This window comes from Sphaerodactylus townsendi, linkage group LG03 (genome assembly GCF_021028975.2).
Source record: "Sphaerodactylus townsendi isolate TG3544 linkage group LG03, MPM_Stown_v2.3, whole genome shotgun sequence".
NCBI lineage: Eukaryota > Metazoa > Chordata > Lepidosauria > Squamata > Sphaerodactylidae > Sphaerodactylus > Sphaerodactylus townsendi.
Window position 1 is genome coordinate 169,413,010 of NC_059427.1, and position 141,772 is coordinate 169,554,781.

General features: G+C 59.2%; 3 protein-coding genes across 4 annotated transcripts; 1 reads left to right on the forward strand and 2 right to left on the reverse strand.

The window, feature by feature from the left end:
- Window positions 1–30,239: 30,239 nt before the first annotated feature.
- Window positions 30,240–41,436, reverse strand: LOC125428018 (SPRY domain-containing protein 3-like). Its single transcript, XM_048487593.1, has 6 exons — window positions 41,306–41,436; window positions 38,095–38,237; window positions 36,997–37,072; window positions 34,628–34,752; window positions 31,349–31,484; window positions 30,240–30,476 (listed from the first exon to the last, which is right to left on the reverse strand). The coding sequence occupies exons 1-6, from the start codon at window positions 41,330–41,332 to the stop codon at window positions 30,240–30,242; spliced, it is 744 nt and encodes a 247-aa protein (XP_048343550.1). The 5' UTR covers window positions 41,333–41,436.
- An 8,541-nt stretch (window positions 41,437–49,977) lies between these two features.
- Window positions 49,978–89,151, forward strand: LOC125428019 (insulin-like growth factor-binding protein 3). Its single transcript, XM_048487594.1, has 7 exons — window positions 49,978–50,058; window positions 57,207–57,389; window positions 71,202–71,283; window positions 71,586–72,173; window positions 82,305–82,456; window positions 83,988–84,107; window positions 88,433–89,151. Exons 1-7 carry the CDS (start codon window positions 49,978–49,980, stop codon window positions 88,544–88,546), a joined length of 1,320 nt encoding a protein of 439 aa, XP_048343551.1. The 3' UTR covers window positions 88,547–89,151.
- Window positions 89,152–93,233: 4,082 nt separating this feature from the next.
- Window positions 93,234–109,782, reverse strand: NEMP1 (nuclear envelope integral membrane protein 1). 2 transcript variants are annotated; one of them, XM_048490756.1, is made up of 10 exons: window positions 109,639–109,782; window positions 107,301–107,416; window positions 105,062–105,281; window positions 102,914–102,986; window positions 101,143–101,236; window positions 100,894–101,008; window positions 98,595–98,820; window positions 97,308–97,481; window positions 95,937–96,164; window positions 93,234–95,269 (listed from the first exon to the last, which is right to left on the reverse strand). In XM_048490756.1, exons 1-9 carry the CDS (start codon window positions 109,730–109,732, stop codon window positions 95,963–95,965), a joined length of 1,314 nt encoding a protein of 437 aa, XP_048346713.1. In that variant the 5' UTR covers window positions 109,733–109,782; the 3' UTR covers window positions 93,234–95,269; window positions 95,937–95,962. The 2 variants fall into 2 exon arrangements, with proteins under 2 accessions (XP_048346713.1, XP_048346712.1); XM_048490755.1 differs by having other exon boundaries at window positions 93,234–96,164.
- Between the last annotated feature and the right edge of the window lie 31,990 nt (window positions 109,783–141,772).

The window sequence follows — 141,772 nt, forward strand, 5'->3', positions numbered from 1 at the left end:
CCCCCCCCCCCACCCCCCCCCCCCCCCACCCCCCCCCCCCCCCACCCCCCCCCCCCCCCACCCCCCCCCCCCCCCACCCCCCCCCCCCCCCACCCCCCCCCCCCCCCACCCCCCCCCCCCCCCACCCCCCCCCCCCCCCACCCCCCCCCCCCCCCACCCCCCCCCCCCCCCACCCCCCCCCCCCCCCACCCCCCCCCCCCCCCACCCCCCCCCCCCCCCACCCCCCCCCCCCCCCACCCCCCCCCCCCCCCACCCCCCCCCCCCCCCACCCCCCCCCCCCCCCACCCCCCCCCCCCCCCACCCCCCCCCCCCCCCACCCCCCCCCCCCCCCACCCCCCCCCCCCCCCACCCCCCCCCCCCCCCACCCCCCCCCCCCCCCACCCCCCCCCCCCCCCACCCCCCCCCCCCCCCACCCCCCCCCCCCCCCACCCCCCCCCCCCCCCACCCCCCCCCCCCCCCACCCCCCCCCCCCCCCACCCCCCCCCCCCCCCACCCCCCCCCCCCCCCACCCCCCCCCCCCCCCACCCCCCCCCCCCCCCACCCCCCCCCCCCCCCACCCCCCCCCCCCCCCACCCCCCCCCCCCCCCACCCCCCCCCCCCCCCACCCCCCCCCCCCCCCACCCCCCCCCCCCCCCACCCCCCCCCCCCCCCACCCCCCCCCCCCCCCACCCCCCCCCCCCCCCACCCCCCCCCCCCCCCACCCCCCCCCCCCCCCACCCCCCCCCCCCCCCACCCCCCCCCCCCCCCACCCCCCCCCCCCCCCACCCCCCCCCCCCCCCACCCCCCCCCCCCCCCACCCCCCCCCCCCCCCACCCCCCCCCCCCCCCACCCCCCCCCCCCCCCACCCCCCCCCCCCCCCACCCCCCCCCCCCCCCACCCCCCCCCCCCCCCACCCCCCCCCCCCCCCACCCCCCCCCCCCCCCACCCCCCCCCCCCCCCACCCCCCCCCCCCCCCACCCCCCCCCCCCCCCACCCCCCCCCCCCCCCACCCCCCCCCCCCCCCACCCCCCCCCCCCCCCACCCCCCCCCCCCCCCACCCCCCCCCCCCCCCACCCCCCCCCCCCCCCACCCCCCCCCCCCCCCACCCCCCCCCCCCCCCACCCCCCCCCCCCCCCACCCCCCCCCCCCCCCACCCCCCCCCCCCCCCACCCCCCCCCCCCCCCACCCCCCCCCCCCCCCACCCCCCCCCCCCCCCACCCCCCCCCCCCCCCACCCCCCCCCCCCCCCACCCCCCCCCCCCCCCACCCCCCCCCCCCCCCACCCCCCCCCCCCCCCACCCCCCCCCCCCCCCACCCCCCCCCCCCCCCACCCCCCCCCCCCCCCACCCCCCCCCCCCCCCACCCCCCCCCCCCCCCACCCCCCCCCCCCCCCACCCCCCCCCCCCCCCACCCCCCCCCCCCCCCACCCCCCCCCCCCCCCACCCCCCCCCCCCCCCACCCCCCCCCCCCCCCACCCCCCCCCCCCCCCACCCCCCCCCCCCCCCACCCCCCCCCCCCCCCACCCCCCCCCCCCCCCACCCCCCCCCCCCCCCACCCCCCCCCCCCCCCACCCCCCCCCCCCCCCACCCCCCCCCCCCCCCACCCCCCCCCCCCCCCACCCCCCCCCCCCCCCACCCCCCCCCCCCCCCACCCCCCCCCCCCCCCACCCCCCCCCCCCCCCACCCCCCCCCCCCCCCACCCCCCCCCCCCCCCACCCCCCCCCCCCCCCACCCCCCCCCCCCCCCACCCCCCCCCCCCCCCACCCCCCCCCCCCCCCACCCCCCCCCCCCCCCACCCCCCCCCCCCCCCACCCCCCCCCCCCCCCACCCCCCCCCCCCCCCACCCCCCCCCCCCCCCACCCCCCCCCCCCCCCACCCCCCCCCCCCCCCACCCCCCCCCCCCCCCACCCCCCCCCCCCCCCACCCCCCCCCCCCCCCACCCCCCCCCCCCCCCACCCCCCCCCCCCCCCACCCCCCCCCCCCCCCACCCCCCCCCCCCCCCACCCCCCCCCCCCCCCACCCCCCCCCCCCCCCACCCCCCCCCCCCCCCACCCCCCCCCCCCCCCACCCCCCCCCCCCCCCACCCCCCCCCCCCCCCACCCCCCCCCCCCCCCACCCCCCCCCCCCCCCACCCCCCCCCCCCCCCACCCCCCCCCCCCCCCACCCCCCCCCCCCCCCACCCCCCCCCCCCCCCACCCCCCCCCCCCCCCACCCCCCCCCCCCCCCACCCCCCCCCCCCCCCACCCCCCCCCCCCCCCACCCCCCCCCCCCCCCACCCCCCCCCCCCCCCACCCCCCCCCCCCCCCACCCCCCCCCCCCCCCACCCCCCCCCCCCCCCACCCCCCCCCCCCCCCACCCCCCCCCCCCCCCACCCCCCCCCCCCCCCACCCCCCCCCCCCCCCACCCCCCCCCCCCCCCACCCCCCCCCCCCCCCACCCCCCCCCCCCCCCACCCCCCCCCCCCCCCACCCCCCCCCCCCCCCACCCCCCCCCCCCCCCACCCCCCCCCCCCCCCACCCCCCCCCCCCCCCACCCCCCCCCCCCCCCACCCCCCCCCCCCCCCACCCCCCCCCCCCCCCACCCCCCCCCCCCCCCACCCCCCCCCCCCCCCACCCCCCCCCCCCCCCACCCCCCCCCCCCCCCACCCCCCCCCCCCCCCACCCCCCCCCCCCCCCACCCCCCCCCCCCCCCACCCCCCCCCCCCCCCACCCCCCCCCCCCCCCACCCCCCCCCCCCCCCACCCCCCCCCCCCCCCACCCCCCCCCCCCCCCACCCCCCCCCCCCCCCACCCCCCCCCCCCCCCACCCCCCCCCCCCCCCACCCCCCCCCCCCCCCACCCCCCCCCCCCCCCACCCCCCCCCCCCCCCACCCCCCCCCCCCCCCACCCCCCCCCCCCCCCACCCCCCCCCCCCCCCACCCCCCCCCCCCCCCACCCCCCCCCCCCCCCACCCCCCCCCCCCCCCACCCCCCCCCCCCCCCACCCCCCCCCCCCCCCACCCCCCCCCCCCCCCACCCCCCCCCCCCCCCACCCCCCCCCCCCCCCACCCCCCCCCCCCCCCACCCCCCCCCCCCCCCACCCCCCCCCCCCCCCACCCCCCCCCCCCCCCACCCCCCCCCCCCCCCACCCCCCCCCCCCCCCACCCCCCCCCCCCCCCACCCCCCCCCCCCCCCACCCCCCCCCCCCCCCACCCCCCCCCCCCCCCACCCCCCCCCCCCCCCACCCCCCCCCCCCCCCACCCCCCCCCCCCCCCACCCCCCCCCCCCCCCACCCCCCCCCCCCCCCACCCCCCCCCCCCCCCACCCCCCCCCCCCCCCACCCCCCCCCCCCCCCACCCCCCCCCCCCCCCACCCCCCCCCCCCCCCACCCCCCCCCCCCCCCACCCCCCCCCCCCCCCACCCCCCCCCCCCCCCACCCCCCCCCCCCCCCACCCCCCCCCCCCCCCACCCCCCCCCCCCCCCACCCCCCCCCCCCCCCACCCCCCCCCCCCCCCACCCCCCCCCCCCCCCACCCCCCCCCCCCCCCACCCCCCCCCCCCCCCACCCCCCCCCCCCCCCACCCCCCCCCCCCCCCACCCCCCCCCCCCCCCACCCCCCCCCCCCCCCACCCCCCCCCCCCCCCACCCCCCCCCCCCCCCACCCCCCCCCCCCCCCACCCCCCCCCCCCCCCACCCCCCCCCCCCCCCACCCCCCCCCCCCCCCACCCCCCCCCCCCCCCACCCCCCCCCCCCCCCACCCCCCCCCCCCCCCACCCCCCCCCCCCCCCACCCCCCCCCCCCCCCACCCCCCCCCCCCCCCACCCCCCCCCCCCCCCACCCCCCCCCCCCCCCACCCCCCCCCCCCCCCACCCCCCCCCCCCCCCACCCCCCCCCCCCCCCACCCCCCCCCCCCCCCACCCCCCCCCCCCCCCACCCCCCCCCCCCCCCACCCCCCCCCCCCCCCACCCCCCCCCCCCCCCACCCCCCCCCCCCCCCACCCCCCCCCCCCCCCACCCCCCCCCCCCCCCACCCCCCCCCCCCCCCACCCCCCCCCCCCCCCACCCCCCCCCCCCCCCACCCCCCCCCCCCCCCACCCCCCCCCCCCCCCACCCCCCCCCCCCCCCACCCCCCCCCCCCCCCACCCCCCCCCCCCCCCACCCCCCCCCCCCCCCACCCCCCCCCCCCCCCACCCCCCCCCCCCCCCACCCCCCCCCCCCCCCACCCCCCCCCCCCCCCACCCCCCCCCCCCCCCACCCCCCCCCCCCCCCACCCCCCCCCCCCCCCACCCCCCCCCCCCCCCACCCCCCCCCCCCCCCACCCCCCCCCCCCCCCACCCCCCCCCCCCCCCACCCCCCCCCCCCCCCACCCCCCCCCCCCCCCACCCCCCCCCCCCCCCACCCCCCCCCCCCCCCACCCCCCCCCCCCCCCACCCCCCCCCCCCCCCACCCCCCCCCCCCCCCACCCCCCCCCCCCCCCACCCCCCCCCCCCCCCACCCCCCCCCCCCCCCACCCCCCCCCCCCCCCACCCCCCCCCCCCCCCACCCCCCCCCCCCCCCACCCCCCCCCCCCCCCACCCCCCCCCCCCCCCACCCCCCCCCCCCCCCACCCCCCCCCCCCCCCACCCCCCCCCCCCCCCACCCCCCCCCCCCCCCACCCCCCCCCCCCCCCACCCCCCCCCCCCCCCACCCCCCCCCCCCCCCACCCCCCCCCCCCCCCACCCCCCCCCCCCCCCACCCCCCCCCCCCCCCACCCCCCCCCCCCCCCACCCCCCCCCCCCCCCACCCCCCCCCCCCCCCACCCCCCCCCCCCCCCACCCCCCCCCCCCCCCACCCCCCCCCCCCCCCACCCCCCCCCCCCCCCACCCCCCCCCCCCCCCACCCCCCCCCCCCCCCACCCCCCCCCCCCCCCACCCCCCCCCCCCCCCACCCCCCCCCCCCCCCACCCCCCCCCCCCCCCACCCCCCCCCCCCCCCACCCCCCCCCCCCCCCACCCCCCCCCCCCCCCACCCCCCCCCCCCCCCACCCCCCCCCCCCCCCACCCCCCCCCCCCCCCACCCCCCCCCCCCCCCACCCCCCCCCCCCCCCACCCCCCCCCCCCCCCACCCCCCCCCCCCCCCACCCCCCCCCCCCCCCACCCCCCCCCCCCCCCACCCCCCCCCCCCCCCACCCCCCCCCCCCCCCACCCCCCCCCCCCCCCACCCCCCCCCCCCCCCACCCCCCCCCCCCCCCACCCCCCCCCCCCCCCACCCCCCCCCCCCCCCACCCCCCCCCCCCCCCACCCCCCCCCCCCCCCACCCCCCCCCCCCCCCACCCCCCCCCCCCCCCACCCCCCCCCCCCCCCACCCCCCCCCCCCCCCACCCCCCCCCCCCCCCACCCCCCCCCCCCCCCACCCCCCCCCCCCCCCACCCCCCCCCCCCCCCACCCCCCCCCCCCCCCACCCCCCCCCCCCCCCACCCCCCCCCCCCCCCACCCCCCCCCCCCCCCACCCCCCCCCCCCCCCACCCCCCCCCCCCCCCACCCCCCCCCCCCCCCACCCCCCCCCCCCCCCACCCCCCCCCCCCCCCACCCCCCCCCCCCCCCACCCCCCCCCCCCCCCACCCCCCCCCCCCCCCACCCCCCCCCCCCCCCACCCCCCCCCCCCCCCACCCCCCCCCCCCCCCACCCCCCCCCCCCCCCACCCCCCCCCCCCCCCACCCCCCCCCCCCCCCACCCCCCCCCCCCCCCACCCCCCCCCCCCCCCACCCCCCCCCCCCCCCACCCCCCCCCCCCCCCACCCCCCCCCCCCCCCACCCCCCCCCCCCCCCACCCCCCCCCCCCCCCACCCCCCCCCCCCCCCACCCCCCCCCCCCCCCACCCCCCCCCCCCCCCACCCCCCCCCCCCCCCACCCCCCCCCCCCCCCACCCCCCCCCCCCCCCACCCCCCCCCCCCCCCACCCCCCCCCCCCCCCACCCCCCCCCCCCCCCACCCCCCCCCCCCCCCACCCCCCCCCCCCCCCACCCCCCCCCCCCCCCACCCCCCCCCCCCCCCACCCCCCCCCCCCCCCACCCCCCCCCCCCCCCACCCCCCCCCCCCCCCACCCCCCCCCCCCCCCACCCCCCCCCCCCCCCACCCCCCCCCCCCCCCACCCCCCCCCCCCCCCACCCCCCCCCCCCCCCACCCCCCCCCCCCCCCACCCCCCCCCCCCCCCACCCCCCCCCCCCCCCACCCCCCCCCCCCCCCACCCCCCCCCCCCCCCACCCCCCCCCCCCCCCACCCCCCCCCCCCCCCACCCCCCCCCCCCCCCACCCCCCCCCCCCCCCACCCCCCCCCCCCCCCACCCCCCCCCCCCCCCACCCCCCCCCCCCCCCACCCCCCCCCCCCCCCACCCCCCCCCCCCCCCACCCCCCCCCCCCCCCACCCCCCCCCCCCCCCACCCCCCCCCCCCCCCACCCCCCCCCCCCCCCACCCCCCCCCCCCCCCACCCCCCCCCCCCCCCACCCCCCCCCCCCCCCACCCCCCCCCCCCCCCACCCCCCCCCCCCCCCACCCCCCCCCCCCCCCACCCCCCCCCCCCCCCACCCCCCCCCCCCCCCACCCCCCCCCCCCCCCACCCCCCCCCCCCCCCACCCCCCCCCCCCCCCACCCCCCCCCCCCCCCACCCCCCCCCCCCCCCACCCCCCCCCCCCCCCACCCCCCCCCCCCCCCACCCCCCCCCCCCCCCACCCCCCCCCCCCCCCACCCCCCCCCCCCCCCACCCCCCCCCCCCCCCACCCCCCCCCCCCCCCACCCCCCCCCCCCCCCACCCCCCCCCCCCCCCACCCCCCCCCCCCCCCACCCCCCCCCCCCCCCACCCCCCCCCCCCCCCACCCCCCCCCCCCCCCACCCCCCCCCCCCCCCACCCCCCCCCCCCCCCACCCCCCCCCCCCCCCACCCCCCCCCCCCCCCACCCCCCCCCCCCCCCACCCCCCCCCCCCCCCACCCCCCCCCCCCCCCACCCCCCCCCCCCCCCACCCCCCCCCCCCCCCACCCCCCCCCCCCCCCACCCCCCCCCCCCCCCACCCCCCCCCCCCCCCACCCCCCCCCCCCCCCACCCCCCCCCCCCCCCACCCCCCCCCCCCCCCACCCCCCCCCCCCCCCACCCCCCCCCCCCCCCACCCCCCCCCCCCCCCACCCCCCCCCCCCCCCACCCCCCCCCCCCCCCACCCCCCCCCCCCCCCACCCCCCCCCCCCCCCACCCCCCCCCCCCCCCACCCCCCCCCCCCCCCACCCCCCCCCCCCCCCACCCCCCCCCCCCCCCACCCCCCCCCCCCCCCACCCCCCCCCCCCCCCACCCCCCCCCCCCCCCACCCCCCCCCCCCCCCACCCCCCCCCCCCCCCACCCCCCCCCCCCCCCACCCCCCCCCCCCCCCACCCCCCCCCCCCCCCACCCCCCCCCCCCCCCACCCCCCCCCCCCCCCACCCCCCCCCCCCCCCACCCCCCCCCCCCCCCACCCCCCCCCCCCCCCACCCCCCCCCCCCCCCACCCCCCCCCCCCCCCACCCCCCCCCCCCCCCACCCCCCCCCCCCCCCACCCCCCCCCCCCCCCACCCCCCCCCCCCCCCACCCCCCCCCCCCCCCACCCCCCCCCCCCCCCACCCCCCCCCCCCCCCACCCCCCCCCCCCCCCACCCCCCCCCCCCCCCACCCCCCCCCCCCCCCACCCCCCCCCCCCCCCACCCCCCCCCCCCCCCACCCCCCCCCCCCCCCACCCCCCCCCCCCCCCACCCCCCCCCCCCCCCACCCCCCCCCCCCCCCACCCCCCCCCCCCCCCACCCCCCCCCCCCCCCACCCCCCCCCCCCCCCACCCCCCCCCCCCCCCACCCCCCCCCCCCCCCACCCCCCCCCCCCCCCACCCCCCCCCCCCCCCACCCCCCCCCCCCCCCACCCCCCCCCCCCCCCACCCCCCCCCCCCCCCACCCCCCCCCCCCCCCACCCCCCCCCCCCCCCACCCCCCCCCCCCCCCACCCCCCCCCCCCCCCACCCCCCCCCCCCCCCACCCCCCCCCCCCCCCACCCCCCCCCCCCCCCACCCCCCCCCCCCCCCACCCCCCCCCCCCCCCACCCCCCCCCCCCCCCACCCCCCCCCCCCCCCACCCCCCCCCCCCCCCACCCCCCCCCCCCCCCACCCCCCCCCCCCCCCACCCCCCCCCCCCCCCACCCCCCCCCCCCCCCACCCCCCCCCCCCCCCACCCCCCCCCCCCCCCACCCCCCCCCCCCCCCACCCCCCCCCCCCCCCACCCCCCCCCCCCCCCACCCCCCCCCCCCCCCACCCCCCCCCCCCCCCACCCCCCCCCCCCCCCACCCCCCCCCCCCCCCACCCCCCCCCCCCCCCACCCCCCCCCCCCCCCACCCCCCCCCCCCCCCACCCCCCCCCCCCCCCACCCCCCCCCCCCCCCACCCCCCCCCCCCCCCACCCCCCCCCCCCCCCACCCCCCCCCCCCCCCACCCCCCCCCCCCCCCACCCCCCCCCCCCCCCACCCCCCCCCCCCCCCACCCCCCCCCCCCCCCACCCCCCCCCCCCCCCACCCCCCCCCCCCCCCACCCCCCCCCCCCCCCACCCCCCCCCCCCCCCACCCCCCCCCCCCCCCACCCCCCCCCCCCCCCACCCCCCCCCCCCCCCACCCCCCCCCCCCCCCACCCCCCCCCCCCCCCACCCCCCCCCCCCCCCACCCCCCCCCCCCCCCACCCCCCCCCCCCCCCACCCCCCCCCCCCCCCACCCCCCCCCCCCCCCACCCCCCCCCCCCCCCACCCCCCCCCCCCCCCACCCCCCCCCCCCCCCACCCCCCCCCCCCCCCACCCCCCCCCCCCCCCACCCCCCCCCCCCCCCACCCCCCCCCCCCCCCACCCCCCCCCCCCCCCACCCCCCCCCCCCCCCACCCCCCCCCCCCCCCACCCCCCCCCCCCCCCACCCCCCCCCCCCCCCACCCCCCCCCCCCCCCACCCCCCCCCCCCCCCACCCCCCCCCCCCCCCACCCCCCCCCCCCCCCACCCCCCCCCCCCCCCACCCCCCCCCCCCCCCACCCCCCCCCCCCCCCACCCCCCCCCCCCCCCACCCCCCCCCCCCCCCACCCCCCCCCCCCCCCACCCCCCCCCCCCCCCACCCCCCCCCCCCCCCACCCCCCCCCCCCCCCACCCCCCCCCCCCCCCACCCCCCCCCCCCCCCACCCCCCCCCCCCCCCACCCCCCCCCCCCCCCACCCCCCCCCCCCCCCACCCCCCCCCCCCCCCACCCCCCCCCCCCCCCACCCCCCCCCCCCCCCACCCCCCCCCCCCCCCACCCCCCCCCCCCCCCACCCCCCCCCCCCCCCACCCCCCCCCCCCCCCACCCCCCCCCCCCCCCACCCCCCCCCCCCCCCACCCCCCCCCCCCCCCACCCCCCCCCCCCCCCACCCCCCCCCCCCCCCACCCCCCCCCCCCCCCACCCCCCCCCCCCCCCACCCCCCCCCCCCCCCACCCCCCCCCCCCCCCACCCCCCCCCCCCCCCACCCCCCCCCCCCCCCACCCCCCCCCCCCCCCACCCCCCCCCCCCCCCACCCCCCCCCCCCCCCACCCCCCCCCCCCCCCACCCCCCCCCCCCCCCACCCCCCCCCCCCCCCACCCCCCCCCCCCCCCACCCCCCCCCCCCCCCACCCCCCCCCCCCCCCACCCCCCCCCCCCCCCACCCCCCCCCCCCCCCACCCCCCCCCCCCCCCACCCCCCCCCCCCCCCACCCCCCCCCCCCCCCACCCCCCCCCCCCCCCACCCCCCCCCCCCCCCACCCCCCCCCCCCCCCACCCCCCCCCCCCCCCACCCCCCCCCCCCCCCACCCCCCCCCCCCCCCACCCCCCCCCCCCCCCACCCCCCCCCCCCCCCACCCCCCCCCCCCCCCACCCCCCCCCCCCCCCACCCCCCCCCCCCCCCACCCCCCCCCCCCCCCACCCCCCCCCCCCCCCACCCCCCCCCCCCCCCACCCCCCCCCCCCCCCACCCCCCCCCCCCCCCACCCCCCCCCCCCCCCACCCCCCCCCCCCCCCACCCCCCCCCCCCCCCACCCCCCCCCCCCCCCACCCCCCCCCCCCCCCACCCCCCCCCCCCCCCACCCCCCCCCCCCCCCACCCCCCCCCCCCCCCACCCCCCCCCCCCCCCACCCCCCCCCCCCCCCACCCCCCCCCCCCCCCACCCCCCCCCCCCCCCACCCCCCCCCCCCCCCACCCCCCCCCCCCCCCACCCCCCCCCCCCCCCACCCCCCCCCCCCCCCACCCCCCCCCCCCCCCACCCCCCCCCCCCCCCACCCCCCCCCCCCCCCACCCCCCCCCCCCCCCACCCCCCCCCCCCCCCACCCCCCCCCCCCCCCACCCCCCCCCCCCCCCACCCCCCCCCCCCCCCACCCCCCCCCCCCCCCACCCCCCCCCCCCCCCACCCCCCCCCCCCCCCACCCCCCCCCCCCCCCACCCCCCCCCCCCCCCACCCCCCCCCCCCCCCACCCCCCCCCCCCCCCACCCCCCCCCCCCCCCACCCCCCCCCCCCCCCACCCCCCCCCCCCCCCACCCCCCCCCCCCCCCACCCCCCCCCCCCCCCACCCCCCCCCCCCCCCACCCCCCCCCCCCCCCACCCCCCCCCCCCCCCACCCCCCCCCCCCCCCACCCCCCCCCCCCCCCACCCCCCCCCCCCCCCACCCCCCCCCCCCCCCACCCCCCCCCCCCCCCACCCCCCCCCCCCCCCACCCCCCCCCCCCCCCACCCCCCCCCCCCCCCACCCCCCCCCCCCCCCACCCCCCCCCCCCCCCACCCCCCCCCCCCCCCACCCCCCCCCCCCCCCACCCCCCCCCCCCCCCACCCCCCCCCCCCCCCACCCCCCCCCCCCCCCACCCCCCCCCCCCCCCACCCCCCCCCCCCCCCACCCCCCCCCCCCCCCACCCCCCCCCCCCCCCACCCCCCCCCCCCCCCACCCCCCCCCCCCCCCACCCCCCCCCCCCCCCACCCCCCCCCCCCCCCACCCCCCCCCCCCCCCACCCCCCCCCCCCCCCACCCCCCCCCCCCCCCACCCCCCCCCCCCCCCACCCCCCCCCCCCCCCACCCCCCCCCCCCCCCACCCCCCCCCCCCCCCACCCCCCCCCCCCCCCACCCCCCCCCCCCCCCACCCCCCCCCCCCCCCACCCCCCCCCCCCCCCACCCCCCCCCCCCCCCACCCCCCCCCCCCCCCACCCCCCCCCCCCCCCACCCCCCCCCCCCCCCACCCCCCCCCCCCCCCACCCCCCCCCCCCCCCACCCCCCCCCCCCCCCACCCCCCCCCCCCCCCACCCCCCCCCCCCCCCACCCCCCCCCCCCCCCACCCCCCCCCCCCCCCACCCCCCCCCCCCCCCACCCCCCCCCCCCCCCACCCCCCCCCCCCCCCACCCCCCCCCCCCCCCACCCCCCCCCCCCCCCACCCCCCCCCCCCCCCACCCCCCCCCCCCCCCACCCCCCCCCCCCCCCACCCCCCCCCCCCCCCACCCCCCCCCCCCCCCACCCCCCCCCCCCCCCACCCCCCCCCCCCCCCACCCCCCCCCCCCCCCACCCCCCCCCCCCCCCACCCCCCCCCCCCCCCACCCCCCCCCCCCCCCACCCCCCCCCCCCCCCACCCCCCCCCCCCCCCACCCCCCCCCCCCCCCACCCCCCCCCCCCCCCACCCCCCCCCCCCCCCACCCCCCCCCCCCCCCACCCCCCCCCCCCCCCACCCCCCCCCCCCCCCACCCCCCCCCCCCCCCACCCCCCCCCCCCCCCACCCCCCCCCCCCCCCACCCCCCCCCCCCCCCACCCCCCCCCCCCCCCACCCCCCCCCCCCCCCACCCCCCCCCCCCCCCACCCCCCCCCCCCCCCACCCCCCCCCCCCCCCACCCCCCCCCCCCCCCACCCCCCCCCCCCCCCACCCCCCCCCCCCCCCACCCCCCCCCCCCCCCACCCCCCCCCCCCCCCACCCCCCCCCCCCCCCACCCCCCCCCCCCCCCACCCCCCCCCCCCCCCACCCCCCCCCCCCCCCACCCCCCCCCCCCCCCACCCCCCCCCCCCCCCACCCCCCCCCCCCCCCACCCCCCCCCCCCCCCACCCCCCCCCCCCCCCACCCCCCCCCCCCCCCACCCCCCCCCCCCCCCACCCCCCCCCCCCCCCACCCCCCCCCCCCCCCACCCCCCCCCCCCCCCACCCCCCCCCCCCCCCACCCCCCCCCCCCCCCACCCCCCCCCCCCCCCACCCCCCCCCCCCCCCACCCCCCCCCCCCCCCACCCCCCCCCCCCCCCACCCCCCCCCCCCCCCACCCCCCCCCCCCCCCACCCCCCCCCCCCCCCACCCCCCCCCCCCCCCACCCCCCCCCCCCCCCACCCCCCCCCCCCCCCACCCCCCCCCCCCCCCACCCCCCCCCCCCCCCACCCCCCCCCCCCCCCACCCCCCCCCCCCCCCACCCCCCCCCCCCCCCACCCCCCCCCCCCCCCACCCCCCCCCCCCCCCACCCCCCCCCCCCCCCACCCCCCCCCCCCCCCACCCCCCCCCCCCCCCACCCCCCCCCCCCCCCACCCCCCCCCCCCCCCACCCCCCCCCCCCCCCACCCCCCCCCCCCCCCACCCCCCCCCCCCCCCACCCCCCCCCCCCCCCACCCCCCCCCCCCCCCACCCCCCCCCCCCCCCACCCCCCCCCCCCCCCACCCCCCCCCCCCCCCACCCCCCCCCCCCCCCACCCCCCCCCCCCCCCACCCCCCCCCCCCCCCACCCCCCCCCCCCCCCACCCCCCCCCCCCCCCACCCCCCCCCCCCCCCACCCCCCCCCCCCCCCACCCCCCCCCCCCCCCACCCCCCCCCCCCCCCACCCCCCCCCCCCCCCACCCCCCCCCCCCCCCACCCCCCCCCCCCCCCACCCCCCCCCCCCCCCACCCCCCCCCCCCCCCACCCCCCCCCCCCCCCACCCCCCCCCCCCCCCACCCCCCCCCCCCCCCACCCCCCCCCCCCCCCACCCCCCCCCCCCCCCACCCCCCCCCCCCCCCACCCCCCCCCCCCCCCACCCCCCCCCCCCCCCACCCCCCCCCCCCCCCACCCCCCCCCCCCCCCACCCCCCCCCCCCCCCACCCCCCCCCCCCCCCACCCCCCCCCCCCCCCACCCCCCCCCCCCCCCACCCCCCCCCCCCCCCACCCCCCCCCCCCCCCACCCCCCCCCCCCCCCACCCCCCCCCCCCCCCACCCCCCCCCCCCCCCACCCCCCCCCCCCCCCACCCCCCCCCCCCCCCACCCCCCCCCCCCCCCACCCCCCCCCCCCCCCACCCCCCCCCCCCCCCACCCCCCCCCCCCCCCACCCCCCCCCCCCCCCACCCCCCCCCCCCCCCACCCCCCCCCCCCCCCACCCCCCCCCCCCCCCACCCCCCCCCCCCCCCACCCCCCCCCCCCCCCACCCCCCCCCCCCCCCACCCCCCCCCCCCCCCACCCCCCCCCCCCCCCACCCCCCCCCCCCCCCACCCCCCCCCCCCCCCACCCCCCCCCCCCCCCACCCCCCCCCCCCCCCACCCCCCCCCCCCCCCACCCCCCCCCCCCCCCACCCCCCCCCCCCCCCACCCCCCCCCCCCCCCACCCCCCCCCCCCCCCACCCCCCCCCCCCCCCACCCCCCCCCCCCCCCACCCCCCCCCCCCCCCACCCCCCCCCCCCCCCACCCCCCCCCCCCCCCACCCCCCCCCCCCCCCACCCCCCCCCCCCCCCACCCCCCCCCCCCCCCACCCCCCCCCCCCCCCACCCCCCCCCCCCCCCACCCCCCCCCCCCCCCACCCCCCCCCCCCCCCACCCCCCCCCCCCCCCACCCCCCCCCCCCCCCACCCCCCCCCCCCCCCACCCCCCCCCCCCCCCACCCCCCCCCCCCCCCACCCCCCCCCCCCCCCACCCCCCCCCCCCCCCACCCCCCCCCCCCCCCACCCCCCCCCCCCCCCACCCCCCCCCCCCCCCACCCCCCCCCCCCCCCACCCCCCCCCCCCCCCACCCCCCCCCCCCCCCACCCCCCCCCCCCCCCACCCCCCCCCCCCCCCACCCCCCCCCCCCCCCACCCCCCCCCCCCCCCACCCCCCCCCCCCCCCACCCCCCCCCCCCCCCACCCCCCCCCCCCCCCACCCCCCCCCCCCCCCACCCCCCCCCCCCCCCACCCCCCCCCCCCCCCACCCCCCCCCCCCCCCACCCCCCCCCCCCCCCACCCCCCCCCCCCCCCACCCCCCCCCCCCCCCACCCCCCCCCCCCCCCACCCCCCCCCCCCCCCACCCCCCCCCCCCCCCACCCCCCCCCCCCCCCACCCCCCCCCCCCCCCACCCCCCCCCCCCCCCACCCCCCCCCCCCCCCACCCCCCCCCCCCCCCACCCCCCCCCCCCCCCACCCCCCCCCCCCCCCACCCCCCCCCCCCCCCACCCCCCCCCCCCCCCACCCCCCCCCCCCCCCACCCCCCCCCCCCCCCACCCCCCCCCCCCCCCACCCCCCCCCCCCCCCACCCCCCCCCCCCCCCACCCCCCCCCCCCCCCACCCCCCCCCCCCCCCACCCCCCCCCCCCCCCACCCCCCCCCCCCCCCACCCCCCCCCCCCCCCACCCCCCCCCCCCCCCACCCCCCCCCCCCCCCACCCCCCCCCCCCCCCACCCCCCCCCCCCCCCACCCCCCCCCCCCCCCACCCCCCCCCCCCCCCACCCCCCCCCCCCCCCACCCCCCCCCCCCCCCACCCCCCCCCCCCCCCACCCCCCCCCCCCCCCACCCCCCCCCCCCCCCACCCCCCCCCCCCCCCACCCCCCCCCCCCCCCACCCCCCCCCCCCCCCACCCCCCCCCCCCCCCACCCCCCCCCCCCCCCACCCCCCCCCCCCCCCACCCCCCCCCCCCCCCACCCCCCCCCCCCCCCACCCCCCCCCCCCCCCACCCCCCCCCCCCCCCACCCCCCCCCCCCCCCACCCCCCCCCCCCCCCACCCCCCCCCCCCCCCACCCCCCCCCCCCCCCACCCCCCCCCCCCCCCACCCCCCCCCCCCCCCACCCCCCCCCCCCCCCACCCCCCCCCCCCCCCACCCCCCCCCCCCCCCACCCCCCCCCCCCCCCACCCCCCCCCCCCCCCACCCCCCCCCCCCCCCACCCCCCCCCCCCCCCACCCCCCCCCCCCCCCACCCCCCCCCCCCCCCACCCCCCCCCCCCCCCACCCCCCCCCCCCCCCACCCCCCCCCCCCCCCACCCCCCCCCCCCCCCACCCCCCCCCCCCCCCACCCCCCCCCCCCCCCACCCCCCCCCCCCCCCACCCCCCCCCCCCCCCACCCCCCCCCCCCCCCACCCCCCCCCCCCCCCACCCCCCCCCCCCCCCACCCCCCCCCCCCCCCACCCCCCCCCCCCCCCACCCCCCCCCCCCCCCACCCCCCCCCCCCCCCACCCCCCCCCCCCCCCACCCCCCCCCCCCCCCACCCCCCCCCCCCCCCACCCCCCCCCCCCCCCACCCCCCCCCCCCCCCACCCCCCCCCCCCCCCACCCCCCCCCCCCCCCACCCCCCCCCCCCCCCACCCCCCCCCCCCCCCACCCCCCCCCCCCCCCACCCCCCCCCCCCCCCACCCCCCCCCCCCCCCACCCCCCCCCCCCCCCACCCCCCCCCCCCCCCACCCCCCCCCCCCCCCACCCCCCCCCCCCCCCACCCCCCCCCCCCCCCACCCCCCCCCCCCCCCACCCCCCCCCCCCCCCACCCCCCCCCCCCCCCACCCCCCCCCCCCCCCACCCCCCCCCCCCCCCACCCCCCCCCCCCCCCACCCCCCCCCCCCCCCACCCCCCCCCCCCCCCACCCCCCCCCCCCCCCACCCCCCCCCCCCCCCACCCCCCCCCCCCCCCACCCCCCCCCCCCCCCACCCCCCCCCCCCCCCACCCCCCCCCCCCCCCACCCCCCCCCCCCCCCACCCCCCCCCCCCCCCACCCCCCCCCCCCCCCACCCCCCCCCCCCCCCACCCCCCCCCCCCCCCACCCCCCCCCCCCCCCACCCCCCCCCCCCCCCACCCCCCCCCCCCCCCACCCCCCCCCCCCCCCACCCCCCCCCCCCCCCACCCCCCCCCCCCCCCACCCCCCCCCCCCCCCACCCCCCCCCCCCCCCACCCCCCCCCCCCCCCACCCCCCCCCCCCCCCACCCCCCCCCCCCCCCACCCCCCCCCCCCCCCACCCCCCCCCCCCCCCACCCCCCCCCCCCCCCACCCCCCCCCCCCCCCACCCCCCCCCCCCCCCACCCCCCCCCCCCCCCACCCCCCCCCCCCCCCACCCCCCCCCCCCCCCACCCCCCCCCCCCCCCACCCCCCCCCCCCCCCACCCCCCCCCCCCCCCACCCCCCCCCCCCCCCACCCCCCCCCCCCCCCACCCCCCCCCCCCCCCACCCCCCCCCCCCCCCACCCCCCCCCCCCCCCACCCCCCCCCCCCCCCACCCCCCCCCCCCCCCACCCCCCCCCCCCCCCACCCCCCCCCCCCCCCACCCCCCCCCCCCCCCACCCCCCCCCCCCCCCACCCCCCCCCCCCCCCACCCCCCCCCCCCCCCACCCCCCCCCCCCCCCACCCCCCCCCCCCCCCACCCCCCCCCCCCCCCACCCCCCCCCCCCCCCACCCCCCCCCCCCCCCACCCCCCCCCCCCCCCACCCCCCCCCCCCCCCACCCCCCCCCCCCCCCACCCCCCCCCCCCCCCACCCCCCCCCCCCCCCACCCCCCCCCCCCCCCACCCCCCCCCCCCCCCACCCCCCCCCCCCCCCACCCCCCCCCCCCCCCACCCCCCCCCCCCCCCACCCCCCCCCCCCCCCACCCCCCCCCCCCCCCACCCCCCCCCCCCCCCACCCCCCCCCCCCCCCACCCCCCCCCCCCCCCACCCCCCCCCCCCCCCACCCCCCCCCCCCCCCACCCCCCCCCCCCCCCACCCCCCCCCCCCCCCACCCCCCCCCCCCCCCACCCCCCCCCCCCCCCACCCCCCCCCCCCCCCACCCCCCCCCCCCCCCACCCCCCCCCCCCCCCACCCCCCCCCCCCCCCACCCCCCCCCCCCCCCACCCCCCCCCCCCCCCACCCCCCCCCCCCCCCACCCCCCCCCCCCCCCACCCCCCCCCCCCCCCACCCCCCCCCCCCCCCACCCCCCCCCCCCCCCACCCCCCCCCCCCCCCACCCCCCCCCCCCCCCACCCCCCCCCCCCCCCACCCCCCCCCCCCCCCACCCCCCCCCCCCCCCACCCCCCCCCCCCCCCACCCCCCCCCCCCCCCACCCCCCCCCCCCCCCACCCCCCCCCCCCCCCACCCCCCCCCCCCCCCACCCCCCCCCCCCCCCACCCCCCCCCCCCCCCACCCCCCCCCCCCCCCACCCCCCCCCCCCCCCACCCCCCCCCCCCCCCACCCCCCCCCCCCCCCACCCCCCCCCCCCCCCACCCCCCCCCCCCCCCACCCCCCCCCCCCCCCACCCCCCCCCCCCCCCACCCCCCCCCCCCCCCACCCCCCCCCCCCCCCACCCCCCCCCCCCCCCACCCCCCCCCCCCCCCACCCCCCCCCCCCCCCACCCCCCCCCCCCCCCACCCCCCCCCCCCCCCACCCCCCCCCCCCCCCACCCCCCCCCCCCCCCACCCCCCCCCCCCCCCACCCCCCCCCCCCCCCACCCCCCCCCCCCCCCACCCCCCCCCCCCCCCACCCCCCCCCCCCCCCACCCCCCCCCCCCCCCACCCCCCCCCCCCCCCACCCCCCCCCCCCCCCACCCCCCCCCCCCCCCACCCCCCCCCCCCCCCACCCCCCCCCCCCCCCACCCCCCCCCCCCCCCACCCCCCCCCCCCCCCACCCCCCCCCCCCCCCACCCCCCCCCCCCCCCACCCCCCCCCCCCCCCACCCCCCCCCCCCCCCACCCCCCCCCCCCCCCACCCCCCCCCCCCCCCACCCCCCCCCCCCCCCACCCCCCCCCCCCCCCACCCCCCCCCCCCCCCACCCCCCCCCCCCCCCACCCCCCCCCCCCCCCACCCCCCCCCCCCCCCACCCCCCCCCCCCCCCACCCCCCCCCCCCCCCACCCCCCCCCCCCCCCACCCCCCCCCCCCCCCACCCCCCCCCCCCCCCACCCCCCCCCCCCCCCACCCCCCCCCCCCCCCACCCCCCCCCCCCCCCACCCCCCCCCCCCCCCACCCCCCCCCCCCCCCACCCCCCCCCCCCCCCACCCCCCCCCCCCCCCACCCCCCCCCCCCCCCACCCCCCCCCCCCCCCACCCCCCCCCCCCCCCACCCCCCCCCCCCCCCACCCCCCCCCCCCCCCACCCCCCCCCCCCCCCACCCCCCCCCCCCCCCACCCCCCCCCCCCCCCACCCCCCCCCCCCCCCACCCCCCCCCCCCCCCACCCCCCCCCCCCCCCACCCCCCCCCCCCCCCACCCCCCCCCCCCCCCACCCCCCCCCCCCCCCACCCCCCCCCCCCCCCACCCCCCCCCCCCCCCACCCCCCCCCCCCCCCACCCCCCCCCCCCCCCACCCCCCCCCCCCCCCACCCCCCCCCCCCCCCACCCCCCCCCCCCCCCACCCCCCCCCCCCCCCACCCCCCCCCCCCCCCACCCCCCCCCCCCCCCACCCCCCCCCCCCCCCACCCCCCCCCCCCCCCACCCCCCCCCCCCCCCACCCCCCCCCCCCCCCACCCCCCCCCCCCCCCACCCCCCCCCCCCCCCACCCCCCCCCCCCCCCACCCCCCCCCCCCCCCACCCCCCCCCCCCCCCACCCCCCCCCCCCCCCACCCCCCCCCCCCCCCACCCCCCCCCCCCCCCACCCCCCCCCCCCCCCACCCCCCCCCCCCCCCACCCCCCCCCCCCCCCACCCCCCCCCCCCCCCACCCCCCCCCCCCCCCACCCCCCCCCCCCCCCACCCCCCCCCCCCCCCACCCCCCCCCCCCCCCACCCCCCCCCCCCCCCACCCCCCCCCCCCCCCACCCCCCCCCCCCCCCACCCCCCCCCCCCCCCACCCCCCCCCCCCCCCACCCCCCCCCCCCCCCACCCCCCCCCCCCCCCACCCCCCCCCCCCCCCACCCCCCCCCCCCCCCACCCCCCCCCCCCCCCACCCCCCCCCCCCCCCACCCCCCCCCCCCCCCACCCCCCCCCCCCCCCACCCCCCCCCCCCCCCACCCCCCCCCCCCCCCACCCCCCCCCCCCCCCACCCCCCCCCCCCCCCACCCCCCCCCCCCCCCACCCCCCCCCCCCCCCACCCCCCCCCCCCCCCACCCCCCCCCCCCCCCACCCCCCCCCCCCCCCACCCCCCCCCCCCCCCACCCCCCCCCCCCCCCACCCCCCCCCCCCCCCACCCCCCCCCCCCCCCACCCCCCCCCCCCCCCACCCCCCCCCCCCCCCACCCCCCCCCCCCCCCACCCCCCCCCCCCCCCACCCCCCCCCCCCCCCACCCCCCCCCCCCCCCACCCCCCCCCCCCCCCACCCCCCCCCCCCCCCACCCCCCCCCCCCCCCACCCCCCCCCCCCCCCACCCCCCCCCCCCCCCACCCCCCCCCCCCCCCACCCCCCCCCCCCCCCACCCCCCCCCCCCCCCACCCCCCCCCCCCCCCACCCCCCCCCCCCCCCACCCCCCCCCCCCCCCACCCCCCCCCCCCCCCACCCCCCCCCCCCCCCACCCCCCCCCCCCCCCACCCCCCCCCCCCCCCACCCCCCCCCCCCCCCACCCCCCCCCCCCCCCACCCCCCCCCCCCCCCACCCCCCCCCCCCCCCACCCCCCCCCCCCCCCACCCCCCCCCCCCCCCACCCCCCCCCCCCCCCACCCCCCCCCCCCCCCACCCCCCCCCCCCCCCACCCCCCCCCCCCCCCACCCCCCCCCCCCCCCACCCCCCCCCCCCCCCACCCCCCCCCCCCCCCACCCCCCCCCCCCCCCACCCCCCCCCCCCCCCACCCCCCCCCCCCCCCACCCCCCCCCCCCCCCACCCCCCCCCCCCCCCACCCCCCCCCCCCCCCACCCCCCCCCCCCCCCACCCCCCCCCCCCCCCACCCCCCCCCCCCCCCACCCCCCCCCCCCCCCACCCCCCCCCCCCCCCACCCCCCCCCCCCCCCACCCCCCCCCCCCCCCACCCCCCCCCCCCCCCACCCCCCCCCCCCCCCACCCCCCCCCCCCCCCACCCCCCCCCCCCCCCACCCCCCCCCCCCCCCACCCCCCCCCCCCCCCACCCCCCCCCCCCCCCACCCCCCCCCCCCCCCACCCCCCCCCCCCCCCACCCCCCCCCCCCCCCACCCCCCCCCCCCCCCACCCCCCCCCCCCCCCACCCCCCCCCCCCCCCACCCCCCCCCCCCCCCACCCCCCCCCCCCCCCACCCCCCCCCCCCCCCACCCCCCCCCCCCCCCACCCCCCCCCCCCCCCACCCCCCCCCCCCCCCACCCCCCCCCCCCCCCACCCCCCCCCCCCCCCACCCCCCCCCCCCCCCACCCCCCCCCCCCCCCACCCCCCCCCCCCCCCACCCCCCCCCCCCCCCACCCCCCCCCCCCCCCACCCCCCCCCCCCCCCACCCCCCCCCCCCCCCACCCCCCCCCCCCCCCACCCCCCCCCCCCCCCACCCCCCCCCCCCCCCACCCCCCCCCCCCCCCACCCCCCCCCCCCCCCACCCCCCCCCCCCCCCACCCCCCCCCCCCCCCACCCCCCCCCCCCCCCACCCCCCCCCCCCCCCACCCCCCCCCCCCCCCACCCCCCCCCCCCCCCACCCCCCCCCCCCCCCACCCCCCCCCCCCCCCACCCCCCCCCCCCCCCACCCCCCCCCCCCCCCACCCCCCCCCCCCCCCACCCCCCCCCCCCCCCACCCCCCCCCCCCCCCACCCCCCCCCCCCCCCACCCCCCCCCCCCCCCACCCCCCCCCCCCCCCACCCCCCCCCCCCCCCACCCCCCCCCCCCCCCACCCCCCCCCCCCCCCACCCCCCCCCCCCCCCACCCCCCCCCCCCCCCACCCCCCCCCCCCCCCACCCCCCCCCCCCCCCACCCCCCCCCCCCCCCACCCCCCCCCCCCCCCACCCCCCCCCCCCCCCACCCCCCCCCCCCCCCACCCCCCCCCCCCCCCACCCCCCCCCCCCCCCACCCCCCCCCCCCCCCACCCCCCCCCCCCCCCACCCCCCCCCCCCCCCACCCCCCCCCCCCCCCACCCCCCCCCCCCCCCACCCCCCCCCCCCCCCACCCCCCCCCCCCCCCACCCCCCCCCCCCCCCACCCCCCCCCCCCCCCACCCCCCCCCCCCCCCACCCCCCCCCCCCCCCACCCCCCCCCCCCCCCACCCCCCCCCCCCCCCACCCCCCCCCCCCCCCACCCCCCCCCCCCCCCACCCCCCCCCCCCCCCACCCCCCCCCCCCCCCACCCCCCCCCCCCCCCACCCCCCCCCCCCCCCACCCCCCCCCCCCCCCACCCCCCCCCCCCCCCACCCCCCCCCCCCCCCACCCCCCCCCCCCCCCACCCCCCCCCCCCCCCACCCCCCCCCCCCCCCACCCCCCCCCCCCCCCACCCCCCCCCCCCCCCACCCCCCCCCCCCCCCACCCCCCCCCCCCCCCACCCCCCCCCCCCCCCACCCCCCCCCCCCCCCACCCCCCCCCCCCCCCACCCCCCCCCCCCCCCACCCCCCCCCCCCCCCACCCCCCCCCCCCCCCACCCCCCCCCCCCCCCACCCCCCCCCCCCCCCACCCCCCCCCCCCCCCACCCCCCCCCCCCCCCACCCCCCCCCCCCCCCACCCCCCCCCCCCCCCACCCCCCCCCCCCCCCACCCCCCATGGTTGTTTTGAGTCACTGAGTGAGCCTCCATGGAAGAGCAGGGATTGATACCCGAGTTTCCCAGATTCCATTTTAACCATTACACTGACACCAACTCTTAAAGAAACCAGGCAGCTTCACTGCTAAAGGAAACATTCAACTGTTCAAGTAAATGGGGAGGATCTTCGGGAGAGGGGAGAAAATTCCAAACTCATGTTTGGATGCAGACTGCACATAGCCTGGATTCATTATTCAGTCCACTCTACAAACAACAAATGCCGCAACACTAAGGCGAATCCAAGAAAGAGTAGGGCAGAGTAGGGTTGCTAACCTCCAGGTGGTGGCTGGAGATCTCCTGCCATTACAACTGATCTATAGACAGAGGTCAGTTCCCCTTGAGAAAATGGCTGCTTTGGAAGGTGGACTCTGGCACTATACCCAGAGGTGGGATCCAGCAGGTTCTCACAGGTTCCCGAGAGTCGGTTACTAATTATTTGTGTGTGCCGAGAGGGGGTTACTAATTGGTGATTTTGCCACATGATTTTTGCCTTAGTTACGCCCCTCCTCTCAGCAGTAGCGCGCAGAACTTGAAGCAGTCTAGCAGGAGGTGCACCGGCGTGCGTGGCAGCCTGCGCCTGCGCGCATTCGTTTCCCGCCCAAGGACCGGCGCAGCGGCTGCGTCCTTGCCACAGCCCTGCCCAGGAATGCCCCGCCCCCGGAATGCCCGGTTATGCCCCCGCCGTGCCCCGCCCAGCCCCATTGGCGCTACGCCACAGTTTGAATCCCACCCACCATGGGAACCTGTTACTAAAAATTTTGGATCCCACCACTGACTATACCCCACTGAAGTCTATCACCTCCCACAACCCCTCCCTCCTCAGGTTCTGCTCCCCAAATCTCCAGTTATTTCCCAACCTTGAGCTGGCAACCCTAGGGCAGACATATATAAACAAAGTACAAACCTAAAGCAAGGTGAAGCTTTATATTCATATCCCTGTGTTCTTGCAACTGAATATCCTGCACACAGTTCAAATACTAGTTTTGTAACAATGCAGACCATACGCCTCTAATGATATATTTGACTCTATGCCCATCAAGAGATGTGTCTGTTGTTCTCACTTTATATTTCATAAAATCAGGTGGGACGGGCATACTAGACAAGCCACTGACTCTCTTCTTCATAGTCCTCTATTGATGCAGTGCAGAACTGCACTGGTATCGACTTCATCCCCGGACAACTGCATTGCTAAATTTGCAAATATTGCTCAAATACTGGTTGGTGCCCTTGCAACTCCAATTAAAGCCCACGTCCCTTCTAAGGCAACCTCAGATATTAATATCACTGCGGAATGCAAGGCAATTAAAAAGTAAATGCAAAAGATCTTTTCTGACTATAGGTGCCAGGGTGCTGCTAGCCTCCCTGAGGAATATTTCATACTTAAGAATTCCTTCTTCTATTTGAAAATCTTCACAGGCAAATTAATATAAAGTGGAGTGCTATTATTCAAGCAGCTCAATCAAATGATTCCAGAGGTTTCTGGCACTTCATCACCAATGGGATATGTTCATCTGTCTCTTTTGTCTCTAATATTGATTCTCAAACCTGGCATAGGTATTTCTGTGACCTGTTCAGTCATGAGCCTAACAACAACAATGGGATGATCACCCTTCTGCTGGTGACACTCCCTGATGACCCCCAGTTACTGAAGATGAAATAAGGCTATTAATCAATAATCTTACATCTAATAAGGCACCTGGTCTTGATGACATCCCAGCTGAAATTTATAAATCATTTGTTGATTGGTAGTCCCTTCTGTTAGCTGCTTTATTCACTATGGTGAATAATTCGGGCCTGGTTCCATCCTTCTGGACAAATGCCACTATTATCCCCTTGTTTTAAAAAGGTGATCACAACCTGCCAGTTAACTACAGACCAATCAGCCTCCTGGCGATCTCTGGCAAACTGTATGCCAAATTCCTATTAAACCATCTTTTCTCCTGGATTTTGGCAAAAAAAACTATTGGCATTGAACGAATGGGATTCATGAAGGGGAAGAACACCTTAGACCACTGCCTAACTTTGAGTGTGCTCATTTCCAAATATGTACAGAAGGGTAAATCCAGTCTTTATGTAGCCTTCATAAACCTAAAAGGGGCATTCGACTCTGTAGACATGGGCCTTTTATGGTCTAAACTGGCGAAACTTGGAATAGACCCCAGGCTCCTTATGTTAATAATGTCCCTGCATAAAAACCCACCTGCCAAGTGAGAAACAATCCATCGGGCCACTTAACCCCCAGTATCATTGTATCCCAGGGAATCAAGCAGGGTTGTGTGTTAGCCCATGCTGTTTAATCTCTTTTTGAATGATCTTGCTCTGACCTGGAACAGCATAAATTCCCATTGTCCCCATTTGGATAATGTCCCTGTTCCACTCTTCTTATACGCCGATGATGCAATCTTGCTGTCCCATTCAAGGGTCGGGCTTAAGAATTTATTACTCAAATGGGAATGTCAACTCAATGCATGGCAGCTGTGAAAAAGGCAAACTCTATGCTGGGGATAATTAGGAAAGGAGATGATAAAGCTGCAAAGATTGTCATGCCCTTATATAAAGCAGTATGTAATGATTTACTGTGTATCCAATCGGCTGTCAATTAATCCAACAAAATCCAAGGTCCTGGTATTCTCAAATGTTTGTAGTCCCATGAATTGATCTATTCAGGGCTCAGATATTGAGCAAGTTAGATTATTTAAATATTTAGGGTTTGTTTTCCAGCACAAGCCTGACTGGTACAAACATAGAGACAATGCTTTGAAGGATAGTAAAAGTGTTGCTGCTGCTGTTCTGAATTTTTTTACCCTTAATGGCGGCAGGTTTATTCTGGCGGCCCTGACATAAAAGTGGTTCAACATCTAATGTATGGGGTTCCTATATGGATTCATGCATGGAAATCCACGCTTGAACGGTTACAATCCAGCTTTTTGTATAACATCTTTGGAGTTCCCCACTGTGTCCCTTATGCTGTCTTTTGCCTTGAGGCAGGGCAGCTCCTTTTAGAAACTAGGGCTTTGGTTGCCACCTTCAAATTCTGTTTGCGCCTCTGCTTCCACTCCAACTCACATAGTTTGATTGAGGTCGTGATGCGTGAACTTAAGACTACTGACTGGGGCTTCTAATTGAAGCTAAGATTTTCTCCTTGGGCCTCTCCTGGGACTCGTTGCTCATGCTTACTGCCACTGAGATCTATCATCAATTAAAAATTAATTAATTGAGCATGAATATCAATCTCTTTTGAGCAAGGCACAAAGTTCTTGTTCACCTCTGTACTTTGGGATTATTCCCCGGAAGTTATACGCTGCTAATTATTTGGACCAATTTCTTAATCATAAACTTGGATGGGCATTCACAAGAACAAGCTGTAATTCTTTTCCGTCGCCACTACTTCAAGGTCGGTTTTCAAACGTCCCTCGGTATGATCGCCATTGTTCTTTCTGCCCCTCTTATACTGACTCCCTTGAAAACATCTTGCTCTTTTGCCCCAAATATAACTTTAGGCCTGATTTTTCTGCCTTAACCTCGGTTGGGTTCTCGGCTCTTTCTACTAACGCAAAAATGATTTTTTTTTTTGCTTAACAACCCTAAGGTTGAGATAACTGAAGCTGTAGCCAAATTTTTGTTGTGTGATCTGGATTAGGTCTCCCTGGCTGTTGTTTATACTATTTACCCAGTTTACTATTGGATTCACCTTTCTTTTTTGTAAATGCCTAATAAAGGTCACTGAAACCACAGAATGGCTGTCTCCCACCACTCAGTAGAGGGTTTTTGGAGGTCTCCAAAAAACAAGCACAGAAAGCCACAGATTTGCAAAACACCACAAAACTATACCTACCACCACCTCCCTGTCTCTTAAAACAAAGGATCCTAAGGCCCCTTCCGCACACGCAAAATAATGCGTTTTCAAACCACTTTCACAACTGTTTGCAAGTGGATTTTGCCATTCCGCACAGCTTCAAAGAGCACTGAAAGCAGTTTCAAAGTGCATTATTCTGCATGTGCGGAATGAGCCAAAGTTTGTTATTGACTGACGGAGAAAGAGACCATTTCTGACCAGAAGAAATCAATCATACACACCGTATACCTACAGCAAGCTTTGCCTAACATCAGTAATGGAAAACGCCAATCTCTCTTGAAGTGAAACAATTTTTAAAAACCATATACAGTTTAGAAAGCAAAAAAAGGTAAAGAGGAAACCAGTTTATAAATATTCCAGTGTCTTTCTTTGACCAGATATTTGAGGACTAACCCAAAACTGCACAGGATTTCTTTTTTTCCTTGGCTTGTATCCCACTACTCTGCTCAGGAATGCTTGAAATCTTCCTCCATCCTGAGAATCCAGCCACCCATTGCAATGTCTCCTCCGCCAGAGGAGCAGCTGCTTAAATTGGAACACAACGTTCAGTAGACTGGAAGAAGGATTGAAGTACTGCTGAACAAAACAGCAGAACTCAGGATACTGTTTGATTATGCATTATATTAAATTATGCATGGTTTAATTATGTATTATAATTGTGCATTATATTAAATTAGCACACCCACTGTGATAAGCATGGATAGAGGGCCCCCCTACTCTGTCATCTTATTTTATTAAGTTTAAATTAATGGGTTTCCTGTTCTGTCCAGCATGGTGGCACTTTAATATTCTATAACCAACCACGCAGATTCTTCAATGGGAGGGCATTTCCATTTGTGGAAATATAGGCAGCAGTTTTTGTTCATTCCCACCTCTCCAATGCAGACCTCCACTTGACCCCCAATACCATTCCTGCGGGTCTGCTGAACCCATGAACAAGATTTGAGTGGGTGGGGCAAAGTGGGCTTCAGTGGGAAGCAGGAAAATCCTAGTCCACAAAGTCCTGAGGCTAGCTCAAGGGTGTGGGGTATTCTGTGCAAACGATTTTGTGTCAAACCATCCATAGGGAACCTCCCCATGCTGGATCTATTTATTTATATTTTTATCCTGCCCTACACTCAAGAGTTTCAGAACAGGCCCCGGCCTGGTGGAACGCTCTCCCTCCGGCTGTCCGGGCCCTGCGGGACCTTGGTGAGTTCTGCAGGGCCTGTAAGACGGAGCTGTTCCGCCGGGCCTTTGGAGGTACCAGCCGCTGATGTGGTGCCACCCCTGTTTGGCTCCTTGTTTGGTCCTCGTTTGACCCTGACATCTGAGTCACTGGTCATCTACCGAGGCCCCCATGCCTCCCTCTGGTGGGGGGAGGGAATTTTGAAATTAGGATGTTGGACCCACTCTTATTTCATTTTCCTGATAATTATTAATTACTGCTGCTTTTAATGTTTTAACTATTCTGTACTGTTGCTTTTGTTTGTTGTGCACCGCCCAGAGCCCTTCGGGGATGGGGCGGTATAAAAGCCTCAGAAATAAAATAAATAAATAAATAAATAAATAAATAAATAAATAAACAAACAAACAAACAAACATAGAATAAAAGTCATAACATCTGATAGCCTAAAAATAATTACAATCAATAACAATAAAACCTATTAAGATGTATAAAACCTATTAAAATTCATAAACCTAGAACTGCAGCTTGCCATGATGCCCCTGCCAACAACTGCAGGCTGGAAGTAGTAATGGGGGAAGACCCAACCCAGATGATTCAGGGCAGTGCTGCACACCACAGTGCTGATCCTGTGACACTGTGGGAGGCTGATTTGTTGTCCTTCTAGCTCTGGGCACACCAATGCCCCAGGCAAAGCCTCCATTACCTTCAATAGACTGGTCAGTTCTAGCTGGATACCTATACCATTTGTCAGTCTGATATGTGCTGAGAAATCACATTAAAAGCGAAACAAAAAAGTATCTCACACTATGTGGTTTCCCTTTTCTAGCTGCATTCATGATTGCTTCCGATACTCTCTTTTCTTTTAGGGGTCATCCCACAGGTCTATACTGACCTTGGCTCTTCAATGGCTTCAACACATGATTCAAATGGTCAAGGCAACCAACAAGCTCATTTTTATGAGAGCCAGTTTGGTTAAGAGCAGGTGGACTCTAACCTGGAGAACAGGATTTGATTCTCCATTCCTACATTCCTGCTGGGTGCCCTTGGGCTAGTCACAGTTCTTTAGAACTCTCTCAGCCCCACCTACCTCACAAGGTGTCTGTTGTGGGGAGAGGAAGGGAAAGGAGTTTCTAAGCCCCTCTGAGTCTCCTTGCAGGAGAGAAAGAGGGGGTATAAATTCAAACTATTATTATTATTATCATTGTAGATTTCACAGCTGCCAGATCTTTAGCTGGTTGTTGGCCTTCATTACAATTCAAGCCTCACCCAGAGGCCTAGGGAGTTGTAATGTATTGACGCAGTATTCGTGCGGATCCCAGCAGGCTGCCTTCTGAATTTGACAGATGTTAATTTTGTCAATTCGAAGATGTTTGAAGTGCTGCCCTAGTGTTTTTGGGATGGCGCCCAGCATGCCGATTACCACTGGGACGACCTCAGTTGGGTCGTGCCATAGACGCTGAAGCTCGATTTTCAAATTGCGGTATCTAGTGACCTTGTGTTCTTTTTCAGTGACCCTGCTATCACCGGGGACTGCTATGTCGATGATGGTCACTTTCTCATCCTCGATCACGGTGACGTTTGGTGTATTGTGTTTCAACACTTTGTCCGTTTGGATTCAAAAGTCCCACAGAATCTTGACCTTCTCATTTTCCATTACTTTCTCTGGACAATGTTCCCACCAGTTCTTAGCTGTTGTTGCTGCTGCTGCTGCTGTTGTTGTTTTTCAAAGACTAGAACATTCACTGATCACACACCTGTTATTGGAAATACCATTTTTCCCTGCCCAGCTTTTTCAACAACCTCCTTCCCTTAGAAGCTCCTTGATACATAAAAATAAAAAAGAGGCAATACACACTGGTCATCAGCATCACGGCTTCAGTGTACTGTTCCCTAAGATGAAAATCTGATACTCCCAAACAAAAATCCCTTTGTGGTCTTAATTAGGAGATGAAGAAAAAGAGGAAAAAAGAGAAGAGTTGGTTTTTATACTCCCCCTTTCCTCTACCTTTAAGGAGTCTCAAAGTGGCTATCACTCCCCCATCACACCCCACCACAGGCACCTTGTGAGGTAGGTAGCGCTGAAAGAGTTTGAAGAGAACCGTAACGGACCCAAGGTTGCCCAACAGACTGCATATGGAGGAGAGGGGAAACAAACCTGGTTCACCAGATTAGATTCCATCATTCTTAACCACTACACTACGGTGCAAAGGGTGGGAAAGAGGAAATAATGTGCAGATATGTGTTCAGATGCTGTGCACATGACAGATGTCAAACAACTCTTTTGTGGCACTGTAGGAAGGACAAAATGGGAACCACCTCCAACCTCCACATGTTTCTTTCCGCCCAATCCCCTCCCCTGGTTCCTGTCCCCTTTACCAAAACCTTTTGGCAGAACACAGAGAATCAGTCTGGCCCAGATGGCCAGAAAAGGCATCAGCCAATTTCTGATAATTGAGCAAGGAAAGCATCTCAAGGGAGACCACTGGCTTTCTGCACCACTACAAACCAGATTCCAGCACAGAACTCCTTTGTTAGCCTCCTAAAGAATTCATTTTTTGTTCTTTATAGGGAGAAGAACTTTTAAGGTGCTAGCCCTCAAGGGGCTGAGGTGGTGGGAGGCACTGACCTGGTGCAAGAGGAGTGCCAAAGTGTGCTTTCTGTTGGATTTGACAGCCTTGCATGCAGCAGGCATGGAATTCTGGGAGAGCTCAGTGAACATTCTAAAAGAGACAGTTGGTACTGTAGCTCTGTGACTCTGACTGAGGAAAGATGCTGTTCAGCGTTCTGTTAACTAAAGCTATGTAAAAGCCTCTGACTGAAAGTTTAATACTGTAAACTGTACTTGTTATTGGTAACCAAATTGTAATCAAATGATGATCTGTAAACCTATCAACATATAAGTGTTACTATGTTTATATATATAGTTTCTTTTCTCTCTGCATAAGTAAAGTTCTTTTGTTTATGATTTCTGAGGTCTTTACCAAGATAACTGTTCTTATTTAAAATGGCACACAAATAACTGTTCTTATTTAAAGTGGCACACAAGCTACATTCTGTTGTTATTCTGCTTACAGGAATATACACATACATATCTCTTGACCTTGACCTTCTTCATCTCTTTGTCCCCATGCTACCAACCCCAGTTCTCCTAGCCACCAACATCCAGGGTCAAGCATCTGCCACAACTTTATAGCAAAAAACAGAAGGATACACTGCTGGGTACAAAATCCACTGAGAATCTCAGCTTTCATTAAACCTCGCCAGCAAACATATACAGTTGCAAATCAGGCTTGAAAGCAGGTGAAAGACTCTGCTGAGCTCTCCAAAACCAGAGGAGTGTCTTTCTTATTATTCCTGCATCTTCACTACTCTGCAAAGCTACATGCCCTTCTCCTCATGGAGGATCTGGTTTTCTAAACAAGCTTCCCAACCATCCAAGTTGCATGCCAAAAGGTGAAACTGAGAGCACAAGTTGGGAGCTCTGGGTGGGTCTTTATCAAAAGACATCCCTCAAAGCATCAATCCTCTCCACCTCTCCAAGAGATGCTCACTCACTGTGCCACAGACTTTCACGTCGTGCAGCCGGCCCCATTCATCCTCGTAGCTGTCCACCATCATGATGCTGTCATCTTCCTCCTCGTTGCCCAGTTCTGCATGGAGGTGGAGCCGGACCTCTTCCCCCAGTGAGTGCATCCCCACGGCTGGGAAGAGTCCCTCTGGAGAGAGTGGCATTATGGTTGATCCCACCTGCAGGAGAAAGCCATGGTCTCTATAGATATCTGTCTGTATACCAGGAACAGACCAGGGACATGCAGTCACTAAGAGTCATGCTGCAAGAACCATGGTATGCAAATGAACTGGCAGAGTGCACTGCCACAAAATGCTCTGCATGTAGAAAACTAGCAGATACATACAACATGTCAGTGCTCTATGAAGGATTTATTTTACCACCCAGCTAGGAGCTTGCATATTATGTGCAGCTGCACCAGCTATCTTCGAGACCGCATCACCCCATACGTCCCTACGCGGCCTCTCCGATCGGCGGAGGCCAATCTACTGGTGGTCCCTGGCCCCTCGACAATGTGGCTGGCCTCCACGCGGGCCAGGACCTTTACAGCCCTGGCCCCAGCCTGGTGGAACGCTCTTCCTCCAGCTATCCGGGCCCTGCGGGACCTTGGGGAGTTCTGCGGGGCCTGTAAGACGGAGCTGTTCTGCCGGGCCTTTGGAGGATCCAGCCGCTAATAGTGCCCCGTCCTTGGCCCTTAACATCTGGGCCGCTAATCCATCATTGAGACTCGCCATGCCTCCCTTTATCGTGGGGAGGGAGGGATTTTATATTATTGGAACGCTGGACGCCACCCTACATCTTGAATTTTAACTTAAATTTGAACCTTGGGCTTATATTTGGTAAACGTATTGGGAGATTTTATCGCTGCTTTTAAATGTTATTTAATTATACTGTTTTAAATGTTGTACACCGCCCAGAGCCCTTCGGGGATGGGGCGGTATAAAAATCTAATAAAATAATAATAATAAAATAAAGGCAACTTTTCCCCTCCCTTGCAATCTTCTATTTCCCCAATCTTCTGTTTCTGGACTTGTGACAAACCATAACTCACCCTCTTGCCATTTTTGGTGAAGAATATCTGGGCTGTCTGGACTTCGAAAGACACAGGTTCAATTCCACAGCCAATTCGGTCTCCAGAGCTGCATTTCGTCCCAAACTGACGGCCCTTGGCTCGGCCATTGTAAAGCCTGGGTGGGATGAAAGCATAGCGGATCTTTAAAAAAAAAACACAGCTTTCACAGATAGGGGATATTCTTGCATTAGTCAATATCTGCATGCTTCGGGCAAAACGCCTGATTAAAATTATTAAGGCTGGTGAAAGCAAGGAGCTATAGAATTTATTGTCGAAGGCTTTCACGACCGGAATCACTTGGGTGCTGTGTGGTTTCCGAGCTGTATGGCCGTGTTCTAGCAGCATTCTCTCCTGACGTTTCGCCTGCATCTGTGGCTGGCTTCTTCAGAGGATCTGTTCCCCCTTGAAAGGGGGATAACCACAGCTTTGATCTTCCTCCTGCCACCCCTTCCCCTCTAAAAAAGAGATATTTTAAAAGGACTCATAATGAATTTGAGCCGAGATCCTCTGAAGATGCCAGCCACAGATGCAGGCGAAACGTCAGGAGAGAATGCTGCTAGAACACGGCCATACAGCCCGGAAACCACACAGCACCCAGGCTATAGAATTTTCTATAAGAAACCGATAAACAAGCAGTTCAAGGCTCTTTCTCTGGCTACACGTATTCCTTCACCGAAGCAGAAGAGCCAAACAAAACCCCTCAACAAAAGCAAAACAACAAACACAGAGAATAAAAAAGGCACCAGTACAGTGGTGACTCAGTGAAGGGTGCTGCTTGAGGCCCTTGTTGTCTCTACTCATTCACCAACACCTCTCACTGCCTCTGACAACTAGTTCTCCTTTCCTCCTGTTCCCAGATACATTGAAAGGTGGCACGCTGCACAAGATAGACTCTGACAAGATTCAGGAAGTCACACTTGGCATGAATGGATTGCCGCTTCACCTCTAAAGACACCTGACAAAGCAAGGAGGGAAGGAACGTCAGCTGATCTGGTTCCTGGGCAGGAGGCAAGGCAGATACAAAATTTGCTGATACACTACCCAAAGCCATCTCACCAAACCAGTCCTGAATATGTTCCCCCTTGAAAGGGCAGTCCCAAGAATTCATGGATCTCTAGATAAATTATTTCATTGCCCCCCACCCCACCCTGACCTAGATGGCCCAAGATGACCCAGTTTCATCAGATCTTAAATCTTGACTCTGCTTAGACCCGGTACCTCTACCTCCTGGTTGAGGCCCGGTGGCGCAGAGCAATCACCTTAGCTAGGTGTAATGCTTTGCCCTCTTCCTTTAGCCAGGGACGTCATCTTGGTATTCCACACAAAGAAAGGAAATGCCCCTGTGGCATGGGTTCTGTGGAAACAGTATCTCATATGCTGTTGAATTGTTCCCTTTATGAGAAAGATAGGAAGAAGCATATAATCCCCTCCCTGTACGGAAGTGAAGGCATAACAGATGATCAGAAGGTTATATATCTTTTAAATAGCCACAACCTTGATCTGTTGGAAGCGGTGGCTAAATTTTTAAACGGTGTTATTTCAATGCGCTTGAAATTGTAAAACTTGTTTTAAATTTGTGATGTATATGCGGTTTATATGCCATTAAAGGTATTCGAAATCGAATCGACTCTGCTTAGCGTCCCCAATCTGACAAGGTCAGCCTAGTCCCGTGTTGACGAACCTTTGGCACTCCAGATGTTATGGACTACAATTCCCATCAGCCCCTGCCAGCATGGTCAATTGGCCATGCTGGCAGGGGCTGATGTGAATTGTAGTCCATAACATCTGGAGTGCCAAAGGTTCGCCACCGCTGGCCCTAGCCTGAGCCATCCAGATCAGGGAAGTTTACTAGGTACTATTGCCAGGAAATTCTTAATGGATGGAAACATTAACAAACAACAACACAAGACTCTCCCAGTCTGCTCTCTGAAGGGATACAATCCATGTTGATATTGCAGTATTCTGGCACCTAATTTTTTTGCATGTGTAGATCCAACCTAGTATAAGACATTTCTGAAGTGCGATAGACTGTGCCCTGCCTGGCAGTTTTCCTTCGGGCTTCTCTCAAATGTAGCTAGAACTCTGCTCTGTCTGCCTCAACTAAGATGGGCGCAAGGTTTAGTTGCAACAATTAAACACCATTACACTAGGTTGAAGTAAATGACTTATTGGTTAATTTATAGTACATTACATCGTAACTGATTGGTATTTACCTGGATATTTCGTATAGATTTTCCACAGGGCAAATTAGTCTTTTGTTTATTGTGCACCTTTCCCTTTCCTATTTTGTACCACACTAAGATGGCAGCAGCAGCCAAAAAACACCCCAGGCACTTGGGGGAAATCTCCAGGAAGTGACTGTTGTACTGGGCTTTAGCATATTTACAGGAAGTTCCTGGTTGTGCACAAAATCCCACTGTACAGAATAACCACAGCTTTGATCTTCCTCCTGCCACCCCTTCCCCTCTAAAAAAGAGATATTTTAAAAGGACTCATAATGAATTTGAGCCCAGACACCTCTGCTTTGAGAAATGTTCAACAGGAAATAATTATAAAAGAAATAAAAGTGTACAGAAGACTGGGTGGATGTTGTTGTGGTGTATATTTTACACTGTGCACATGTGCCAGGAATCTGCTGTTATCACCAGCTCCCCACTGCATGTCTATATGGTAACACAGATGAATCATAGAATTGGAAGAGACCCCAAGGGCCATCAAGTCCAACCCTCCGCAATGCAGGAACACATAATCAAAGCACTCCTGACAGATGGCCTCTCTTTAAAAAACCCCAAAGAAGGAGACTCCACCACACTCCAAGGTAGTGCATTCCACTATCGAACAGCCCTCACTGTCAGGACGTTTCTCCTGATGTTTAGGTGGAATCTCTTTTCCTTCACCTTGAACCCATTACTCCTAGTCTCTGGAGCAGCAGAAAACAAGCTTGCTCCCTCACCAACATGACATCCTTTCAAATATCTAAACATGGCTATCATGTCACCTCTTAACCTTCTCTTCTCCAAACTAAACATACCCAGCTCCCTAAGTAGGGCATGGATTCCAGACCTTTTGCCATTTTGGTTGCCCTCCTCTGGACCTGTTCCAGGTTGTCAATATCCTTTTTGAATTGCGGTGCCCAGAACTGTACACAGTACTCCAGGTGAGGTCTAACGAATGTAGATGCATACAAGGTGTGCTATCTCCTGCCACCCACATACAGAAACCTGTTTACACCAAACCGCTCTCGCGCCATCAACTCACTTGCCATCATCGGCATGGTAGGCAACAGAATCCGGTAGCCATCCGGGCTGATGGTCCAGGCTATAGTACTGCGGCACCAAGCCCACCGCAATGGTCCCTCGGACACCGCTGTCCACAATGGATACCTACAACAAGTGGGAAGAATTAACATCCCGAGATATGAATGTGCAGCATTCTCACACATGATGGAAGTATGGTGCCCTAGGCAACATGACAATGAGGGTCCACTGTAATTCGGTTGGCTTTTTTATTTTTAAAAAATATTCCTACATAGCAGGCAGAAGACCAAATAACAGAGGGTACTGGCAGAGAAGGGGGAGGTGGCTTGCTCTCCCATGCTCTGCAGTTAAGCCACTGAACTGTTAGCTAGGAAGCCCCAAGTGCAATATCAGCCTCTGTCATGAACTTTTGGGCTCAAGACATTTCCCGGGAACTGCTGTTCATTGAGTGTTCTTCTTTGAAGGTAAACATGGCAACTGCACATGCATAGAAGACATGACAATGAAGAATGCCTCCGAAATTTTTTACTGAGCGACACTGGCGTAATGCCCATTGGGCAAGGTGGGCAGCTGCCCAGGGCATCACCTTGTGGGGGGCATCAAAATGCTGGGTTCGTTTTTGGGTATTTTAGTGGTTTTCCATTTTTGGCCTGCAGGGGGCGCAGTTTCTAGGCTAGCGGCACCAAAATTTCAGGGTCTCATCAGGAGACTGTCCTTATGCTACCCCCCAGGTTTGGTGAGGTTTGGTTCAGGGAGTCCAAAGTTATGGACTCCCAAAGGGGGTGCCCCTATCTCCCATTGATTCCAATGGGAGCTAATAGGAGATGGGGGCTACAGTTTTGAGGGTCCATAACTTTGGCCCCCCTAAACCAAACTGCACCAAAATTTGGGGGCACCATAAGGAAAGTGTCCAGATTATACCCTGAAATTTTGGTGCCAATACATCCAAAAATACGCCCCCTGCAGGAACATCCCATAAATTTACCCAAGAATCTTTGTTCTGCATTGAGTTTTCTGTATTGCTGTCCATGGGGGTTGCTGGCTGGGGGGGCACATTTCTAAAGGCACAGTCTCAAAACGTTCAGGGTCTCATCAGGAGACTGCCCTGATGATACCCCCCAGGTTTGGTGCAGTTTGGTTCAGGGGGGCCAAAGTTATGGACCCTCAAAACTGTAGCCCCCATCTCCTATTAGCTCCCATTGGAAACAATGGGGGATGGGGCACCCCCTTTGGGAGTCCATAACTTTGGACTCCCTGAACCAAACCTCACCAAACATGGGGAGTAGCATAAGGACAGTCTCCTGATGATATGCTGAAATTATCGTGCTGATATGTCTAAAAATGCACCCCCTGCAGGCACCAATGTCCTGGTGCAAAAAAAATTTGGTCGTGGTGGAGTGGCCGCCCATGGGGGGGGGGGCATCCAACTCGGGTTTTGCCCAGGGCTACAGTTTGCCCAGGGCTGCCTCGTTACGCCCCTGCTGAGCGAGGGGGAAATACTGAAATAGAGTAATTCTATCTATATAATAAATCTATGAGATAACTGCTACTGGCCTCTTCCCTTATTTTATGTGAGTTTATATCGTATCGTACGTTTAATTTATATACCGCCCTCCCTCGAAGGGCTCAGGGTGGTGCACAACAGCATAACAACATCAGTAATTATAACGTCATACTACAACCTCAAAACACAACATCAAGCAGAATCAATAAACATAGCCCCATCACATAGCATCAAGGTATAACATTATAAACAACGGTAAGCAGAACGTTATAAAACATATCATTATAACCAACAATAACCTAACATTTTCCTGAATTATTGTTTCAGTGAATTGTATATAAATTTTATTTTAAATGCTGAAGTGAGTTAATGATTGATATTTGCTCCTTGAGTAATTTATTTTGATGGAAAGATGGAACATAAGTAAGTGTGTGTGTGTTGGTTATGGATCGCCATCTGATAGCTGATTTAGGTTTTTATGCTGTATTTTAATTTTTTGTGTTTTTTTGATGTATTTTATCTGATGTTTTAGATTGTGCACTGCCCAGAGCCCTTCAGGGGTGGGCGGTTATAACAAATTTCATTAATAAATAATAGTGAATGCTTTAAAACTGTAGCTCCCAAAGGTCAGGCTAGGGTGGCCGTGGGGAGGAAGCAGCCCCCAGTATTATGGAGGGAGGAACCCCCAGTACTATGCAGGACTTGACATTACACAGAATTTAGCACCAAGATTAACTTCCAGGTTAGGAAACAAGAGGAGTTAGAATGTGTTTTAAGGGTGCTTAGGAGTTGATGAAACTATTAAAAACTACTAATACTCCAAACCAGTTCTGACATATAAGTAGGGGAAAGGCAAGCAAATTTACCTCAAAATAATTGTTGTCTTTGGTCAATGGACGAGGTGCAACATAACAGCCAACTTCGCCGGAGTTTCCTTGGTAACTGCCAACAAGATACAAGATAAGGTTCATAGCTACTACAGGGTAGGAAGGCCCCAGAAGAGAAAGGAAGTAGTTCCCCCAGAGGGGGCAAGAATTATTTAGAAGTAAGCAAGTCCTAAAATTCTGCCTCACCTCCTGCCAGGGAAACATCTCAGTGTTGCTGAGATAAATATGTCTTTGTGTGATACTGAATTAACTAAAGGTAGCTTAGGAAAGAACTGGGCATCAGTGTGGGATCCATTGCTGCTGAGACCCACAACCCTGAAATGTCTCCCTTGTGTATCCTGTCCCTTCACTCTGTCTGTGGCCGACAGCTCTAGTTTTGACAAGGGTAATATCATAACTCTAGCTCTACCTTTTCCTGTCCTGCAATCATGAGGTCACATTACTTCCTGTCACACGCTTGCAAATCGCTGTGTCCCACGCTGCTTCCTGAGAGCTAAAGGTTAAATAATCCAAACAAAGCAAGACTAAAGTCAGCCAACACCCAAATGCAAATGAGAAATGGTCAACTTCTGCATTCTTGAGGGCTATGATGTTTTCTGGGCAACAACTCAGAGGTCCAAAGTGTATCTATCACCCAAAATTAACCCTTCAAAGATTGTATGCAAAAATCAAGAAGGCAGCCCAAGCGTGGAATGTTTCTAGAACATGACATTTTTAAAGTTCCCTTAACATAAAAACAGTGAGAAATATCTTTCTGTATTAGAACTACAGAGATATACGTAAGTGGCAAAATAACACTGCTTTAGGGGCCAAACAAATTACAGCCAGATATTGTTGCAGTTTGTGTATTAGACTGGGTAGGCCTGGGTTTATATCCATCCTCTGCTTTGAAACACACTAGTCATTGTGGCTGATCCAATGCCACAGTTCTTCTGCATATCTCAGAAGTCCACCAAAGCATTGGGGGTGGGGGGGTGGGGCTGTTTCACTATTCTTTGCCATCAGAAAGAGTGAACAAATAGGCACTAGCCATTTCCAGCTTTTGACAAAGCTTCTTTCCCCGGGACCAGAAGTTACCTTAATGTGTCTCCATCCACAAGGATATGTTTAAATCGCTCTTGGTACCGGACAGCTCGCACTTCTCTGATTTCCCGGATCCTCCTCCTCCAGTTGAGAAATCTGTAGTGCAGGTTTAAATCATCCATTATGGCGGTAAGGATCTACCTATGGGAGAAACCCACATTTAAAAAAAATCTTTTCTTTTTTTGCATTGAGCATGTGCCTTGAGTGGCTATAAAATGGAGAGAAAACATCATGTATCCTCTGATTTGTTTCCATTTACATAAAAGTCACATTAGCAGAAGTGCTTTAAAAAACACAGCAAGCTGTTGGACGTGGAATACCCCATTGCATCCAGCTGGCCATTTGCACAAGGTATGCATGTTATTTTATTGCTGCTTTTAATGGTTTTAATTATTCTTACTTGTATATGTGCATTGTACGGTACACTGCCCAGAGCCCTACGGGGATGGGGCGGTATAATAAATTGAAAAATAAATAAATAAATAAATAAATGTGCTAAGTACCATCAAGACACTTCTGACCTACCGTGACCCTGTGAATTAATGACCTGTTGACTCCCTTGGTCAGGTCTTGCAGACTGAGGGCCGTGTCTTCCTTGATTGAGCCAAAATTTCCTAGGATTATTGTCTTTTTCAAGTGACCCATAATACCAGCAGCATTGTTGGTCTAAACCAGCAGCACACATTGTGTGGCTCGTGGAGCACCACTTGCCATTTCGACCAAACACAAGAACCACATTCACTTCTACCCTTGGCACAAAAGCTACATTTCAGGGTGGCTCACGGCTTCCCCTTCCCCTGGTGGCAGCAGTTTCAGGGAGGCTCACGGCTTCCCCTTCCCCTGGTGGCAGCAGTTTCAGGGAGGCTCACGGTTTCCCCTTCCCCTGGTGGCAGCAGTTTCAGGGAGGCTCACGGCTTCCCCTTCCCCTGGTGGCAGCAGTTTCAGGGAGGCTCACGGCTTCCCCTTCCCCTGGTGGCAGCAGTTTCAGGGAGGCTCACGGCTTCCCCTTCCCCTGGTGGCAGCAGTTTCAGGGAGGCTCACGGCTTCCCCTTCCCCTGGTGGCAGCAGTTTCAGGTTTGGAACCACCTCCCAACTAACAAGCCCCACTGTGAAAGGGCCTTGTCCACTTTCCGGAATCATGGGGCAAGGGCCACATTGAGGAACGGTACGCAGAAAACCCACAGATTTCTTGCCAAAGACCCACACGAAGCTTCAAAGTCACTGTGCTAATATCACGAGTCAACACACACATTTGCACAGGCTCTTGGACTGACCAATTACACATTTTTTCCAAGTAGGACATAGTATGCTCTCGCAACTGCACAAGGATTGTGTCACATCTAGCAATACTGCTTGTACAACGATGGTTATGGTGACAGGAAACTGCTCAGAGATGAACTTCGCTCATGTTTCATCTGATGCACATTCTGAAACTAGGTTTAAACCCAACAGACTGAAGATACAGTCTGAAAGAAAGTCAGAAGTGGGGGTACTGGAGTCACGGAATTCCATCTCGCACTCTGTTTAATCCCAACTGCACCAGTCGCAGATTCAAGCAAAGTCACCTTGCCCTCGATCCACACCAGCAACATTAACAGCTGGTGAAACAAAACCCTCCTTAAACTTGCAATACAATCCTATGGATGTTTATGCAAAAGTGAGTTACTCTGTATGCAATTGGGGATTACTTCCAGGTAAGCAGGTGTAAGAATTCAGTCTTTGCTTTACCACTCAGCCTTGCTTTACCTTTGCTTTACCACTTGTACAGCAAGACAGCATTCTTATACTTTGTGTCTCCCTTGGGACCCAGCCAGATAATCCTCATCAGCATTTTAACCAACACATTTGTAATTCTCCCTGCAGATCGGGCTGTTCCATTATCTGCACACTACAGCCTTCTGACAACCTCTTACCCAAAGTTATTTGCTTCACGGCGGAGCAGGGATTCAGACTCAGGACTCTACTCACCTTAACACACTAGTCATTGCGGCTGACCTTTTCAACAGTTCACACAAGTCTATTCTTCAGTTCCCGCAATTTGATTAAAGGAAATCTACCCAGATATGAAGTGTTATATATAATCTTACAACTCCTCTCCCACATCACTGCCTAGACCTGGGACATTCCCCTTCTGCCAATCGTTCTTTTGCTTACACCATATAATGCTACATGTAGCTGAACTGGAATTCACTGCCAGTGGAAATAGTTATGGCCATTAAGAGAGAGATTGACAGAGGAGAAGTTCAGCAATATAGCTACTAGTCATAAAGACTATAGAGAACCTCCACATTCATAGACAGTTATCCTCTAAATCCCAGTGCTACAAGGCAACATCAGGGGAGGCTTGGGCCTCTACGCGTTAGCTGGACACATGCCACAAACGGTGGCCACGGTGTGAAACAGGATGCTGGACTAGATGGACCACTGGGTTAGGGCTCTTTTGATGTTCCTATGAAATATATTTCAAGCAAAGGGGGAAAAGGGGTCTCACTTTCTCCATCCTGGAATACTTTTTAAGATTGAAAAAAGCCCAGATATCCAGGCCAATCTGTGACTCAAATACAAATCGTGGACATGAAAACAGTTTCAGGCCCATCTCCACACCTTCCAAAGAAGCCCCCAAAATTAGTTTTGGGCAGATCTCTCAGCCTCCCAAGGACAGTGGTGCTAAAATGCAACCTGAAGTTCTTTGGGGGCGTGGCCTGCTGAAATTAAGTAAACATTCAGATCCATGCCCCAACACTCTACTCAAGCCTTTCCAATCCAGGAAAAGTGAGGCTCTGGCTGTAATAATGGGTTTTCAATGCCAGCCCTCAAGAACAGAGATTCGACCTAGCACATATTTATCCTGCCCTTCCCCCAAGAAGCCCCAGGTGCTGTACCTGGTTCCTCCTCCTCTCACTTTATGCTCACAACCCTGCGAGGCAGGTTAGGGCAATAAGCAGCAATTGGCTAGAGGACAACAAGCAAGCTCCAAGGATTCAAGTTCTAAGCCCTATAGCACCCCCAACCCAATTGCAGAAGAACCTACCTCCGCCCAAATGGATCCAACCCTTTTGACTAGCCCAGATGAATCGTTCCAACCCCAGCAACTGGAGTCACACCTCCCAGCCTAGAAATTCATCCCTGAGGATCCCGACCTCTCCCACCGCTGCTCCCCTCGATTCCCCTCCACCCTTAAAACCCCGGGCGGGGGGGTCCTTACCCCGAGAGGGCCTTGCTCTCCCTCCATGGGCCCCTCCCTCTTCCACCGTCTTGCCCTCCTCCAGCCTCTGGTCCACTTCTTCCTCCTGGCTGCTCAGCCGCCTGCCACTCAGCTCACATCCGGGCTGTTCTGCCGTCGCTCCGCCCCATCCTCGCCTCATTGGCTTCTTCCCTCGAGATCCGCAGAGGCCCGCTGGCGGGGAAAGCCAATTCGATGCCGGAGGGGGCGTGGTTTCCTGCGGGCGAGGTGAATGGACTGGAGGAAGGAGCTCGAGGTATGAATGGTAGGGCGGGGCGAGGCCGTAGGGGCGTGGGAGTGCAGGCGAGTTGGCAATTATGACGTCACGGCGGGAAGGTCCCAGAAGTAGCTCTAGCAGAGGATATGGAGTTTTTCGGGTTGCCAACCTCCAGATGGTGCCTGGACATAGCCCGCTGTTACAATGGATCTCCAGGAGACGGGGATCCGTTCACCTGCAGAAAATGGCTATTTGCAAATTAGACTCTATGGCATTATACACCCCATTGAAGTCCCTCCCCAAATCCCGCCCTCCTCAGCCTCCACTCCCAAAATATCCAGGTATTTTCTGAACCGCAGCAGGCACCCCTATTCCGAAGGAGGAATCTTCTTGTCTTTGGGATCGGGTATTGCCTAGGGTTGCTAACTTTCAGGTGGTGGTTGATCTCTAAGAGACAGATCAGTTCACCTGAAGAGAATGTTTCCTTTGGAAAGTGGACTCTATGGTATTATACTCCATTGAAGTCCCTCCCCAAACCCCTCCCTCTTCAGACTCCACACTCCAAATCTTAAGGTATTTCCCAACCTGAATCTGACACCAGTTTGGGGTTTCATACTAAATGGACGCTTTTCCTATCAATTGCCAACCTCCAGGAGGGGCCTGGAAGTCTCCCGGAATTACAACTGTTTTCCAATCTATAGAGATCAGTTTCCCTGGTGGATTCTACTGCATTAAACTTAAGATGAGGACCCCCCCCCTTCCCAAACCCTGGCTCCACCCCCAAATCTCCAGGAATTTTTCAATCAAGAGTTGGTAACCCAATCTCCTTACTCCTGATGGCACATGTACACCACAAACTGGTTTAAGAAGGCCACAGGAACTGAGGTTTTGTGTTAGGAAAGTGGGGAAAATAATTTTAGTTCATACTGCTACGAGGGAAGCTGTGAGGGTTAAACTGGAGTAAAACCAATGTAATATAACCTATGCTATTTCACTATTTGTGTTTTGGTTGGATCTTAGGGGCCCAGGGGATAAAAGCTCAATGAGCATGTGCAATTGGTAAGATTGCTTACATATTACCAACTGCAAAGGCCCCACTCTTGATGGCCAGCAATAGAAGGAGGAAGGCCCACAGCTCAATTGAGGGAATTGCTTATTTTTTTCCCAGGTATGTGGTGGGCCCTATAAGAGAGAAAAGTATATTAGAATTTCCCCAATGTAACAGAAGGGTGTATTAGTTTGTTAATTATGTTATGCTCCTGAGTTGATCTGGCCTGCAATAGTAGCTCAATTGCACAGCTCAATTGAGGGAATTGCTTTTTTTTTTAAAGGGCCAAGTTGAAGAAAGACCTGCAGCAGCTACACCCTGTGCAGAAGAACTGATAGGATAAAGAAGCCCTGCATTATTAATTGTTTGGACTTTCTTGCTTTTCTTTATTTACTGGGCACTGCTAGTGTTTTGAGTGCTTTTCTTAAAAGGCACTGAAGAGTTTGCACAATTGAGTTGTGCTACACTCACATATACATACACACACACGCACACATATAATACACACACACATATACATATATACATATACACACACACACATATATACACATATATACATATATATATACATACACACACACACACATATTCACTATTATTTATCTCTAAATTATAAAAAGTTATTGTATTTAAATTAAAGGTTTCTTAATTTGTTGAAGCAATTTCATATTTTGTCGAAGGCTTTCACGGCTGGATTCAACTGGTTGTGGTGGGTTTTCCGGGCTATGTGGCCGTGGTCTGGTGGATCTTGTTCCTAACGTTTCACCTGCATCTGTGGCTGGCATCTTCAGAGGTGTATCACAGAAGGAAGTCTGTTACACACTGTGTGACTGGACAAATTTCCTGCATCCTAGGGAAGAATAGCACTCATCAAGTGCACATATGACCCAACAGTAACAGCCAACAGTAGAAAATGCCATCATTTACAGCAACCCTGCAGGGTTTTCAAAACAAGCGAAATCAACAGAGGTATGTAGCAACTCTTGACTTCCTTGGTGGTCTCCCTTTAGGGTTGCCAGCTCCAGGTTGGGAACTACCTGGAGATTTTGGGGATGGAGTCTGAGGAGGGTGGGGTTTGGGGGTATAATACCACAGAGTCTTCCTTCCAGAGTGGCCATTTTCTCCAGGTGATCTGGTCTCTGTTGCCTGCAGATCAATTGTAATAGCAGGAGATCTCCAGTTGTCACCTGGAAGTTGGCAGCCCTATCTCCCATCCCAGTTCTAACCAGGGCTGTCCTTGCTTAGCTTCCGAGATCTGACAGGATCAGGCTAGCCTGGGCCAACTAAGTTGAAGCCAGAATGGGGGTAAAAAGTGCCACCAAATTTATAGTGCCCCTGTACTGTTTTCAAGGCAAAGAGACACTTAGAGGTGGTTTGCCATTACCTGCCTCTGCATATTGACTCTGGACCGCCTTAATGGTCTTCCATCCAAGTACTAACCAGGGCTGACCTTCCTTAGCTTAGATCAGTATGGGCAATCCAGGTCAGGGTAACTGGGTGAATTGTGGTGGAATGCACTGTCAAATTCCTGCTATGGCAAACACATAGGGGTTTTTAAGGCAAGCGAGGCGAACAGAGGTAGTTTGCCATTGCCTAGCTCTGCATAGTAATCCTGGACTTCAATGGTAGTCTCCCTTCCATGTTCAACCCAGGACCAACCCTGCTTAACTTCCAAGATCTGACAAGATGAGACTAGCCCAGATCTCTGCCTAGGATCTTAGAGAGCGGCTGCCGGTCTGAGCACATGATTTGACCTTAATAGACCCATGGTCTAACTCAGCATAAGGCAGAATTCACGCGTGTTCTGTTTGCTCCTTCTAGGCAAGTGACCTTCCTCCTGTCTTCTGGGTTCAAGCATTACTAAATCCTCTCTGTCAAGCATAGCTTGTTCAAGTCGTTCTCTCCTGCACCCTGCAGCAAGATGTAATTATTACTGGGAACCGTCTGCTCTTTTGTAACACTGCAGGCAATCATCTCTGCCAGCATCTAAACACTCTGCAGAGCTAAGAGCAAGGAGCCACTTCACTGCCTGCAGTGGTGATGCGACTGAGAAGCCAAGTATTGCACCAGTACTCTTAAGTGCCAGCTTGAAAACAGGGTCCAGGAGCACATCTCTGTTCCTTTCCTAGAAGCTGCAGTAGGAGAGGAACCAAGGAACAAGAAAGCTCTGGTTGTCAAGGGAATGGCAGATGAGTTATTACCTGGCTTCTACTTTGCTCAGGAACTCTCAATCTCCCCTAGGGTCCCCCCCCCCCCCACATTGAGCTGCTGTTTGCTGCCATACTTTCCTAAAGCTTGGGGATACTTGGGGGTTAAATAGCTGATGTTAAATGAACTGGAGATTTTTAGTACTGGGTTCAATGCAGCTGCTCCAAAGCCATGAAATAGAGAGGGACAGCCACTGCAGATGGCAAATTTGTAGTGCCATTCAAGCGTGGCAAGATCAGTAATATCAGTTAGAGCAGTGGGTCTCAACCTGTAGGTCGCGACCCCTTTGGGGGTCCAACGACCCTTTCACAGGGGTCGCCTAAGACTCTCTGCATCAGTGTTCTCCATCTGTTAAATGGATAGATGTTAAAGTTGGGGGTCACCACAACATGAGGAACTGTATTAAAGGGTCGCGGCATTAAGAGGGTTGAGAACCACTGAGTTACAGAAAATGTTGAGATATGCATGTTAGAAATGTATTATAACATAGAGTTTGAAGAAGGCCTCTAGTACAGTATTGAAATAGGTATTAGAAAGCCTTAACCATGAGTTTGTTTTCTTTTCTCTAGTGGTAGAATAAATACTATTAAGAAAATAATTCATTACTGTGCTATATCATTGTGTTCTTGTATGTATATTTCCCCTCTTATTTTCTGTAACCTTTTAATCTTTTAAACAATAAAGTATTTTTAAAGAAAAGGTGGCAAGATCAATGGGGCAAACGAATAGAATGGAGAGGCAGTGTGGTTTAGCAGTTAGCGTGTCAGGCTAGAATCTGGGAGACCCAGATCTGCGCTCCACCATGGAAGTTTGCTGGGCCAGCTTAATCTACAACACGGGGCTATTGTGAGGATGTTGTCAGCCACTTTTGCATCCCCACTGGGCAGAAAGGCAGGGTACATGTGAAATAAATAACCAAATAAATCTGTGTGCAATTGCACTGTAAAGAAGAAGAAGAAGAGTTTGGATTTATATCCCCCCTTTCTCTCCTGCAGGAGACTCAAAGGGGCTTACAATCTCCTTGCCCATCCCCCCTCACAACAAACACCCTGCGAGGTGGGTGGGGCTGAGAGAGCTCTGAGAAGCTGTGACTAGCCCAAGGTCACCCAGCTGGCGTGTGTGGGAGTGCACAGTCTAACCTGAATTCCCCAGATAAGCCTCCACAGCTCAGGCGGCAGAGCTGGGAATCAAACCCGGTTCCTCCAGATTAGATACACGAGCTCTTAACCTCCTACGCCACTGCTGCTCCTATGCAAGTTAGTGCATTGTCTTACCCCAGAGGAGATCATTTGGATTTTCTGCTTTAAATAGCAAAATTGCTTGTGGGGGTCACTAAAATGGGCACAAGGTGCACACCCCTTTAAAGGAATATTAAAACAGACATTACTCTAAATTCAATAGTACATTTCCTTTCCTGTTTACAGCTAGGGTTTCCAATCTCCAGGTAATGGCTGGAGATCTAGGATTACAACTGATCTCCAGCCAATAGAGATTAGTCCACCTGGAGAGAATGGCTTCTTTGGAAGGTAGACTCTATGGCAATATATCCCATTGAAGTCTCCCCCTTCCCCCAACCCCTGCCCTCTTCAGGCTCCACTTCCAAAATCTCCAGGTAGTTCCCAACCTGGCACTGGAAATGTTCTTTACAGCCCAATGTTACAAGTTTCTGCAGCCAGACCAGCTGTGCTTCTGTTTGCCTTCCCAGTTTAACGGAAGAGTGTGCAACCTCCCAAGATTCCTCCCCGCAAAATGTTGTATGTTTATAGTGTTTATTAAATTCCTGATGCAGAAGACATTAAAACAAACAGTTAAAATAATGTTTTATGCCAGCTACAATTTAAAACCAACAATAAAGTAGCCATTAAAACCAAGCGTTCAAGGGTCAGTGCGATCTAGAGGTTAAGGTGTCGAATTAGGATCTGGGGAACTCAGGTTCGAATCCCCATTCTGCCAGGGAAACTTGCTGGGTGACCTTGGGCCAGTCACACACTCTCAGCCTTGACCATGGCAAGTATTTGGATGGAAGACCTCCGAAGAGAACCAGGGGCGTAATGCGGAGGCAGGCAATGGCAAACCACCTCTGAACGTCTCTTGCTTTGGAAACCCTGTGGGGTCACCATAAGTCAGCTGTGACTTGAAAGCAAAAAAAAAAAATCCTATTCAGGCATCCCAAACACATTTTGCTCCCAAAAAACTGCTGTAGGCCGTTTCCGCATGGCCTCGAAGCGCCCCCACGCCGGCAAGAATTTTGCTGGCGTGGGGGTGGAGGCCCGTTCGCACGCAAGCGGGCGAGCGGGCCCAGCAGAGGCCGCCGCAGGAGAGGCGGCTCTGCACAGAGCCGCCTCTTCCCCCTTCCCTCTCCCACTTACCTCGTCCCTGTAGGTCAGTCCTGCACTGGCCTCCTAAGCCCCGCCCACACTGCCCTCCGACCAGGGGTCGGAGGACAGCGAGGGAGGGACTTAGGAGGCCAGCAGGACGACAGGGACGAGGTAAGTGGGAGAGTGAAGGGGAAACAGCGTGTTCCCCGCGGTGCTGTTCGCACTGCGCCGCCGGGAACACGCTGTTGCGGCAAAAACAACCCTTTAAAGGGTTGTTTTTTAGGGCGGCCTGACGCCGCCCTGGGGGAGGGGGAGCGCAGTCAGGTCGGCGCTGCTGCGTTGCAGCAGCACCGCCTGTGCGAATGGCTCCCTGGGGACGGCGTTTTTCCCGTCCCCAGGGCGCCATAAAAAGGCCGTGCAGAAACGGCCTCTGTGTTTATTTGGTGTCCCTAGAAAAATGGCAAAAGATTGTGGATAAGGATCAGGAGGTGAAAATCTGGGATATTGTCTAAAGCAAGGACAAAGAGAAACAATTTGAAGTCCAACAAAAACAGATCTCAGGGCATGAGTTGGCTGACGGTGTGGTTTTCTTGGCAGTTACTACTCCTGAAACTGAAGGGACAGTCCAAACCATGTGGTAGAAAATCAGACCAGCACGTTTTTTGTTGCTAAACAGCTGCTGCAGCTGAAGGAATTGTTGGATTGGGAATGGTATATTTTCCTGACCCTGCAGAATTCCCTTTTTTGTCCTGTGTAGAGTGCCAGGGGGATTGACTTGATGGGTGCCTGAAAGATTCCCCCCTCCCTTAAACATCCAGACTGATGAAGATTTCCAGAAAACTCAAAACACTTGCATGTTGTTTTGTATTATTTTGGCTGATCTTAATAAACGTTCTTTCGGGATTATTGTGTTTGGACTTTAAAATGTGCATTATTGAAATATATGGATTTCTTGCAGTCTTTGCATACAATTGTATATTGCTGATCGATTGAATAGTATTGTTTCTTATGTACGTAAGTGCCATCAAGTCACAACTGACTTACAGCGACCACAGCAAGGGGTTTTCAACGCAAATGAGAAGCAGAGGTGGATTACCATTGCTTTCCTCTGCGGAGCCTTCCTTGGTGGTCTCCATCCAAGTACCGACTCTCGGAGGCGCAGCTAGGGGAAATGGAGCCTGGTGGAAAATCGGAGCCCCCCACCATGTTCGTTTGAGCTTTTTGTATTTTTTAAATGTTTTTTCAGTTTTCGGCCTGCAGGGGGCATAGTGTTTAGGCTAGCACAGGGGTAGGGAACCTTTAACACTCAAAGAGCCATTTGGACCCGTTTTCCATGGGAAAAGAAAACACTTGGAGCCGCAAATAATTTTTGACATTTAAAATAAAGATAACACTGTATATATTGGGTTTTTTTACCTTAAACTCCGCTCATTCTGATAAGCGCATGGATGCGTCCGCCCTGCTGCCTGCAGGGCGAGCAAGGATGGGGCCAGCGGCTCGGCCTCGCCGGCCGCCGGGAAAGCGCCCACCCCGCTCCAACGGGGCAGGCGAGAGGGGAAGCCCGCAGCGCAGCCCAGCCGGCTGCGGGCAGTTCGTGCGCCCGCCCTGCTGCCTGCGGGGTGGGAAAGGATGGGGCCAGTGGCTCAGCTCATGGAGCCACAGTGCAAGGGCAGAAGAGCCGCATGTGGTTCTCGAGCCGCAGGTTCCCTACCCCTGGGCTAGCAGCATCAAAATTTCAGGGTATCTTTAGAAGTCTCTCCTGATGATACTTCCCAGGTTTGGTAAAGTTTGGTTAACGGGGCACCCCCTTTGGGGGTCCATAATTTTGGGGGTCCCTTTGCGGGTCAGTAATTTTGGACCCCCTGAACCAACCTTCACCAAACTTGGCTGGTATCAGCAGGAGTGTCGCCGGACGATATACTGAAATTTTGGTGCCACTATACTAATAACTGCGCCCCCTGCCAGCCAACAAAGTAAAAACACTAAAAACATCAAATATATTTTTTGCTGGGGGGGGGGGCCAGGCACGTGCCCAGTGCGACGCACACACCCATGTCCTGTGGTAGCTACATCACTGCCGACTCTACTTAGCTTCTGAGCTTCAACCGACAATATTGGGCTATAACAGGGGTAGGGAACCTGCGGCTCTCCAGATGTTCAGGAACTACAATTCCCATCAGCCTCTGTCAGCATGGCCAATTGGCCATGCTGGTAGGGGCTGATGGGAATTGTAGTTCCTGAACATCTGGAGAGCCGCAGGTTCCCTACCCCTGGGCTATAACATGCTGCCTTACCTCTCATAGCTTCTCAGTAAAGGTTTTTTTTAAAACCTGAACGATTATAAAGATAATAAAATAAAACCTGAGCTTTGTGGTGCATTTTCTGCCTCGTTCAACATTCACATCTTGTGTCGTTTCAGTACCAAAAATGTGCGGCAGTTATCTCAATAAACTGTTTTCCTAACTCTCCTTCTGCCCTATTTCCCACCCCACCCCCACCCCAGAATAATAAAAAGGCACACTTGGTGATACTGAGAATGACAGCTGTTGTAGAAGCCAGGGTTAGGACCAGCTCTCCCGTAGTTCTGGGTTAAAAGTATTCATAAGTGTAACTAGGAATGAGGCTCCTCGGGGAGTGCAAAACTGCAGGCCATATGATTCGACAGTGTTGAATTGTACAATGTTTTCTTTTCAGTATGGATGAATTCCTCATGTTTTCAAATGGCTGGTGAAAAACCAGGCAAAAGTTTGTTCAGGGGCTTAGTACGGGCGTTAGGCCAGGCAGAGTGGCACCGTTGCAGTTTTTCTGTGGTTCTGTGCTGCGGCATCACCCACGAGTCGTCTGCACATGACCCCTCCGCATGCTCAGTCAATACGCAGAGGAGGTCATGGGCATGCTGGTCTTGCCCTCCACCACCATTGGATTGATAGCGGAGCCAGAAGTAAATTCGTTCCACTTCTGGACCTTTTGTCTGACTAAGGATTAAACTATGTTTTATTTTTGTGTTAGTTAGGTAGAAGCCAATTGTACTAGATAGGAAATAGGATTTATAAGTTTCTCTGTATCTGTGACTGCGTGGAACCTCCTTGGCTCAAGGCAGGAGTCCACCTGGGCCCCACCTGAGCCCGTCCTTTCACGTGTAAAGGTCCCTGATGGGTGCACACAAAAGAGGATCTCGGAGAAAGCCTCGCCCTGCAAGTGATCAGCAGGCAGATAAGGGAGGCCATCGTCATCAAGCTCCATTTCCTGACCCCGAACACCTGAAGAGGCGCTTTGTGATTCTCCGCCAGACATCGTCATCGCCTCGCCCTTCTCGGCGAAATCCAAGAAGGGGATACCCACCGAACTCTGATTGGTTCCTGTATGTTGCAGATGCATGATTGGTTGTTTTGAATTTTGTTAATGAATGGTGGTGGGCTGTCTTGGGCTCTCCCGGGCTCCCGACGGGAGAGAGTGTATTTAAGATGTTGTAAAGCTGCTAGGCAGTGCAGTGGCTGTGTGGAACGGAGGTGCTGACACTTAGGTCAGCATCTCAATAAACCTTCTCTTTTATTATACTGGCCATTAATGGGTCTTGCTTGGAACCTGAAGCTGCGAGAGCTGGAGTGTCGGAGTTAGTAAAAGTTACCAGGAGCAGCGCGGTAACAGGATCACCAATTTATGAGTCTAGGGCAGGGAACCTGCGGCTCTCCAGATGTTCAGGAACTACAATTCCCATCAACCTCTGTCAGCATGGCCAATTAGGGACTATATGGGCAGAGAGTGTATGCATGTAAGCTTCCTCCCCATGAGCTGGGATGGTAGGTGGGAGTATACTGTGGTACCCCTCCTCCACACATAGCTGCTGTGTTCACAAGGCTCTGAGGGCAGCACAGGAGGCAGAGCTGGACTGGCAGGAGAGGACCCTGGAGGGGCCAGATGCTTGTATCTGCACCGCCTCTCCCACACAACATATTGGCTAAATGCATAGAGAGGGCTGGAGCAAAGCACATGACTTTAAATTGATTTACAAGAAGAACAGTTCGGATTTATACCCCACCTTTCTCTCCTGTAAGGAGACTCAAGGTGGCGTACAAGCTCCTTTCCCTTCCTCTCCCTACAACAGACACCTTGTGAGGCAGGTGGGGCTGAGAGTGTTCCAAAGAACTATGATTGGCCCAAGGTCACCCAGCAGGAATGTAGGAGTGTGAAGACACATCTGGTTCGCCAGATAAGCCTCCGCCACTCAGGTGGAGGAGTGGGGAATCAAACTCAGTTCTCCAGATTAGAATCTACCTGCTCTTAACCACTACCCCACGCTGGCTCTCTACACCTTTCTAAGCCCTTTGACTTCCACAGAAAGGAGTTAAGATTGCAATACTTACTGTTTTAAGGATTACACTATGCAGTATTGAAATGTTCAAAAATATTTTGAAACATTTTATCAGCCTGTCTTTCTCCTGGAAACCAAGGTGGTAATGACAATACATCATAAAAAATGTTTGTTTAAAAATCATTAAGCCAGCAACAACCAAATTTTAGAAAAACCAAGCAGCTGCCCTTCAAAGCCAGAGTATTAAAAATCACTTTTCCTATGAAATATTGCCGGCGGTGGGAGAGAAAAATCAAAGACAACATTGGGCCTCAGCAGCATGTGGCTCATGAGATAGCTAGCGTGGTGTAGTGGTTAAGAGCAGCTGCACTAATCTGGAGAACCAGGTTTGATTCCCTGCTTTGCCACTTGAGCTGTGGAGGCTTATCTGGTGACTTGATTATCTTGGGCACTCCAACACATGCCAGCTGGGCTAGTCATAGTTCTTCCAAGCTCTCTCAGCCCCACCCACCTCACAGGGTGTTTGTTTGGGGGGGAAAGGATTGTCAGCCCCTACTGAGATCACTTACAGCAGAAAGAAAGGGGATAGCAAATGGAGGTGACCAGATTTTTACTATCGAAAGCGGACGGTGCCTGCCCGCCAGAGCACACTGCAGCACTGGCGCCTCGGTCAGGGAAACAGGGAAGCCCCAGGAGGCACTTTCGCGGCAGCCCAGCACTGGCGGGCAGCCTGGCATGCTAGCGGCTCCCGGTCAGGGAAACAGGGAAGCCCAGAAGGCACTGCTGACGGCAGAGGCTCCTCCTCTTGCGCTGCGCGCTGCTGCTGCCTTCTGGAGGCGCTTCCCTATTTCGTTTCTTGACAGCGCCGCTACCATAAGAGCAGTATTAACCTCATTCCCTAACGGGACAATGTCAAAGGAAAGCTCGGCCAGGTTGCATGGACACATCGTATAAAAGCGTGAGTGTCCTTGGCTCCCAGACCGGGACGGCTGGTCACCCTAATATAAATCCAAATTATTCTTATTCTTATTCTTCATGCACAGAAACTGGGCCTGAGAGGAGCATTGGAAATTCCACAGCAACAGAAAACTTGAGAGGTGCTTCCTTGCCAGCTCTCAGAAACAGGGAGGGCATAGAATGACCACCTGTCCAAGGAGCAGAATGGGCACGGCACTCTGAGACAAAAAAAGCATGGTTGCCAATTCCAGAAATTTAGGGGTGGAGCCTGAGGAGGGAAGTCGGGAGGATATAATGCCATAGAGTCCACCTTCTAAAGCAGTCACCTTCTGCAGAAGAACTGTCATCTGGAGATCAGTCATAATTCTGAGAGATCTCAAGGCTCCACCTGGAAGCTGGTAACCTTAGACAACAAGGCCTCAGAGTCCAAGGGACAAGGGAACACCCAAGTTCCAAAGTTTAGGAGCTAATTGAGCACCGCCTAGCAGCCGGTCTCAGGGAAAAAAAATGCTCTCCTTGCCAAGGAGAGAGCTGCCCTCCCCAGTGTGTTGTAATGGATAATCATTAAATAAAAGTTCAATCAATAACCACTTCAGTGTTCATTAACCGCACCTCTTCTGGGACTCCAAAGACGGAGCACAGATGGAAATCAGCCCCCATTCAAGGAGATCACTCACGCAGAATCAATCACAGCCCCTATTAAGGGTGATCATTTTCGACTAAGTCCTTAACGGGGGTGTAAAGTCCGTGGGTTTCAGCAGAACACCTGCTAACCATGTCCCAGGGTGGCAATGATTTGATGAGAGAGCAACGAGCAAGATTACAGTGGTGGGACGTGGTTTCCCAGCTCTGTCATCAACGTCGTCTATAACCTCCACAGTCTGTTCCCCAGGTTCCTTTTTTTTGGCCCTCCTCACATTATTCCAAGGCTAGTTTGCGCTCAGTATTTTGATCCAGTTTTGCCTTCATATGTAGTAGCCCTGAGCTGATAGACACACCAAGCATATTTTATTTCTAATTCTTTTTTCACCCCATCCAGCGTATGCTTTGTCAGGGAGTCTTTATCCTACTTGCTTATTGGCCTCGTTCATTTGACCATGACCACTGCATTGTATGCCTTTAAATTGTTCTCAAAGTGCTGTATGAAAAGTGAGAATGTGGCCCCTTCCACACATGCAATTTAATGCACTTTCATAAGAACATAAGAACAAGCCAGCTGGATCAGACCAAAGTCCATCTAGTCCAGCTCTCTGCTACTCACAGTGGCCCACCAGGTGCCTTGGGGAGCTCACATGTAGGATGTGAACGCAATGGCCTTCTGCGGCTGTTGCTCCCGATCACCTGGTCTGTTGAGGCATTTGCAATCTCAGATCAAGGAGGATCAAGATTGGTAGCCATAAATCGACTTCTCCTCCATAAATCTGTCCAAGCCCCTTTGAAAGCTATCCAGGTTAGTGGCCATCACCACCTCCTGTGGCAGCATATTCCAAACACCAAGTGAAGAAGTTGCGTGAAGAAGTGTTTCCTTTTATTAGTTCTAATTCTTCCCCCCAGCATTTTCAATGTATGCCCCCTGGTTCTAATATTGTGAGAAAGAGAGAAAAATTTCTCTCTGTCAACATTTTCTACCCCATGCATAATTTTGTAGACTTCAATCATATCCCCCCTCAGACGTCTCCTCTCCAAACTAAAGAGTCCCAAACGCTGCAGCCTCTCCCCATAGGGAAGGTGCTCCAGTCCCTCAATCATCCTTGTTGCCCTTCTCTGCACTTTTTCTATCTCCTCAATATCCTTTTTGAGATGCGGCGACCAGAACTGGACATAGTACTCCAAGTGCGGTCGCACCACTGCTTTATATAAGGGCATGACAATCTTTGCAGTTTTATTATCAATTCCTTTTCTAATGATCCCCAGCATAGAGTTTGCTCTAATGATCCCCAGCATAGAGTTTGCTAGCCACTTTTCAAGCCACTTCTGAATTGTTTGAAAGTGCATTTTGTGTCTGCACAGTAAAATCCAGCTTTAAAGTGAATTGAAACTGCATTATTCTGCATGTGCAGAAGGGCCTCTGTGACCGTTCTATAGAATAGCCCTTGATGTTCCCCTTCTGGCTGATATTTTTTTCTAAGGCTTTTGCATGTTGCACAGCCACTAATTCTACAGCCAAAGAAATAATGCACGCTGCTTCCCAAGACAGGACGCACAACAACCAGTTTTGGGCTGCAGAAACTTTATGGATTACTAGTAAACGTTGAGATGAGACGTCACCCCATGGGTCAGAAATGACCTGGAGCTTGCACCTTTACCATTTTAAATGCAATGATGAAGAGAGTTTGGCTATCCTGCTGGTGTAACCACCCACATAGCACACAAGTGGATGCCCTGTCGGGCCTGCCAGAGGTTGTGTCAGGCTGGCCCTTGAGGTTCCCCAGACTTAGGCTCATTCCGCACATGCAGAATAATGCACTTTCAAACTGCTTTCAGTGCTCTTTAAAGCTGTGCGGAATAGCAAAATCCACTTTTAAACAGTTGTGAAAGTGGTTTTAACGATGGCCTAGCGTGTCTTGGAAGGGACCTTAGCCATGGGGGATTTCAATGTCCATGCAGATGTTGCCTCTTCTTCTTGGCTGGCTTTGGGCCTAATGTCCCAGCACTGGGATTCTGTTGGGTTTTGTCAGGTCCAGCACATCAAGCTGGCCACATGCTGGATGACCTTTGGGATAGCCCTTCGGGGATCGGGCAGTATACAAATTAAATAAATAATAATAATAATAATAATAATAGGGGTGGATATAGATCTGATCTCTGTTGACAGAGTGCGATAGTCAGATCACTGCCTAGAATGCCTTTCTGAGATTACCAGCCCCTTACTACATAGGCAGTGAATGGATTTACGCTTGCCCATGAAGACTTATGGATCCAGTCGGTTTTCAAAATGCTCTGCCTCCCAGCAATGTATTAAATATGCTGGTAGAAGACTGGCATAGCCATCTTTCTGAAGCTATCAACAAGATTGTTGCCTGACATGACCTCTCCCCGATTTTGGAAGACTCGACTCTTGAGTGAAGCAATCTTCATTTCCACACATCTCATAGGACATTTGTGAAATCCTGTGAGATTACAGTGAAGGCTACCAAAAAGAAATTTGGGGCAGCTTTCACTGTCTCCGCAAGCTCACGCCCAATACAATTATTTAGGGTAATTAGGTTTCTTAAGTTCCTCTTGGAGAGGTCCCAAAATGTTACTGATTCGGGAATCAGCTGTGAGGCATTTGTGAACTATTTCATGGATAAAACCCCATCACTCCATCCAGACCTTCCTGCCAGTATTGATACAGTGAGTGAGCTGGAGCCCCTTGACTGTCTTCAGGTCCTATCTTGGACCATTTCAGCTGGGCCAATGTTGACAGAGTCATGGATGCTATGAGGTCCACCAGTTGTCTCTTAGACCAGAGCCCATCATGACTGGTTAAGGACAGTGGTGATGGAGTACAGGACCAACTGGTGGACATTATCAATCTGTCCCTAAGTCCAAGGGTCTTTCCAGGGAGGCTAAAGGAAGCAGTGGTGAGACGATCCTTGAAAAAAACATCATTGGATCCTTGTGATCTGTCCAACTACTGCCCAGTATTGAATCTGCCACTCTTAGTTAAGGTAGTTCAGAAAGAGTTGGCAGAACAGTTCCAGGTCTTCCTGGAGGACACCTTGGCCATGGATCCATTTCAATCCAACTTCTGCCCTGGCCACGGGATGGAGACTATACTGGGCGCCCTCAGAGACAGTCTCTGAAGGCAACCGAATTGGGGCAGGTCGACGCTGTTGTTATTACTTAATCGAACAGCAACATTTAAAATGTTTGTAATGACCTTTTGACCCACCACCTCATGGATTCTGGGTTGCATGGGACAGTGACTTGCAGTGACTTGTAGTGACTGGTCTCATTTCTCCAAGATCGAGGAGAGACTGTAGCACTAGGGGAGAGGGGTCACCACAACACCCTTTGGTGTGTACAGCCCCTCAGGGGACGATCCTCTCTCCAATGTCATTTAACATCTGTATGCGACCCCTCGCCCAGATGGCCTAGAGTTTCAGGCTGGGTCAGGGGTCTGCAACCTGCGGCTCTCCAGATGTCCGTGGACTACAATTCCCATCAGCCCCTGCCAGTATGGCCAATTGGCCGTAAGCGGGAAGCTGATCCTGAGCTGGAAACGCAGTTGCAGACCAGGCTGGAACCCAGTCATCTGTTGATGGAACGTATTGTTCCAGATACATTGGCCAGGTGTTTGGAGGGTGTAGTGAAATGGTTGAAGCAGAGCCAACTGAAACATAATCTGTCAAAGACAGAGGTCATGTGGTTAGACTGGGAGGATTCAGAAGTGGAAACCTACTGCTGGAATTAAACAGGGTGGAATTAACACCTACACCTACTGTCAAGAGCCTGGCTATGTCTCTGGATGCCTTCCTTTCTATGGAGGCCCTGGTTGCACGTACAGCCAGAATGGCGTTTTTATCGTCTTCACCAGGCCAAGCAGTTGGTGCTCTACCCATCTCACCATGACCTAACCCTGGTTATCCATGCAACAGTTACTGTGACTCTCTCTATGCAGGGCTGTCCTTGAGACTGCTCTGGAAACTTCAGTGATCTGAAATGCAGTGGTGAGAGTTCATACAGGCACACCATTCAGAGCTCACATTCAGCCCATATTCCACCAGCTGCTTTGGCTCTCAGCTCAACACCAGATTAGGTTCAAGGTTTTTGGTAACTAACCTATCAAATGTCAAACTATTTGGGACTGTTGCACTTGGGATCGCCTCTCCCAGTATAACCCCCGATGGGTGTTTCATTCAACTGGCAATAACTTGCTGGGGATCCCTCCCTGGCCTGAGAAGCAACTGGCTATTCTCAGTCAGGGCAAGAATGTTTTGGGCTCTGACCCCCGCCTGGTGGTACGTCTTGTCAATGACACCCGGACCCCCTGGGATTTGACTCAGTTCTTCAGGCCTGTAAGGTGGAGATGTTCCACCAAGTCTATGACTGAGGAGGAAGCATTGGTTACATCTTTGCTGCCCTTCCTACCCCTCCTTTTATTTTATTTTTATTTACCTTTATTCCTATTTATCTTCTTATCTTATTTTCACTGGTTTGTGGTTTGATTCTCTCCTTTGTTCCCCTTGCTTGGTTAGACACCTGAGTGGTGAAAGAACTTGGAAATTGAAATTGGAGCACCAACAGATATTTTCATTGTGTTAACTCTTGTGATTTTAAATGGTATATGGATTATTTTGATTGTGGTAATTTTTTTAAGCTGTTAGCCATCTTGAGCCTGACCTCAGCCAGGAAAGGGTAGGATAAAACCCTAATAAATAAAATTTAAAACAAAACATGAATTAGCATGTCTTTTATCAGTGATGTTACATTGTATAGTTTCAGTAATGCAACATTTCTTTCTTATTTTGGTCCTTTTTTGATCTCATATTCTGAATTTTGATGTCATTTGACATATTTAACTGAACAAAGTCAAAGAAGAAGAATAGGACTAGGAGTAGTAGTTTGGATTTACACCCCCCTTTATCTCCTATAAGGAGACTCAAGATGGCTTACAAACTCCTTTCCCTTCCTCCCCCCACAAGGCACCTTGTGAGGTAGGTGGGGCTGAGAGAGTTTTGAAAGAACTGTGACTTGCCCAAGGTCACCTGGCAGGAATGTAGGAATGGGGAAACAAATCTGGTTCACCATGATAGCGGAGCCAGAAGAGAATTTGTCCCACTTCTGGACTGTGTCTGAATTAAAGATTAAACCCTGTTTTATTTCTGTGTGAGTTAGGTAGAAACCAACTGTATTAGATAGGAAATAGGATTTGTAAGTTTCTCTGTATTTGTGACTGCATGGAACCTCCTTGGCCCAAGGCAGGAATCCATCTCGGCCTCACCTGAGCCCACCCTTTTCACGTGCAAAGGTCCCTGATGGACGCGAACAAAGGAAGATCTCGGAGGAAGCGCCTCGCCCTGCCTAATCCCTTCAGTAGGCAGATACGGGGGGGCTATCGTCATCAAGCTCTGCTTCCTGACCCCGGACACCTGGGGAAACCTTTGTGTTTTCCTGCCAGTGGACACGTCATCGCCTCGCCCTACTCTGCCGCGAAATCCAAGAAGGGGATGCCTATCGAACTCTGATTGGTTCCCATGTGTTGCAAACGCATGATTGGTTACTGTGTATTCTGCTAATGAATGGTGGTGGGCTGTCTTGTATTCTCCCGGGCTCCCGACAGGAGAAAGAGTATTTAAGATGTTGTAAGGCTGCTAGGCAGCGCAGAGTCCTTGTGGAACGGAGGTGCTGACACTTAGGTCAGCATCTGAATAAAACCTTTCTTTTACTATACTCGTCATGTCGGGTCCTGTTTGGGTTCCTGGGCGCTGCCGAGAGCTGGGTACCTTGGAGCCTGTAGAAAGTTACCTGAGCAGCGCGGTAACAACCAGATAAGAGGCCATTGCTCATGTGGAGGAGTAGGGAATCAAACCTGGTTCTCCAGATTAAAGTCCACTTACACTTAACCACTACATCATGCTGGCTCTCCAGACCTCTACTTTATCAACATCTATATATGCCCCAGTCAGGCAAAAAAAAAAAAAAAAAAAAAAAAAAAAAAAAAAGAAAATTGCAAAGAGAGGTGGGATTTAACTCTCCATTCAGCTTGTGCCACACTCCCAAAGGGCTGCTGTAGCAGTAGTATGTCCTCCCATTTGTCACTGATGGAAATGGAGAGCAGTTTGTAGTCCCTCATCTCAACCCTGTTGGAACTCTCCAGCCCCCAGTATGACACAGAGATGAATCTGCTCTGCTTGGGTGGTGGCTGTATTCTGCAGTGCTATCTCCTCTCGGATTTTAGAGCCAACAATGTTTGCTCATATCAGGATTAAGCTGTGCTCCACTTTGCTGGGTTAGGTCACAATGACCCAGGTTATTTTCAGGATTCTAGTGAGATGTTGTGCGTCACTGGATAGATTTACAAATTAAAAGTTGGTTTATTTAACTCAATAGCACCCTAGCTGAACCACGGCACGTAATCAAAGAAAGTGCACACAAGGCACATTACAGAATCCATCTAGCTGTCTTTTTCACCCAAGTTCCCTACTTACTACAGCATCTATATCCCATAGGGCTTTTCTACAGTAGGCCTCAGGTTCCCCAGCATAGTGTTTTTTGTAGCCAAACTGGGCTATCCCCTCTATTTTTCACCGGTGGAAAAACTTGCTGGAGCCAACCTCTCCCACAGGCATCAGTGGTACCCCATATGTCCCACGTCGGTCTCTGCGCTCGGCAGAGGCCAATCTACTGGAGATCCCCGCCCCCTCTATGATGCGGCTGGCCTCCACTAGGGCCAGGGCTTTTACAGCCCTGGCCCCTGCCTGGTGGAATGCTCTTCCTCCAGCTGTCCGGGCCCTGCGGGACCTAAATGAATTCCGCAGGGCCTGTAAGACCGAGTTATTCCACCGGGCTTTTGGGGAGGCCAGCTGCTGATAGGTGCCCATTAACAACTGAGATCCGCTGTTCCCCTCTCAGAGTTAGAGGAGTTAATGGTTGAACGCCATCTGTTTTAAATATTTATGGATTTGGAGCGCTGCATTTTAACTGGTATTAATTTTTAGCATTTTATCCTGTTTATCCACTTGCCTGTAATTATGTTGTAAACCGCCCTGAGCCCTTTGGGGGAGGGCAGTATAAAAGTGGAATGAATAAATAAATAAATAAATAAATTGAAATCTGTTTGTTTGTCTTGCCTGTGCCCCATCCATTCTCAACAAGCTGGGCTCAGGGAGGTACCCAACAATAAAAAAAATACATGAATTCAATACGTAAATAAATTAAAATCCCAGTATAAAACTAAAATTAAAAACTAAATGGTGTCAATAGAACCAGGGGCCCAATCATAAGGAAGGGACAAAATATTCAATCACGGACATTACAGAATAAATAAGAAAAAGGGGTAGGAGAAAGAGGAAGGACGGAGGGCAGACTAGCAAGATGGGAATTATCATTGCTCTCAGGCCTAGGCCTGGTGGAACTGAACAGTCTTGCAGGCTCTGCGGAATTGCATCAGGTTTTCCAGTGCCCAGGTCTCATTTGAAAAAGAGTTCCTTGAGGCTGGAGCCAGAACCAAAAAAGCTCTGCTCAAAGACAGCCAGGGCCAGGGACCCCCACGCAATTGTTGACTGATGAGCAAAGCACTTTTGTGGGGGGGGGGGGTGTTTCAAGAGAGGCGGTCCCACTGCTATGACGATCCCAGACTGTTAAGGGTTTTGAAGGTTAATACCAGGAATTGTTAACCTAATTTGGTTCTCCACCTGGAACCAGTGCAGCTGATGGAGCATTGGTCGAATATGTGCCCATCACAGGGTCCCTGCAAGGACCCATGTCAGCCCGTTCTGGACCAGCTGCAGTTTCCCAAGGAGTTTCAAGGGAAGAAGAAGAAGAAGAAGAAGAGTTTGGATTTATATCCCCCCTTTCTCTCCTGCAGGAGAATCAAAGGGGCTTACAATCTCCTTGCCCTTCCCCCCTCACAACAAACACCCTGTGAGGTGGATGGGGCTGAGAGAGCTCCGAGAAGCTGTGACTAGCCCAAGGTCACCCAGCTGGCGTGTGTGGGAGTGTACAGGCTAATCTGAATTCCCCAGATAAGCCTCCACAGCTCAGGCGGCAGAGCTGGAAATCAAACCCAGTTCCTCCAGATACACGAGCTCTTAACCTCCTAGGCCACTGCTGCTCCTACAGGAAGCCCTGTATAGACTGAGTTACAGTGGTATAGCCTGTAGGTGACTATCACATGGGTCACATTGAATAGGTCAGGGCAAGATAGGTAGAGGATCAGTTGCCAGATCAGGTGAAGTTGAGAAAACACCACCCTGGCAGCATTTGTGATCTCTATGTCCATTGATAAGGGGGCATCCAATGTCATCCCCAGACTCCTGTTGGTCAGTGCAGGTGTTAACTGCACCCAGTCAAGGGTGGGGAGCTGGCACACCGACCCAGGCACAGTACTTCCATCTTTGATGGATTCAATTTCAGCCGACCATGGCTCAACCACCTCACAACAGCCTCCAAATAACTGCCCAATACATCTGGGGCAGTATCCAGTTGGCTGCCCATCAACAGATATAGACAGTAGGCAGCTGTTCTCCTCAATAATAGAGGAGTTGGGTCTTCTTGGGGATGGAAGCAGACACATATACACCCTTCCCAGCTAGGTCTTACTTTATTCCTTCACCAATTTGCACCAGAGGCGTTCCTCCCATTGGGCAAAGTGGGCAGCTGCCCAGGGTGCCACCTTGTGGTGGGCGACAAAATTGCAGGTTCGTTTGTGTGGGATTTTGTATTTTTAGTGTTTTTTCCATTTTTGGCCTGCAGGGGGTGCAGATTGTAGGCTAGCAGCACCAGAATTTCAGGGTTTTTTTGGGAGACTCTCCTGATGATATGACCCAGGTTTGGTGAGGTTTGGTTTAGAGAGTCCAAAGTTATGGACTCCCAAAGGGAGTGCCCCATCCCCCATTGTTTCCAATGGGAGCTAATAGGAGATGGGGGATACACCTTTGAGGGTCCATAACTTTGGACCCCCTGAATCAAACTTCACCAAACCTGGGTGGTATCATCAGTAGGGTCTCACGAAGGTACTCTGAAATTTTGGTGCTGCTATCTTAATAATTGCACCCCTGACAACAGGCACCCCCTACATTTCCCCAGATTCTCTTTTTAAATCCAGATTTGTGAGTTGGGGGATGTTCTATAATGTGATGGTGACTTTGAAACGACCTGGTGGAAAAAATCATTGTTTGATCACGGTGGGGGAGGGTGGCTGCCCATGGGGGGGTGGGCATCAAACTCAGGTTTTGCCCAGGGCTCCAGTTTGCCTAGGCACGCCTCTGATTTGCACACAGTTTTTTGGGCAACAGCAAGCTGCTGTTTTTATCCAAAGGATGTTGATGACACCAAGACCAATGATGGGACAGAATAAGTTAAGTATTTCATTTTTTAAAAAATTATTGTCCCAGTCTGAAATTTGCTCTGGATCTTCCAGGTCAGCAGTATGGTGAAATAATACTATATATTAGGAACTGGATATAAGAATAATACTGCATATTGGGAACTGGATATGAGAATTTTGGATCAGACAGATTTAGTAGTTACACTGGATTTTAACTGTAAAATTGTTGCTTTTTAAATTATTGTTGTTAGCTCTTCTGGGTGTATGGAAAAACAGGATATAATTTTTTAAAAATTCATTCTTAAAGAAGCACTGACTTGTCCCAAGTTAACCCTGCTGTTCATACAATGCCATGGACAGTTGCTCTTTTCTGCGGGAGAAAGTAAAAGGATGTGTGTGCTCATGGGACGAGGTTAATCTTGCCACCTGCTAGGAGCGAATCCAATATTTCACTCCTATTCAGCTGTACAGTTGCAGTTTATTTTGTCCCATAGAATTCAGTGGGGGGTCACAGAGAACTGAACTAGCCCCCAACTCTATTAAGCCAGGGTACATAACTAAGGGAGAGAAGATGGCATGGTATAGCACTATAGCCTGATCTGGTGAGATCTTGGAAGCTAAGTAGGGTCAGTGTTTGGAAGGGAGACCTCCAAGGAAGGCTCTGCAGAGGAAGGCAACGGCAAACCACCTATTGCAGTGATGGCGAACCTTTTTGAGACCGAGTGCCCAAACTGCAACCCAAAACCCACTTATTTATCGCAAAGTGCCAACACGGCAATTTAACCTGAATAATGAGGTTTTAGTTTAGAAAAAAACGGTTGGTTCTGAGGCATGCGTTACTTGGGAGTAAGCTTGGCGGTAGTTGGTGGCTTTGCTTTGAAGTAACTGTGCAACTCTTCCAATGGGCGAATCACGACCCTAGGAGGGTTTACTCAGAAGCAGGCCCCATTGCCAGCAACTGAGCTTACTCCTAGGTAAAGGATTGCGCTTTAGTTCTTTGCATGAAAATCAGTGGGGTTTAACAGCGCTTAACAGGGTTACCTACACTGCTTCCCCAAAACTAGGTCTTAGGTTTAATGCTAATAATTGAGCCCAGCGGCCCAGGACAGCCTAGATGTGGGGGGGGGGGGGAGGACTCTGTTTGTGCGTGCCCACAGAGAGGGCTCTGAGTGCCACCTCTGGCACCCGTGCCATAGGTTTGCCACCACTGACCTATTGCTTTGAAAGCCCCTAGCTGGGGTCACCGTCAGTCAGTTGTGGCTTGACAACACTTTACACCTGCCCGGTCAGGACCACCAAAGAAGCTGTTGCTGGTGTGATGGAATCTCAGGCTTTTAAGAATGTAACCAAGAGAAATGATACTGGAAAGGGGATTTATTGTCTATCTGAATGAGATGTTAAAAAAAGCTGCATCAGCTTTCATGGGACATTCTTTTTGTTGTTGTTGTTCTGTTCCCACACTTTTATGACCTTGCTTTGTTCTTTCCCCTTTTTGCTACAGTCCTCTGTTGGCATCCCTGCCAGAAATAGATAGAAACTGTATCAATAAGGGGGGGGGGGGGGAACAGTTTTTGAGAGGGGAACGGAACTGTGCATCGGGTCTGGAAGCCGACATGTCCAGTTCTGGTCCCTGGTCAGGGCCAGGGGAGAGCCAAGAATGGTGGGTGGGACAGAGAATGGCAAATTCCAGTGGAACCATAGCAGAAGCTTCCCATTTGCTCCTGTGACTGAAGCTGGCAGATACAATGGGGCAAACCTGTGCTGCAGGCTTAAGGAATGGAGGAAAGGCTCAAGAGAATATGAAGAGGGGAGCTGTAGCTGAAATCCACAACCAACTTTTAGCATACAAAGCTTCCTTTGCAGCAGTGGCGTAGGAGGTTAAGAGCTCGTGTATCTAATCTGGAGGAACCAGGTTTGATTCCCAGCTCTGCTGCCTGAGCTGTGGAGGCTTATCTGGGGAATTCAGATTAGCCTGTACACTCCCACACACGCCAGCTGGGTGACCTTGGGCTAGTCACAGCTTCTCGGAGCTCTCTCAGCCCCACCCACCCATGCACGTAGGTAAGGGGGGGTTCTCGGGTTTGAAAACCCCCCCCCCATTCATGTCCGAAGCTCCGCCCACCCGTTTGTGGGTTTTTAAAACTTTTTAGTGCTTTTTCGGTCTTTGGCCTGCAGGGGGCGCATTGTTTGGGCTAGCAGCACCAAACTTTCAGGGATTGTTTGGGGGACTCCCCTGATGATTCTACCCAGGTTTGGTGAGGTTTGGTTCAGGGGGTCCAAAGTTATGGACTCCCAAAGGGGGTGCCCCCATCCTCCATTGTTTCCAATGGGAGCTAATAGAAGATGGGGGCTACACCTTTGAGGGTCCATAACTTTGGACCCCCTGAACCAAACTTCACTAAACCTGGGTGGTATCATTAGGAGAGACTCCGAAAGATACCTTGAAAGTTTGGTGCTTCTAGCTTATCAATTGCACCCCTGACAGCAGGCACCCCCCAAATTTCCTCAGATTCTCCTTTTAAATCCACCCCCTTCGGCATGGATTTAAAGGGAGAATCTGAGGTCCTCAATTTAGAAGAAGAAGAAGAAGAAGAGGGTGTTTGTTGTGAGGGGGGAAGGGCAAGGAGATTGTAAGCCCCTTTGAGTCTCCTACAGGAGAGAAAGGGGGGATATAAATCCAAACTCTTCTTCTTCTTCTTGTCCCAAGTCAGCCCATAGACCTGTGTAGCTGAGAATCACCTGCTCTGACTGGCAGCAGCTCTCCAGGTGTCCCAGGTGGAGAAAATCCCTTTTCTGATGCCTGCTGTGTAAGACACACAAAAAGAAAAAGAAAATAAACCCTTCTCTTCTGTGACAACAACTTTCTCTACAGACAGTAGCAAGTGAAAAACCCACAACCTGACCTCCTCCTGTATCTTAAACAGCAGTGGCACGTCTTTTCATTTTGGGAAAGTGTCACCTGCTGTTTAAAATACAGGAGGAAATCAGGTTGTAGGTTTTGTCCATTCATCCTAGCCAGTTGGCAATTTTATCCCCAACTGGACACCTTAGCAGGCAGCTATAGATGATGTCGGTCAAGTGTGCATTCGGAAGACAATACTGCTTTTATTCAAAACATGCCAGTTTTAACAAAAGGCTTTTTTGGCAACCAGCTCAAAATGTTCAGGTTTACACCAAACATATCCTGCCTACCAACCCTGACCTGGATGGGCCAGATTAGGCTGATGTCCTCAGAAACTAAACTTGGTTGGTTGACCCTGGTTAGTGTTTGAATGGGAGACCACCAAAGAAGGTTGCTTTACAGAGGCAGGCAATGGCAAACCACCTCTGAGCATCTCTTGACTTGAAAACCCCATCAAGGGTCACTTTATCCACACACACCAGTGTTAGAATTAGCTAAGCCTGGATTTTTTCCCCCCGTCCTCTGCTCAGTTAGCAACGAGGTAACCTAAATAGCTAGCTGTAAAGATCCAGTTTTCCTCCTGGTCTATAATGGGAGCTTGACCTGCAGGAAGGTGATGTGTTTTTGGATGGGGACAATCAGAATAAGCCTGGACAAATTATGAAAAGAAAATCACAGGAGGACAACAAATGGAAAACAAGAAACTCAGAGAAGAACTTTTACAGAACATCACCCAAACTGTAGGAATACTTTTGTGTGAAAAGATTGTTTCATGATTGAGGGTCGTCTTTTAAAAAAAAACACCCTAAAAATGACCACATGACTTCTTTTGTTAGTAATGCTAGGAAACTTCTGAAATATGACATATGGCCCCTTCCGCACATGCAGAATAATGCACTTTCAATCCACTTTGCAGCTGTGCAGAATAGCAAAATCCACTTGCAAACAATTGTGAAAGTGGATTGAAAGTGCATTATTCTGCATGTGCGGAAGGGGCCTATAGTTTAGCAGTTCAGCATGTCTGAAGCTTCTGCAGGCTTGAGAGCAAAGCCTGTGTTGCAAAAGATACAAACGTGGGTGGGTGTGATGTACCAAAGTTCAGTTAAGACTCCACTAAGGACAGCTGCAAGACAAAGTTTATAACAATTAATATAGACCAGGGTACATATTGATGTCCTCCTCTGCTATAACCACTCAACATCACTGCCTCTTCATCACATAGGAAAAAATTGCCACAGTCAAGCGCTCAGGGCTTAGGAAAAGAACAGTCAACTGGCCTTGTAAGGACAACTTTTGAAAAAAAACAACAACCCGGAATTGATGGGTCATGCTATGGTTTTGAAAAGAACTGGCCACAGAAAGGAAATAGCTGGGCAATTGGACTACACGACTGAGATGGAATGGAAATGCTAACTATTCCAAGTATTCTTGTTGCATCCAAAGGAAGCAAAATTGGGAGGAGGAAGATCCCATCTCCTAACTCCAAGGAACAGCTGGGGAAAACAAAGAGTCTGGGCCAGGAACTGAAAGGTTCTTTGCTGGCTTGGGCTTGCTGAGAAATGAAAGAGTTTCAAACTGGTTCCCGGAGAATCAGATGAACCCAGACTGAAAGGGCGTGAGAAGTGGTCACACTATTTTTCTGCCAGGCTACTTCTAGGAGAAAAATAGGAGAAACCCTTCTAAAATATAGCTCTGATCACCTTGGATGGAGGACTGGACATTAACTGGTTAACTTACATTGCGATTCTATGCAGAGTGACTTCACTCTAAGCCCACTGAAACGAATGGGATCAGAATGGAGTAACTCTCCTTAGGACTGTAGTGTTAGCCAAACTCCAGCGGGCCTACCTCTGAACAGACATGCAAATGTCCATACTGCAGGCTAACTAGCTAGCTAGCTCATACTCCCAAGGCAGAAAGGAAATTCCCCAATTGGCTTTAATAACAGGCTATCTTGCTTCCTTACCCTATTTATACTGCATCAATTAAGGCCCGCAAATATAGAAACAGGGGAGGAGAGAGAGAACGTTGTGGGAAGAGAGAAAACTGCAAAGTAGGATTCTCTCGTTTTTTTGATAAACCTGCCCCTACTCCTGTGTCTTTAATAGCAACCTGCATATAGAAATGTAGCTGGGGTGTTGTGTGGTTTCTGAGCTGTATGGCCATGTTCTAGTAGCATTTTCTCCTGATGTTTCACCTGCAACTGTGGCTGGTGAAAATGTAGCTGATAAAGCTTTTAGTAGCAGGAGTTAGTTTCATGCAAGGAACATTCAAGCTGTTGTTAAAAGCACAAGTGTAAATTTTTTAAAGAAAAGAAACAAGCCAGCAGAGAGAGAGACAAGGAGAAAAGAAAAAAAAGAATGTGGAATAAAGGAGAAGGCTAAAAAAAATCCCTCCAGGCTGATACTTTTAACTTTTGTGAGTTAGATACTTTCTGTTCTCTAATTATCATCTTGAAGCATTCACATGTTACCGGAGTCAGCAATTTTTTTTCACCACTAGCTGGTTATTATAACCACAAACTAGCAAAGTGGAGTTCAGGGTTAAACCCCCTCCCCAACACATTTAACAGCTTAACAAGCAGAAATGCAACAGGTGAAGTGTTCTCAATTGCTCCCTGCACTCCCAGAAGGCAGCTTCTTACACTCTCCGTGCTTGAGAAAGTTTCTATTGCCAGCTGCCTTTCTGTGTTTGTTAAGAGCAGCAGAGCCCTTCCTGGGGGAAATTTGGCAACTCCTTCCAGTTGGTAAAAGCCAGTGTTGTCCAGGGGCTGCTTGTTATATTTGAACCACAGAGATGATAAAGCTCATCTATGCTTAGCATTTTGCAACCTCCACTTTGCCCTTCTGTAAAATGAGAATATTCTGCTTGACCGGGATGTTGTGAAAGGTAAGCAAGGAGCAAAGAAACTGAGGCCTTTGTTCTATGGATGCTCTTTCTGATACTGTGAGACTCTAAGGCAGGGGTCCCCAAACTATGGCCCGGGGGCCAAATGTGGCCCCCTGAAGGCATTTATCCGGCCCGCCAGGCATGGCGGCGATGGCTCCATTCATGTGCAGTGGGGGCTCGAGGGAGAGGAGGAACCGGCCCCAACGGCTGTTGATTGCAATTACATGATGGCACCCCCAAATCTCCATGAATTTTCTGACCCAGAGTTGGAAACCTTACATGTGGCAACTCCTGCTCCGCCCTTCCCTCTCAGCTACTCCATGTGTTGCTCTCAGGCTTTCTGTTCCGCCTCCACTCCCCATTGGCATCAGCCAGGCTGGCGAATCGCTTGCTGGCTGCTAGGGAGGAAAGAACCCAGGAAGATACCTGATCCTGGGTTAGATGGAATGCTTCATTGGGAAAGTTCTGCTTTTTTTTTTTACAGGGGAAGGTATTCCACAGCCTCCCCAACAATATTTGGCGCCCACCCTGTACTTGACATACTTTGGTCACTGTTCTAAAAATAGACCATGACAGAAAGGCTGAAAGGTGAAATCAAACATTTTACAATCATTTGTGCATAGGAATTTGTTCATAGTTTTTTTTAGTCCGGCCCTCCAACAGTCTGAGGGACAGTGAACTGGCCCCCTGTTTAAAAAGTTTGGGGACCCCTGCTCTAAGGTTTCAGCTGCAATCAGCTAATACAGTTATGTCTCTGGAATTGGGCACTGTTGTTAGACTAATTTGTATTTTAGCAGAGTTCAGCAGTCTAGGTTTGGGCTTCTGAACACAGTTGCCTTTATAGTGAATCAGACCAATAGGCTACTGAAAACAATATTGTCTAGGCAGAACAGCAGGGGTTCTCTGGTGTTTGTGTTTCTTCATTCCTTTGGGTTTTTCTTTGAGAGCCTTTTGAATGTATCAGGACTTATTTCTGAGCAGTAGAAGAAAAAAAAGTTTGGATTTATACCCCACTTTTGCAGCAGAAGAAAAAGAGCTTGGATTTACATCCCCCCTTCCTTAACCGTAAGAAGGCTCAAAGCTGCTTACAAACGCCTTCCTTTCCTCTCCCCGCAACAGACACTTTGGCCCCTTCCGCATATGCAGAACAATGCACTTTCAATCCATTTTCACAATTGTTTGCAAGTGGATTTTGCTATTCCGCACAGCTGCAAAGTGCACTGAAAGTGGGATTGACAGTACATTATTCTGCACGTGCGGAAGGGAACAGCGCAGTTGGTGGGGCTGAGAGAGCTCTGGGAGAACTGTGACTGGCCCAAGGTCACTCAGCAGGCTTCATGTGTAGGAGCGGAGAAACAAATTCAGTTCGCCAGATAAGAGTCTGCCACTCATGTATAGGAGAGGAGAAACAAATTCAGTTCACCAGATAAGAGTCTGCCACTCATGTGTAGGAGCGGAGAAACAAATTCAGTTCGCCAGATAAGAGTCTGCCACTCATGTATAGGAGAGGAGAAACAAATTCAGTTCACCAGATAAGAGTCTGCCACTCATGTGTAGGAGAGGGGAAACAAATTCAGTTCACCAGATAAGAGTCTGCCACTCATGTGTAGGAGAGGGGAAACAAATTCAGTTCACCAGATAAGAGTCTGCCACTCATGTGTAGGAGAGGGGAAACAAATTCAGTTCACCAGATAAGTCTGCCACTCATGTGTAGGAGAGGGGAAACAAATTCAGTTCACCAGATAAGAGTCTGCCACTCATGTGTAGGAGAGGGGAAACAAATTCAGTTCACCAGATAAGAGTCTGCCACTCATGTGTAGGAGAGGGGAAACAAATTCAGTTCACCAGATAAGAGTCTGCCACTCATGTGTAGGAGAGGGGAAACAAATTCAGTTCACCAGATAAGTCTGCCACTCATGTGTAGGAGAGGGGAAACAAATTCAGTTCACCAGATAAGAGTCTGCCATTCATGTGGAGGAGAGGAAACAAATTCAGTTCACCAGATAAGAGTCTGCCACTCATGTGTAGGAGAGGGGAAACAAATTCAGTTCACCAGATATAAGAGTCTGCCACTCATGTGTGTAGGGAGGAAGTAAAATTCTCAGTTCTGAATGAAGTCTGCCACTCATGTGTGTAGGAGAGGAAACAAAATTCAGTTCACCAGATAAGAGTCTGCCAACACATGTGTAGGAGAGGGGAAACAAATTCAGTTCACCAGATAAGTCTGCCACTCATGTGTAGGAGAGGGGAAACAAATTCAGTTCACCAGATAAGAGTCTGCCACTCATGTGTAGGAGAGGGGAAACAAATTCAGTTCACCAGATAAGAGTCTGCCACTCATGTGTAGGAAACAAATTCAGTTCACCAGATAAGAGTCTGCACTCATGTGTGGGAAGGGAAACAAATTCAGTTCACCAGATAAGTCTGCCACTCATGTGGCCCAGGAGGAAACAAATTCAGTTCACCAGATAAGAGTCTGCCACTCATGTGTAGGAGAGGGGAAACAAATTCAGTTCACCAGATAAGTCTGCCACTCATGTGTAGGAGAGGGGAAACAAATTCAGTTCACCAGATAAGAGTCTGCCACTCATGTGTAGGAGAGGGGAAACAAATTCAGTTCACCAGATAAGAGAGTCACCCGCCACTCATGTGTGGGAGAGAAACAAATTCAGTTCACCAGATAGAGTCACCTCCTCATGTGTAGGAGAGGGGAAACAAATTCAGTTCACCAGATAAGTCTGCCACTCATGTGTAGGAGAGGGGAAACAAATTCAGTTCACCAGATAAGAGTCTGCCACTCATGTGTAGGAGAGGGGAAACAAACCTGGCTCACCAAATTAGAGTTCACCACTCATTTGACAGAGCAGGGAATCAAATGCACTTAGGTCAGGTTAGAAGTGGTCCAGTGTGGCTGGTGCTTTGCCCTAGTCATGGGATACCCTTATGTGCACGCAACCCCAGAGCCTTGCCACAGTCCAATGCCATTTGCTCCCTAATAAACGTGTACATCCCCCGACCTGTACAGATTACAGGCTCACCTGATCTCAGAAGCTAAGTCAGGCTGACCCTGGCAAGCGACCTCCACCTCTCCAAGAAACCCCAGGCCCTGCGACCCAGGGCGCAGAGACAGGCAAGAGCAAACCGCATCTACTGAGGCCCCTTCTGCACATGCAGAACAATGCACTTTCAAGCCACTTTCAGTGCACTTTGCAGCTGGATTTCACTGTCCGGTGTAGCAAAATCCACTTGCAAACAATCGTGAAAGTGGATTGAATGTGCATTATCCTGCATGTGCGGAAGGGGGCTTTTCGGGCTTTGCTGTCCATGCATTCCGAACCGTGGTTTTGCAATCGGGGGCGCCACGCGTTTGCTTTGCCCCCAGCCAGGCTCCTTCCACGCGCCACGATCTTCCCCAATAAAAATGTGCACGAGCCTGCCCTACTATTATCAACGATTGCCCGGGGTGGCGGCGGCGGCGGCGCTCCACCCCACCCGCCAAGCCCGGGCCGGCCGCAGCCACACCCCGCCGGCTGGCCCGAGTCCCGGCCGGCCGGCCGGCGCTGCATTTAAGGCGGGCGCCGCCGGCCCGGCGCGCTCAGTCGGCCTGGAGGACCTTCGCCGCTCCCGCCATGCAGGTCTGGCTGGCGACGGCGCTCGTGGCTTGCTTGGCCCCGCGGGGCGAGGGGCGCGCGCCGGGAGAGCCCCCCGCCTGCCCCGGCCCGGCCGGCTGCGACTCCCCCGAGGCCGGCGGCCCCCAGCAGGCGCCCTGCGGCCGGAGGGGCTGCGGCGGCCGGGCGTCGGGCGAGCCGTGCGGCGTCTACACGGGCGGCTGCGCCCGCGGCTTGCGCTGCCTGCCCCGGCCCGGAGAGCGCGCCCCGCTGCACGCCCTGCTGCGCGGGAAAGGCCTGTGCCTGGCTGCGGGGGCCAAGGCGGCGGCGGCGGCGGCCCGCAGGAACCAGACGGAAGCCCAGCCCGGGCCCGGTGAGCGTCCCCGGGGCCAGCGGGAGCAGTTGGGAACAGGTCGGGCCAGGGTCCACTTGGCGAGGCTGTCTTTTACGCGCAACTTTAACAGAAGTGGGATCCTAAGGGTGGGGGGGGGGGGAGACTCACTAAACTGCGTGGTGTAGTGGTTAAGAGCAGGTGGAGTCTAATCTGGAGAACCGGGTTTGCTTTCCCGCGCTCCTACATTCCTACTGGGTGACCTTGGGCTAGTCACAGTTCTTCAGAGCTGTCTCAGCCCCAGGTACTTCACAAACTGCCTGTTGTGGGGAGAGGAGGGGAAAGGATCTTGTCGGCCTCCTTGAGTCTCCTCAGGGGAGAGAAAGGTGGGGTATAAATCCTAAATCATCATCCTACATGTGAGCTCCCCAAGGCACCTGGTGGGCCACTGCGAGTAGCAGAGAGCTGGACTAGATGGACTCTGGTCTGATCCAGCTGGCTCTTTCTTATGTTCTTAAGGCCCTTGCTTTCACCTCCTGCATGTGAGCTCCCAAAGGCACCTGGTGGGCCACTGCGAGTAGCAGAGAGCTGGACTAGATGGACTTTGGTCTGATCCAGCTGGCTTGTTCTTATGTTCTTATGTTCTTATCCTCTCTGCAGGTAGGGTCTGCATTTCAGCACTGGGGGTGCCCGTATGAAGTGCCCTCAAGTTGCAGACTGATGTTTGCCTGTGCTTTCCTCTGCATAGAGAGCCTGATATTATTTTCTGTTCTCCCATCCAAGTACTAATCAGCGCCAACCCTACTTAGCTTCTGAGATCTAAGGAGATCTAACTAGCCTGGGTCATCCAGGTCTATGCACCTCAAATACAGCCCCCCCCCTTTTTTTTTAATGGACTAATTACTGGAAAAGTAGTCAGGATGCAAAAACAGCCAGGATGAGAAGAGAGTGGCAGGTAAAAATTCTAGGGGACTAACCGGCTTCCTAGAGATGCTTTACAGAAAAGGAGAATGGTTGGAAGTGGACAGTTGCCAGTAACCTGAATGCACAGGGTCATATTTATTATGACTTGTGGGACTTTCTCAGCATAATGTAGTGGTTAAGAGCAGGCGGATTCTAATCTGAAGAAGCAGGTTTGATTCCCCATTCCTCCCCCTGAGTGGCAGAGGCTTATCTGGTGAACTAGATATGTTTCCACACTCCTACATTCCTGCTGGGTGACCTTGGGCTAGTCACAGTTCTTCAGAACTCTCTCAGCCCCACCTCCCTCACAAGGCGTCTTTTGTGGGGAGAGGAAGGGAAAGGAGCTTGTAAGCCACCTTGAGTCTCCTTACAGGAGAGAAAGGTGGGGTATAAATCCAAACTCCTCCTCCTTTTAAGGGACTTACAGCTTTGTGGATTATTGATCCACTGTTAGTTATCAGCCAAGTCATTCATTCATTCATTCATTCATTTATTTATTTATTTATTTATTTATTGTTTCGATTTATAAACCGCCCTATCCCCTGGGGGCTCTGGGCGGTGTACAACATTCACATATACAATTAATTAAATCGATAACAACAGTAAATTACTAAAATCCATTAAAAGCTACTTAAAAATAGCGGTTAATATCACAACAAGGTGCCCTAATCCAATTCAATTAAGATCACCCCAGTAAAAAGTAAACTGAAATATTTCCAGTTATGCACATGTTCTTTCTTATACTCTTCAGTGATCTCTTGCTCTGAATTTTGACATAGTTCGATCCTTACATTTTTAAAGGGTTGTTGATCTGAGGCATAGAGTGTTCTCGTCCTCCCTGAAATTTAATGTCCCGTTCCACCTCCCCACCCACCCCAGTCTCTCATGGCAATGCTGTCTCGCCTGCTGCTTAAAAGCATTGGATAAAATGCCAACCTTTGGCAAGAAAGAGATCCTCTGCCTGTCTGGAACTTCCCCCCCCCCCCCCCCCCATTCTACTCCACCTTCTCCCCAGGCTGAGTACTTATCCCCCAAGAGAATCACAGCCAGTGACTTCATGGGAGGATCCCATTTTATGCCTCCACTTAATGGCATACAAGTAGCCACTAGTCTCTGCGGTGAGTCGAAGTAACTGGGGAAGAGAGAAAGCTGGCTTGAACTCCTAGGACATTCTTTGGGCAGAGTTTTCCAACTAGCAGCCCCTGTCCCTATTCTGTTCTGTTCCCCCCACCTTTTTCGATAATTAATTTTCTTTTTGTACCGTAATTTAAACATCAGTGCACCTGTGGCCAAAAACACACACCAAAGCTGCAAGGAATGATGGCATAGTGAGTATGTGAGGTTGCAGCCTTAGAAACTTTTCTTTCTTTAGCCTTTATTTGGCATAAAGCCTTGGAAACTGTGGCTTGCACACCGTTGGACAGCAGAGTGGGATCTTTAGTCTGCAAAGAACAGCATGCTCTGCTTGCTTTTGTCCTGCTTTTTGATGGAGTCACAAGACAACGGTGTATGCTCATGAACAAAGTCTGGGTTAACAGGAGAAGTCACGTTACTGTGTTTGAACAGATTTGAGAGGACAGCGTGATATTGCTGCTACCGTCTTGGCAATTACAAAAGAAAAAAAAAGAAAAGGGTCATTTTGACATCCTTGCTTGAATGCGAAACTGCCCCAAAAGTAGACCTGTTCTCATTATAGTGATTGCGTATACATCCTGCATGTACATGCATGTACATCTGTAAGAAAGAGCAAGAGCATGTTAATGTTGCAAATTAAACTGGGGACCAGAACCTGGATAAACGTGCCCCAGGTTTCCATCACATTCACCAGTGGTGTAGTGGTTAACAGCAGGTGCACTCTAAAGTGGAGAACCTGGTTTGATTCCCCGCTCTGCCACTTGAGCTGTGGAGGCTTATCTGGGGAACTAGATTAGCCTGTGCACTCCAACACACGCCAGCTGGGTGACCTTGGGCTAGTCACAGTTCTTTGGAGCTCTCTCAGCCCCACCCACCTCACAGGGTGTTTGTTGTGGGGGGGGGGAAGGAAAAGGAAATTTGGAATCTCCTTACAGGAGAGAAAGGGGGGATATAAATCCAAACTCTTCTTCTTCATCATCATCTGCACAACAGTATATGTGATGTAAGAATAATGCACATCTGAAGTCAAATCAAAAGCGTACAGTGGATATAGATTATGCAGATGTTTACTGTAACTTGTGAACAGGGCTTCTGAATTAGATGCTTGGTTGATCAAAGTATTGTCTATGCCCATGGTGGCGAACCTTTGGCACTCCAGATGTTATGGACTACAATTCCCATCAGCCCCTTCCAGCATGGCCAATTGGCCATGATGGAAGGAAGACTGATAGAATTGTGATCCCTGGCACATCTGGAGTGCTCAGAATTCTCCACCTACTAGGCTGGGCAGTGGCTCTCCAAGCAGTGGCTCTCCAGGTCCCAGGCAGAGTATCACCTGCTCTCTGGTCCTTCGAACTGGAGGATGAATCTGGGACGTTCCACCTGTAAACGAGATCGAACGGGGAACCCCACCCCAAGAAGAAATCTAATCCTGAAACTGCCTTATACAACAGCTGTGTGAGATCTCAGGTGGAGGTCTTTCATTTCTATTACTGTCTGATCCCTATAAGTGGGTTGAATTCTGCATTCCAAGCAGATGCTGTGCCCTGACCCCCTCCCTGGGTCCAGCAGTGCTTTTTCATAATCTTTCTGTGCTGAGTTCAGCCTTTGTCTTCCTATCAGAGGCTGAGCACGGTCATGTACCTAGAGAACAGTTTCCACGTCTGGCTGTCTGAAATCAGGCTGCGTTGTTCTGACTGTACCCAGCCCACGATAATTCACTGGGACTGTAGCCACAACATTCTTGCTCTGAGAACTTGGTCCTTCCTAGGTGTCCTTCATAGCTGAGTTGCCAGCAAATGCAGGCAGAAGCGATTTTCATATTGACCAATATATATTCATATGCTGCCTTTCACAGTGATTCAAGGCAGCTTGCAATACATAAAGGAATAATACCCTCCTGCCATTCATGCGCACGCGCGCGCACACACACACACACCCACCCTAATGAAATGTCTCCACCCATCTGTGTCAAAACTGGTGAATAAAACATATGCAGGTGTCAGAACTACTGTCCACCTATACAGAACCCAGACAAGGGAATGGCTTGTCCAAAATCACTGGCAGAAACTGGCAAGAGCCCTCCAAAAGTTCAGGAAGGAGAATTACCCACTCCAAATGCTCAAGTTCCAATAACTGAGACTCAAAATTACAGGGCTCTAGGAAGCTGTGATCAGATTCCCTGAGTGTGTGTGTGTGTAAAGTGCTGTCAAATTGCTTCCAACCTATAGCGATCACATGTGAATTAGTGTCCTCTAAAACATCCTATCGTTAACAGCCTTGATTAGGTCTTGCCGATGGTGAGTCGTGGCTTCCTTTAGAGAGTCAATCCATCTCATGTTGGGTCTTCCTCTTTTCCTTCTGCCCTCAACTTTTCCTAGCATTGTTGTCTTTTCCAGTGTGCAAGGAACCTTGTATGGATCCCTTGTAAGGATTGGGGCAGAAGATGCTTCATTACCTGCATGGAAAACTGCTATCTTTTCCTCTACCAAGACTAAAAGCAGCTGGGTAGGAGAACTGATTAGGGAAATAGCAGGGGAGAAAAGTATTTTTTTCCCAGTACCACAGTCCCAATCCACATTAAGTTCATCCAAAGAACCCCAACATTATCTGTAGTCTGAATGTGACTAGGACTGAACATGAGATTGTTCATGCAAATGCTGCATAATGTACTCAAGTATAACTCTCTGCTGGGATCATGTGCAACGTGGAGATTGTTGTTGGGTGCAGAAATGACTGTTATGAGATCCTCTGGTTTTGTGTTTGGGCTTTTTTTTAAGGGCAAGGTTCTAGGACTGGGCATGGCAAATTGATATTTCACAAACACTATGGGTGTCAATTCGCACATTACAAATCTCTGGTCTCCCTCCATGTATTCTGTCAACCAGATCTGCTATGGAGTTCCAGGCTCAGAACTTCATTCTGTGGTGTGTAAGAGCCCCATTTAGGTCAGGGCTGTGAGGAGAGGTGGGTAGGTCAAACATAGTATAAATCCACACACCCCACTCCCAGGTAAGAAGAATAACAGTTTGGATTTATATCTCACCTTTCTCTCTTGTACGGAGACTCTCAAGGTGGCTTACAAGCTCCTTTCCCTTCCTTTCCCCACAACAGACACCCTTGTAAGGTAGGTGGGGCTGAGAGAGTTCTGAAGAACTGTGTCTAGCCCAAGGTCACCCAGCAGGAATGTAGGAGTGTGGAAACAAGATTGGATCTACGCCTGGGGATTAAGTTCCACACTTGTAACTTGCAGACCGCTTTGGTTGACAAGAAACAACAAATGCTCAAAATGCGAATTGGCCCTCAGAAGCCACAGAGGTTGCAGAGACAGCAGGATTCATTGTCAGATGTAGTTCTTTGCCCTTTCCTGTAGCTAGCAGCAGTGATTTCCTAAAATATATAGGGGTTGTAGAATTAATCTGTCAGAACAGGTTACCTCATTGCATTGTTTCGGTGTGTCATTACAGCCATGGCTGATTGGTTTTTTAAAAAAAAGGAACTGGGTATTATCTATAATTTGGGAGGAAGCCGCAGCAGACATGAGAAGGAGAAAGGTGTGTGCAAATGTTGTGGTCCACATACCTCTCTAATGATTTATGGACTACAAGGGTAAATTATAATCCAATCCAGTAAGCTATGGGAATCACGCCAAGCCCCCTTCCTGTTGAATTGCCCCGAGGGGAAACAACATTTTCTGAGGGTGCTGCGTGGTTTCCGGGCTGTATGGCCGTGTTCTAGCAGCATTCTCTCCTGACGTTTCACCTGAATCTGTGGCTGGCATCTTCAAAGGATCTCAGATGATCCTCTGAAGATGCCAGCCACAGATGCAGGCGAAACGTCAGGAGAGAATGCTGCTAGAACACGGCCATACAGCCCGGAAACCACACAGCACCCAAGTGATTCCGGCCGTGAAAGCCTTCGACAATACATTGAACATCTCTACGGGGAGAAATTGTTCCAAGACACTCGGAAATTGGAAAAACTACGGCTCAGGATGATCCTCTGAAGATGCCAGCCACAGATGCAGGCGAAACGTCAGGAGAGAATGCTGCTAGAACACGGCCATACAGCCCGGAAACCACACGATCCTCTGAAGATGCCAGCCACAGATGCAGGCGAAACGTCAGGAGAGAATGCTGCTAGAACACGGCCATACAGCCCGGAAACCACACAGCACCCAAGTGATTCCGGCCGTGAAAGCCTTCGACAATACATTGAACATTTTCTGAGCTTGGGGAATCAGTTAAGGCATATAGGAGAATGAGGTGGTAGAGGGACTGTCCCTCTTTGGATTGCAGGTGGAGGGTAAATCCTCCCATGTAAAAAACTCTGTTCAAATAGAAACCCTATACCAGAAGAGGGGGATCATTTCTAAGTGTTATTCAGAGCGACATTTGAAGCTTGAATCCTCTACCCGCAATGGTTCATTCTTCCACCCTAGAGTTCTGCCACCCCATGTCTGATCTAGGTCCAAGAGACATGGGTGGCTGTCATTCCTAGTTCCCCAATGTAGAATGTGAGGGGAAACCCTGCTTAGATGTCTGAAGCCAAGACCAGATTTTCAGGTTTTCCTGCTAGAAATTGTCGGGGTGGGGGTGGGGGGCTGGGTTTATACTTGATTTGCCAAGTTTTCCCGTCAGTGGCCTGACTGATCTATGGGGTTGGTGAACTAACCTGTGTCAGACTTCCTCTCCATTAATAAAGGAATAGGGTAGCTTCTTTCCCATTGACAGCAGATAAAGTGAGGTATACATATTTCAGTAAGCAGCTATTCGGAGAAACTACTAGGAATGAAGTGTGAGAGCCAACAAGTAGAGTGTGGGTGGCGGAATGCTCAGAATGAGTCCAAATGTGGCTTAGCACCCATTCATAAAACTACTATATGGGGTTGTTGCTGGCAAATGATTTTTCCCACGCTTATAGAATGCAATCCAGATAGTTTTAGAGCAGTGGTTCTCAACCTGTGGGTCAGGACCCCTTTGGGGGGGTCAAACGACCCTTTCACAGGGGTCGCCTAAGACTCTCTGCATCAGTGTTCTCCATCTGTAAAATGGATAAATGTTAGGGTTGGGGGTCACCACAACATGAGGAACTGTATTAAAGGGTCGCGGCATTAGGAAGGTTGAGAACCACTGTTTTAGAGGGTAGCCAGTGTTGGTCTTCAGTAGAATTCGGATCCAGTAGCACCTTACAGACTAACAAGATTTTCAGGATATGAGCTCTCCGCGGTCAAATCTCTCTTCGTCAGGTATCTGATGATTAGAACTTTGGCTCTCGAAACTTATGCCCCAACAATCTGGTTAGTTTCTGAGGTGTTACTGGACTCAAATCTAGAATGCCACCTAGTGGACCTTTTCAGAATTGCAAAAAGTCTTTAGTAACACTGAGGCTTGTTAAAAAGCAATGTGCAGATAAAATTGCTCATTTCAGTAGTTTGGCAGCAATGAATAAAATATTCTATACCAGGACGTTGTTATATAAATTTGCTTTGATGAGTTTTGATGTCACCTGAGGACCCAAAAAACAAAACAAGTTTTATGCCACCATTTGTCCCCATTTGTCTGGCAATAAGCAGCCATGACCTGCTGGTAAAACTGGTCAGTCACATGATAAATGCAGCAGTGAAGGAGGAGTGAGTTCCATCAGCCCTTCTATTTAAAAGTCATCACTGGATCCAGCTGACATAGGCAAGGATAGGTCAGTATCAACATTTGCCAATGAACAAAGTCATGGGAAGGTGGAGCAGACAAACTACAATTGCTTTTGGAGGCTTTCATGGCCAGACTCAACTGGTTGTGGTGGGCTTTCTGGGCTGCGTGGCCATGGTCTGGTAGATCTTGTTCCTATCATTTCGCCTGCATCTGTAGCTGGCATCTTCAGATGTGTATCACAGAGAGAAATCTGTTACACACTGCCACACTTCTCTCTGTGATATATCTCTGAAGATGCCAGCGACACAGCCCAGAAAGCCCACAACAACCAGCTTTTGAAGGATTCCAATTATTTTTACCCTCCTGGAAACTGGGATAGAGTTGGTTGCTCTAGGCCAGTGGTTCTCAACCTTCCTAATGCCGTGACCCTTTAATGTAGTTCCTCATGTTGTGGTAACCCCCAACCCTAACATTTATCCATTTTACAGATGGAGAACACTGATGCAGAGAGTCTTAGGAGACCCCTGTGAAAGGGCCGTTCGACCCCCAAAGGGGTCCCAACCCCCAGGTTGAGAACCACTGCTCTAGGCTATGACTTCTACTCAAAAGGGGTAGAGCAAACTCTTGAGCTCTTTGCAGTTTAGATACCGTTGACCATGGCATCAGGCTAGTATGTCTTGCAGGGCTTAAGTAGGGGGAATTGTTTTATAGAAGTTACAGTCCTGGATGTGGATTTGGCCATACATCTGAAATATCAGAGGCCATGACTAGAGAAGTCCCTTACCAGTTTTAATGGATCTGACATCTGCACATGCTATTGGAACGAGGATAATACCATGTTTTGGGGATGTCTAGATTAGACTACTATGATGGACTCTTCATAGGGCTGCCCATAAAGCCCATGCCTTCAGTCCAAACTGGCTGTTTGTCCTCCAGTGGATATACCATTTTTACAGGGTAGGTGTATAGAAAGTACAGGGTGTATAGAAAGTAACTACACCCTGGCGTACATACACTCAATATTAGAGTACAGTACAAATAATAAGTTATGTATACAGTCTCAATTTACAATTCTATCCAACAGGTGAAGCAATGAGTAATGCAACAGAGGTTTATAAGCTGAAGCTGAGGCTATAAAACCTTCCGATTAGGTTTTATTTCAAAATCATGTTCTTTCTCAAGCCAGTCTGCAACTATAGATGTAATATCATAAGATAGGTACATAACATCTGAAATATTATCCCTCTACTAATAAATGCTCACCCCATATACACTTACTAAATTATGCTTTGTCAACAGCCTAAAATAAATATTTCATATATATATGTAATATATATATTACAGCCAGGCTAAAACCTTATTAACAGAGTACAAACTCTAATATTATGTACGCCAGGGTGTAGTTACTACTGTTGTTCCAGTGGATATAAGCAGAAGGGAGTATGTTATTCCTCTGCTTTGTGAAGTAAGCTGACTGACTCTGTGTTTCTGGGAATAATACAAGTTGTTGGTTTTGACATGTAAAGTCCTACTATTGGCTGAAGACCAAAGTACCTGATGGAGTACCTGCTCTTGTATGTATGTATGTATTGATTTATTATATTTGTAGACCGCCTCATCCCCGAAGGGCTCGAGGCGGTTCACAGGTATGGCAATAACCAGTGCCGCAGCATATAAACATAGAGTAACCCCATTAAAACAAAGATGCATCAGCAAATACATTAAAATGAATAAAACAGAAATAAAACAGCAGAACATCAAAACAAAAGAACAGCGCCTGATCAAAAAGGCCGGGAGGGGAAAGGCAGGACCCAAAACAGAATCACAGCCCTGCCAGAATGGAAATGGCAGCCTCATTGGGGGGCAGTAAATCCACGGCCAGTCTCACCAAAGGCCCGGTGGAACAGCTCCGTCTTACAGGCCCTGCAGAACTCACCAAGGTCCCGCAGGGCCTGGACTGCTTGCATTTCATGGCCTTCCTGCTCTGCCAATAAAATCCCATTCCAGGTCCACCTTCCGCTGAACCATGGTCAGCATCCATCAAGAGAAAGGCTCAGTTCGCCTGTTTGTCCTGATATTGTGCGGAACTCCTTTTGTTGCTTTGTTTTTCTGCCTCAGTTGCTTAGTCCTTTCTGTCCGCAGGTTAAAACTAAGCCCTTGTATTGAGATTTTATGTCACAAAGATAGCTCCATTTAGCTATTCTGCTTTTTTCGTATTGCTTATGATTATAATGGTGCTAGTGATTGATGTTTTATTACTTGTAATGTTTAATGTCTGTTGCAAAACCACTGTGAAGGAAATGTATAAATAACTGTGGATTTCCCTCTCCAATATGCAGAGGGGTTGAACTCATCCAGTGGGCAGCTTAATTTTCAGGAACCGTGCTCGTGTAGCCCAGCAAAGAACTTGGGGCCTAGCCCTTGCCTACATCATGAAGGCTCAAGGTATTTTCTGTCCCTGTAGGTGATGTTTGGAAGGAGCCTCACCGGGCAGGTCATTCGACTCAAGAACCCGTCCTCATGCAGAGCCAGGACCCCATGCCAGAGATCAGCATGGGCAACGTCCAGTTGCAGCAGCTCTCTTTGAGCAGTGATACCAAACAAGAATTTGAGACGGTGTGTGGGACACGACAGAGGCCTGGGCTCAGTCCCCCATTTCTTGGAGGAGCTGCTGGGACTGTACTTCACTGTTCTTGGCTGCACCTTGCTAGAACTCTAGCTTCTTCCTATGTAGCCTCTCCTCTATGGTGATACAGGGAAACTTTCAACTCTGCATCGCGTGTGTCTGTCTCCATTTCTCGCTGTTGCCTTCTCTTGAGTTACCCAGTTATTCATTAGGCTTCGCTTTAGACTTCTTCATAAACATGGACGAAGCGCAAATAGTCAAACTTCTGTCACTAAGGCTACTTGACATTGAAAATCAATTGCTTTCTACTCATTACATGAAGGGCATTTTACCGGAGGGCTCCCACCCTCTCCCCTTCAGTAAAGGGCTACCAAGGTACTTTTACAACATATCTTCACCATATCTCCGACGTACCCTAATGCTAGCCCGACTGAATGCCCTACCTTCAGCAGTCCTGAGTGGCAGATTTCTCCAGATCCCATACCAACAAAGAACGTGTCCCTGCTCACAAAAAGCCATCGAAACAATCGAGCACATCCTCCTAGATTGCGAACTATATACTTCATCTAGAAGACAATATATAGACCCATACACTGAGAACTATGCCAACTCACCAGACAAGGTCAAATCCTTCTTTCTGCTTTGTGATCAGTCTCCTCAGAGATCCCTAGACGTTGCCAAATTCTTGGCACTGGCACAGCAGATTCGCCACAGATTTTAGTTTATTTATTTATTTATTGTTTTAACTTCTGGAAATGTCCGAACCTACTTATTTTAACTTGATTCTCCTCAACCTCCCTGTTGTATTTTAAACTTATGCCAATAAAAAGGTTGATGATGATGATGAGTTACCCAGTCTACATTTACGACCCTCCTGGGACAACCCCACTTCATAATGCAAGTGAATGATTGCACGGCTTGATGCTCCTTCTGGAACATCAGCCCCCACCCCCTCCGAATTGCTAGGCAACAAGTGGAAAAGTTGGGATGGGCAGTGTCCCAGGAAAAAAAATTAAAAGAAAAATAAGGCCTTGTCTACTTCTAGGAAATTCTAACCATAGAATTCCTGGTGATGCCTAGCACTACCTTGGTCACTTTCAGGTAGCTCTAGGAATCGCTGGAAACTCTGCGATCTGAACTGCCTATAAGTAGATGGGGCCTTATTGTTCTTTTTAATTTTTCTCCCCAGGGTGATTGTGTCCCCCTTGTCTCCCATTTCCTCCTGCCAATTAGGTGAGTATCAGCAGGCAAGGGCTTCAGTTAGCCCATCTCTGACTGTAAGTGGGCAAATGGGAATCCTAACCCCTCCCTTCTTGAGAGAAGTAGACTCATTTGGCAGAAGAGTTCTAGCCTGTGCTTCTCCATGACATGCTTTCTGCATATACAAACTTGTCTAGAAAGAGCTTGGTACGAGACAAAGCCCTCAGAGAGCTGTGTGTTTAAGTGCCAGGAATCCCCTTGTTTCAACCTCTCCATCCTTCCCACAGCTAACCCTAACAAGAGTCTGTCTCTGCTTGGCAGGGCCCATGTCGCATCCGGCTGAAAGCCATTTTGCAAGAGCTGAAGGCCCCGCTCTACTTGAGTGGTGAAGATATCTTCATTCCTAACTGTGACACCAGGGGCTTCTACAGGCGGAAACAGGTACAGACCAAAAAGATACCTTCTCAGAACTGGTGGTTCCCAGGGGGGCTGGCCATCAAAAATATGACCTTCGGCTGTAGCCAAGGAGTGTATTCTATGTCTAGAATGTCAAGGCAATGAACAATGGCTATGTTGTCACAACCTGCAGTTGCTTACAGCTCCCACTTGGCAGGAATGGTAAAAATACACATTGGTACCCTTCAATTTGCAACAGTGTGAGAGAAGATAACCCAGCTGGAACCTTGCTGCTAATTCTGTGTAGCATAGCAATGACATAAATAACCTTGTCTGTGCTTCCCTGTCCTTTTTCTAAGGCCTCAGGAATTTCAGGGGAGTTGGTTGCTGATTAAAGGACTAGGTTCTGTTTTGGATTGTGTTTGTTTTTCACAGATAGAATGGAAGAATTCGATTGTCCTGCAAGCAGCTATCTCTCATATGTCCCTCAGTGTGGCTTCGGTGCTGATGCATCATAAAAACCAGCCATCTTGCATATAGTATTGAGCAATGGGTACAAAAGAACTGGCTGGTTGTCATTGGTGGATGGGGGTGGGATTTGGATCTGCCCTGAAGGCGGCAGAAAGCAGGTTTCTCTTCCTACAGCAGTGATGGCGAACCTATGGCACGGGTGCCAGAGGTGGCACTCAGAGCCCTCTCTGTGGGCACGCACAAATAGAGCCGCCCCCCTCCCACATCTAGGCTGGCCTGAGCCGCTGGGCTCGATTATTAGCATTAAACCTAAGACCTAGTTTTGGGGAAGCAGTGTAGGTAACCCTGTTAAGAGCTGTTAAAGCCCCTGATTTTCATGCGAAGAATTAAAGCACGATCCTTTGTCTGGGAGTAAGCTCGGTTGCTGGCAATGGGGCTTGCTTCTGAGTAAACCCTCCTAGGGTTGTGATTCACCCGTTGGAAGAGCTGCACAGTTGCTTCAAAGCAAAGTCACCAACTACCACCAAGCTTACTCCTGAGCTACGCACACCTCAGAGCCAAACGTTTTTCCTAAACCAAAACCTCAGTATTCAGGTTAAATTGCCGTGTTGGCGCTTTGCGATAAATAAGTGGGTTTTGGGTTGCAATTTGGGCACTCGGTCTCGAAAAGGTTCGCCATCACTGTCCTACAGTATGGGATGGTGGGTGGATTTGGCTTCCATGTCCTTTATACGCAGAAGAAATGCCAAAAAGGATACACAGAGAATGACACCTGCACACACATTCCCACCCCACCTGCTGCTGACTGCACTGACCCAGTGCAAAGGCAGTTGTGAAAGGCACCCCTGTGCCTGGCCCTCCTTCTCTTCCATTTTCCTTGCTGGGAATTGTTTAGTAGGGAAAGGGGATGAGCTATTTAAAGGACCAGGGCAGGGGTCTGCAACCTGTGGCTCTCCAGATGTTCACAGACTACAATTCCCATCAGCCCCTGCCAGCATGCAGGGGAGCCACAGGTTGCAGAGCCACAGGTTGCAGACCCCTGGACCAGGGGAAAGAGTGGCTTGCAGTAGCAAGCTACCTTATGCCACTGCGGGGAGCTGAATTTACCTCTGCCTCCTGTGAGCAGCAGTGGCGTAGGAGGTTAAGAGCTCGTGTATCTAATCTGGAGGAACCGGGTTTGATTCCCAGCTCTGCCGCCTGAGCTGTGGAGGCTTCTCTGGGGAATTCAGATTAGCCTGTACACTCCCACACACGCCAGCTGGGTGACCTTGGGCTAGTCACAGCTTCTCGGAGCTCTCTCAGCCCCACCTACCTCACAGGGTGTTTGTTGTGAGGGGGGAAGGGCAAGGAGATTGTCAGCCCCTTTGAGTCTCCTTACAGGAGAGAAAGGGGGGGATATAAATCCAAACTCTTCTTCTTCTTCTTCCCGTATTGACAACAGGTGGAACATTCAGACAGTCGCCTTTAAACGAGAGGAATCCCATGAGTTATGCTCAGAAGGAGTGCAATGTCATGTAGATCTTCAGCTTTGATTTGGAGGGCTTGTGCATTCTTGGAGCCAAAGCCCTCAGTTTGGAAGACCTGAGCAAGGTGGTTAATGATCTGATTTTGGGGAGGACATTGATTCATAGGGCCGCCATCAGCCAGAAGTGACTTGACGGCACTTAGCAGAGAGAGAACATTCTGTAAAGGGGGAAATCCCCAGGTGGAAGAGAAGGTTTTTTCCTACCCCTTTCCTGGGCTTCCTTGAAAAGCCATTTTCTTTTCTGAGGAGTGAAGCTATCAGCCAATCTCTAACTGCAGCTGGATTACAATGTGACCTATGTCTGCATCATTACTGTTGTTTTACTTCCTTTCGACCAGTCTCTGATGCGTGGATTGTCCTGCCCCCTCTCTGCAGTAGGAGTAATACCAGTCATTTGTTCCCACTGCAAAAGCTCAGCAGTCACCTGCCTTATATGGCAACTGCCCTTTGCTTCTCTGTATGAGTCACTGCTTTGGGCTTACCTCTTTCCAGTTAGGAGATGTATATGGAGCAATGACTCATGGGAAATAAATAAATAGGACCCTGAAACATTGAGAGCAAATGCATTTGGGGACAGGCGGGTTTGAGTGTTTCACACTCTAAAGGTAAACCTTTCACATGGAGGAATGAAGGGTGTTTCTGCTTTTAACTGGAGGCATAAGAATACACGCATGAACACATGAAGTTGCAGCAGTGGCGTAGTGGTTAAGAGCAGGTGGACTCTAATCTGGAGAACTGGGTTTGATTCCCCGCTCTGCCACTTGAGCTGTGGAGGCTTATTTGGGGAGCCAGATTAGCCTGTGCACTCCCAACACATGCCAGCTGGGTGACCCTGGGCTAGTCACAGTTCTTCAGAGCTCTCTCAGCACCACCCACCTCACAGGGTGTTTGGGGGGGGGGCAAAGGGAAAGGAGATTGTAAGTCCCTTTGAGTCTCCTCACAGGAGAGAAAGGGGGATATAAATCCAAACTCTTCTTCTTCTCTTATACTGGGTCAGACCATCAAGGTCAGTATCGTCTACTCCATAGGTCGGGAACCCGCGGCTCCCGAGCCTCAAACGGCTCTTTCCTGCTTGCTGTTTGGCTCTTGCCCGCCTGCCCGCCGCCAGCCCCACACATCCCCCTCGGCTCAGGCTGGCTCCAGGTTGCCATTCAGGCAGTCAGCCTGAGCCTCTGTCTATGATTTTCTTAAAAGGCCAATTCCCCAAAGACTGCTTAAAGGGGAAAGTTTCCCCTTTAAGCAATCTTTGGGGAATTGCCCCTTTAAGAAATTCAGAGCAGGGAAGAGATTGGCCGAGGGCCGCAGCCAGCACAGACCTCGGAGGAACCCCAGGAGAGGGCTGCAGGCTGGGGCACCCCTCATTTCCCGCGGAGGCTGCCCTACTGGCTGGATGGGGGGGAAGAGGGAGAGATCTCCCCTCTTCCCCAGCCAGCCAGGCGACGCCCGTCTGAAATTGCTAGCAGCTTCCTTCACCCGAGGGCTTAGGCTGAGGCACCCCTACGTTTCCACCCGGAGGCTGCCTGGCTGGATGGGGAGGGAGATCTCCCCAGCCAGCCAGAAGGCGACCCTCCGATAGAAAAAGAGCCCCAGCCAGCAGCCCCCATAGGAGGGCTGCAGGCTGGGGCACCCTTCTTCATTTTAATGTCAAAAAGTATTTGCCGCTCCATGTGTTTTCTTTTCTGTGGAAAATGGGTCCAAATGGCTCTTTGGGTTTTAAAGGTTCCCTACCCCTGGTCTACTCAGACTGGCACTGGCTCTCAGGCCAGTCTTTCACATCACCTCACATGTCTGGTCCTTGTATTTGAAGATATGCTGGAGATTGAACCTGGGACCTTCTACATGCCAAACAGAGGCTCTACCACTGAGCCACGGCCCCTCCCCAAACACCTCACTTGACTTCACTGCTTTGAATCCCACCTCTAGGCCGGTGTTGAAGCCTTCATCTGTCTGCTGGGAGAAGGCTTCAAACCTCGCCGAGCCCAAGAAGTAAAAAACAAGCTGTGGAACTGTGTCAACAATTCAAGAAGCAAAATCTCCAGTGCTGTTTCCTTTCTGCTAACAAAATGGAAAGCCTGAGTCCCCTGCTGTTGACAGCTACACATAGAACTGGAATTGCCGTACGGGGAAATCCTGTGCTAGGCAGGAAATCAGGCTGGGAGAACTGATGTCTCACTTGGCCTTCTGGCCTGACCTTTCCCTGTCTGAGACAGAAGTAAAGAACTCTATTGTCTTTCCACTGGATTGATTCCTAAAAGGGGTTGCAACTTGTTTCTCAGTAGCCCAGATCACTGAGAAAGCTGTTTTTGCTGCCAGTCCGAAAGGAGGAGGGCTCATGTTCCACTCATCTCCGGTTTCTTGCCTTCCCATCTTGCAGTGCCGAGCATCCAAAGGACAGAAGAGAGGCCAGTGCTGGTGTGTGGACAAGAGAGGCCATCGGCTGGAAGGCCTGGAGGAAAACCCTCTGTGCCTGCTGTCAAGTAGTGACTGAACAGGTGGAAGGGACAGACTGTGTTCCGGCAGCAGAAACTTTGGACCAAGGACCTTCCTACTCAGAGTGTGTACTCTTAATTTATTGCATGATTGCCATCTTGCAGGAATCCTGGGTTCCCTGCCATGACTTTGGAGCAGCTGTCTCCTCTGGCAACTGCCCAACAAAGGGCACAAGACCTGGGGCTGGCAACTCAGTGGCGGACGGGAGGCTTCCAAGCACATGACTGAAGACACTTTGTCAAATAAGCTAGCGGTGGTTGGGGTGCAAAGATGCTCGGGCGCTTGAGCCGGCTTTTCCATTGGGTGGATACAAGTTTAGCACCAGGGATGCCATAGTAGCTAGATGCTGAGTGTAGTGCTCAAGATTGCGCTGGTGTAGAAGGCAGCACGGTGCCCTAAGAGATGCAGAGAAAGAGGCTGCATGTACAAAGGGAGAGGAAGGGATTTGGCTTTGGCCAATACTAGCCACCCTTCTAAGACACTAGAGACAACTGAGAAGAGGTGTGGTGGGATAGGGCAGAACTTAGTGACCTGATAGGGGGATTCCTGGGAAACCCCAGTAAAGGAGCTGGTATGGAAGGGGAAAGGAATACCTATCTAAAGAAAGCCTTTGTGTGGGTGCTGTGTGGTTTCCGGGCTGTATGGCCGTGTTCTAGCAGCATTCTCTCCTGACTTTTCGCCTGCATCTGTGGCTGGCATCTTCAGAGGATCTGATGTTGGGAAAGCAAGTGGAGTATATATATACTCAACATCAGATCCTCTGAAGATGCCAGCCACAGATGCAGGCGAAACGTCAGGAGAGAATGCTGCTAGAACACGGCCATACAGCCCGGAAACCACACAGCACCCAACTGATTCCGGCCGTGAAAGCCTTCGACAATACAAAGCCTTTGTGTGTTCGTCAAGACTTGAACAAGGTGGTGCGAAAAAGGGGATGGGTGGTGCCAAGCTTAGCTGTTGGCAGCAGTGGAGGCCATAACCAAAGTTGTGAGGGAAATTTAGATCAGAACCTTCCTAGTTCCTCACCATCTTCCCAGCCACAACAGTTTTCTTAAGGACAACCTGTCACATTTCCTGAAACCCACCACAACGAGTGCCAGCTGTGGGCTGGGAGCTGTTGAGGGGAGGGCCTGAGGCACTTTCTTGCTCAGGTACAAAATATTATGGGTTTTCTTTGTGACATGCTTTAATTTAAAGTGTGTGTGTGTGTGTGTGTGTGTGTGTAGTTAAGATTCACTTTTATTGTGCTTCTGTTTCACTATCAGTTGCTTTGATAAACCTCTTAATTCCTACCCCTGACTGCTGCTCTATTTAAAAAAAATATTAATGCTATTATGGGGATGTCTTGGCTGAGGGTGTCAGAGTTAATCACCCTCATTATGACAACCAAGCTGATTACAGGCCCTGGTTTTTGAGGGATCAAGCAGCGACAACTGAGACAGTGCCAGCCTCATGAAGAAAGTCAAGGTGGTCTTGTGGTTAAAGATATAGAGAGGTGTTAGTGGCTAAATACAAGGACCTGAGAGAGCCAGGTTCTCTGCCCTAGAAATTTGATGGGAGGGGAGAAGGATGTTATGGCTAGTCAAAGATCTGATTTATTAGGCTTGCTGTAAAAAGGAAGTCCTCCTCAATATAAAATGGCCATCCTTTCCTGTATTTAGAAATCATACAACCAGACTCTTCAGGAACTACTGAGCTGTTCTCTAGGGAAGCAATAGCCCCCACAATTCTGCCATGAAAAAGAACAAGGAGATGAGTTGGATTTATATCCCCCCTTTCTCTCCTGTAAGGAGGCTCAAAGTGCTTACAAACTCCTCCCCCCCCCCCAACAAATACCCTGTGAGATAGGTGAGGCTGAAAGAGTTCCGAAGAACTGTGACTAGCCCAAGGTCACCCTGCTGGCATGTGAAGTGCACAAGCTTAATCTATTTCACCAGATAAGACTCCACAGCTTAAGTGGCAGAGCGGGGAATCAAACACCTGCTCTTAACCACTACACCACGCTGGCTCCTTTTTGAACCCAAAAGAGATTTAATATTGGGTCCAAAGCAACACAATATGTTGAGCTTTTTGAAAAATCAAGTTTCTAGCCCACAGCAGCAAAATGACAAGCTTATGAAGGGCTGACACCACAGTGGTGGTGTTTATGATAGAGCTTCAGGGCTGTGCATAATTATTATTAGACATGGCTATACAGGCCTGTGTAAAGTGATACAGTTTATAATAATTGTAGAGGAAGAGATAACTTCTCTCCTCTCTGCGTGGGTCAGGACCTTGAGAATACTCACAACTCGGAGACAGAAAATCTTTTAAAATATCTTGTGAAGGTTTCATTGACTACAAAGTCCTTTAATAAACCAAAAATACTGGCAGGCAATCAGTCTTATGAAGGGCCAGCAATTAAAAACCAAGTCTTAAAGCACATCCTTGGAAGTATAGGTGTTAACTCCATAAGCAAGCACTAAATCTTATAAAAGCTCTAAGCACCAAACAGCATAGTTGCAACTAACAGCTACAAGCGGGGGAAAAAGGGTGAGGGTAAGCCAGCCTGAATAGGCAGTTATAGAAAACATTACCCCTCAGGTGATCTATATCACCCATTAACACAAGCAGGTAGTATGACTCATGATTATTGTTGGATGCTAAACATTCCATTGTTAGGGAAACCTTATGCAGCTGGTCCATGACCTTCAATTAACTGTTATCTAGTGCCAAGTGGGGAGCAAGGAAAAAAAAAACTAAAACAGGCAATTATTTAGAGTTCTGCTGCACCAGAACTCACAACGCTCATAGCTTTAACTGAGCTAATAATGGCAATTCCTCCACAATAATACATTTAGCTTGTCTTCATATGGAAAGTTAAGCCCGGGTTTAAGAGTCGTGAGAAGCAACCAGATGACTATCAGCTGTTTGTGAACTGCCCTACCATCACACCCAGTGATGCTGGTGCCCCCAAATCACTAAGCCTGCCCCTCAATCTGGAAACACAGGAGTCAAAGAATCTTACTGAAGTTAAGCAGGTACCGTTATTGCCTAGTTGAGACCCCAGCTGGAAGCCCCATGCTTACTGCCTTCAGTTCCATTACAGAACAAAGTCGGATTATGCTCATAAAGAAATAAAATTATTCATGTGAGGATAATTTAAGCAATGTATTGCATAAACCGGCTTGCTTTCTGTTGGTCTGCTATTATGAAGAGGACCACAGGTCGAAATCACCTGCTTGTTTTGCACAGATGAAGCAGCACAAAGGATGGGCACAGCAGCACCCAGCTTCCCGCCAGCCAAACGTGAGACACAAGGTGGGGCTGGGTTCACTTGGTGCATATTTGTTGCTCGATGCCTTGCACAATCAACCAATGTCAACCTCAACCACAGTACTTTTCAATGGAGTTTGTTTGACTGAAGCATACCTTTTTTTTTTTTGCTGTCAAGTCACTGCGGATTTATGGCAGCCCTGTAAGGTTTTCAAGGCAAGAGACATTCAGAGGGGTTTGCCATGGCCTGCCTGCACATCATGCCTCCAGTATTCTTAGGAGGTCTCGCATCCAAATACTTGCCAATGAGTGTGTGACTGGCTCAAGGTCACCTAGCCAAGTTTCCATGGCAGAGAGGGGATTCAAACCTGTGTTTCTGATATCCTAGTCCAACACCCTAACCATTACACCACTGGCTCTTGAAGCATACATATATATGTATAAACCAGGGGTCCCCAAACTTTTTAAACAGGGGGCCAGTTCACTGTCCCTCAGACTGTTGGAGGGCCGGACTAAAAAAAACTATGAACAAATTCCTATGCACAAATGATTGTAAAATGTTTGATTTCACCTTTCAGCCTTTCTGGCATGGTCTATTTTTAGAACAGTGACCAAAGTATGTCAAGTACAGGGTGGGCTCCAAATATTGTTGGGGAGGCTGTGGAATACCTTCCCCTGTAAAAAAAAAAAAAAAAAAAAAAGCAGTGGATTCAGTGCCCTGTTCGCTCAAGCAGTCGTGGGTGACTGTGTGTTTTGGGGAGCGCGACATCTGTTGCCCCAGCCTCGAGATAGAAAGCCTGCCCCGACTGGGGCTCAACAGTCACCTGTCCTCTCAAAAGCATGTTTGTTCTCATTCCCCCACCCTGCGCCTCAGGGCCGTCCTGGGCATCCAGGGACAGGAAATCCACACCCGCTTTGCTTCCCTCCCCGCCGACTGAAGATGAGTCGCCCTCTTCGCTCCCCCGATACTTCGTGCTGGTGATGGGGCGGGCGAGCCCCTTGTGCCAGAGAGGCCGATTCCTCCTCTCCCTCGAGCCCCCACTGCACGTGAATGGAGCCATCGCCACCATGCCTGGTGGGCCGGATAAATGCCTTCAAGGGGCCACATTTGGCCCCCGGGCCGTAGTTTGGGGACCCCTGGTATAAACACCTCTGTAGTCAAGTGGCCTTTCTTCAAGAACACCAATCACCAGATGGAAGGGGGAGGGGAGGACGCCCACTGGCTTCCTCGCCGACTTACAAGAACTGACCTCACAGCTCATCATTGTAACAGTACAGCTGTTCTGAACTGTTAAGAAGCAAGTGGGGTTTGTGAGAGACCCAAGGCAGAGGCTCTTCGCAGCCAAGTTAAGAGAGACTACCAGCAAGGAGAAGAAGGTGGGTATATTAACCACCACCATTAGTCCATATGTCATATCACACAAGCAGGATTTTCCTCTGCAGAACATGACTTTATTTTTTAAAAAAATCTTTACAACTCAAACAAAGCATTCAATTGTATATCAGTACATTCAGTGTAACAAATACTATTTTTAAAGACTGACCTGCCTTATTGAGGAAATAAAAAAATAGAGAAATACATATATGTTAAAAAATTAGAACTGCAAGAATTCTGACATACTGTTAACACACATAACCCCACCCCCCACCCCCCTTTTATGGCTTATATCCCACAAGGAGCAAGATTCACAGCACAAATGAAGTATTTTGCCTTTCCCACAAAATGTGCATAAGGTGATCCAAGTGGGAAAGCTCAGTGCTTTCATGCCAGTCGCAGTGTTTGGAAGAGGCAACGTTTGGGCATGAAGATGATTTTGCACAGAACTCAAAAGAAAACAAAATTAAGAGGGCTTCAAACATGTTTGCTTGCTTGGTAAATAGTTGGATGGATGCTCGGCTGTTGGTTCAGACCTCAGCACAACTTTTAAGGGGGGGAAAATAATCACTGGCTATTTTACTCTCAAGTCCTGAGTTCTGAACACCGAGAACACAAGAGGATGGGTTGCATCGCTACCAAGGAAACAGCAGGAGATTAAAAAGTAACAGACAGCCCTATGTTGTCATCCCCACCCCATTCTCTCTGCAACTACCTGCCCTAAATCCTGATATACTATTTTGCCAGAGAAAATACATAGTAAAGGCAGCAGGATGGGGGAATGACACACTATTGGTAGTTTTCAGCAATGACTTTGTGTTGCCCAAAACCACACGGACATCAGCAACGCAAAGTTCTCTCCATTTTCTATGTTTTAGTACCCAAACCCTAAAAGGAGAAAAGATGTTTCCACACAGAAAAGCCTGCTTGCACGTATTTAAGTCAGAAGTTTTGGAAAGTGTGAGCACTTTGCAGACATTTGAGCAACAGGCTGGTAGGAAGATACAGGGCACGCAAAACAGGTGAGAAGATTATGGCTACATATTGCCCTTGTGTTTGCTTGTGCAGGCAGAAAAGTAAGGCACAATAAACAAAGTCATACATACCAGTGACTATTTTGAAGAGGCTATGCCTGAAAAAACTCAAGAGAGCCCCAAATAACGTTTAAAAAAAAGATTCAATCCCACTAACCTCTGGGTAACAGCTATGCTTAAAATATAGGCCTTTACTCCATTTCTTTGTAGAGCTATTTTGCAAAAATACGAACTCCATGACCATTAAGATATACTGATAAAATAACCTGGAAGCAGATCTTTGTCAAGTCTTTGATTCCAGGTATTATCTGGAGGCAGTGGCAGAATTTACCAGGTGTGGAAATGTTTTCAGAGCTGATTTTGCGATTTCTTTACCAGCTTGTACCAAGCTTCTGCTGCTGATAGAACAGATATTCATGTAATTGAATCTATTTGATGACATAGATTTTAATGTGTTTGATCAAGTAGAATTTTTTAAAGTCACATTGCTATTAAACTTTCAAGCTAAGTTCAAAGTGCAAGAACAGCCAACCCTCCAAAAAAGGAGAAACAGGTGCAACAAACCACAAGGTAACTCCTATTACATCTTATTGTTCTTTGGGGTGAGCTATACGTGCCCAAAAGACACACATATCCGTCACCGGAAGTTTCCTACTGTCAACTCTCAGAGCAAAGTCTTACCTAGAATGCTACAGCAATGGCAACATCTGCACAGGAATACAAAGAGAGACTCCACGCCCTGCCAGGTTTGCCAAAGAACACTAAAGGGCTAAACAGCAACCAAAAAGGATGCTAATAAAGTGAAGCAGCTGCAGGATTTTCACAGGAGGCAGTCAAGGCACAGCAGTCCTCTTCTTGCAGTGCCCAAAGCTGAGGCAATGTTTGTGAGGATTCCCACTTACAGGATAGTAGAGTCGTCTGGGAACATCAGAAAACTGCCCGTTGTCATTATGCTTTCTCAGCGAGCAACACTAGTCTCTACCTCCCCAGTTCAAGTATTTGCAGTCCAGATTAAAAACCAAGCAGGTGATGGTCGCACAGACCCCTGTGGTTGCATCTGGAAGCAAACAAAAGCCAAAAAATGCAGTGAGGGGCAGATGCTGATGGATGAGGCAAGAACCATGAGGCAAGAAAATACAACAGTGTAAAGTGGAGGGTCAATTTGACGAACGAGTCACCCAACATATGCGGGGAGCTCCCTGAGATGAGGGACATTTGCACTTCTCTCTTGTGACTACCATGGCAAGCATGCCTCAAAGCAGGAGGTCTCGAAAGGATAATCTCTGTGTGTCTCTAACATGCAAGTTAGAGTGTGTGTGTCAAATCCTTGCCTCATCTAGAAACCAGAGTCTTTTCTTTTCAACCCTTCTTTCCTCAGCAGCACCTGTCTCAAGGTTAGGAGACCTCATCATTAGCAGTTTCAGCCCTACCTCACTGCACCCGTCTTTCAGCCTCATTCACAAATGATATCCCTGGGTTCAGCTGATTTGCAGTCTGCACGGCACTTTGGTTCAAGACGCTTGGGTATATGCCAAGTCTGGTACAGCCCACCTTTGGTTCCTTGTCTGGAATGGATAGCGGCACTTTAATGGCCTGTAAGTACGTACCATTTTCCCAGGTTGCAGCATCTGCCAAGGATGCATGACTCACACAGTACGCAGACACAGTAGGCTTTGCATTGGAGAGCTGGTTGTGGAAGAGGGCTACAAAACTGCAATTCTTACCCCACATCAGCAGGGGGCACTGCCAGTTAATCCACCTGCATGAATGCTAAGTGGTTCTGGGGCAGCGAGGTGTCCATGCCATTGTCCTCATCAAAGCTGTCATCATCCATCTCTCCGTCTTCAAAGAGCTGGTCTTCCAGGAAGGAACTTCCCAGCCCATATTCCTGCTCGTGGACAGAGACCTCATTAGGGGTAAGATGTGAGGAACCTTCCACAAAATCAGCAAACCTGGAGGTAAACAGAGAGCACACACAGACACGTGAAGTGGCCTTACATGAATCAGACCCTTGGTCCATCAAAATCACTATTGTCCACTTAGACGGGCAGGGGCTCTCCAGGGTCTCAGGCACAGGGACTTCCCATCAACTACTGCCAGATCTTTTAACAGGAGATGCCTTGGATTGCATCTGGGACCTTTTGCATGCCAAGCAGAGGCTCTTCCACTGAGCCACGGCCTCTTCCCTAGTAAGGATACTACAGCAGCAGCTAGCCAAACCTCAAGCATGTTTTAAACGTTGGGATGTCATTAAGTCTAATTAATAATTTCTAAGACCCAAGTCTCTAAACAGTATGGCGGCAGCCAAAATTATTGTTGTTGTTGTTGTTATTATTACTAGTATTATTATTAATTTGACTTAAAAAAACGCTTTCCCCCAAAAGGGCTCAGTGGTACAAGGCAAGTACACTTCATAAATTTTCAAGGCACAGAGAAAGAATCCCTGGCTTTTTAGGTCTCAGTCCTATTCCCTATTCTTTAACTGCCCCAGATCCTAACTCACTTCCACAATTGGGTTTGGTTTTCCTAGAGCAGGGGTCCCCAACCTTTTTGAACCTGCCAGCCCATTTGGAATTCTGACCCAGCATGGTGGGCACAGCAAACAAACGGCTGCCATAAGAGGCAGAGCCAGCCACAAGATGATTGCCATAGCTTAACTTCAGTCACACAGCACAGATCTCTGTGCTGTGGTGGCAGCTGCTTGGTGTAGTGGTTAAGAGCAGGTGCACTCTAATCTGAAGAACCAGGTTTGATTCCCCACTCTGCCACTTGAGCTGTGGAGGCTTATCTGGGGAACCAGATTAGCCTGTGCACTCCAACACATGCCAGCAGGTTGACCTTGGACAAGTCACAGTTCTTTGGAGCTCTCAGCCCCACCCACCTCACAGGGTGTTTGGTGTGTGTGTGTGGGGGGGGGGAAGAGACTGTAAGCCCCTTTGAGTCTCCTTACAGGAGAGAAAGGGGGAATATAAATCCAAACTCTTCTTGATCAAAACAACATTTTTAAAAATCGGCACAGCATCTGGCCCCACCTAGACTTTGTACTCGTATATCTCCAAAGAAATTCCACAGCACAATTCCACCCCAGGCAGTACCTCTTTGGAGACTGGATGCGGGAGACTGCTTTCCAGGCAGAGAATTCTGGGCTGCTGCAGTACTCCCGCAACTCCGCCAGGGCTCTCTGAGTCTCCACCTCCCCCTGCAGGCGGTATTCCTCTTTAGTTAGTAGGCGTGACGGGCTGGGCTTTTCTGCGGTGGCACGCACCTTCCTGCTAGGACAGCAAGGGCATTAGTGGCAACATCACCTCTCAACACCCGATCCTGGCTTCTTGCCAATATTCCTGATCTCAGTATCTCAGATACCGCTCTTTCCCAGCCATACCCAACAAATTCAAGCTTTAAGGCAGAGAGCTAGTAACGGTTGTTGTGGGCCGAGATTCTGTCCTGCCACTCCGATTGCCTGGAAACTTTTTGTACGTGTCATTTTAGCAACATGTAACAGCAGTCAGAGAAGGGAGTCCACTGGTCCAATTACCAGTTAGCATATTCTTAAACACTAGTATAACTGTATCTTTTTTCCACACAGAGACCAAACAGAGAGGTAGCCAAAGATTTTGGGGTTAGGGGGTACAGGAGAACTTGGTTCTAGTGCCTACCTTACAACCTTGAGGATTGTGGCTCACCCTACTGTAGTAAGAAAGAGCCTGCCTCTGTGCTTTTCCACCAAAAGTTCTAAGCATAATTATGAATTAATTCATCCCCACTTTCTGGACATTCTTTGTTGTAGAATGCTCCACTGGGTCCTAGTGCCTACCTCATTCTCTCCCCCACCTTCCATTTGAACGCAATGTGTACAGATCATACCTAATTTTTATTGTGACCTCAAATGACATTCCCCCCCCCCAGCAACCCTTGAGAAACACCTTGGTGCACTTTCCCCATGATCCCTGAATCAGGGGTGTTACAGAATTGTATGCCTACAGACCAAATAAATCCCCCTCCACTAAGTGTTATCTCTGTGGACACAGAGGTTGTCTAGTTATTCTATCCATGAAGATCTGTGAAATTCAATGCAAGATGACATAAATAGAACCCAAGGAGTGATAGGAAATAGAACAGAATGGCGCAACTTGGAGACACAGAATCTACCCAGATGATCTAGATAATTTGAAATTCAGGACTGATACAGGACTAAGCAATACATGTAGAAAATGCCAATTCTCCCAAATATTAAAAGAGAGGAAAGGTTTGATCTCTTGCAGTGTTTTCAAAACAGAGACACAGACACATGGCTCATTATCTTAGAAGTCTATTAATGAAGCTATGCTATGATTGGATTGCGCCTTCTAGGGCAAGCAATACCCATGGCACCCAACCGTCACCTGTAGATGGCATAGGCCCACGTGACTGGGTACTCCAGGTTTTTAGTGCAGATGGCAATGATAATCAAAGCGATGGCGACCTGCCGGATCTGGATGCCACAATACAGCAGCAGCAACCCCAGCACCTGCAGGCCCCAAGTGAGGAGGTTGATACTGCGCTCATTCTCCAAGGGGCCGTGTCTGTAGCAGATGGCGAAACTGAGACACCCAACGACGATCATGTAGCCTAGGAGGGAAGAAAAGGATGAAGAAATAAAATCAGTCCAGTTTCCTGGGATCTTAATAATTCCCACTTCAGGAATAACTGCAGCCAAATAACCAGAGGCTAGGAAATGAGATTCTTCACTAACGGTGCACGCCTAAGCAGAGTAAACCCCTTCCTGATCTACTCAACGAAACAGACCAAGAAGGATGTAACGCTCCTTAGGATCACATTGTAAGTCAGTCTGTTCATCTGGAATACAGCAAATTAGCTTAAGGACAACAACAACAACAAAAAACACCCCCAACCCAGCAAAGAGTATAGAAGGCACCAAAAGGCAAAGCACCAGACATTCTGCCCAGAAGACCACTACAGATTATTTATACCTTTTCCATCATTAGTAAAAGTTATCTTTGCTGCTTTTATTGGTTTGGGATTGCTTTCGGAACACTGATTTTGACTTGTTGAATATCAATGTAACAATTCTGTAAACTGCTTCAAGCACTTGCAAAGAATGTGGTTAAAATATGCTTCAAACAAACAAATTCAAATAAAGTATGATTATCCAAGTTTCACCTTTGCCCAAGATGTGTGCTTCTACTAATAAAGGTATGATGCAAAGGTCTAGAGAAACAGAGACATCTCCATTGGAAGTGGATTGTCCAGAAGCGTACAAAAAGCTGTCTTCCAGCTTCATGGAGATCAGCCAGCTCTCAGCAGACAAGCTGAGAGAAAGGACAGACTCTGTTCTATTGGCAATCGCACTTTGCCCCAGCAGAAGTTGAGGGGCCAAGGCAGAGTGACTGACATACATCTGGTTCAGTATCTTCTGCAGTTCAGGATTTGAATTTATGTACTTGATCTATGCCATGCCTTTCTCCCCAACCGGGACCCAAAGCCATTTACATCTCTCTCCTTTTCTGCATTTTCATAATCATCACCCTGTGAGGCAGGGTAGGCCCAGATTGGCAACTGGTCCCAAAGTCACCTATCATATTTCAAGGCAAAGCAAGGATTCAAACCTGAGTCTCCCAGATCCTGGTGTGAAACTCTAATCACTATACCAAACTGGCACCAGCCGCCTGGTCTGATGGGACATGAAGGAAGCAGGAAATCAGAAGCTCTTGAGCGCCAGAAAATAAGAGTATCTAGATAGCCCTGTTGGAGATCTCAAATGGAAATGAGGACAGCACTGAGCCTTAAGGTAAGGGTGGTGATGAGGCAAGCAACTCCCAGACAGGGAAGAAGAAGAAGAGTTTGGATTTATATCCCTCTATTCTCTCCTATAGGAGACTCAAAGGGCCTTACAAACTCCTTTCCCTTCCCCCCTCACAACAAACACGCTGTGAGGTAGGTGGGGCTGAGAGAGCTCAGAAGAACTGTGACTAGCCCAAGGTCACCCAGATGGCGTATGTTGGAGTGTACAGGCTAATCTGAATTCTCCAGATAAGCCTCCACAGCTCAAGCAGCAGAGCGGGGAATCAAACCCGGTTCCTCCAGATTAGAGTACACCTGCTCTTAACCACTACACCACTCCTGGGAGAGGCTTGGTTGCCCAGCAGGCACTGTGTCAAGGGCAGGGGCTATGCCCTCTGAAGCCAGGAGGTGAGTCAAGGTTATTAATTCCTGTGTCAAGGCCAAAAAAAAAAATCAAGATTAAGCTTGACAAGGTTGGGGTTGCACAACAGGCAACCTCAGACTGGTCATTTGAGCCGTGGGCCTACATTCATCCACCTCAATGATGTCCTTATTTCCTCCATAATCCACTCAAACCCCTTGTATTGCAAAGAGGCAACAAACCAAATCCCGGATGAGCTGTCTGTTTAAAGTATCCAAATCCTATGCAAGTAAAAAAAGAAAAAGAAACAGAAAAAAAGCAACCATTCATTCCTAGTAATTAAGACAATGCACACAGCTCATTTGGCCTCAGTGAGAACTTCTAAACATTTTTTTTAACCTCAAGCTTATTGGGAGCAAAGGGCAAATTCCTGAAGGGAGACATTTTCTGAGGCACAGAGACCGAAAGAAGTGACACAACCTGTGTTCCCTAAACAGGTTTCCTCCGAAATATGAAAGAGGTGTGAGGATCACACTTACACAGCAGATATTCCCAGTACAGCTTGCAAATCTCTTGCAGGTTTTTGAAGACCATCTGGATGAGGTAAACAGAAAAAGACCAGCCTCCCGCCAGCATGAGGTACATGGGACTTTTCTAGGGCGCAGAAAGAACAAACAAGACCTTAGGAGGAAATTATTGCAGCGCTCTTGAAACAGAAGCGATTAAAAGAGAGGTGTTTTACAAAATGCCCTGATTGATATGAGCAGTGGAAGGGTGGCATCACTCACCTTGGGCACCATTCTGGACATGAGATAGATGAGGATGAGCAGCGAACTGAGCATGCCAATGCTTATTCCAGTCGAATAGAAGAAGAGCGAGCTCCTAAAAAAAAGACCATTGTTATCCAGGTTGCTGTGGAGAAATCCTCTCTATACATAAAGATAGTCAGGAATAATGAGTCTCCTACAAACGCCAGAAGATTTGGGAAAGGCAGCTGGGTACAGCTGATAAAACACCGATTCCAGAGGTCTGACTATTCTGAACCTTTGTGGAATTTGTGTTTGGGTGCATAAAATCCAAAAGTTTGCCGCTAACCCTGCTGTGGGGGACAGGAATGCTCCTACAAGTCCGCCAGAGATCAACCAAGAGGATAGCAAGACTAAGTGCCCCATCCAAATGGGACGCGGGGAGGGGGATCCGCTCTTGGGAGCAGCACACCGCTGCACTGGCGGAAATGCCCTCCCTGGGACACGTACCCTGGTGGAGGGGTGATCCCGCTGGTGTGCGGCTGCAGCACTGAATGCTACATCAGTGTCCGAAGGCCCCTGCTGCTGTGGGGCAGGCAGGAGCATGGCTAGGAAAGGAGCCGACGTTGCCTCCCTCCTGGCCTTTGCCGGTGTTACATGGGTGGGCCACCGTTTGGACTTATGCCAGCTTAAGTCTATTGCGGCCCATATTCTTGGCAGCAAAGAGGACTCGTCACTTTTTGAGCATTCCCACGCCACTGGGAAGCCTCGCTGGGAGTGGCAGGGTGGCATCACATCAGAGCTGTGGCCCGCCACCTCCAGTTTTGGATGGAGTTGGTAAGCTTCATCCAGGAGTGAGAAAGCCACGTTGGCCAGAAGGAAAAGCGAAAAGGAAATCAACTGTCTGGGCAACAAAGCCACCTTCTCATATTAAAGATATAGAAGGCAATGCCTCCTGAGACTGACTAGAATTTTCTGTGTTTTTCTGCCTGGATATAGTGCAGCAGGAGATTTCCAACCCATTCACCAGGCAATTGAACATACTCCAATCAGGGCCCACAAGGTAGGGAAGCCTTGCAGAATTCAATTGTGCGGCCTGGCAAGAAGGAACCACTTCACTACTGCCCTCTTTCCAAAAGGGAGGGGTCTCATCTCTGATGCTGCACCGTGTTTTGGAGACAAGGTGACTTCTCAACACGGCTGGATGCCCCTGAAATCCACTGTGGAATTGGCCTAAGTAGCTTCTAGTCGTCCACTTTGCTCTGGGCCACCACTGGGGATTTTTTGCAAGCACATGCACACACTCCTGAATGTTCCAAGCAAATTGTTTCCTTGATAACCATGAAACCAGGCAGGGGAAAAGAAAAACTGAAGCTACACGCTGGGTTTTGTTTCCCAAAGGCAGTCTTTCAGGGCCAATTCAGATGTAGTCATTTTTTTGCAAACACTTTTCCATGGAGAAATACAGGGAAACCGACAAGAGGTAGGTCTGACATTCCAGTCTGGAGTCAAAGTTATACGAGTCTATCAGCCACTCAGATTCATGTTAGCATTTACAACAACCCTTAATTACTAAGGTATACATGGACTCTTATACTGTTACATTGGCATGATTTTTCCTTCATGATTAAGGAATAATCATGGTCGCTCCCCCCACCAGCAGTGTAAGAATTCCGCCAGGATAATTACACTCAGTTACCTTAAATATAAACCAAACAAATGACAACTCTGGAGCCTTTTGCAGAGGAACAGGAGAGGTCACTGCTTACTCCTAAGCACAATCAAGTTCATTTCTATCCATTCAAATGCTCACCTGCTCATCAAATCACCACAGAAGAACAGCAGGAGGCCCAGAAATGAAACCACGAAAAGCCTGAGATCAAATGCTGCAAGAAACAAAACGTCTCCATGTCAAGCAAGTTTGTATGACTGGCTTGTCAACTCCCAGACCAATTGGATTAAAAGCAGTTAATGGTTACACTAATTTCTCATAAGGCAGTGGTGGCGAACCTTTGGCACTCCAGATGTTATGGACTACAATTCCAACTGGCCATGCTGGAAGGGGCTGATGGGAATTGTAGTCCATAACATCTGGAGTGCCAAAGGTTCGCCACCATGGCCATAAGGTTTCACTGAGGGGAAAAAACTCACATGGGGCAAACAAAGTTCAAGATGACTGCTCACATACTTTCCAATAACAACCATTTAGAGTACCGGCCAGAACGCCCCGATTAAAAAAAGAAATCCCCAAACAACACTACTTACATACATCCACTAACATAAAGTGAACGAGGGAACTGAATCCACACTATCAGAAACAGATTGAAGAAGAAGAAGAAGAAGAGTTGGATTAATATCCCCCCTTTCTCTCCTGTAAAGAGACTCCTTTCCCTTCCCCCCTCACAACAAACATCCTGTGAGGTAGGTAGGTGAGTCAATGTAGCCTCAATGAAATGGTTTTTCTTTCTTGGCAGTACTAATTTTCTTCATCTACATTCCCTCTCCGTACACACCAATTGATCAATCTAAATTGCATACAGGGCCAATTCACTCTTTAAACGTGGGTACTAAGCATACATGGTAGTACAACTGTAACTGTTACATGCATTATGGAAATTATTTGATTTCCCCAGGATAAATACAGAATCTACACATAAGCCAGTCACAATGAGTGGGAGCCACACTAGATAATATGACAATGGACTTTCAATAGTTAACCTGTAAGGATGAGCCCCGCGAACCCAGCAGGACCTCAGAAAGAGCGCAGGGATGCCTGTGCCATCTGTGTCCTTCTGGGCGCACACGCTCACCTGTCCCCCAGGCCCCCGTGAGTCACAGGTCATGAGATGCCTGACTCACGGTCACCAGATGTCCCAGACAAAGGGACAAAGGGGCGCTTGCCCCAGGTATGGATTAGACCCAGACGCGAACGTTTCCTCCCGCACGTAGGCAACCCCATGATGTCATGTATCATATGATATTCTCCCGCTCTCCCGCCTCCCATACACGCCCCTATTGTAAACCCTAATAAAAGGTGCCAGGGACTAGCACACGGCAGAGTTGCCAGATCCACGGATCACGCTTCCTGCCGCTGGCTCTCTCCACCGGATGATATCACCGCGTCTCGCCTCTTCCTTGCGACCCCCGCGGGCCGACTTCATAACCAGCGGGGAAGTATTGGTGCATGTTTTGCAACAGAAGAAAACTGCCCCATTGTACGTTTTTTCAGTGGAAAAGCTGGGCAGGTTTCCCCAAGATGATGAGATCGCAAATACTACAAGAATTTACAGAACACGTCAACGTTAGATTCTGTGTTTGTCACGTTCAACAAATCAAACACCAATTCGTGCAAGGCCGATTATTTGGCTGACATGAATCTTGAACATCTTGGTATTTGCTCCCTAGACAACTAAAACAAGTGCTAGGAGCCCCATGACACAGCATGGCAAGCTGCAATACTGCAGTCCAAGCTCTGCTCATTACTTGAGTTTGATGCCACCGAAAGTCGGTTTCAGATAGCTGACTCAAGGTTGACTCAGCCTTCTGTCCTTCTGAGGTTTGTAAAATAAGTATTCGGCTTACTGGAGAAAGAGTGCAGATGATTGGGGAAGGTAATGCCAAACCACCCTGTAAACATAGTCTGCCTAGTAAATGTTATGATGCGACATCATACCATGGGTCAGTAATGGCACAGGGGACTGTCTTTATCTTTAAAACTAGTGCTATCTAACAGAAGCCATTTTAGTTATGGTGCTATAGGAATAAAAATAGCTCTGGACTATATTTGTCACATTTCTGGTTCTAGCATCTCTGCTGGATTGCAACATGATCGGAATGCGTGAAAACTGCAAGTCCCAGAATCTGGAAGCAATCAATTTAAGATTCTACTGTTATAGGGAGCAGATGAAATCCAACTCAACTTCCCCACCAAGGCAGCAAGTTAAAGTAGAATAGGACATACTGCGAGCAATGACAATACTGTAGGTGGTGTCTGGTTCTTGAAGGTCAACTTTCAAGCAGGTTTTACTACTGTACAGCCCTATGCTGATGTAGGTATCATTGAGCTTCTCTTTGAAGAAGGAGCCAACGTAATTCCACACATTAAACTCTTCCAGCTCTTTGAGTTTCTCCTCATTTTCAACTTGGGTAATGCGGATCATCTTGGTGCTGTTTATTCGGATCTGCAGGGTAGAGAAGGAACATTCACCAAACAAAGAGTATTTTGAACTGCCAGGACAAAACTTGGGTACATTTATGAATTTCACAGTTTAAAAGGCAAACAGTGACCTCGGGCTAGTCACAATTCTTTGGAACTCTCTCAGTCCCACCTACCTCATAAGGCATCTGTTGCAGGGAGAGGAAGGGAAGAGTATGTAAGCCCCTTTGAGTCTCCTTGCAGGAGAGAAAGGGGTATAAATCCAAACTCCTCCTCTTCTAGAAGACTGCCAAGAACTTCAGATTACAAAAGAGAGCTTCAGGAAGCACAGCATATAAGTGAAGTTTGAAAAGGCCAGGTATGTTTCCTCAAGAAAAAGTAGGTGGTTAAAGGAGAATGTAATAACAGAATTCCTGACAAGCCAAGCAAATTTGTTGTATTTTCGACACTAGCAGATTTATTGTGGCATACATTTTTATGCTCACTTTATCTGCATGTAGAGGGTTGGTATCTGCCACCTGAGGATATATTTCATGCCTCTGATAAATGGACTCTAGGTCACAAAAGCTGAAACCACAATCTATTTATTAGTGTTTAATCTGTCACAAGACTCCTCTTCGTTGTTTTTATGACGTAACCGATTATAAAGAAAAAGGCTATCACGGCCGGATTCAACTGGTTGTTGTGGGTTTTCCGGGCTGTGTGTCCATGGTCTGGTAGATCTTGTTCCTAACTTTTCACCTGCATCTGTGGCTGGCATCTTCAGAGGTGTATCACAGAGGGAAGTCTGTTACACACTGTGTCCAGTGAGAAGGGAAAGTTTTTACTTGGGCATATATTGTCCATGTTCCCGGGTGGGGAACCAACCAGTAAGTGTTTGGGTGGAACTCGCTATGCAAAGGTGTGATTGATAGTACTGTATTGCGGGTGGGGCTTTTCAGTCCAGGGAGTGCACTTGCAATACAATACTATCAACTACACCTTTGCATAGCAAGTTCCACCCAAACACTTACTGATTGGTTCCCCACCTTGGGACATGGACAATATATACCTCACTAAAACATTCCCTTCTCACTGGACACAGTATGTAACAGACTTCCCTATGTGATACACCTCTGAAGATGCCAGCCACAGATGCAGGCGAAAAGTTAGAAACAAGATCTACCAGACCACAAACACACAGCCAGCCTGGAAAACCCACAGCAACCAGTATAAAGAGACACGCTAAAATGTCCACCAAAAGTTTAAAAAGACAAAGATGAACGACAAGGTCACAGATTCAAGTTGACTATTAGAACAGCCTGTATCACAGTGTACAACCAACTAGACAGGAGATCCAGCTCTAAATAGAGTGAGTTTTAATCTATTAATAGACCTCAATAACTGTGCACACTTGTACAATGAGGCAGGCATAATAACCTAAAACGATCTATCGTTATTCCTGCTTTAAAGACTTTCCTAACAATTCCCAACACAGAATTTGCCTCTTCCTATTACTGCTATGCACTGAGTAAATATCCTTTGCTGTGCTGTTGCCCACTTGACCCTGTTAAGAGAGACCCTTTTGGAACCCTTCATAATCTGGTGTGCTTTTTCACCATTGTGAAAAACTTGGTGTCATCTACACACAGGGCCACATCACTGTTTGTCTCCAATTCCAGATAATATATTAAATAGTCCTAAGCCTGGGGAACCCAGGGCTCACTCCCATCAGCATAAGAACTGCACATTTACTTCTACTCACTACTTCCAACTATTTTTAAAAAATATAAAGTACACTTAATCACTTGTTTATCCCAAAATCATTTCCCCACCCGACAATTGCCAAGTCTATACAAGAGGTTTTTGAAGAGACCTTTTGCAAAAGTTTTTGGAAGCTCATAGTGTCTGCTGGCTTAGTTTTACCCACATGCTTATTAATACTTGCCAAGTCCAAAAAGTTGGAGAAGAACTTCCCTTTGAAGAAAAGCCATGCTGGTTTTGTCTTGTTATGGTTTGTTCCACCATTAAACCATCAGAACATCACTGTCACCCTGACTCTTACCTGAATTCTGGTCCATATGTCATGCCATTTGGGAATCACAGTGTTTGTGTAGCAAAACTGCTTGGGTGAGTTCTCTGTGTGCATGCGGTGATCTTTAAGAGAAATTACTTGTCCGTCTTCAGGGTTCAAGGGAAAAAATAAAAACATTGGATAAATTGGCAAGATCTTCCTATGGCTAGAAATCAGATCTGCTCTTCAGGGAGCAAAAAACTACGCTGATTATACAAGATGAGGGTCAGAATTAGCAAAACCACAAAACTGCAGAATGCCCGCCCAGTCTACAGCAGGTATGGCACAGAAATGATACATTAACTATTCCATTTCAAAGAAAAATACACAAGGGAGAGTACCATCTGGACCATCACCATCTTTCTTTGCACCAAATATAATACAGCACGGTACTTACCTGCAATTTCAGCAACTACTAACAACAGTCCAGTTTCAGCCTCCATCTAAACACATATAGCAATTTTCTGAGGATCCCCGACCCCAAAGATATATGGCTAGCATCCACCGCAGCCAGGGTTTTTACGGTCCTAGCTCCTACATGGTGGAATTCACTGCCAGCAGAAATCAGGGCTCTCTGGGATGTCCAGAAATTCTGCAGAGCCTGTAAAACTGAGATTTTCTGCGATGCTTACAATCAAAGCTGATAAGATCTCTATGAATTTAAGTTGGCCCTGAAAATTACTCTCCTTCTCTCTGCGCTTGTTTATAAAATTGGGTGGAGGTGGGATTTTACATGGACAATTGTTTATGATTGTTTTCAACTAGGTCTCTTAGCCGCCACGAGCCCAGCTTAAGCCAGGAAGGGCGGGGTGTTAAATCAAATCAAATCACTAAAAATTAATATGAATTTAAAAGAGCTTTTGAAGCTTCAGTGGTTTTATATCTCTGAGCATGGCTGTTACTAGCTAGAAAACAGTCACTCTACCAGTATTTGGCACAGATGGAACTATTCAACAAAAGACCAGCAAGGATGACCGCCAACCCCCCAAGTGTCACTCACACTCAACATCTGCACAACACAAACTTTAGATTTAGCATGTCTGACAAATGTTACAAGGAATGCAAAAAAGCAAACGGTACGCTCAGCATTTCTAGGAGTGCGCTGCGAGAAAAAAATGATTGATCAGCAGTCGGCCAGCTCTTAAGGAAATCTGGAGAGCCAGAAAACAAACTATCTTGGCCAAGTCATATATGATCTAATTTTAAGCCCTCTTTGTGTCAGAAAATAATTCACAAACGCATGCACAATCCACCAAAGTGATCAGGGCAACGCTGCAGCCTGCCTCAGTGTGTCAGGCAGTAAGGAGCATTCTGCCCCACATATGAAATACATGAGCAAATAATAATTTGTACAGACTTTCCACATGGCCTGCACAACGGTTAACAGAAGATTAACCACACAGGGTGTGTGTGTGTGTGTGTGTCAGCAGAACCTTCACGTCAAAGAGAACTTGGGGAAAATAAGTAAATTAAGTGGTGGGAGGAACACATTGCATAATTTACAGCATAATGTTAGACACCCACAATTAGAATTAAATTCCAGTTAGTTCAGTTATTTCTTAAGCACATTCATTCAGAATTACAACTTATTTACAAAAGGCTAATTTCAAATCTAGAAATGTATTCTTACATTTATGTAATAATAATAATAATAATAATAATAAAATATTATAGGAATAATGTTGTATGGTCTGACTTGAGACCTTTGGTTAAGGAATGAATTACAACTTTAAGTAAGAATATTGAACAGTTACATATTATTATTCACTGAGGGCCACCAAAGCCTACACAGACAACCATAAAATAAGCAAGAAAACCAGATCCTTGGCTCATAAAATCCAAAAGGCCAAGCAATATCCATTGCAAAAGTTAAATAATAATATTGAAAATAGCCACAAGAGAAGCCCACGTAAAGCTTAAGCCACAGGTTCCCAAGTCCAGCGTGGGAAATTCTTGGGAAATCAGGGAAAATATAATGCCACCCTGCAAAATTGCTGCTTTCTCCAGGGCAATGCATCTATGCTGTCTAAAGATCAGCTATAATTCTGGGCTTCGAATAGGAGGTGGCAAACCTAACAGGTATGGAGATGGTTTAACCCGCCCCATCCTAGTCATTTCCAAATCTACATCATGCCCTCCCTATATTATTTGGACTTTTAGCTCAAAAAGCCCCTTATGTCACTTTCAAAAATAAACTCTGTCACGTGTCAATGTCTTCACACGTAGGAACCGCTGTCAGAAAGTGCAGGAACCACTCAAGAAGGTGGCCTCAGCCGCTCAACAAACCGATACCGCCTCAGGTGTTCTTCTACCCGCTTCCTGAACGTACCTGCGCCCAGGAGCAGCACCAAAAAAAAGGCGGCCTCTAGCAGGGGACGACACGGATGACAACGCCGCCACTCGGGCTTCATCCCTCCCGCCATGGCTACTCTTTCACCCACCGTCCATCCTACGTCAGAACTCTGCTGCTCAGCCGCTGCCACAACCAATCAGAAAATCGGGCCCGCAGACTCGCCCACCCACTTTGTCCGATTGGTAGGAATATTAGCCAATGGAGAGCAGCTCACGGGACGGAGGGCGGGAAAAACACCGCTGAGCCTCCGTCGGGTCAACGGATATGTTGAGTGACGCGTCAATGAGCCCATCACAGGCGACATCCTCGCCCGATTGGCCTCAGTTAAGCAAACGCCTCCCGGCAAACGGCAGCATTTGTTTTGCAAACCGCCCGCCAAGGATTAGCCCCGCCTCCTCCTTTCTGATTGGCGACAGTTGCAACCTATCGGGGAGCCAGGATAACAAGGCTGGTTTGGTGAAACAGCTGTGTCGTTGCAACCGACGGTTAACGTCTTTTGGCGGAAGCTGTTTCCCAGACTACGGCAACGCAGTGTGGTCCCTTAGCAACCGTCGAATTCACCTCCTAGCAACTAGATGACATCACAGCACAGCATCCCTGGACATCTTCACACAGCATCCATTTCCCATAGCAACCACTGTGGGGCTCCTCGATTCAAGTTATGTGTTGCAGGAAGGAATAGCGCTTTTGTGCTGAAGAGTCCAGTTCTTCCGTTCCCCACTCTGCGTTAATTTTATTTAAAAGTTTTTTTTTAAGTGGGATAGCAAGCTTGGTCAAGGGATCATGACATGCAGGAAGTGCACAATGAAAAATGTAATTATACCAAATTCAAATCTAACTAGGAATAGATAGACCTCTCACTACTTATACTAAACTGCTGTAATGGACAGCAAGTGAGTCACAGGTTTGTTAAGGTAGTTACAGTAAAATTAGAATCCTAAATGTCATAGTTTTGATTATCTTTCAAAGTGGTAGCCCAGTTAATAGAACTTTGTGGCACTTTAAAGATTAACTGATGTACTGTGCCATAAGCTTTCCTGCTCGAGGTCCCTTTTATAAGATGCATAAAGGGTTCTTGTAGACTAGTGTGGGTGTCATAACATAGGAAGAATTACGGCTTGCAACATTTCTATGCAAATATGTAGGACAAAGAGAAACAATTACCATTCACAACAGCACCTTGCAATAAATTCTTAGCACTGTAGTTATTTTATCTTCCTTTACAATGTATTGATTACATATCCACTACCTGAGGGATCCCCAACCTTTCTGAGCCCATGGGTACCTGTAGAATTCTGGATCAGTGCAATGGGTGCAACCACAAAATGGTTGCCACAGGAGATGGAGCCAACCACACAGAGGAATCCCAAGTGCAGGGAAGAATAGCAATCATTGTAAACTGTCTTGAACCATGAGGAAAGGGGTGATATAAATGTTTTCATTCATACATACACACACACACATATACATACATACATACATATTCACTCTAGTGAAGGGTTCACCAGATTCCACCTACTTTGTAAAATCACTTGGTAGGTGCTAGGAAAAATGTTGGTGGATGCCACAGTGTTGGGGTCCTCTCATGCATTTAGAGTGGTTTACATTACTTCCATGTGCATTTCTGCCCCAAAGAGCTTGCAATTAAATATAACAAACTGGTACATATCTGGGGCCCTAGAGCTCAGACCCATATGTGGAGTGGGATAATGTTTTGGGGCCTCTCTTCTGGAGATGGATGGATCTTCAGTCCCTGGTAACCTGTGTTCACATTGACATTGTTTTTTAGTCTCAGTGAGGAAGTCTGGTTACGAATGAAGTTAATAACAAGAATAATTGGAGCCAATTCACACGTTCTCCTGCAAGCCACTATAGGGGAAAGGCTGTTGCTCATTCATAGGCCATCTGCTTTGCCTGCAGCAGGTGTTAAATTTAATCCTTGGTATCTCCAGCCACAGGAGGCAGGTGTTGGCCACAGAGCTGCTGCCAGTCAGAATAAACGGAACTGGCGTCAGACAGTATCTTGGTATAATAAGGCAGCTATAGTTGTTCATATGCTTGCGGATTAATAAGCATGCCTGAATCACCACTGAAAAGCTTCATAACAAGATGAAAAAGCTACATCATGGGAAGGCTGACAGCTTAGTACTGCTTTGAGCCATAGTAAATTGGTATGAGATAGGATCAATTACTTCAAAGAAACAAGACTTTTATTATCCTTCAGCTATGTGGGTGGACACCTGCTTGAACTCTCCTCAGTCCAGTGTAATTGTTCATTGTACAGTCTCCATATTTTCCACTTGGAGCCACCTCCGCTCAGAAATGCTGGCTGTCGTGGAGGAATTGGAGACAGTATGGGACCTAAGCTACACAGAACAGCAAGTAAGGGAATCGTGCTGGGGTTTAGTATGGACTTGAAGAAACTATTAAACCCTGTTTCTTATTGCTCCCATGTATTCCACTACCACCATTTACCACTGGAAGTCAAACATTTTATTATAACCACAGTGGGTTTATTATAGAATGCTCTTATTTTATGGCTCAATATTGATCACACTTACGCTGTATTTTATGATGTCACTGATTTTTAAAATTTTGTTAACAACCCTCGAGGGTTTGTGGATGGTGGGGAATGCCCTAATAATAAGGTATAGTGTAGAATAATAATAAGTGTTGCCCCCACCGCCTATTAGCTCCCATTGGAAACAATGGGGGATGGGGCACCCCCTTTGGGAGTCCATAACTTTGGACCCCCTGAACCAAACCTCACCAAACCTGGGTGGTATCCTCAGGAGAGTCTCCCCCAAAACGCCTGAAATTATGGTGCTGCTAGCCTAAAAACTGCATCCCCTGCTGACCAAAAACTGAAAAAACACTTAAAAATACAAAAAAACCCACAAACGGGGGCGGAGCTTCAGACATGTAATGGGGGGGTTGAACCTGGAAAAAAAAACCTTACCTACATCCTTGCTTGTAAGTCTGGAGGTGAGCTGTACTGGGGGATCCCAAGGCTCTGCCTGGAGGCTGGTATTCCTAACCCACCATGATGCCATTTTCCCAACATGAACTGCCCCATGAAGGGGGCTGCAAAGATGAGCTGGATAGATATTTTATTTACAGTCAATGATCAATAATAACAAATAACAATACTGACAACTGGCCTAAAAGAAATAAAATATAAATAATCATATCAGGCAGCCCCATCCAATGGGCCAGGCACCCAGCTAGGGCATTGCAGTCATACCACCCCACTACCACCCCCACCCCCCGAGGCTTCTTGGAGGTGTGGGGAGGCTTAAAATGCAAAAAAGCCTCCCAGCTGCCAGGAAGCCCCGACTGGGCTGAACAAACTTAAACTACCTTTTCAGCTGCTGGCACAACAGGGCAACTACTGGTAACATTGGCTCACACCGGCCACGCTGCTGCTGCCTCTGGATGGGGCTCTAAGTCGTTATAAAATTGAAACAAATACATGAAATTGATTAAAAACTGATAGTCATAAAATTTACCAAAAAATCCTAACAGTCTTAACTACCGTGAATCAATTCTTCTTGCTGCTGTAAAATGTGTACACTATTAAACAAAACCTGGCCACCAGCTTTGTAGTTTGCAAAAACAGCATCAACAAGGAAATATTAATTCTAGTTGACAGTGTAATCAGAGCTCTTGTTCATTAATGGTTCCAAAACCTCGTATCACTATATTCAAGTATCACTATAAAAACTACATCTAAAAGGAGTGTTCTAAAGTTCCTCTGCCCCCACACAGACAAAGTCTTTGAGGATGAATTTCTCAGTCCCCACTGAGAAATCTTCCTGAATTTCCCTTCTGAAAATGCAGAAGGCAGAGTTGAACAGCATGCTTAGGTAAAAGCCCTTCTCTAAATATTTATTTCCTAGGTTGTGAGATACAAAGACAAGGGTGTATTTCAAACTGACTGGCAACCTGAAAGTAGGAACTCTGTCCAGATCCAATTGTATTTCAGTATGTAAAATTCTTTGTTTTATTGCTTGCTTGGCTATGTCAAATGCTAATGACAACAAGGTGTGTGGAGAAAATCCAAGCTGTTCAACAGATGAGCTATGTTTTGACTACCAAGTAACTTGCATCCCCTCAGTTTGTTTTGAATTAGAAAAATGGTCAGTCTAGGCCCCCTCTTTTGACCTACTGCAATCTCAATCTGAATTGGGCTTCCATGCACCTAGTCAACTTTAGAACGTGTCTCTTCACATCGCCTGGAAACATCCTGCAGGAATGTTTAAACATGCAGGATTATGTTGGGATTCTAGACAGATGCTAAATATGTAGGTTTACTTGTTTCTTTATAGCTAGCGTGAAGCACTGTACTTATGGTGTCTGGTAACGAAGGGAAGTGACAATTCTAGTTCTAGTTCACTTCCCTAATTAAACAGCCAATTTCCATCAATTTAGCCTCCACCACAGTTTAGCACTTTGCTCTCCAATGTTCTCTCTTGTCTAGTCTTCTCTGGATACTTGGTTCAAACATTATAAAGACTCTAATGAAGAAAATGACAGGTTTCCAAGAAAACCAGCAAAGGTATTATGTCCAGGCTACAAAAATAAGCAAAAGGTTGCAAACAAATGTGCGAATTTATTCTAACAGCGGATAGAAATGAAATGCAAGGATCAAAGTCCTATGTGAGAATCTGTTGCCAAAATGCTAATTTCACACCATCATTGCGCAAATAGTAACAGAATGTCCCGAGTCCATAATGCAGACGAGCTCATGGAAATCCTGTCTATCTCATCATGATGCAGACGAGCATCGTGGAAATATTGTCTACCTCATCAGTGAGGTAATAATATTCTGGGATCACTATCATATTATCATAAAGAGTAGGCTGCTGATATATAAAACAAAAATAGATGTTTTATAGAAAACATCATCATACAATAAAGTACATATGGACTAAATACAATAAATATGTAGGTCTTAAGAATATATATTTATATTCTTAAAAATATAAATACTATAAATATTATGAATCATATGACAGCCTCAATATTACATGCCATAAATTGCGAGAATAAATTTCATTGATGTGTCCCTTCAAGTTGGACTAAGATGATTGCTGCTCAATGCTATGTTGCAGAAAGGTTTGTATTTGGACTGCATATTAAATAGTGTAATTTAATTACAGCCAGCTGAATGCTGATGTAATATTCATTCTGACACCTATGTATCCTTTACTTACTAGGTCCTGCAAACACTTAATGACCAAAAGGGTGACTATGGAGCCAACAACCGGTTTAAAGAGACATGAATTAAAGGGAAAGTAATAAAATGGACTTAGAAACTAGAAAAATCTATTTCCATATTAAGATTGAGTTAGTAGATCCGTTTTGCTTCAATTTGTAAAAGTTGTCTTTTGTAAAAGTTGATGTCAGCACAGTTAAATGATGAGCTCTGTATTTATATAAACCACAAAATTTAGATCATTTTCAGTATGTTTCTTTTCAGTAAAATGCTGTACAAAGGATGCTTCTTGATGTCCATGTTTTACTTTTGAGCGATGCTCAATAATTCTGGTCCTCAAACTTCTTGTGGGCATTCCATGAATCACATGCACATTGTATTACGTATACAAAATTCTTGGTCTGGCATGTGTCAGCTGCTGCAATCTCCATCTGAAATTATTAGCTGGATGGACAAACTCACATTCACAGAGAAGGTGTACACAGGGCAATGCCCACAACAAAAGAGTCCCTCTGTAACAGCATTGACAGATCGCTTGCACATAAAATCTGACTGAAAAGTGTCTGGCTGAAATTATTTGTATATCTAAAACGGATCTGTGAGTGAAAAGAACAATCAGGCACATCTGATATTACATGCAAAGCTCTATAAATTAGGTTCTTGATTTCAGATGTCAAAGGTGTATGCAATCCAAAGGAAAAGTAACACTAGAAACTGGATCCTTGGGTTCGAAGGTTAACAAAGCACCTCTAACTTTATTCTCAGCCCTCTTCCATTTTAACAATCTATCGCTCCTGCAATAAACTGAGTCAAAACATTTTTAAAATAAGCCCCATTGATCTCCTGGAAATGCCAGTCACTGAGTGGACAGAATTGCTCCTATGGGGCGGGGGTGGGGAGAGGAGCAGAAAACCCAAAACAAAGCAAATGTACACTGTCTGCTTCACTTTCCCTGCACAGGTAGGAAAAAGTTGCACTTTACCCACTTGCACAAACCGTGGAGATTATCTGACGTGCAACCTGGTGAGGGGGGGGGGGATGTGTGCACAACTGAAAATCTGACCTGAAGGAAATGTTGGCTCACTGCCGGGCAGCCCACGAGTGTATAAATGCCCTGTGATAGAAGCTCACCGGATTTCCTTGGGCCAGCCCCACACTCAGAGCTTGGGTCAGCTACACAGCTACCTCACAGGGCTTCTGTGAGGACAAAATGGAAGAGAGGAGTATGATGTAAGCAGCTTGGGGTCTACATTAGGAAGAAAGGCCAGGTATAAATGAAGAAAGTAAACACATACATTTGACTGACCAGTTTCCACGTTTACCCTGACACTTAAAAACCAGTCAAAAAGATGGGACACAAATTTCCATGCTCTGCTTCTCATTCTGCCCAGAGCCACAGTGCCATAAAATCCTATATGATGTCTGTGACATCAAGTCACAACCAACTGATGCTGACCCCAGCAAGGGGCTTTCAAGGCAAGTGAGAAGAAGATGGTTTGCCATTGCCTTTCCATGCAGTCTTCCTTGGTGGTCTCCCATCCAAGTATTGATCCTGCTTCGTTTCTGAGATCCAATTAGATCAGGGGTCCCCAAACTACGGCCCGGGGGCCAAATGTGGCCCCCTGAAGGCATTTATCCGGCCCGCCAGGCATGGCGGTGATGGCTCCATTCATGTGCAGTGGGGGCTCGAGGGAGAGGAGGAACTGGCCCCAACGGCTGTTGATTGCAATTACATGATGGCACCCCCAAATCTCCATGAATTTTCTGACCCAGAGTTGGAAACCTTACACGTGGCAACTCCTGCTCCGCCCTTCCCTCTCGGCTACCCCATGTGTTGCTCTCAGGCTTTCTGTTCCGCCTCACTCCCATTGGCATCAGCCAGGCTGGTGAATCGCTCGCTGGCTGCTAGGGAGGAAAGAACCCAGGAAGATACCTAATCCTGGGTTAGATGGAATGCTTCATTGGGAAAGTTCTGCTTTTTTTTTTTTACAGGGGAAGGTATTCCACAGCCTCCCCAACAATATTTGGAGCCCACCCTGTACTTGACATACTTTGGTCACTGTTCTAAAAATAGACCATGACAGAAAGGCTGAAAAGTGAAATCAAACATTTTACAATAATTTGTGCATAGGAATTTGTTCATAGTTTTTTTTAGTCCGGCCCTCCAACAGTCTGAGGGACAGTGAACTGGCCCCCTGTTTAAAAAGTTTGGGGACCCCTGAATTAGATGAACTATACCATACCATTCCACATCCTCTCAGATCACATTATGCTTCAACACTTTGATCAAAACAAGTCTCTGTACTTTTAAAAATGCTATAAAGCCAGACGCTGTTGGTCTTCTTGACAGTGTACAGGAAATGGCTTTTACCTTGGTGCAGAACTGACAAGTTAATGACAGCAATACAGAATGATTCTCACTCAGGAGTCCTTCAATCTGTCCAGGTTTCCAGCCTGAAAGAATTCAATAAGGCTGAACCACAGTGACAGTGGAGAAGCCACAAGGCATGGTAAGTTACCCTAGGCATGCCCAAGGGATAGGATGGGGGCCAGAAATAACTGTTGGTTGTGGTGGGTTTTCCGGGCTGTGTGGCCGTGGTCTGGTGGATCTTGTTCCTAATGTTTCGCCTGCATCCGTGGCTGGCATCTTCAGAGGTGCATCACAGAGGGAAGTCTGTTACAGATCGGTAACATGCGGTAACTCTGTGATACACCTCTGAAGGTTCCAGCCACAGATGAAGAGGCATAGCGAGGGAAAATGGAGCCCAGTGCAAAATCTGAGTTTTGCTGCCCCCCCATGTTAATTTGTGGTTTTTTTGTATTTTTTAGTGTTTTTTCAGTTTTTTGGCCTGCAGGGGATGCAGTTTTTAGGCTAGCACAGGGGTCTGCAATCTGCGGCTCTCCAGATGTTCATGGACTACAATTCCCATCAGCCCCTGCCACCATGCTGGCAGGGGCTGATGGGAATTGTAGTCCATAAACATCTGGAGAGCCACAGGTTGCAGACCCCTGGGCTAGCAGCATCAACATTTCAGGGTATCTTTAGGAGACTATCCTGATGATACCAGCCAGGTTTGATGAAATTTGGTTCAGGGGGGTCCAAAGTTATGGACTCTCAAATGTGTAGCCCCCATCTCCTATTAGCTCCCATTGGAAACAATGGGGGATGAGAGCACTTTTGGGAGTCCTTAACTTTGGACCCCCTGAACCAAACCTCACCTAGCTTGGGTGGTATCATTAGGAGAGTCCCCAAAAGACTCCCAGAAATTTTGGTGCTGCTAGCCTAAAAACTGCGCTCCCTGCAGACCAAAAACTGAAAAATACAAAAAAATACAAAAAACAAACCTGAAAATTTTGCTGCCCCCCAGGCGTGCCTGATGCAACGCGCACCCCCTGGCCCCCTTGCAGCTATGCCTCTGCACAGATGCAGGCGAAACGTTAGGAACAAGATCCACCAGACCACAGCCACACAGCCCAGAAAACCCACCACAACCAGTTGAATCCGGCCGTGAAAGCCTTTGACAATACAGAAATAACTGTGTTTGCTCCAGCTTTATTGCTGAAAGGTCTCATTGAAAGGACTCTAGAGTGCTTCGGCTTGTTATGAAATGGACACCCCTCAGTTATCTGTGCTTGACGCTGCAGCATCACTTTCCCCACATATGCACAAACACAATTTCTATTGCAGAGGAAAGTGATCACGCAAAGGTTGCAAAGGTTGCCATGCATCTCCAGCTGCCGGGGAATAAAAAAGGAAACAGACAACATGGATCAATAACTGTCCACTTAAATTAGCACCCCTGATAGTTAAATACAAGCCTGAAGTTGGTTCTTTCCTCCTTATTCAACACAGAGCTTCATGAGCAGTCTGAATAAGGCACTAAAGGGAAAGATTTCTGCCCGGCAAAATATACTTTGGGGCAGCCCAAAATACTGTCTGCAGTCCGACACTCGGCTTCTACACAACACCCTTAAACACGTAATGCCACTAAGCTAACACTCATGTATATGAAACTGGGGGGCTAGAACCCTTAGGCTACCTTAAATGGCAGACACCCAACCCCTAGGGACACAGTCCTGACATAGTCTGACCCCAAGTTTCATTTTGACCCAATTCGCTCTCATACATAATACCTCCACACCAGTCACTGCAGACATGCCTATGCATAAGGAACCAATTCCTGCTTCTTGAATAAAACCAACCTTCCTTCCTTCCTTCCTTCCTTCCTTCCTTCCTTCCTTCCTTCCTTCCTTCCTCTTCCTTCCTTCATTCCTTCCCTCTTTCCTTCCTTTCTTCCTTCTTCCCTCTTCCTTCCTTCCTTTCCTGCTTCCTTCCTCTTCCTTCCTTCCTTCCTTCCTTCCTTCCTTCCTTCCTTCCTTCCTTCCTTCCTTCCTTCAGTGCTGACATGTCTCTAAGATAAGGCAGGTTTTCATATTGACATCCCAACTCTATTACTTGGGAAAACCTGTTTCTCTGGCAAATGTGGATGTTCTATTCTGGTTGCATGGTTAGGGTACCGTTGGAAGTCTGCTGAGGCAGTTATACATTACTTTGTAACTAGTTGATTCACTGAATGTAGAAGCTGTATGCTGCTTTACTTAGCTAAACACACAATAAGAGAATTCAATCTCTATTTCTAATAGATTTACCTGAACGCACTGAAGAAATTTCTGTTGAAAACGTGGACTAGCGCGCAACGCGTTCTGCGAATGTGGCTGCTGTCGCCGTAGTTTCTTCATCACTTGCTGGAGCTGTTGCTGTCAATTCATCTTAATATTTTTGATTCATTGAATTTTGGAGATACTGACTCTTTCAACTGACTGGAACGCAATATGACTATTGCAGGTTTCGTACCTCATGGACAATGTTTATGACATGCTCTCATTATATGTGTGTTTATTACCTTTCTATCCAGTTAAATAATCACAATATATCTTTATGAATAATCTTTATGAACGGTTTATGAAGTATCTATTGAAATTATACTCTAACTGCTTATACCTCATTGCCTTGTATCCCTATATATACAGTCCTTGTTTTTTAGGCTTGGTGGGCCTCAAATCTTTCAGTATTGGTTTGACTGTATATATTTGCTGATCTGTTTTGCATGGTTAGGGTGACAGTGAGATCCAGGCTCCAATTCTCACTCTTGCCATGGAAACTCGCAGGATGATCTGAGGCCATCACTCAGCCTAACTAACATCATTGGGATGTTGCTGTAAGGATAAAACAGAGGGGGGGAAACTGTGTTGCAAGCTGTGTTGGGACCCCATGGTGGGGGGAACAGGGTATACAAATCTGAAGAAACAACATCATGCATGTCCACCACAAAGTTGGATGCATGAGAGGTTTGTACAGCACATTCTGACACAGGCGTAGCTACCATGGGGACATCCGGGGACAAGTGCCCCGGGTGCCACCTTGTGGTGGGCGCAAAAATTGCAGGTTCGTTTGGGGCTTTCTGTATTTTTTACTGTTTTTTCATTTTTGGCCTGCAGGGGGCGCGGTTTTTAGGCTAGCGGCACCAAAAAATTCAGGCTATCGTCAGGTGACTCTCCTGATGATTCCAGCCAAGTTTGGTGAAGTTTGGTTCAGGGGGTCCAAAGTTATGGACCCACAAAGGGGGTGACCCCATCCTCCATTGTTTCCAATGGGAGCTAATAGTAGATGGGGCTATCATTTTGAGGGTCCATAACTTTGGACCCCTTGAACCAAACTTCACTAAACCTGGGTGGTATAATCAGGATAGTCTCTTGCTGATACCAACCAGGTTTGGTGATGGTTGGTTCAGGGGGTCCAAAGTTATGGACTCCCAAAAGGGTGCTCCATCCCTCATTGTTTCCAATGGGAGGTAATAGTAGATGGGGCTACCCTTTTGAAGGTCCATAACTTTGGACCCCCTGAACCAAACTTCACTAAACCTGGGTGGTATAATCAGGATAGTCTCCTAAAGATAGCCTAAAATTTTGGTACTGTTAGCTTAAACATTGCTCTCCTGACAGGCACCCTCAAATTTTCCCCGGGTTCTCTCTTTAAATCCACCCCCTTTGGAGTGGATTTAAAGGGAGAATCTGGGCTCCCTAGATTAAAAAAAACATTGAAAGTATTGTTGAAGGCTTTCACAACCAGATTCAACTGGTTGTTGTGGGTTTTACAGGCTGTGTGGCCGTGGTCTGGTAGATCTTGTTCCTAACGTTTCACCTGCATCTGTGGCTGGCATCTTCAGAGGTGTATCACAGAGAGAAGTCTGTTATAAGAGAAGTCTGGACACAGTGTATAACAGACTTCTCTCTGTGATATACCTCTGAAGATGCCAGCCACAGATGCAGGTGAAACATTAGGAACAAGATCTACCAGACCACAGCCACGCAGCCCAGAAAACCCACAACAACCAACATTGACAATGATGCTGTTTGGGGTGGATGGGTGGGAAATCTACCCTGAAACAGCATCACTTTCAATGTTGTTTAAACTAGAGAGCCCAGAGTCTCTCTTTAAGGTGGATTTAAAAGGAGAATCTGGGCTCTCTAGTTTAAACAACATTAAAAGTGATGCTGTTTCAGGGTGGATTCTCCCCCTTCAAAAAATAGCATCACTTTCAATGTTGTTTAAACTAGGGAGCCCTGGGTGTGTTCAGATTTGTGTGTTGGGGCATGTTCTATAATGTGATGGTGACTTTGAGATGACCTGGTGCAAAAAATGTTGTTTGGTCATGGTGGGGAAGGGATGCTGCCCATATGGGGGGGGGCGCAAAACTCAGATTTTTGTCCCGGGCTCCATGTTCCCTAGCTACGCCACTGCATTCTGACATAGCAAAGCCCCACTGCCAACACTTTTTTTTGGTGATACTGTCACCTTTTTAGGACAATGTGTGTAGAAATGTATGTAGAAATCTGTCACCATTCGGAACAGAGCAGTCACTGCTTCTCACGGCTGAGGTAGCTTTGCCAGTTCACTCCAGAAGTGACAAATTCAAGAGGTACGCCCAGAGACTTTCTCAGGAAAGAAAATGTCTCCACTCTTGTTCACAGGGGATCTCAATTGCTTTTCTTTCTTCTTCTTTTTTGCTCTCTCTGGGAGGCTGAAGTCAGTGGGAAGGAAAGGCTCTGGGGGTGGACGGGAGCCTTTCAAGCCAGCCTCCATGGGAGGGATGCAAATGCTTCACAATCCCATCCTTTCAACCCACGTGACCTGGCTCTTTAATGCCAAATAGTTTCTTAATCGCATCATTGTCAAGGCTCTTCCCACACACTGCCCACTGCTCAGCGCTTGGCTGCTGCCCCACCTGCCCTCTTCAGGGGATGGGGAATTGCAAACCCACAGCTGTAGCGCAGGGGCAGACCTCGAGATGGAGCAGATATGCAGAACTGGGACAGTCCCATTCCCCACCCTACGGTTTGTATGAGCTCATTTCTATGCCCTGCTCACAGAGGTGGGTCCCATCAGTCAGTCCAGGCCCTACACGGGGCTCTGCAAATGAGAGGATGGCTATGTTTTACAGTCACTTGGCTGGAATCAGTTTCGTCATTACAGGTCTTAGGCTAAAATCCTGTCTCAAGGTAAAAATATAGACTTTAAAACCAGCCACTGAGTAGCTTAAAATAACAATTTTCAAACTAAAAACATACTAAGATGGTGTTGGAAGACCAACTCCTAAATTAAAATCCTGAGTGAACAGAAACATTGAGGCACGGTGAGCAGAGTAGGTACCAAGCAAACCTCAAGAGAAAAGTCATTTCATGAAAAGTCACTCTGGAAAAAGCCCTGACTCTGGTTGCCACCTGCCAGGGACCCTCTTAGGGCACAGGTGTCCAACTCTGGCACTTCAGATGTTCATGGAGTACAATTCCCATCAGCCCCTCGCAGTACATGAACATCTGAAGCACCAGAGTTGGACATTCCTGAATTAGGGAAACCTTTGGGAAGAAACCATGGGTCCATATACAGGCTACATACATTCATAACGTTAACAACCCTAGGAATCCAGTAATGTTTGCCAGTAGTTCTAGAAAGAGTTGCTGAGGAAGAAAATTCCGCAATACTACTTCCTGGGAAGAGGAACAGCATGGTGTAGTGGTTAGGGTGTTGGACTGGGATCTGGGAGACCCAAGTTTATATCTCTGCTTCTGCCATGGAAGCTTGCTGGGTGACCGTAGACCAGTCACAGACTCTCAGCTTAACCTACCTCGCAGGATTATTGTGAGAATAAAATGGGTGAGTAGAAGATTATGTAAACCACCTTGGGTCCACACATAGGGGGGAGTTGTCTTAAAATAAAGTAAATAAACTAAGCGTGAGCATTGAAAAAATGCATTTCTCTGCCACATAGCAACTGTGGTATCTCTCCACCCCCCACCCCTATGACAGCAGATTGTGAATAAAAAGGGTTACTTAGCAGGCAACTAATCTGTATAAATCAAGCACAAAACACACAGCTCTAACCACCAGGTTTCACATCCTTGGCAGAGGAGGAAAGAACCCAGGACCACGACATCTCCTTCTGCTACAAGTCCCCTCTCTTCTTGAGGAGACTCAAGAAACAGGAAAACAAACCAGAGACACCTCCCAGACTTTACAAATCAAAACCACCTCCTCATTGCCTTCACCAGAAATCCTTGCAGTGAATGGGGTTTAGATTGCAGTAATTCTGAGTACTAGAACTCCACTATTACACACACTGCTCTGGAATTTGTCATTCTCAATCCGTGTCTCCATCAATTATGGCAGCTGTTTAGAGAGGCAGGACGAGGCTAGGAGGGAATTTCACACCTCTGTTCCATGGGAACTGATTTTGTAACCCGATGCCTAAACATTAAGCGATTATCGGCTCCGTTGGTATTTAGAGACCAGCAACAGCAAAGGGAATGCACTAGCATGCCCAGCGCCTCCACTATAACAGGCTACATTACAGGGGTGTCATGATCCTTTATCCACTTCAAGCCCACAACTCTCCTATTGCAGGTGTAATAAAACAGGCAGGCTCACAAGGTTGTTGCCAGACGTCAGTATATATAAAATCATTCCCGGGCAGTGGTGGGATTCAAATAATTTAACAACCGGTTCGGGTGGTGGGATTCAAATAATTTCATAATTAACATAATTAACAACCGGTTTTAACAACCGGTTCTGCCGAAGTGGTGCGAACCTGCTGAATTCCACCACTGTTCCCGGGGATCTCTGGTTCATGGATTCGGGGGATGGAGTTACGGCTGCCAACTTCCAGGGGGCCACCCCCCCCCCCCCCCCCCCCACCCCTCCCCCCCCCGCCCCCCCACCCCCCCCGCCCCCCAACCCCCCCCCCCCCCCCACCCCCCCCCCCCCCCCACCCCCCCCCCCCCCCACCCCCCGCGCCCCCCCCCACCCCCCCCCCCCCCCACCCCCCCCCCCCCCCACCCCCCCCCCCCCCCACCCCCCCCCCCCCCCACCCCCCCCCCCCCCCACCCCCCCCCCCCCCCACCCCCCCCCCCCCCCACCCCCCCCCCCCCCCACCCCCCCCCCCCCCCACCCCCCCCCCCCCCCACCCCCCCCCCCCCCCACCCCCCCCCCCCCCCACCCCCCCCCCCCCCCACCCCCCCCCCCCCCCACCCCCCCCCCCCCCCACCCCCCCCCCCCCCCACCCCCCCCCCCCCCCACCCCCCCCCCCCCCCACCCCCCCCCCCCCCCACCCCCCCCCCCCCCCACCCCCCCCCCCCCCCACCCCCCCCCCCCCCCACCCCCCCCCCCCCCCACCCCCCCCCCCCCCCACCCCCCCCCCCCCCCACCCCCCCCCCCCCCCACCCCCCCCCCCCCCCACCCCCCCCCCCCCCCACCCCCCCCCCCCCCCACCCCCCCCCCCCCCCACCCCCCCCCCCCCCCACCCCCCCCCCCCCCCACCCCCCCCCCCCCCCACCCCCCCCCCCCCCCACCCCCCCCCCCCCCCACCCCCCCCCCCCCCCACCCCCCCCCCCCCCCACCCCCCCCCCCCCCCACCCCCCCCCCCCCCCACCCCCCCCCCCCCCCACCCCCCCCCCCCCCCACCCCCCCCCCCCCCCACCCCCCCCCCCCCCCACCCCCCCCCCCCCCCACCCCCCCCCCCCCCCACCCCCCCCCCCCCCCACCCCCCCCCCCCCCCACCCCCCCCCCCCCCCACCCCCCCCCCCCCCCACCCCCCCCCCCCCCCACCCCCCCCCCCCCCCACCCCCCCCCCCCCCCACCCCCCCCCCCCCCCACCCCCCCCCCCCCCCACCCCCCCCCCCCCCCACCCCCCCCCCCCCCCACCCCCCCCCCCCCCCACCCCCCCCCCCCCCCACCCCCCCCCCCCCCCACCCCCCCCCCCCCCCACCCCCCCCCCCCCCCACCCCCCCCCCCCCCCACCCCCCCCCCCCCCCACCCCCCCCCCCCCCCACCCCCCCCCCCCCCCACCCCCCCCCCCCCCCACCCCCCCCCCCCCCCACCCCCCCCCCCCCCCACCCCCCCCCCCCCCCACCCCCCCCCCCCCCCACCCCCCCCCCCCCCCACCCCCCCCCCCCCCCACCCCCCCCCCCCCCCACCCCCCCCCCCCCCCACCCCCCCCCCCCCCCACCCCCCCCCCCCCCCACCCCCCCCCCCCCCCACCCCCCCCCCCCCCCACCCCCCCCCCCCCCCACCCCCCCCCCCCCCCACCCCCCCCCCCCCCCACCCCCCCCCCCCCCCACCCCCCCCCCCCCCCACCCCCCCCCCCCCCCACCCCCCCCCCCCCCCACCCCCCCCCCCCCCCACCCCCCCCCCCCCCCACCCCCCCCCCCCCCCACCCCCCCCCCCCCCCACCCCCCCCCCCCCCCACCCCCCCCCCCCCCCACCCCCCCCCCCCCCCACCCCCCCCCCCCCCCACCCCCCCCCCCCCCCACCCCCCCCCCCCCCCACCCCCCCCCCCCCCCACCCCCCCCCCCCCCCACCCCCCCCCCCCCCCACCCCCCCCCCCCCCCACCCCCCCCCCCCCCCACCCCCCCCCCCCCCCACCCCCCCCCCCCCCCACCCCCCCCCCCCCCCACCCCCCCCCCCCCCCACCCCCCCCCCCCCCCACCCCCCCCCCCCCCCACCCCCCCCCCCCCCCACCCCCCCCCCCCCCCACCCCCCCCCCCCCCCACCCCCCCCCCCCCCCACCCCCCCCCCCCCCCACCCCCCCCCCCCCCCACCCCCCCCCCCCCCCACCCCCCCCCCCCCCCACCCCCCCCCCCCCCCACCCCCCCCCCCCCCCACCCCCCCCCCCCCCCACCCCCCCCCCCCCCCACCCCCCCCCCCCCCCACCCCCCCCCCCCCCCACCCCCCCCCCCCCCCACCCCCCCCCCCCCCCACCCCCCCCCCCCCCCACCCCCCCCCCCCCCCACCCCCCCCCCCCCCCACCCCCCCCCCCCCCCACCCCCCCCCCCCCCCACCCCCCCCCCCCCCCACCCCCCCCCCCCCCCACCCCCCCCCCCCCCCACCCCCCCCCCCCCCCACCCCCCCCCCCCCCCACCCCCCCCCCCCCCCACCCCCCCCCCCCCCCACCCCCCCCCCCCCCCACCCCCCCCCCCCCCCACCCCCCCCCCCCCCCACCCCCCCCCCCCCCCACCCCCCCCCCCCCCCACCCCCCCCCCCCCCCACCCCCCCCCCCCCCCACCCCCCCCCCCCCCCACCCCCCCCCCCCCCCACCCCCCCCCCCCCCCACCCCCCCCCCCCCCCACCCCCCCCCCCCCCCACCCCCCCCCCCCCCCACCCCCCCCCCCCCCCACCCCCCCCCCCCCCCACCCCCCCCCCCCCCCACCCCCCCCCCCCCCCACCCCCCCCCCCCCCCACCCCCCCCCCCCCCCACCCCCCCCCCCCCCCACCCCCCCCCCCCCCCACCCCCCCCCCCCCCCACCCCCCCCCCCCCCCACCCCCCCCCCCCCCCACCCCCCCCCCCCCCCACCCCCCCCCCCCCCCACCCCCCCCCCCCCCCACCCCCCCCCCCCCCCACCCCCCCCCCCCCCCACCCCCCCCCCCCCCCACCCCCCCCCCCCCCCACCCCCCCCCCCCCCCACCCCCCCCCCCCCCCACCCCCCCCCCCCCCCACCCCCCCCCCCCCCCACCCCCCCCCCCCCCCACCCCCCCCCCCCCCCACCCCCCCCCCCCCCCACCCCCCCCCCCCCCCACCCCCCCCCCCCCCCACCCCCCCCCCCCCCCACCCCCCCCCCCCCCCACCCCCCCCCCCCCCCACCCCCCCCCCCCCCCACCCCCCCCCCCCCCCACCCCCCCCCCCCCCCACCCCCCCCCCCCCCCACCCCCCCCCCCCCCCACCCCCCCCCCCCCCCACCCCCCCCCCCCCCCACCCCCCCCCCCCCCCACCCCCCCCCCCCCCCACCCCCCCCCCCCCCCACCCCCCCCCCCCCCCACCCCCCCCCCCCCCCACCCCCCCCCCCCCCCACCCCCCCCCCCCCCCACCCCCCCCCCCCCCCACCCCCCCCCCCCCCCACCCCCCCCCCCCCCCACCCCCCCCCCCCCCCACCCCCCCCCCCCCCCACCCCCCCCCCCCCCCACCCCCCCCCCCCCCCACCCCCCCCCCCCCCCACCCCCCCCCCCCCCCACCCCCCCCCCCCCCCACCCCCCCCCCCCCCCACCCCCCCCCCCCCCCACCCCCCCCCCCCCCCACCCCCCCCCCCCCCCACCCCCCCCCCCCCCCACCCCCCCCCCCCCCCACCCCCCCCCCCCCCCACCCCCCCCCCCCCCCACCCCCCCCCCCCCCCACCCCCCCCCCCCCCCACCCCCCCCCCCCCCCACCCCCCCCCCCCCCCACCCCCCCCCCCCCCCACCCCCCCCCCCCCCCACCCCCCCCCCCCCCCACCCCCCCCCCCCCCCACCCCCCCCCCCCCCCACCCCCCCCCCCCCCCACCCCCCCCCCCCCCCACCCCCCCCCCCCCCCACCCCCCCCCCCCCCCACCCCCCCCCCCCCCCACCCCCCCCCCCCCCCACCCCCCCCCCCCCCCACCCCCCCCCCCCCCCACCCCCCCCCCCCCCCACCCCCCCCCCCCCCCACCCCCCCCCCCCCCCACCCCCCCCCCCCCCCACCCCCCCCCCCCCCCACCCCCCCCCCCCCCCACCCCCCCCCCCCCCCACCCCCCCCCCCCCCCACCCCCCCCCCCCCCCACCCCCCCCCCCCCCCACCCCCCCCCCCCCCCACCCCCCCCCCCCCCCACCCCCCCCCCCCCCCACCCCCCCCCCCCCCCACCCCCCCCCCCCCCCACCCCCCCCCCCCCCCACCCCCCCCCCCCCCCACCCCCCCCCCCCCCCACCCCCCCCCCCCCCCACCCCCCCCCCCCCCCACCCCCCCCCCCCCCCACCCCCCCCCCCCCCCACCCCCCCCCCCCCCCACCCCCCCCCCCCCCCACCCCCCCCCCCCCCCACCCCCCCCCCCCCCCACCCCCCCCCCCCCCCACCCCCCCCCCCCCCCACCCCCCCCCCCCCCCACCCCCCCCCCCCCCCACCCCCCCCCCCCCCCACCCCCCCCCCCCCCCACCCCCCCCCCCCCCCACCCCCCCCCCCCCCCACCCCCCCCCCCCCCCACCCCCCCCCCCCCCCACCCCCCCCCCCCCCCACCCCCCCCCCCCCCCACCCCCCCCCCCCCCCACCCCCCCCCCCCCCCACCCCCCCCCCCCCCCACCCCCCCCCCCCCCCACCCCCCCCCCCCCCCACCCCCCCCCCCCCCCACCCCCCCCCCCCCCCACCCCCCCCCCCCCCCACCCCCCCCCCCCCCCACCCCCCCCCCCCCCCACCCCCCCCCCCCCCCACCCCCCCCCCCCCCCACCCCCCCCCCCCCCCACCCCCCCCCCCCCCCACCCCCCCCCCCCCCCACCCCCCCCCCCCCCCACCCCCCCCCCCCCCCACCCCCCCCCCCCCCCACCCCCCCCCCCCCCCACCCCCCCCCCCCCCCACCCCCCCCCCCCCCCACCCCCCCCCCCCCCCACCCCCCCCCCCCCCCACCCCCCCCCCCCCCCACCCCCCCCCCCCCCCACCCCCCCCCCCCCCCACCCCCCCCCCCCCCCACCCCCCCCCCCCCCCACCCCCCCCCCCCCCCACCCCCCCCCCCCCCCACCCCCCCCCCCCCCCACCCCCCCCCCCCCCCACCCCCCCCCCCCCCCACCCCCCCCCCCCCCCACCCCCCCCCCCCCCCACCCCCCCCCCCCCCCACCCCCCCCCCCCCCCACCCCCCCCCCCCCCCACCCCCCCCCCCCCCCACCCCCCCCCCCCCCCACCCCCCCCCCCCCCCACCCCCCCCCCCCCCCACCCCCCCCCCCCCCCACCCCCCCCCCCCCCCACCCCCCCCCCCCCCCACCCCCCCCCCCCCCCACCCCCCCCCCCCCCCACCCCCCCCCCCCCCCACCCCCCCCCCCCCCCACCCCCCCCCCCCCCCACCCCCCCCCCCCCCCACCCCCCCCCCCCCCCACCCCCCCCCCCCCCCACCCCCCCCCCCCCCCACCCCCCCCCCCCCCCACCCCCCCCCCCCCCCACCCCCCCCCCCCCCCACCCCCCCCCCCCCCCACCCCCCCCCCCCCCCACCCCCCCCCCCCCCCACCCCCCCCCCCCCCCACCCCCCCCCCCCCCCACCCCCCCCCCCCCCCACCCCCCCCCCCCCCCACCCCCCCCCCCCCCCACCCCCCCCCCCCCCCACCCCCCCCCCCCCCCACCCCCCCCCCCCCCCACCCCCCCCCCCCCCCACCCCCCCCCCCCCCCACCCCCCCCCCCCCCCACCCCCCCCCCCCCCCACCCCCCCCCCCCCCCACCCCCCCCCCCCCCCACCCCCCCCCCCCCCCACCCCCCCCCCCCCCCACCCCCCCCCCCCCCCACCCCCCCCCCCCCCCACCCCCCCCCCCCCCCACCCCCCCCCCCCCCCACCCCCCCCCCCCCCCACCCCCCCCCCCCCCCACCCCCCCCCCCCCCCACCCCCCCCCCCCCCCACCCCCCCCCCCCCCCACCCCCCCCCCCCCCCACCCCCCCCCCCCCCCACCCCCCCCCCCCCCCACCCCCCCCCCCCCCCACCCCCCCCCCCCCCCACCCCCCCCCCCCCCCACCCCCCCCCCCCCCCACCCCCCCCCCCCCCCACCCCCCCCCCCCCCCACCCCCCCCCCCCCCCACCCCCCCCCCCCCCCACCCCCCCCCCCCCCCACCCCCCCCCCCCCCCACCCCCCCCCCCCCCCACCCCCCCCCCCCCCCACCCCCCCCCCCCCCCACCCCCCCCCCCCCCCACCCCCCCCCCCCCCCACCCCCCCCCCCCCCCACCCCCCCCCCCCCCCACCCCCCCCCCCCCCCACCCCCCCCCCCCCCCACCCCCCCCCCCCCCCACCCCCCCCCCCCCCCACCCCCCCCCCCCCCCACCCCCCCCCCCCCCCACCCCCCCCCCCCCCCACCCCCCCCCCCCCCCACCCCCCCCCCCCCCCACCCCCCCCCCCCCCCACCCCCCCCCCCCCCCACCCCCCCCCCCCCCCACCCCCCCCCCCCCCCACCCCCCCCCCCCCCCACCCCCCCCCCCCCCCACCCCCCCCCCCCCCCACCCCCCCCCCCCCCCACCCCCCCCCCCCCCCACCCCCCCCCCCCCCCACCCCCCCCCCCCCCCACCCCCCCCCCCCCCCACCCCCCCCCCCCCCCACCCCCCCCCCCCCCCACCCCCCCCCCCCCCCACCCCCCCCCCCCCCCACCCCCCCCCCCCCCCACCCCCCCCCCCCCCCACCCCCCCCCCCCCCCACCCCCCCCCCCCCCCACCCCCCCCCCCCCCCACCCCCCCCCCCCCCCACCCCCCCCCCCCCCCACCCCCCCCCCCCCCCACCCCCCCCCCCCCCCACCCCCCCCCCCCCCCACCCCCCCCCCCCCCCACCCCCCCCCCCCCCCACCCCCCCCCCCCCCCACCCCCCCCCCCCCCCACCCCCCCCCCCCCCCACCCCCCCCCCCCCCCACCCCCCCCCCCCCCCACCCCCCCCCCCCCCCACCCCCCCCCCCCCCCACCCCCCCCCCCCCCCACCCCCCCCCCCCCCCACCCCCCCCCCCCCCCACCCCCCCCCCCCCCCACCCCCCCCCCCCCCCACCCCCCCCCCCCCCCACCCCCCCCCCCCCCCACCCCCCCCCCCCCCCACCCCCCCCCCCCCCCACCCCCCCCCCCCCCCACCCCCCCCCCCCCCCACCCCCCCCCCCCCCCACCCCCCCCCCCCCCCACCCCCCCCCCCCCCCACCCCCCCCCCCCCCCACCCCCCCCCCCCCCCACCCCCCCCCCCCCCCACCCCCCCCCCCCCCCACCCCCCCCCCCCCCCACCCCCCCCCCCCCCCACCCCCCCCCCCCCCCACCCCCCCCCCCCCCCACCCCCCCCCCCCCCCACCCCCCCCCCCCCCCACCCCCCCCCCCCCCCACCCCCCCCCCCCCCCACCCCCCCCCCCCCCCACCCCCCCCCCCCCCCACCCCCCCCCCCCCCCACCCCCCCCCCCCCCCACCCCCCCCCCCCCCCACCCCCCCCCCCCCCCACCCCCCCCCCCCCCCACCCCCCCCCCCCCCCACCCCCCCCCCCCCCCACCCCCCCCCCCCCCCACCCCCCCCCCCCCCCACCCCCCCCCCCCCCCACCCCCCCCCCCCCCCACCCCCCCCCCCCCCCACCCCCCCCCCCCCCCACCCCCCCCCCCCCCCACCCCCCCCCCCCCCCACCCCCCCCCCCCCCCACCCCCCCCCCCCCCCACCCCCCCCCCCCCCCACCCCCCCCCCCCCCCACCCCCCCCCCCCCCCACCCCCCCCCCCCCCCACCCCCCCCCCCCCCCACCCCCCCCCCCCCCCACCCCCCCCCCCCCCCACCCCCCCCCCCCCCCACCCCCCCCCCCCCCCACCCCCCCCCCCCCCCACCCCCCCCCCCCCCCACCCCCCCCCCCCCCCACCCCCCCCCCCCCCCACCCCCCCCCCCCCCCACCCCCCCCCCCCCCCACCCCCCCCCCCCCCCACCCCCCCCCCCCCCCACCCCCCCCCCCCCCCACCCCCCCCCCCCCCCACCCCCCCCCCCCCCCACCCCCCCCCCCCCCCACCCCCCCCCCCCCCCACCCCCCCCCCCCCCCACCCCCCCCCCCCCCCACCCCCCCCCCCCCCCACCCCCCCCCCCCCCCACCCCCCCCCCCCCCCACCCCCCCCCCCCCCCACCCCCCCCCCCCCCCACCCCCCCCCCCCCCCACCCCCCCCCCCCCCCACCCCCCCCCCCCCCCACCCCCCCCCCCCCCCACCCCCCCCCCCCCCCACCCCCCCCCCCCCCCACCCCCCCCCCCCCCCACCCCCCCCCCCCCCCACCCCCCCCCCCCCCCACCCCCCCCCCCCCCCACCCCCCCCCCCCCCCACCCCCCCCCCCCCCCACCCCCCCCCCCCCCCACCCCCCCCCCCCCCCACCCCCCCCCCCCCCCACCCCCCCCCCCCCCCACCCCCCCCCCCCCCCACCCCCCCCCCCCCCCACCCCCCCCCCCCCCCACCCCCCCCCCCCCCCACCCCCCCCCCCCCCCACCCCCCCCCCCCCCCACCCCCCCCCCCCCCCACCCCCCCCCCCCCCCACCCCCCCCCCCCCCCACCCCCCCCCCCCCCCACCCCCCCCCCCCCCCACCCCCCCCCCCCCCCACCCCCCCCCCCCCCCACCCCCCCCCCCCCCCACCCCCCCCCCCCCCCACCCCCCCCCCCCCCCACCCCCCCCCCCCCCCACCCCCCCCCCCCCCCACCCCCCCCCCCCCCCACCCCCCCCCCCCCCCACCCCCCCCCCCCCCCACCCCCCCCCCCCCCCACCCCCCCCCCCCCCCACCCCCCCCCCCCCCCACCCCCCCCCCCCCCCACCCCCCCCCCCCCCCACCCCCCCCCCCCCCCACCCCCCCCCCCCCCCACCCCCCCCCCCCCCCACCCCCCCCCCCCCCCACCCCCCCCCCCCCCCACCCCCCCCCCCCCCCACCCCCCCCCCCCCCCACCCCCCCCCCCCCCCACCCCCCCCCCCCCCCACCCCCCCCCCCCCCCACCCCCCCCCCCCCCCACCCCCCCCCCCCCCCACCCCCCCCCCCCCCCACCCCCCCCCCCCCCCACCCCCCCCCCCCCCCACCCCCCCCCCCCCCCACCCCCCCCCCCCCCCACCCCCCCCCCCCCCCACCCCCCCCCCCCCCCACCCCCCCCCCCCCCCACCCCCCCCCCCCCCCACCCCCCCCCCCCCCCACCCCCCCCCCCCCCCACCCCCCCCCCCCCCCACCCCCCCCCCCCCCCACCCCCCCCCCCCCCCACCCCCCCCCCCCCCCACCCCCCCCCCCCCCCACCCCCCCCCCCCCCCACCCCCCCCCCCCCCCACCCCCCCCCCCCCCCACCCCCCCCCCCCCCCACCCCCCCCCCCCCCCACCCCCCCCCCCCCCCACCCCCCCCCCCCCCCACCCCCCCCCCCCCCCACCCCCCCCCCCCCCCACCCCCCCCCCCCCCCACCCCCCCCCCCCCCCACCCCCCCCCCCCCCCACCCCCCCCCCCCCCCACCCCCCCCCCCCCCCACCCCCCCCCCCCCCCACCCCCCCCCCCCCCCACCCCCCCCCCCCCCCACCCCCCCCCCCCCCCACCCCCCCCCCCCCCCACCCCCCCCCCCCCCCACCCCCCCCCCCCCCCACCCCCCCCCCCCCCCACCCCCCCCCCCCCCCACCCCCCCCCCCCCCCACCCCCCCCCCCCCCCACCCCCCCCCCCCCCCACCCCCCCCCCCCCCCACCCCCCCCCCCCCCCACCCCCCCCCCCCCCCACCCCCCCCCCCCCCCACCCCCCCCCCCCCCCACCCCCCCCCCCCCCCACCCCCCCCCCCCCCCACCCCCCCCCCCCCCCACCCCCCCCCCCCCCCACCCCCCCCCCCCCCCACCCCCCCCCCCCCCCACCCCCCCCCCCCCCCACCCCCCCCCCCCCCCACCCCCCCCCCCCCCCACCCCCCCCCCCCCCCACCCCCCCCCCCCCCCACCCCCCCCCCCCCCCACCCCCCCCCCCCCCCACCCCCCCCCCCCCCCACCCCCCCCCCCCCCCACCCCCCCCCCCCCCCACCCCCCCCCCCCCCCACCCCCCCCCCCCCCCACCCCCCCCCCCCCCCACCCCCCCCCCCCCCCACCCCCCCCCCCCCCCACCCCCCCCCCCCCCCACCCCCCCCCCCCCCCACCCCCCCCCCCCCCCACCCCCCCCCCCCCCCACCCCCCCCCCCCCCCACCCCCCCCCCCCCCCACCCCCCCCCCCCCCCACCCCCCCCCCCCCCCACCCCCCCCCCCCCCCACCCCCCCCCCCCCCCACCCCCCCCCCCCCCCACCCCCCCCCCCCCCCACCCCCCCCCCCCCCCACCCCCCCCCCCCCCCACCCCCCCCCCCCCCCACCCCCCCCCCCCCCCACCCCCCCCCCCCCCCACCCCCCCCCCCCCCCACCCCCCCCCCCCCCCACCCCCCCCCCCCCCCACCCCCCCCCCCCCCCACCCCCCCCCCCCCCCACCCCCCCCCCCCCCCACCCCCCCCCCCCCCCACCCCCCCCCCCCCCCACCCCCCCCCCCCCCCACCCCCCCCCCCCCCCACCCCCCCCCCCCCCCACCCCCCCCCCCCCCCACCCCCCCCCCCCCCCACCCCCCCCCCCCCCCACCCCCCCCCCCCCCCACCCCCCCCCCCCCCCACCCCCCCCCCCCCCCACCCCCCCCCCCCCCCACCCCCCCCCCCCCCCACCCCCCCCCCCCCCCACCCCCCCCCCCCCCCACCCCCCCCCCCCCCCACCCCCCCCCCCCCCCACCCCCCCCCCCCCCCACCCCCCCCCCCCCCCACCCCCCCCCCCCCCCACCCCCCCCCCCCCCCACCCCCCCCCCCCCCCACCCCCCCCCCCCCCCACCCCCCCCCCCCCCCACCCCCCCCCCCCCCCACCCCCCCCCCCCCCCACCCCCCCCCCCCCCCACCCCCCCCCCCCCCCACCCCCCCCCCCCCCCACCCCCCCCCCCCCCCACCCCCCCCCCCCCCCACCCCCCCCCCCCCCCACCCCCCCCCCCCCCCACCCCCCCCCCCCCCCACCCCCCCCCCCCCCCACCCCCCCCCCCCCCCACCCCCCCCCCCCCCCACCCCCCCCCCCCCCCACCCCCCCCCCCCCCCACCCCCCCCCCCCCCCACCCCCCCCCCCCCCCACCCCCCCCCCCCCCCACCCCCCCCCCCCCCCACCCCCCCCCCCCCCCACCCCCCCCCCCCCCCACCCCCCCCCCCCCCCACCCCCCCCCCCCCCCACCCCCCCCCCCCCCCACCCCCCCCCCCCCCCACCCCCCCCCCCCCCCACCCCCCCCCCCCCCCACCCCCCCCCCCCCCCACCCCCCCCCCCCCCCACCCCCCCCCCCCCCCACCCCCCCCCCCCCCCACCCCCCCCCCCCCCCACCCCCCCCCCCCCCCACCCCCCCCCCCCCCCACCCCCCCCCCCCCCCACCCCCCCCCCCCCCCACCCCCCCCCCCCCCCACCCCCCCCCCCCCCCACCCCCCCCCCCCCCCACCCCCCCCCCCCCCCACCCCCCCCCCCCCCCACCCCCCCCCCCCCCCACCCCCCCCCCCCCCCACCCCCCCCCCCCCCCACCCCCCCCCCCCCCCACCCCCCCCCCCCCCCACCCCCCCCCCCCCCCACCCCCCCCCCCCCCCACCCCCCCCCCCCCCCACCCCCCCCCCCCCCCACCCCCCCCCCCCCCCACCCCCCCCCCCCCCCACCCCCCCCCCCCCCCACCCCCCCCCCCCCCCACCCCCCCCCCCCCCCACCCCCCCCCCCCCCCACCCCCCCCCCCCCCCACCCCCCCCCCCCCCCACCCCCCCCCCCCCCCACCCCCCCCCCCCCCCACCCCCCCCCCCCCCCACCCCCCCCCCCCCCCACCCCCCCCCCCCCCCACCCCCCCCCCCCCCCACCCCCCCCCCCCCCCACCCCCCCCCCCCCCCACCCCCCCCCCCCCCCACCCCCCCCCCCCCCCACCCCCCCCCCCCCCCACCCCCCCCCCCCCCCACCCCCCCCCCCCCCCACCCCCCCCCCCCCCCACCCCCCCCCCCCCCCACCCCCCCCCCCCCCCACCCCCCCCCCCCCCCACCCCCCCCCCCCCCCACCCCCCCCCCCCCCCACCCCCCCCCCCCCCCACCCCCCCCCCCCCCCACCCCCCCCCCCCCCCACCCCCCCCCCCCCCCACCCCCCCCCCCCCCCACCCCCCCCCCCCCCCACCCCCCCCCCCCCCCACCCCCCCCCCCCCCCACCCCCCCCCCCCCCCACCCCCCCCCCCCCCCACCCCCCCCCCCCCCCACCCCCCCCCCCCCCCACCCCCCCCCCCCCCCACCCCCCCCCCCCCCCACCCCCCCCCCCCCCCACCCCCCCCCCCCCCCACCCCCCCCCCCCCCCACCCCCCCCCCCCCCCACCCCCCCCCCCCCCCACCCCCCCCCCCCCCCACCCCCCCCCCCCCCCACCCCCCCCCCCCCCCACCCCCCCCCCCCCCCACCCCCCCCCCCCCCCACCCCCCCCCCCCCCCACCCCCCCCCCCCCCCACCCCCCCCCCCCCCCACCCCCCCCCCCCCCCACCCCCCCCCCCCCCCACCCCCCCCCCCCCCCACCCCCCCCCCCCCCCACCCCCCCCCCCCCCCACCCCCCCCCCCCCCCACCCCCCCCCCCCCCCACCCCCCCCCCCCCCCACCCCCCCCCCCCCCCACCCCCCCCCCCCCCCACCCCCCCCCCCCCCCACCCCCCCCCCCCCCCACCCCCCCCCCCCCCCACCCCCCCCCCCCCCCACCCCCCCCCCCCCCCACCCCCCCCCCCCCCCACCCCCCCCCCCCCCCACCCCCCCCCCCCCCCACCCCCCCCCCCCCCCACCCCCCCCCCCCCCCACCCCCCCCCCCCCCCACCCCCCCCCCCCCCCACCCCCCCCCCCCCCCACCCCCCCCCCCCCCCACCCCCCCCCCCCCCCACCCCCCCCCCCCCCCACCCCCCCCCCCCCCCACCCCCCCCCCCCCCCACCCCCCCCCCCCCCCACCCCCCCCCCCCCCCACCCCCCCCCCCCCCCACCCCCCCCCCCCCCCACCCCCCCCCCCCCCCACCCCCCCCCCCCCCCACCCCCCCCCCCCCCCACCCCCCCCCCCCCCCACCCCCCCCCCCCCCCACCCCCCCCCCCCCCCACCCCCCCCCCCCCCCACCCCCCCCCCCCCCCACCCCCCCCCCCCCCCACCCCCCCCCCCCCCCACCCCCCCCCCCCCCCACCCCCCCCCCCCCCCACCCCCCCCCCCCCCCACCCCCCCCCCCCCCCACCCCCCCCCCCCCCCACCCCCCCCCCCCCCCACCCCCCCCCCCCCCCACCCCCCCCCCCCCCCACCCCCCCCCCCCCCCACCCCCCCCCCCCCCCACCCCCCCCCCCCCCCACCCCCCCCCCCCCCCACCCCCCCCCCCCCCCACCCCCCCCCCCCCCCACCCCCCCCCCCCCCCACCCCCCCCCCCCCCCACCCCCCCCCCCCCCCACCCCCCCCCCCCCCCACCCCCCCCCCCCCCCACCCCCCCCCCCCCCCACCCCCCCCCCCCCCCACCCCCCCCCCCCCCCACCCCCCCCCCCCCCCACCCCCCCCCCCCCCCACCCCCCCCCCCCCCCACCCCCCCCCCCCCCCACCCCCCCCCCCCCCCACCCCCCCCCCCCCCCACCCCCCCCCCCCCCCACCCCCCCCCCCCCCCACCCCCCCCCCCCCCCACCCCCCCCCCCCCCCACCCCCCCCCCCCCCCACCCCCCCCCCCCCCCACCCCCCCCCCCCCCCACCCCCCCCCCCCCCCACCCCCCCCCCCCCCCACCCCCCCCCCCCCCCACCCCCCCCCCCCCCCACCCCCCCCCCCCCCCACCCCCCCCCCCCCCCACCCCCCCCCCCCCCCACCCCCCCCCCCCCCCACCCCCCCCCCCCCCCACCCCCCCCCCCCCCCACCCCCCCCCCCCCCCACCCCCCCCCCCCCCCACCCCCCCCCCCCCCCACCCCCCCCCCCCCCCACCCCCCCCCCCCCCCACCCCCCCCCCCCCCCACCCCCCCCCCCCCCCACCCCCCCCCCCCCCCACCCCCCCCCCCCCCCACCCCCCCCCCCCCCCACCCCCCCCCCCCCCCACCCCCCCCCCCCCCCACCCCCCCCCCCCCCCACCCCCCCCCCCCCCCACCCCCCCCCCCCCCCACCCCCCCCCCCCCCCACCCCCCCCCCCCCCCACCCCCCCCCCCCCCCACCCCCCCCCCCCCCCACCCCCCCCCCCCCCCACCCCCCCCCCCCCCCACCCCCCCCCCCCCCCACCCCCCCCCCCCCCCACCCCCCCCCCCCCCCACCCCCCCCCCCCCCCACCCCCCCCCCCCCCCACCCCCCCCCCCCCCCACCCCCCCCCCCCCCCACCCCCCCCCCCCCCCACCCCCCCCCCCCCCCACCCCCCCCCCCCCCCACCCCCCCCCCCCCCCACCCCCCCCCCCCCCCACCCCCCCCCCCCCCCACCCCCCCCCCCCCCCACCCCCCCCCCCCCCCACCCCCCCCCCCCCCCACCCCCCCCCCCCCCCACCCCCCCCCCCCCCCACCCCCCCCCCCCCCCACCCCCCCCCCCCCCCACCCCCCCCCCCCCCCACCCCCCCCCCCCCCCACCCCCCCCCCCCCCCACCCCCCCCCCCCCCCACCCCCCCCCCCCCCCACCCCCCCCCCCCCCCACCCCCCCCCCCCCCCACCCCCCCCCCCCCCCACCCCCCCCCCCCCCCACCCCCCCCCCCCCCCACCCCCCCCCCCCCCCACCCCCCCCCCCCCCCACCCCCCCCCCCCCCCACCCCCCCCCCCCCCCACCCCCCCCCCCCCCCACCCCCCCCCCCCCCCACCCCCCCCCCCCCCCACCCCCCCCCCCCCCCACCCCCCCCCCCCCCCACCCCCCCCCCCCCCCACCCCCCCCCCCCCCCACCCCCCCCCCCCCCCACCCCCCCCCCCCCCCACCCCCCCCCCCCCCCACCCCCCCCCCCCCCCACCCCCCCCCCCCCCCACCCCCCCCCCCCCCCACCCCCCCCCCCCCCCACCCCCCCCCCCCCCCACCCCCCCCCCCCCCCACCCCCCCCCCCCCCCACCCCCCCCCCCCCCCACCCCCCCCCCCCCCCACCCCCCCCCCCCCCCACCCCCCCCCCCCCCCACCCCCCCCCCCCCCCACCCCCCCCCCCCCCCACCCCCCCCCCCCCCCACCCCCCCCCCCCCCCACCCCCCCCCCCCCCCACCCCCCCCCCCCCCCACCCCCCCCCCCCCCCACCCCCCCCCCCCCCCACCCCCCCCCCCCCCCACCCCCCCCCCCCCCCACCCCCCCCCCCCCCCACCCCCCCCCCCCCCCACCCCCCCCCCCCCCCACCCCCCCCCCCCCCCACCCCCCCCCCCCCCCACCCCCCCCCCCCCCCACCCCCCCCCCCCCCCACCCCCCCCCCCCCCCACCCCCCCCCCCCCCCACCCCCCCCCCCCCCCACCCCCCCCCCCCCCCACCCCCCCCCCCCCCCACCCCCCCCCCCCCCCACCCCCCCCCCCCCCCACCCCCCCCCCCCCCCACCCCCCCCCCCCCCCACCCCCCCCCCCCCCCACCCCCCCCCCCCCCCACCCCCCCCCCCCCCCACCCCCCCCCCCCCCCACCCCCCCCCCCCCCCACCCCCCCCCCCCCCCACCCCCCCCCCCCCCCACCCCCCCCCCCCCCCACCCCCCCCCCCCCCCACCCCCCCCCCCCCCCACCCCCCCCCCCCCCCACCCCCCCCCCCCCCCACCCCCCCCCCCCCCCACCCCCCCCCCCCCCCACCCCCCCCCCCCCCCACCCCCCCCCCCCCCCACCCCCCCCCCCCCCCACCCCCCCCCCCCCCCACCCCCCCCCCCCCCCACCCCCCCCCCCCCCCACCCCCCCCCCCCCCCACCCCCCCCCCCCCCCACCCCCCCCCCCCCCCACCCCCCCCCCCCCCCACCCCCCCCCCCCCCCACCCCCCCCCCCCCCCACCCCCCCCCCCCCCCACCCCCCCCCCCCCCCACCCCCCCCCCCCCCCACCCCCCCCCCCCCCCACCCCCCCCCCCCCCCACCCCCCCCCCCCCCCACCCCCCCCCCCCCCCACCCCCCCCCCCCCCCACCCCCCCCCCCCCCCACCCCCCCCCCCCCCCACCCCCCCCCCCCCCCACCCCCCCCCCCCCCCACCCCCCCCCCCCCCCACCCCCCCCCCCCCCCACCCCCCCCCCCCCCCACCCCCCCCCCCCCCCACCCCCCCCCCCCCCCACCCCCCCCCCCCCCCACCCCCCCCCCCCCCCACCCCCCCCCCCCCCCACCCCCCCCCCCCCCCACCCCCCCCCCCCCCCACCCCCCCCCCCCCCCACCCCCCCCCCCCCCCACCCCCCCCCCCCCCCACCCCCCCCCCCCCCCACCCCCCCCCCCCCCCACCCCCCCCCCCCCCCACCCCCCCCCCCCCCCACCCCCCCCCCCCCCCACCCCCCCCCCCCCCCACCCCCCCCCCCCCCCACCCCCCCCCCCCCCCACCCCCCCCCCCCCCCACCCCCCCCCCCCCCCACCCCCCCCCCCCCCCACCCCCCCCCCCCCCCACCCCCCCCCCCCCCCACCCCCCCCCCCCCCCACCCCCCCCCCCCCCCACCCCCCCCCCCCCCCACCCCCCCCCCCCCCCACCCCCCCCCCCCCCCACCCCCCCCCCCCCCCACCCCCCCCCCCCCCCACCCCCCCCCCCCCCCACCCCCCCCCCCCCCCACCCCCCCCCCCCCCCACCCCCCCCCCCCCCCACCCCCCCCCCCCCCCACCCCCCCCCCCCCCCACCCCCCCCCCCCCCCACCCCCCCCCCCCCCCACCCCCCCCCCCCCCCACCCCCCCCCCCCCCCACCCCCCCCCCCCCCCACCCCCCCCCCCCCCCACCCCCCCCCCCCCCCACCCCCCCCCCCCCCCACCCCCCCCCCCCCCCACCCCCCCCCCCCCCCACCCCCCCCCCCCCCCACCCCCCCCCCCCCCCACCCCCCCCCCCCCCCACCCCCCCCCCCCCCCACCCCCCCCCCCCCCCACCCCCCCCCCCCCCCACCCCCCCCCCCCCCCACCCCCCCCCCCCCCCACCCCCCCCCCCCCCCACCCCCCCCCCCCCCCACCCCCCCCCCCCCCCACCCCCCCCCCCCCCCACCCCCCCCCCCCCCCACCCCCCCCCCCCCCCACCCCCCCCCCCCCCCACCCCCCCCCCCCCCCACCCCCCCCCCCCCCCACCCCCCCCCCCCCCCACCCCCCCCCCCCCCCACCCCCCCCCCCCCCCACCCCCCCCCCCCCCCACCCCCCCCCCCCCCCACCCCCCCCCCCCCCCACCCCCCCCCCCCCCCACCCCCCCCCCCCCCCACCCCCCCCCCCCCCCACCCCCCCCCCCCCCCACCCCCCCCCCCCCCCACCCCCCCCCCCCCCCACCCCCCCCCCCCCCCACCCCCCCCCCCCCCCACCCCCCCCCCCCCCCACCCCCCCCCCCCCCCACCCCCCCCCCCCCCCACCCCCCCCCCCCCCCACCCCCCCCCCCCCCCACCCCCCCCCCCCCCCACCCCCCCCCCCCCCCACCCCCCCCCCCCCCCACCCCCCCCCCCCCCCACCCCCCCCCCCCCCCACCCCCCCCCCCCCCCACCCCCCCCCCCCCCCACCCCCCCCCCCCCCCACCCCCCCCCCCCCCCACCCCCCCCCCCCCCCACCCCCCCCCCCCCCCACCCCCCCCCCCCCCCACCCCCCCCCCCCCCCACCCCCCCCCCCCCCCACCCCCCCCCCCCCCCACCCCCCCCCCCCCCCACCCCCCCCCCCCCCCACCCCCCCCCCCCCCCACCCCCCCCCCCCCCCACCCCCCCCCCCCCCCACCCCCCCCCCCCCCCACCCCCCCCCCCCCCCACCCCCCCCCCCCCCCACCCCCCCCCCC

Excerpts from the sequence above, each read along its gene's own strand:
- LOC125428018 (XM_048487593.1), bottom strand. The coding sequence starts at position 41,332 with ATGGAGGGAGAGCAAGGCCCTCTCGGG. Across the intron at positions 31,485-34,627 it reads TACCATGCCGATGATGGCAA|GCTTTACAATGGCCGAGCCA; the intron begins GTGAGTTGATGG and ends CATCCCACCCAG. Across the intron at positions 30,477-31,348 it reads TCACCAAAAATGGCAAGAGG|GTGGGATCAACCATAATGCC; the intron begins GTGAGTTATGGT and ends TTTCTCCTGCAG.
- LOC125428019 (XM_048487594.1), top strand. The coding sequence starts at position 49,978 with ATGCTCAGTCAATACGCAGAGGAGGTCATGGGCATGCTGGTCTTGCCC. Across the intron at positions 71,284-71,585 it reads GACCCAGGGCGCAGAGACAG|CCTGCCCTACTATTATCAAC; the intron begins GCAAGAGCAAAC and ends AATGTGCACGAG. Across the intron at positions 82,457-83,987 it reads CCAAACAAGAATTTGAGACG|GGCCCATGTCGCATCCGGCT; the intron begins GTGTGTGGGACA and ends TCTGCTTGGCAG.
- NEMP1 (XM_048490756.1), bottom strand. The coding sequence starts at position 109,732 with ATGGCGGGAGGGATGAAGCCCGAGTGGCGGCGTTGTCATCCGTGTCGT. Across the intron at positions 105,282-107,300 it reads ACATATGGACCAGAATTCAG|ATCCGAATAAACAGCACCAA; the intron begins GTAAGAGTCAGG and ends TCTACCCTGCAG. Across the intron at positions 101,237-102,913 it reads TGTGGTGATTTGATGAGCAG|GAGCTCGCTCTTCTTCTATT; the intron begins GTGAGCATTTGA and ends TCTTTTTTTTAG.